The 144,179-nt window shown below is 43.6% G+C and overlaps 2 protein-coding genes across 2 annotated transcripts; one reads left to right on the forward strand and one right to left on the reverse strand.

Annotated features, from left to right (window-relative positions):
• The first annotated feature begins 1,265 nt into the window (after positions 1–1,265).
• SP8 (Sp8 transcription factor) lies at positions 1,266–3,592 on the forward strand. The gene is made up of 2 exons (XM_065399624.1): positions 1,266–1,286; positions 2,141–3,592. The coding sequence occupies exons 1-2, from the start codon at positions 1,266–1,268 to the stop codon at positions 3,590–3,592; spliced, it is 1,473 nt and encodes a 490-aa protein (XP_065255696.1).
• Positions 3,593–23,020: 19,428 nt separating this feature from the next.
• LOC135874481 (ATP-binding cassette sub-family B member 5-like) lies at positions 23,021–82,759 on the reverse strand. The gene is made up of 27 exons (XM_065399312.1): positions 82,689–82,759; positions 78,882–78,942; positions 78,264–78,414; positions 75,975–76,029; positions 74,314–74,505; positions 70,965–71,136; positions 67,887–68,011; positions 67,621–67,798; positions 64,225–64,338; positions 63,691–63,801; positions 62,793–62,918; positions 60,683–60,886; positions 56,067–56,237; positions 54,175–54,336; positions 52,142–52,294; positions 51,413–51,556; positions 50,094–50,201; positions 49,696–49,773; positions 44,175–44,258; positions 41,058–41,261; positions 40,305–40,405; positions 39,026–39,166; positions 30,907–31,063; positions 29,370–29,567; positions 27,641–27,847; positions 27,025–27,171; positions 23,021–23,218 (listed from the first exon to the last, which is right to left on the reverse strand). Exons 1-27 carry the CDS (start codon positions 82,757–82,759, stop codon positions 23,021–23,023), a joined length of 3,813 nt encoding a protein of 1,270 aa, XP_065255384.1.
• Between the last annotated feature and the right edge of the window lie 61,420 nt (positions 82,760–144,179).

Raw genomic sequence — 144,179 nt, forward strand, 5'->3', positions numbered from 1 at the left:
TGCTCAATATCCCCGCAACATTGAAACAAGTCAAAAACCCAAACACCCAAGCCGACTTTACTACCCGAAATGTACACCAATGATACAACCTCACCCAAAGACAGCTGCATTTTTTTCTGAGTTTTAGGAAGCTCTGATGCATTTGATTAAAACAAAAACAAACAAAAAAACAAAAAACAAAACAAAAAAACCCCAAACATAGTAGGCCAGTCAAAACAACGCAGCTCTCCATTGCTCACAGTATTAATAACTTCCACCTTTAAACTATCAACATTTGGACGTCAGAGGAGAAGAGATTAAACTGCGTATTTTCAATACACAAAGAGGAATAGCAAATTAAATATTGTTTACACTGTTGTATAGCTGCCGTGTTCCTAAAACTCTGATGACACTTTCTGAGAATATATACCACAAATTATCTCCGTGTACCTATAACCTAGGGCACTGGCACTGTCCCCACGTGCCTGATATATGGCTTAGTCTGGGTTGCCAAAAACATTCGCACAAAGCAACAGCAATGTAAAAGGAATCCGGATAGAAATCTACCTAACTGTGGGGAGACAATCATTGAACTTAAATATTTTCCTGTTTCCCTTGAAAAGATAAATAGTCTGAAAGCAAAACGAAGTGAACTGCAATCAGAACTAGCTAGCTATAAGGGAACAAACACCCCCATCAGGAAAGTGGGACCTTTGGATCCACACCAAATACCCAACAAACCAAAAAAGTCCACCAGAAGGCACAATCCATAACTTCTAGCCACAAAAACCCGACTACGTATACATTGCTAAAGGTGGAAAGGCAGGAGAGTAACAAGAGCTACAAAAGAATGAAACTATTGACACTCACTAAACTGAAAATGCTGCAGGGAGTTTTTAGAATCAAGAAAAGGACTGGGAAGGGGGGAGCAGAAATGCACTTGGGTATTTGCATTGAGTATTTGTGGGCACTCTGTATTTGTGCACCCTCCCTTAAATTTGCAATCTCTCTCTCTGTCTTTCTTTTTGGAGAGCCGCTGTTGCTGCCGCGCGGCTGCTGAATGCGTTTGGTGGTGCTGATGACCTCACGCAGTAACGTATCTGAGAGGCCCGGCGAGGCTGTAGATTGGCTGGCTGGGACTCAGCGGCACTTCAAAGCCTGAGAGGGAGCTACAATTGTGGTGGAATGGGCGGAACTGATCATTGTATTGCACACCTCTAAAAAAAACACTGCCTCTGATTTATCAATATAAAAAAGATCCTCTGAGAGGAGGGCACTTTTGTGTGATGGCAACTTCACTTCTAGGGGTGAGTCTAAGGATTTTTTCTCTTGCTGGTTTAATTAGTTTCTTTTTATTGTCGCTTGGAGGGGGTTAAAATAGCCCCTGTCTTGACCAGGCTATCAGTCTCCTCTATTGAGTTTTTTTTTTTTCTTAAGTACAAGTGAGTTTAGGAGAAAAGAAAGAGAGGGGGGGAAAGGGGCCAGAGTCACTTTTCAGTGTGCAGGAAAAGGTTTTAAGGGCATTTGTAGAAGCAACCTACAGCGCCCGGGCTGTGCTGTTCCTGTATCCCCGGTGAAGTGTCCTCTCTTCTTTACATGTGACTGCTGGAGGAAAAAAGCAGCACTTTCTCCGTCCGTGTGCAATTGCTAATTTGCAACAGATTGTGGTTTTCTTTTTCCCTTTAACATTTTTCAGCCCGTCGCGTCCAGCAGGTACGTTGAACTTGTATGTTTGTTTATTGGTACGTAGATAAGACTGTCTAGCCACTTTTTGGAACCTGGTCTTTTTTGGCCTGAGAGAAGCGAACCTGTTAGTTCCTGGGGAAAGGAGGACAAGCTGCAACGTAGCTGCCTCCGGGTTGAGGGGGTTTAGTTTTAGCATCGCGGAAATAAATAATTTTTTTCACCCCCTCTAGGTTTATCAGCGTTAAAATACCCCAGCTAGCCAGAGGCTACATAAACCCCAACTCTCGTTAGCCAGCCCATTTCAGAGGAAGCCTGGAAAAACTTTATCTCCTTTCTCGGGGGTGGTGGCGATGGAGCGAGCCTGGGTCAGCGGATTGGGGAGAGGGGCAGGGACGCGATGGGAGGCTGGCGGAGGGGAAGGTTGTTTCGAGGGCAGGCTCTGAAGCTGATGCCCTTCTTGTCCCTCTCTCCGCAGGAAGAACCGAGGTTAGGCTCGACTCCTTTGGCCATGCTCGCCGCCACTTGCAATAAGATCGGCAGCCCCAGCCCGTCTCCCTCGTCCCTCTCGGACAGCGCGTCCTCCTTCGGCAAAGGCTTCCACCCCTGGAAACGCTCCTCCTCCTCCTCGGGCAGCTGCAACGTGGTGGGCTCCAGCCTGTCGGGCTTCGGGGTGGCGGGCGCTTCTCGGAACGGCTCCTCGGCGGCTGCGGCGGCAGCCGCTGCTGCGGCCGCGGCGGCCGCCCTGGTCTCGGACTCCTTCAGCTGCGGCGGCTCGCCGGGCTCCAGCGCCTTCTCGCTGACCTCCAGCAGCGCGGCCGCCGCCAGCTCGCCCTTCGCCAATGACTACTCCGTCTTCCAGGCGCCCGTGAGCTCCGGGGGCGGCGGCAGCGGAGGCGGCGGGGGCTCGTCCCAGGAAGCGGCCGCGCACCAGCCCGTCTTCCTCTCCAAGGTGCACACGTCGGTGGATGGGCTGCAGGGCATCTACCCGCGCGTGGGCATGGCGCACCCCTACGAGTCCTGGTTCAAGCCCTCGCACCCGGGGCTGGGCGCCGGCGAGGTGGGCTCGGCCGGCGCCTCCAGCTGGTGGGACGTGGGCGCCGGCTGGATCGACGTGCAGAACCCCAGCGGGGCAGCGGCGCTGCAGGGCTCCCTGCACCCGGCCGCCGGGGGGCTCCAGACCTCGCTGCATTCGCCGCTGGGCGGCTACAACTCGGATTACTCGGGCCTGGGCCACTCGGCCTTCAGCAGCGGCGCCTCCTCGCACCTGCTCAGCCCCGCCGGGCAACACCTCATGGACGGATTTAAGCCCGTGCTGCCCGGCTCCTACCCGGACTCGGCCCCCTCGCCGCTGGCCGGCGCCGGGGGCTCCATGCTGAGCGGGGGCCCCGCCGCGCCGCTGGGGGGCTCGCCCCGCTCCTCAGCTCGCCGCTACTCCGGCCGGGCCACCTGCGACTGCCCCAACTGCCAGGAGGCGGAGCGGCTGGGGCCGGCCGGGGCCAGCCTGCGGCGCAAGGGGCTGCACAGCTGCCACATCCCGGGCTGCGGCAAGGTCTACGGCAAGACGTCGCACCTGAAGGCGCATCTGCGCTGGCACACGGGCGAGCGGCCCTTCGTCTGCAACTGGCTCTTCTGCGGCAAGCGCTTCACCCGCTCGGACGAGCTACAGCGGCACCTGCGGACCCACACGGGCGAGAAGCGCTTCGCCTGCCCCGTCTGCAACAAGCGCTTCATGCGCAGCGACCACCTCAGCAAGCACGTGAAGACCCACAGCGGCGGCGGAGGGGGTGGTGGCGGGGGCGGCTCCGGCAGCGGGGGCAAGAAGGGCAGCGACACCGACAGCGAGCACAGCGCGGCGGGCAGCCCGCCCTGCCACTCCCCGGAGCTGCTGCAGCCGCCGGAGCCCGGCCACAGGAACGGCCTGGAGTGAAGGCTGCGGCGGGGGGCGGGGAGACGCTGGGGCTGGGCACCCTCCCCCGCTCCCCCGCGGGAGTAACTGTGTAAAGGGGCCATGGACATGTAAGTAACGTGCACTGTTTTCACGGACACTCTCCCCAGGGCCTCCCTTCCCCGCAGCTTCCGCTCTTGTCTCAGTGCTAGCCCCCTCCAAGCGCGTCTCGCTCGCTCGCTCCCGCGTGGGTTAAGGGGAACGTGGGGCCAGACAAGAAAAGCTCTAGGGGAAAAGCGGCCCAGGAGGAGGCAGATCGGAACAAAATAGCGCGAGCGAGTCCGAGATGGGGGCCAGCGTAGTGTGTCTCACTGAGAAAGTTGGGGGCAGCGCCCAGTGCTGCCACTTGAAGCATTTGGGTGAAAATGGGATTGGAGACTTTTCTCTCCCCCCCCCCCAAAAAAAAATAAAATTAAAAAAAATCCTTCCGTGTTTGTTTAAAAATCACATGCTGGAAGCAGTTAAATGCCTAACGTAATCGCCATTTCACAGGTCAAGAGCTTTTTACACTTATAAATAATAATTAAAAACAAAACAAAACACTCCAACCATCAAAGATACGCCTGGGAGCAATTCAAAGTTGCCGAAGAAGTGGCACATATCGCGGGCTTGTTTTCTGGCTATGGAGGGAATGATTTTGGAGTGTTATAACAACTTCAAAGTTTTTTATAAACACATTTTGCAATTGTTTCTGAAACACAGCGCTAATATTGAATTTAAAACGACCCCGATCTAATAGTTTTTTTTAAAGCACTGCTTTCCAGTGAGACCAGCGTGACTGTATTTGTCCTTTTGAAAAATAGGTTTCCACCCCACTTTCCAAACTTAATCTCGTTTGCTAGTCCACCCGTCCATTTGTATAGTTCCCGTTATTGTACATTCACACGGTACGCCGAAAATAATTAGGATTAAATTTATTTTTTGGTAATTAAATTCAGATCCAATGAAGAAGCATCGTTGGTTTCAAGCGAAGCTGTAGATCGAATGCCAAAAAGAGGATGGTGGGGAGAAATAGGAAAATAAAATATTTGTAAAATGCATCTGAATCTAATGGTTTGTACAACTGGGGAATTCTAGATTAGCTAACAATGAAATATAACTCCACCCATGTATCGGTGTGAGGTGCAGTTGTTCAGGAGACGATTTTGTATAGTATTTTTCTTGTACATTACTTCTAGTAAATATTTGAAAATATATTGAAGTACACTTGAGCTTTTTTTTTCTTTTGTCACGAGAACATATTAAGCGTTATTGTTGCAGTCCTAGTAAACTGCCTTTTTTTTTTTTCCTGGACTTGTTTCTTGAAGTGTATCTTCAGATCGCACTTCAGGATATAGTTTTTGCTTGAATATTAATTTAGATAGGCATAAACCTGTAAGCAAACAATATTTGATAAATGTTGAATGACATTTAATTTAATGGAGCATGTACTTATTTGCATTTGCTGGCAGTTCAGGTATAGTTAAAGTGAGAGTTCTCCTATATTTCATAAAGTGGGTTTGCCAAAACCCATGTATTAAATAAACTGTCCAAGTGAAACTGAACTAACGTTGGCCTATGTGTATTTCCTGAAAATAATATTGATAAATGTTAATAAACACTCCTGACACTACATTAGCGGTTTGCAAATGCTGCAAACTATTTGTCTCATTGTAATGTTGAAATAATTTGGATATTTCACATTGAAATGGAAAGCCTTTCGCTGGAACATTTTAGATTTGCATTTTAAATGCATGAAATATGTAATTGATTTTTATCTGTAATATTTTAAATGGTATTAATAAACTCCAGATAAAACATTCCATTAGGTCAGTTAATTGTTTTTTTTTTTTTAATGCAGTCACTGTAGGTGGTTTGTCATTTACCTGAAACTCCTGCTGTCTGAATAATTCTCTATATTTTAATGTCAACAAGGGAATACAAGGAATCAAATCTAATTTTAAACTATAGTATCTAATGTGAACTGCACTTGAGACATTAAAATGGATAATTAGTCAGTCTGTATGAAAACTATAGCAATAGCTGAAATTAAAGAAAATGCATTAGCATCTACTATTGAGCAATGTGCTGATCTTTTGTGTATGAATTAATTGGGTTGCATATACTTCTTTAATTTTTTCCCCTTCCCTGTAGGTTGGATTGATTGTAAACGGTCAATTTATATTAAAAAGACCATTATTTCTTAAAAATCCAAAGTAAAGAAATGTTCTGGGGATGTTTTTTAGATAGCATAAGACCACCACCTCTACCCACAAAAAGTTAATTAACATGATGAACTCCAACTTTGTATAGGCATTGGGGGAAAACTTAGCTAACTGTTGTGTATAAAGAATTATTCTATCCTGACCCAGGGACCTTCTTCTATTGGGCCCAGAATCTGTTAATTTCAAGGACTGTAGTTTATTAACAAGAAGCTCATAAAGCCCAGGAGGACTAAAACTGTTGATATATCAGTTGGCTATTGTCCATAGATGTCGGTGAACACCGCTGTAAAAATATTACTGTGAGGGTTTCCTAGAACTGAATATCTCTTACTGATATTATGGGAATGCATACAATTTTTAAATTTTGGTGAAAAATCCTAGCCAACTCTTCTTGCCTTAGAACTTTTTTCTCTTTGAAAACCTAACCTGTTCTATTAAATATAGGACTTGTGTTCTGCCAGATTATTGAATCCCTGTGAAATTCAGTAACTAAAGAAATATGTACACAGAACTCAGATTTCCAAAATTGCACTCTGTGCCTTAATGTGAAATATATAACTGTTTATAGCATCTCCCAACAATTGTAAAGGAGTGATGCACCCGGGAACTTGATCCTACAAATTTATGGGCATTTAAAATAAACTGGAAACAGGAATTATTCTAAATAAGCTAAATTTCTAAGCAGCCTTTTTACAAATGTAGATGTTTGAGGCCTGCAAAGTTTTCAATTGAAACAAAGCAACAGTTTGCTTTGCCTTTTTTAAAATGATGTTTAAATGGGATTAACATATTTAAACATAGCTCTATTTAAATCAATATGTAAAATGTAGTGGGTTTTGTTTAAATAAAAGTTTGGTTCCGAGGAATATGAGAATCATCTAAAAGGAAAGTTAAATGGTAAAGGTAAGAGCAATGCTTCTTCTAGTAACTCATAATAATGCTCCTTCAGTCTGTCACTTAAAAGAAAAGGAGGCTAACATGACAATAAATAGAAGACTTCTGCTAAATTTATGGAGCTAGCTTTCTGGAATTGGGGCAGGTTTACAACAGGATCTACAAATGACAACACTCTTCCTCCTCCCCTAAAGGTGTGTGAGCTTTCCCCGTTTTTTAATGGACTATCTCTTTGGTGCTTGCAGGTTGTATAAGGGTAGACATTTTTTTCCTTTAACTTCTTCGGGAGCAAAATTCCAATCTCTTTCCCTTTTGTAGCTTGATTTATTTTTACTAAACCTATCTAGTTAAGGGAATTGAGTTGTTTGATACCAACTGCAAATTATCCTGCGTTTAAACCAAGCGTTGTGTAGATCAAGGTAGAATTAAACTAGTTGCTGACCTTCAGGTCAAACCGGTGTCCATCAACTCACCTTCCAAGCGCCTTAGAATTATTGCGGCCATTCTCGTTTGCTCTTTGACCTTTTAAGTCTTTTTTTCCACAAGCCTGTAGCAATATCTATCAAATTTCGTGTCCTACTTTTTCCTTTTATTCCAGCTTTTCATTTTTCATTTTTTCAGTTTAAACTTTTCAGTAGAGTAGAGAGGGGAGGCGCATGCCGTTGAGTTGGTTGAAAAATACTAGCGATTTCTGACTCTGCTTAAATGCGTTCTCTCTCTCTTCCCTCCACCCCCATCAGCCTAATATCTAAAGATAATAAACAAAAAAGATTATGCCCAAATAAATGTGTTAGTCTCTAAGGCGCCACAAGTACTCCTCGTTCTTTAAACAACTAAAAGGTTCTGGCTTGTCTTAAGTCCAGCCTTTTTTCCTTGAGAATGTAAAAAGGGAAATGAATGCTGAACACTTCCTGCTATGCGGATCCATGTTACACCCATCAACATTTACATAGCCTTCAAGAAGTTAGTACTGTAAGAAGGTAGGATGTTAATTCACTAGATTTGAATGTATATTATATATGCGTGTGTGTAGATGGGTAGATGCGCGCTTGCCTAAAATTGGCATACTTCAGCTGTGTTTGGTGAAGCGACTTCTAATTTGGGATTGAGAAGAAATAGCAAGGAAAACGTGTGAACGTATTAATAGCGTGGTGGCATAAGGTTTAGTGCCTCCAGAGCTTAATCAGATCTGATGAAAGGTTGAAACATTTTCACGCTAATTCAAAGTAGCTTGGTGTTTCCTAACATACCGAAGAGAGCTGCATAATCAGCTAGTTTCATTATACTCTACTTTATTATATTAAAGGGACTCTTTAAGAATCAGAGCTTGATCCCCCCCCCCCAAACCTCTCCGAGGAAAAACTGATTGTGAAATATCAATTTTAAATCTTAGACTGATTACTTTTAACTTTTCTACTATCGCCGGTTTCTTTCTTTCTTTCTTTCTTTCTTTCTTTCTTTCTTTCTTTCTTTCTTTCTTTCTTTCTTTTATTTTCGTTCGTTTTCTCAGGCTTTCTGGTTAATTTGCTTGGCACCTTTCAGAGAAGCTGTTTGTTATGCATCAGAAAAGTGTGTACTGAGAGAAATCACTTCAGTTAGCATTTCTGAGTTTCTAGTCCGGTGGCTTTTAAATGCTGTTCGAAACTATTCCCTTTGCTACTTTTTAAAGTTTCTTTTAATTCCTTATTACCGGATCCCGGTAAGTGCAGTTTAAAAACAAAACAACAGGGAGCTAAATTTTGCTTTAAATTTTGCTCCGTATTTACACCTAGGTTACTGGAATCGGAATCTGACCATTCATTACTTCTGATAGGTGGATAACTCAGCAAGAGGCATAATTATGTTATATACTTTGTGCTTTGAAAAGGTCTTTAATGGACCTAGCCATAGAAGAGCAACTTTGTTTTTCGCCTTTATGGATTTTAGTTTTTTGCACAGAGAATCCACGAGATTCTCTTATCTTCCACGAGAATCTCTTAAAATACAGTACAGTAAAACGCTCCATGCCAGGCGTGTGTGTTTTCCTCATCTCCTCCAGAGGGCAAAGGTCACAAGTCCCTTCTCCCAGGTCGCTGATTCAGCGCAGGCTCGGACCAAACGCCTGTTTTGGGGTGAGGACAGGTAGGGAGCAGAGAAATGTTCAAAATCATGACTCTGTCCAGTAGTTGACTCAACATTTCAACGACTTCTCCCTTACCTTGCCATGCAGCCTTCTTCCCTTCTCAGGACAAGTGCTAGAAGCCAACTCCTGCTTATTTCCAGCAGCGGATCTGATCTTACATTTTAATATTTTAGGAGCGATCCCTTGTCGCTCTTTCCTTTGCTCCTTTTGGCCAGCCCCACCTGGATAGGTATAATGACTGCGCATGGCAATGAGCGCTGACAAAGTGCAGCTTCTCAGACCGGAGTAACATTCCCTGGGATTTCAGCATGTTTTAAACATTTCGAGTCAGGGTTTATCCTGCGCGTTTGAATCTAGCATGGTGTGGATGCGGGAGGAGGCGAAAGCGGTCACATAGTGACTTGACGGGGCTCACCTGTTCTGCGTCCTTGCCAACTGGGTCCCACGGAGCTGCAGCATCATGTCAGGACTTGGTTTTTTGGGTCCCTTCCTCCTCCCTTAGCTCCGAGCCCTGGTTTGCGCGACACACAAGCCCCCTTCACCCCAGGCTAGACAGGCCGCCTGCCTTCCCCTGAGCAGACTCAGAGCGCCACCCTGCGCTTTCCCCCTGCCGGGACTACAGGGCACTCAATGCTGGGCGCTTTCCAGACGGGATTTCTCCTAGCCCTGCCCCGCTCTGCAGTGCCGGAGAGCCAGGCGCTGGACAGGAGGGCCGGAGAAAGCTGCCAGGGGCATTTGGGGGCTTTATGCCCCGGACTTTTCTGTTGGTTATTTTTTCATTAACTCCAGCTAGGCTGTGGCGGGGGAAACGCGGGGGTAATTGTCAGGGCCGGCTCACACTCGGATGAGTAGGGACGGTAGGTCCGGGTGAATCTGGGCTTGGCCCTGCTCTGGTGGGTGAACTGGGTGAACGCCGGGCCCCGCGGGGGTCAATTTCAGTACGAGCGGAGAGGTTCGCTCCGCCAGTAGCTGCCCGGTTCAGCAAGGCAGAGGCGGATTGTGTCCAAGCTCTGTCCGCCTTCGCCCTTTCCAGGGGTCCGGAGCAGTATCAGCTAGTGGGGCTGCCCCCCCCCCCCCCAGCGTCACTCGCCCGCTCCCTGCGCCCAGGCTCCCAACTCGCCCCACTTTGGCTTCTGCTCCTAGCTTCAGGGCTCGGCCCTTTCACCCCCTATGTGAGCCGCTTGCTGCCTGGGCTGGAGTTTCTTCGACAGCCACGTTGCATTCTGCCGTCGCTTTGCACCCCAGTTCTCCCCTGGCTGGGGCGGGGGTTCTGCAAGGCGTCGCCTCTTCTTGCTGGACTGGCTGCAGGGGCTTGGCTTCGCAGGGCTTTAAAGCTTTCCCGTCAACAACTGCTGGGCGGCGATGCTAGACCCAGGCCCGACAGTGGCTCCCCTGGGCTGCCCACCGAAATACCTTCAAAAAAACCCTCGACTCGGTTTTTGGAGCAGAGACTCCCCTAAAATTAGAACTAGGCCGTCTGTGATTGGTGCACTGAGCCAGCAGAGGTGACCAGGTGCACGGCCTTGCCTGTACCTGTTGCACTGATCAGAGTGATCACGTCTATTTCCCATAGCCCTCTCCAGCGCTGGACGGGCTCGCTTTGCTAGGAAAATGACGGGTCTCTCGTGGGTTCTTATTCATCCGGAGCCAGCTAGTGCTTAAGAAGCAACAGGCCTTGGGCGGCATATACCTTTACAAAGCGATTTACCGCTGGCAGGGTTGCCGTAGCAGTGTGGGTCACAGGCTATTAGAGAGACAAGGTGGATGGGGTAATATCTGGTATTGGAGCAACTTCTGGGGGTGAAATGGACAAGCTTTACAGCCACCCTCTGCTTCATCTGTTATGATCTACTTTCTGATGGCATTTTTTAGTTTGTAATTCATGGACCCCACATTTCAAGCACAAGACCATACAGTGGTTTATCGTCTCTAACCAGATAATCTGGTTAGAGACGTGCCTATGTATTCATATACATACAACTATATATATTGACATGCTGCCCTTCAGCGTTTCATATGATTCTCTCATGCTGTAGCGTCTCTTTAAGCAAGCAAATCACTACCTCACCTGGGTTAAAGTCACACGCAGAATTGGGCTGAACCCCATGAAATCAAAGCCATTCAGAAGTTAAACTGCCCTTTCTGAACTCGCGCCGTGCCTAGGCATTTTACCACACACAATAGGTAACATCAGCGCCTTGCAGCATTAAGCACAGAGGGGTGAGTTGAAATTGAATTTCTTTCTTTGCTGACACCGTCTAATGGGCCTCAGAAGGTGAATAATTATGCGGTGTAACACTTCACGGGTTGCTGGAGTGGGAATTCCCACAGAGCTGTCACCACCGACCAGAATCCCCTTGGTACACTCGATGCTAAATGAGGCTTCACAAGTAGCAGCCACAAGTGGCTTTCAACTCTCTCTTTTACTGGGGATCATAGCCAATTCCCTCCCTTCCCTTTAGGATGTCGTCTTTACCCCTCCGCTCGTCTAAGGTTTATTAGCGACTTTTTTTTTTTTTTTTTACTTTCGCGTTATCCTCATGTTCAGCGTTAGAAGGAACCGCGGTTTAAACATTCATTCTCTGCAGAGGAGCCCAAGCTCGCAGCCTAGATGCACTGACCTGTTTGCCAGAGAGATTCAGCCTCTGGCAAACAAGCCCCCGTAGGTTTGCCTTAAAAATCTGATCCCAGAATTTATGTTCCCTTAAGTATAAACAGTCACTCCTTGCAATCTGGTAGGTGAAGCGCTGGGATTACTGGGAGGGTAGGAAGCGATCAGCTAACAATATTTATTTAGCGATGTTAGCCTCTCGGTTGATTATTCTGACTTTCTGTGCAAGACGGCGAGGGGTGAAGAAAGAAGAGCGGGTGTGCAAATGCTTTCGCTTAACGCCAAGAAAAGTAACATTATTTTGTCATACATCAAAGCACCATCAAAATACGAGACTCTTGCAAACCTTGGCGGCACCAAAGCCGTATTTTGAAAAATTGCTTTTATTTATCTTTTTCCTGATCTCTTTCAAAGCTGGGCAGGAGAGAATTGACAGTGTAGTATGCGCTTTGGGATCTGCTAGTAGCAATTTAAGCACTTACTTTTAACACTACACCATACCATTTTCAAAACTGCACTTGGGAGATTTAAATCCCAGAGGAATGCTTCAAAGTACTGTGCAGTTTGTTTTTAAACAAAGTCTTTTGACACTAGTCAGGAAGATTCTTTTCTCGAGCTAGTGATGGGTGTGCTATTTTTGCTGCCTTTAATTATTCCACAGGTAATTCAGCTCACCATCCTCATGGTTTTCTTACTTGAATCCAGTAGCAGAACGCGTTATTAAATTCTTACAAATCTTTTTGCAACTGCTTTGAAAGGTACTAAACAATGAGCCAATCAACATTACTTTGATTTCACCCAAGACTCTAACAATGCTACGGGCTAGTCATGTTTACATTGTATGGGAAATTAAATCTCTCAGAGACCAATGGTGCAGCCTGGAAATTCCACAGATTACAATTGTCACTGTTGATGGAGCAACGACTGCAGGGTTAGGCCCACAGTGAAGAAGTAATGACCAGCAAAGAAACTGTCTTCAGACTGCAATTGGACCTAATTATACTGAACCGAAAGGAGTTATGCTGCCTAATTTAGCGCTTTCAGTTACACATAACCCACTATCAGATTTTGAACTAAGTCAAGGAAGAAGATTTGGTGCCTGCAAGTGCCCACCCATACTCCATTACATACCTATTCCCTCGCATTTATGTTCTCCCTATGCCTCTAATAGCCTCTGAGCCATCACTTTCAGTTGCAACCAGTACCAATAGTAGTAGTAAGTGAATATTTTTAATAATGCTGAGACTAGATTATCTAACCACCTATTTTTAACCAATCCTCCCTTGTCAGAAATTAATTATAATTGCCATATCATTGCAGTACCATCTCCTCTGAGACAGTTAAGTTATACAGGCAAAAGGTGGGGTGTGTTTATTAGCAGGATAATCTCTCTCCTCTCCTCCCTCATTTTTAATACATATACCATGACATTGTTGGAATATATACAGGCAGATTTTATTGCTTTTTTCTATATAGTTGGACAGTTAAAGGGGGATTTCTCTTTTAGGATAAATTGTTACCTGAATAAGAGTAGTAGTACATGAGACACCACTAAGAGTGCTAGCTTAACTGTTTGCTAGATATGCTTACTTCGTTTTAATCATAGATTAATTTTTTTCCGTCACTTGGAGTCTGGTCTTGCACCTCTTCAAGTGTTTACATATATTGTCAGGGTCTGAGTTTTTGTGGCTTCCATTGAGAGGAAGGAAGCTTAATAATGAAAACACTTTACAAATACATTTTAAAAAAATAACCAGATTTCTATAATGTTGAAGGCAATTGATTATTTATGGTCACCTGTACAACTATCTTCTATGCTCTGTGCAAACACAGATTTTTTTCTTTAGGACTCCAGAGCAATGCATGGCTGGAGGGGTCAGTATCACCCAAGCTTTTCACTGCTTGCTCTGCACCAGTGGTTCTCAATCTTTCCAGACTACTGCACCCCTTTCAGGAGTCTGAGTTATCTTGTGTATCCCCAAGTTACACCTCTCAAAAATGACTTGCTTACAAAATCAGACATAAAAAATACAGAAGCGTCACACTAGTACTGAAAAATTGCTGACTTTCTCATTTTTACCATATAATTATAAAATAAATCAAATGGGATATAAATATTGTACTTACATTTCACTGTATAGTATATAGAGCAGTATAAACAAGTCATTGTATGAAATTTTAGTTTGCACTGATTTCGCTAGTGCTTTTTATGTAGCCTGTTGTAAAATCAGGCAAATATATAGAGGAGTTGATGTACCCCCTGGAATACCTCTGTGTAGCCCCATGGATACATGTACCCCTGGTTGAGAACCACTACTCTACACATCTGCAAGTGCCTTTGGAACTGCATTATTTGGAAAGCAGCCAATATGACCTTTGGCCACCAATCGGAGCGACTCAGTGATATGATAGGTCCAGTGCACCACGTACAGGATTGAGAGCAAGGAACTCCTATATTCTATATTCTAATCCCCACCTCTGACATTGTGTCTCTAATACACTACTTGTTAAAGTGAACAACCTCTCAGCCTCAGCTTTCAGAGTGGTAGCCGTGTTAGTCTGTACAGTATCAGCAAAAAGAACGAGGAGTACTTGTGGCACCTCAGTTTTCCCATCTGCAAAATGAGGTTAATATTTAGCTACCAACTTCAGTTACATAGAAGTGATTAGTTAGTGTTTGCAAAGTGCTCTCTAATAACATTCAAGAATCTGCCAGAATGTGCAGTAGACCTTTGCCAAACTGAAGTACAAAAGCACAGAGAGTATTTCTAAAAATGGACCTTGCAAAACGTTTTTCAGATGTGGCAGCTATAAACGGATTCCCAACACAAGCAGCTTGCCCACTCTCCCCCACACAGTGTTAACCCAAGTATCCTCATGCTAACCTAAACTCAATCCATAGGGCAACAGTCAGTTATGAAATGTTGTCTGGGATAACTTGGAGAGGCTATATTATCTGTTAGATATAACACCCGGCGAAAAAGGCAAACAGTAAATGTACAGATTTTTCTACTGCCTCTTTCAATGAGATTTTAATAAAAGTTGAAAGCAAAAGAGTAAAATGTAGGTTTACGTCAGAACTGACATTTTTCTATTTCTTAGTGGTATTTCATTTTGATTTCATTATTTGACAGGTAAAAAGACTAGTTTGTAATGTAACTGTTGGATTTTCACCAAAATGATAATGGGAGAATTAAGAGAAGGTTTTAAAAAGGGAAATCTAGAAAATACTGAAGTTGGCACATCACTTGGTGGACAGAGTACTACTTATGAAATAGAGTGACTTTCAGTGGTGTAACGTTTGGTGACTTTCTTCTACTGCTTTTAACAGCTTTACCTTACAGTGTGTATACTTTATGCAGTATAATTTCTGCAGAGAAAATTGTGTGTGTGAAAGAATACCCATACCAAAAACAATATTACAAATACCTTCTCATTAGTTTATCATGTTTGTACATGTACAGGAAGGACCTGAGAGTAATATTGGTAAGTAACAGGTAATTTTCAGCACAACGATTTAGCCACATGTTGATAGGACTCATGATGTGGGTAAATCCATTCTGATATCTTGCCCTTAAAGACTCTTGTTAGTTATAACTAACTGTATAGGGAGGTTCTAACTTCTGCATAACACAACTCTAATAATTTAAATGACAAAACTGGTTTTTGCCCTTTTATAGGCCAAGTTTTAGGGTCCTTATTCAGGTAAACTCTCTGAGTTCACTGGGAATTTTGCCTGAGAAAAGACCAGGTTGAAAACTGGTACAACCTCATGATTTGTCTAAGTCCTGCAGGTCACAATAAGAGATACAAGCTGCCAAAATGAGCAAGATACTTGTCTCCTTCCTCTAAAAGAAACAATTAATTTGGAAAGTGTATGATAAATCTAGCACTGCTAATGGAAGTTATGCTCTTGAACCATGGTCTACAAAAACCAAAGCAACATCCCCTAGGCAGCTTTTGTCTAGACATATGTAAGGTTATGGTCTGAACTAGGCATACAGGCCAAGATTTTTTTTTTAAATGAATATTTTTGGGTACCCAACTTGAGATAGCTGAATAGACTCTGACTTTCAGAAAGTGCTGAGCACCCACTAGATGAAAAATCAGGCCTTTTAAATGTGTCGCAAGTCAAGTATGCAAACATTGAGGCAAATAAAATCATCAGTCTCTTCTGAAAACCTGGGCCACAGAGTTATAGCCATGCAACCAAAACTAAATGTGATAAGTGGTTAAGGCACTGCTTATTGGTTTGAAAATACTGTGCCAACTCAAAATGCATTAAGGTAAATTTACTTTTTCAATTGCATGTTTATGGTTAAAACAAAATAGCTACCAAATTCTAACACTTGCATATATAAAATTCAAAAAAGTTAATGATATTTGGAACCAAAAAAGTTGCCAGATAATCAATTAACTATTTAAAAAAATACATGTATAACAAACATTTTATTGTCTTATTTTAAATTACAGAAATCAAAGAAAAGTACGCTTCTAAAAATAAAGACATCAATTTGATTCCACACATGACTCTCACCAGTAGTCTGAAGCTAATGAATTCAATCTCTAGGGATCTTTACGTTTTATGAACGTTTTGAGAATACTTCACTTGGCTGTCACTTTCCCACTGTTTGTAGATTATATGTATAATTAAGTATGTAACTAGAAACTGCCCATATAAAAGTAACCAGGTGTTTCTTGTGATCATATCTGGATTCTGAAGATATCCGGAACAACAAACAAACAAACAAACAAACAAACAAACAAACAAACAAACAAACAAACCACTTTCTGTCTTGCCAAGTTAGAGCTGGTATGGATAACTGAATGTGTCCTGCCATGACTCTTCTTGGATCCCTTAGTCTTCCATCATTTCAATTCACTGAAGTTTAAACATTTTACTTACAAAACAGAAAAGGTATAATAAATATGATGAAGAATATATGGCAACAGCATATACTTTCTTAGTGTCTTTTAGTGCTTTGATCTGATGCATGGAAAACTACATTTTTCATTCATGTTTAGTCCTATGTACAGACTGCTCGTAGGACACTTGTTTTTACACAGATCCTGTTTGTACACACTTTAGAATTCTATTTCTGGTAAAAGTAGAAATATTCCTCTATTGTAAGTAATATCTTGGGGTAAAATGCCATGGATGTCAGAGAAGCCAAATACAAAAATCAGTGGAGGCTATATACCACATCTTTCTTGTTCTGTTAAATGCCCTGCAGCTAATCTAACTCTACAATTAGAGGATTTGTACACAAGCTCCTTAAACTGTTTAAACTCAGACAGTTGTCAGTTTACTGTACTTTAAGCTTTCAAAGACTTATGATGGTACAAACTCACTTTAATATAAACCTATGATCTATCATTCTTATATCATACATGTTATTTAAGGTGCAAGTATTAAAACAAGTTACACAATGGGATAAAATATTGTTAGGCCCCATTCTCTAAAATGGGCGTAAATAGTGCTAGGACTACCCTCCTTCCTGGTTTAGTAAGTGAGGTGTGAAAGGTCATTGTAGCAATAATCCATAAAGGAAAGAAATACAACCCTAGTACTACCAATCTGAGTAGAAATATTGTACAAGAAACCTGTATTCTGGAATATCCCCATGCTGCGAGACTCAGTCTCCTTCAGGCTGAATAAAGTGCCGGGCTGACTCTTCAAGAGTCATAGCTTTGCAATCATTACTTGTAAAGATCACAGTCAAGTTGCAGCATCTTGTGAGTGTCAAGTTTATAAAAAAAATTTCTTCTAAAAAAAAAAAAAAAAAAAGGAAGGATTGTGGAAATCTACAGGGTTCTGATAGAAATTTAAGTTGGCCAGGAAGAACTAAGTTAGGAAAGCAACAATGAAACTAAATAGATGCTTAAAGGAAAATGACATCTTTGGCTGTGTTGCAAGGTCCAGCTATTGAGGACAGTTACAAAGACATTTAATCAATTATGGTAATAATGCTTGAATTTATTAGATAAAACAGGGTATTTTATGACAATACAGATCTTAAAATGTTGCTGTATTTCTGAAATTAATCTGAAAATGCTTTGCACGTCTACAGTATCTTCCTGACAAGATTCTCAAAGCTCACTGAGTCCTATTTTCCAACTTGGGAAACTAAGGTCAAGTCTACACCAGAAAGGCTTTGCTGATACAGCTCCACCTGTACAAAGTAATACGTGTTTATAGATTCATGGAGCTTTATTAGGACACTGCAAGTATACGGTGACCAGATAGCGAGTATGAAAAATTGGGACACTTTTTCGGGAGGGGTGAGGAGAGGGAGATAGTTGCATATAAGAGGGTTTTTTTACATTGTCGCTTAAGTCTATGTAACATGTCACTCAGGGGTATGAAAAAGACCACGCTCCTGTGCAACGTAAGTTACATCAACTTAAAGCGCTGTCCTCATCACACAATGTCGGCGGGAGATGCTCTCCCGTAAACTTAGTGCGTCTTCACCAGCTGTACTGCGGTAGTGAAGACAAGCCCTAAAGACAAAGCCCCTAATATTGTGACATCTGGTCACCCTATGTGAGTAACAACTCCAGCACACACAGGCAGCACTGAACAGCCTGCTACACCCCAGGTTCTATCAACAATATAACATACAAGACAACAATTTAACACTAAGATAAAGATAGCCCTAGTGGAGGTGCTGTCTACTACACTAAGCTTTACAATAGCAAAGTCCACTAGAGGGGCAGCTTATACAGGCATAAGGAGATCTTTTGTTGGAATAGGTAAACTGTCCCCTTGAATGACATAAGCTATATCATCAAAAGGACTCTTTTGCCATCATAGCTGTGTCTACATGGGGGTGTGGGTGTGTTTGCTGGCATAGTTATGTTGGTCTGGGTTGTGGATTTTTTCCTGACTGACATAGCTATGCCAACAACTTTGCAATGTAGATCTGGCCTAAGGCAAAGAGGCAGGGTAACTTGCCCTAGGTTACACAGGATGTTTGTGGTAGGGTTGGACTACTGATATTCTGACTCCTTCCTGTGCTGTGACCAAAGGAGCATCTTATCGCCTCCTCAATACACAGACTATTTTTTGCCTGTTAACACCATGGTAATGCTCAAAGCCGCCGATCAGCATCGAGCTTCCCTTGTGGTAGGTGCTCAGGGAGACACAGGCCATGTCTACATTAGGAAAAAAAGGTGTATTTTTACAACATGATGTAAAACTCTAGTGTAGACAGGGCAAGTTGTAATTTTTCCTAATTTATCTGGTTGAGAGGAACCCTAGGTTCATCTTAACTAGCTAAATCAAGGTAAAATACACCTTGCCCTGTTCACACTACAATTTTATAATACCTTAGATATCTCATTGTACAACCCTCCCTCCCAAAAAAAACCCAAACCCCACAAACACACTTTTCTACATACTTATAGCCCTCATCCTGAAGAGAGTGAAATGAGACAAAGTAAGGGATGTGACAAGACAGAGAAGGGTTAGAGGTAATGAAAATATAACCCCATGTAGGTTAGCTATTGCACAATTTAAGGCTTCAAAAATCACTGAAAGTATGTGTGTGTGTTGGGATTTTAAAAAATAAAATCAGGTATTTCCAACTACTGACCCACTCATCCTTTACTCATTGGCTGATTTATTGTGGGTGTCACAGTAGGAGTGGATCTGTCTGAGGAGAAGATAACAGCTTTATGGCTTAATTCAGAGAATGCTCCATGCATGTGAAGCAGTGTGGAAAGAACTATGACAACTTTTGTGGCAGAAGCAGAAAAATGGGCATTTAATGGTGAAATAACTGGCTGGTGAGGAAGGGAGGGGGTCATAACATAAGGTAAGCACTTGGAGCTGATGCAGAGTATTATTAATGAGTTTCCATAGTTCAGAGCTACTGTACAAATAAATAAAAAGCTGTGTGTGTCCCTCTCATTACAATTCTAACAACGTTTTAATTTGTGTTGCAGAGTCTCTTTGAAAATTTGTACACTGCAATATTTTTAAACCAATTAGTAAATGTATAATTTTAAACTGGACAAGGATTTATCCATGAAGCATTAATTTAAGAAATTGTTTTTATGTGAACAAAAAGGGTGGAATGATGCATCAGTGTGAGGGCTGTTACTGGGTTATGATTAAAGCTGATGAAAATAAAGGTAACAGTGATGATTCATCAACGAAGCTTTCTCCAGCCACAGTTTGTAAAGATCTAGGATTAGAGGCCACTCAAGACAATCTACTGCACTAAGTAAAACTTCATTGTGCCACCTCCGTCCTCATAGACTTAGGGCTTGTCTATACTTCTGGCTTAATCGGCACTTCTATGATTGATGCAGCAATGTCGATTTAACGGGTCTGGTGAAGACAAGCTAAGTCGATGGCAGAGCGCTCTCCCATCGACATTTATACTTCAGCTCCCTGAGAGGCAGAAAGTAAACTGGCGGGAGAGCATCTCCCATCGACATAGCGCGGTGTAGACACCGCTGTAAGTCGACCTAAGTTACATCAACTTCAGTTACGTAAATTACATAAGTGAAGTAGCGTAATTTAGGTCAATTTATAGCTTTAGTGTAGACCAGCCCTAGGGTGGCAGATTTGGCACTGCCGCTCTTCTGTCATGATGGAGGGGCAGCTGGGCTAAATTTCAATGAATAGTGTTGTGAACCAGCACACTGGGACAATTTACCAAGGGTTGTGCTGGATTATTCTGAGGTAAATTAAAAAAAAAAAATCAAGATTGATTTTGTCTAGAAGACATGCTCTAGTTCAAACAGAAATTAAGTCCTATGGCCTGTGTTAAGTAGGAGTTCAGATTAGATTATCATAATGGCCCATTCTAGTTTTACAACCTGTGAAGATAAACCATGGTAAATTCAGTTAAGAGTAACTGAATGATAAGAGTAGCATTATAAAATGATTTGTTAATCTGAATGAAAGAGGCTGAATTTCTAATGTACTACTCCGGGTAAACTGACAGGTTGGAACACACTTGGTCTGGTTCTGGGTGGAAGGTCCGATAATCAGAGCTGGTTGGGAAATTATTCCCCCCTCCCCAAATATTTTTGATGAAAATGAAGTTTGTTTAATTGTAATCCAAATATTTAGACTCTTTTTGTTTTTGATGAAAACCTGAAAAATGTTGAAAATTGGTTTTTGTGTGTACATTTTGTTTGGTTGAAAAGCCTTTTTTAGTCAAATATCATAAGATAAGTTTGGATATTTTGAGAAACAGAAATTGACTATGTCTAAGGCTATGTCTTCTCTGTGCCATAGTGTGGACTATGGGGGTGTGAATTGCAGAGTGCACCTCTTTCAAACAGGACTCTATTACCATGAATTAGCTACCTTTCAGTTTGCACCAGCAGCCGCCACATGGGGGCAGTTAGAGCGCAGTTCTTTGGTGTGCTGTGCAATTCACCCCTCCATAGTCCACCCTGCAGGCCAGTGTGGAGAAGCTGTGTCTTACGATCATATTTCATGCTGTGAACAGGGACACTTGATAATATTTGCATTTTATATATCTTATATATGTGAATATCTGCACTGTTCTGCGTTTTGCAATGTTCTGGATTAAGGACACTTCATTATTTTAAGTGATATAACAGGGTATTCTGTATATCTGTCCATATCTGAGGAAGCTGTAGCTGCTGCTTTAGTCACTTCACCTATAGGTAGAAATAAACCTTTCAGTGGGATTGGCCTGACTTATACTAGGCTCTGCATAGCAGAATCCGAATTAGTTACACTTTGGGCTAAGACCTTTGAGAGATAAATGTACCCTAAACTTGGAACACACTTAGCACACACAGTTTGGAAGGATCCCATATATCATAACCTGTATATTGCAGCCAAGATTACACTACATTTAAGTGGCTTCTCTGAAAAAAGATGTACAGATAATGTGAGGATTTAGCCTTTAGCATTTTAAAGAAAAAACTTGTAACCCTTTGACAGCTTTCAAGTTAGTTTATAATTCCTAACCCCCTTAACAGAATAATAAGAACTTGATTAAATATAAAATGTCTCTTGGAAATTGGGCCACTCTTAAAAGTGACTGCTAAAGAGAAAAGGCCTTGTTTTTAAAAGGAGAATTATAACCGCTTGATTTTTTCATATTGCTGAAGAATTCCTTTGGGGAATGGAGAACTAGTAGGATTATGACATTACAAGAGATGGAAACTTGAGCAACTGAGAGGGACAGGATTTTTGTTCACACTCATTTAACTCAAATTCTTGACAAACACTTGGGAGAAAAGCTTTGGGAAGATTCAGTACCCTTCCACCGTCAGCTGTGAGCTGAGAACATTCCTAAGCCAGTTCTCTAGTCCTTAAGGACTCCACAAGCAGGGCCGGCTCTGGCTTTTTTGCCGCCCCAGGCGGCCGGAGCCCCGGGGGGGAGGGCGGCGAGCCCCGGCGGGGGCTCCACTCTCCCCCCGGCGGCCAGAGCGCAGGGGGCAGGGCGGCGAGAGGGCGGCGAGCCCCAGCCGGCGGCCGGGGGGAGGGCACCGGGGGGGAGGGTGGCCAGAGCGCCGGGGGGAGGGTGGCGAGCCCGGCCATGGCCCCGCTCTCCCCGGCGGCCGGAGCGCCGCGCCGCCCCCCTCCAGGTGCCGCCCCAAGCACAAGCTTGGTGGGCTGGTGCCTGGAGCCGGCCCTGTCCACAAGAACAGTGAAATTAAGATACCGTCTCATTGTTTCCTTGTCTTTTTATACCCATTTGTTGTCTCTTGTCTTATATATACACACTTATATTGTAAGCTCTTGAGGGCAGATATGGCTTTTTGTTCTGTGTACGTACAGCACCTAGCACAGTGGGGTCCTGATCCATGATTGGAGCTCCCAAGTGCTATGGCAATAAAAATAATAATACAATACAATATTTCTAATGCAGAAAAGAAGCAGAAGGAAAACTTAAATTCCCATAAACTCAATGGTAGATCTGGAAATAATACAGCCTATTAAAATCCCTAGCAGGGATTCTGTAACAGTTTAAATTGGGATTTATGGGTTAGTGGATTAGTAACTAATTTAAACTCAAGATGCGCTACGTAATGAAGCCTGAATATGGATCCAAACTTTTAACAAATTTTAGTTTGTTTGGTCCCATCGCTAGTTTCAACAGTAGCAAACATGTAATGATTTTATAAAAAACCCCAAGAACTCTAACATTGATTTCAAATGATATATAATTAAGATTTTTATATCTACATCTCTATATATCTGCTAAAGCAAAGAGTTCCTGTCCAGTTGCATATTTTATGGAGCCGGTAGAGGGAATAGAGTAACCCCACCTGAGGGAAATACTTAAACATGCTCTGCAGATAACATGAGAAAGAGAGGTTTTCCCATGACCCCACTGACTCAGTATTAAACCCCAGCCTATGGTTAGAACCTCTTCAACATGGATTTCCCAAAAAGGGCATCCTTCTACTCCAAAGGCAAGAGTGCTGAGCAAGTTAAACTACTCCAGGTCCTGCGGCGCATCTGTGTGTCCAAAGAAGAGTTGCTGGTAAGCGCATAAGGTCAGATCACATCCTCTGGATGCTAACTACTTTTTCCTGACAGCTCATTTCTAAAGAAGGCCTCAGGGGCTATCCTTGTTTTAGAGCTGTGTTTGTGCATTTACTAAATTAAAATAGGCTTCACGCTTTGCCATTAGTTGCTGATGAGTTCCTTGTTCTATTATTTTTCCATTGTTAATAACAACAATGACATCTGCGTTCTGTACTGTGGACAGCCTGTGAGCAATCACAATACAGGTCCTTCCTTTCCGTGCCTGGTCAAGGGCCTGTTGCACCACCTAGGGAAAAATACAGAAGACATTATGGACTTGGTTTTAACACCTTCTCAGAACTGTTGCCCCTACACTGGCAAAATTTGGATCTGTAATTGACCAACAGCACACTCCCACCAGTGGAAGATGTAGTGTACACAGGTCACAGGCATTTTTAATCAATTTTAGCCAAGTCTGATCTGAATAGGATGAAAGAGTGGTAAGAAGGCTGCAGTGTCTTTGTGTTACACTTCAACAGTTATGGCCACAGTAGGGAATTCCAGCTTTGAATTTGCCTACTGTGCCCACAGCCCTAAAGGCTGGTCTACATGAGGAAAGACAAGCCTGGACATTTCAGTAATCTAAAATATATATTTCTCTTGGGAAGAGGTTAAGTATATACACAGTCTTCCACCCATGGCACAAAAGTTTAGGCCATACTTGCACATACAAAGCCATGTTTAAAACATAGACTTGGTGTAAAACCTATATCAGCATAGCTATGTCAGTTAAGGGTGTGAAAAAAAACACCCGCTACAGCCATAGCTCTGCTGACAAAACTTCAAGTGTATACACAGCTAGGCAGACAGAAGAGGGCTTCTGTCAGCATAGCTAACTTCACCAGCAGAAAAACTCCTTCTGTCAGTGTACACTGTGCCTAGATGAGGGGGCTATGCTGGCAGAAGCTTTATCGTGTGGAGATAGTCATAGTCGTCAAGCAGTTTTGTAGTGCAACCGTAGTATAACATATTTTTGTCTTGCTTTTGAGGGCAGAAAAAAACAAAACATATTAGGGACCACACTTTCACCTTGTTAAATGCGCAGGATAAAACAGCTCCCTAACCTAAGAATACATATATTTCTCCTCCACCCGGCCACCGTCCAGACAAGTAAGCACAGATTCTCAATGGTGTTCTAACATGGTTAAATCTGTGGTATAGACAGGGCCTTGGCAAAACGCATGTGGCTCTTGCTCCAAAATCAGATAGGGAGAGTGGTGTCTGTCCAAAATTGGAAGAAGATTTTAACAATTTTCTTTCCTATTTGGCCATTAAGGCACTTAGGGCCATACACTGTCACCACTGATTTCAGTGAGGCTACTTGTGGAGTAAGGTGCTACTTAGGCCTGGTCCACACTACCCCCCCACTTCGGACTAAGGTACGCAAATTCAGCTACATTAATAACGTAGCTGAATTCGAAGTACCTTAGTCCGAACTTACCGCGGGTCCAGACGCTGCAGGCAGGCTCCCCCGTCGATGCCACGTACTCCTCTCGCTGAGCTGGAGTACCGGCGTCGACGGCGAGCACTTCCGGGATCGATCCCAGAATATCGATTGCCTGCCGTCGGACCCGGAGGTAAGTGTAGACGTACCCTCAGTGAGAGTCAGGTTACGAACATCTGGCCTTTTCGTAGTGACCTGCTGTGGCTGTGCCAAGGTCTAGGGAGAATCCACGTTCTGGAGAATCTCACATGATTCTGTTGGATTTCCAATGTTTTTATCTCACACCACTGTAATCATAGAATCATAGAATATTAGGGTTGGAAGAGACCTCAGGAGGCCACCTAGTCCAATCCCCTGCTCAAAGCAGGACTAACACCAACTAAATCATCCCAGCCAAGGCTTTGTCAAGCCAGGCCTTAAAAACCTGTACGAATGGAGATTCCACCATCTCCCTAGGTAACCCATTCCAGTGCTTCACTACCCTCCTAGTGAAATAGTGTTTCCTAATATCCAACCTAGACCTCCCCCACTGCAACTTGAGACCACTGCTTCTTGTTCTGTCATCTGCCACCACTGAGAACAGCCGAGCTCCATCCCCTTTGGAACTCCCCCCTTCAGGTAGTTGAAGGCTGCTATCCAATCCTCCCTCACTCTTCTCTTCTCCAGACTAAATAACCCCAGTTCCCTCAGCCTCTCCTTGTAAGTCATGTGCCCCAACCCCCTAATCATTTTTGTTGCCCTCTGCTGGACTCTCTCCAATTTGTCCACATCCCTTCTGTAGTGGGGGGACCAAAACTGGATGCAATACTCCAGGTGTGGCCTCACCAGTGCCGAATAGAGGGGAATAATCATTTCTCTCGATCTGCTGGCAATGCTCCTACTAATACAGCCCAATATGCCGTTGGCCTTCTTGGCAACAAGGGCACACTGCTGACTCATATCCAGTTTATCGTCCACTGTAATCCCCAGGGCCTTTTCTGCAGAACTGCTGCTTAGCCAGTTGGTCCCCAGCCTGTAGCAGTGCATGGGATTCTTCTGTCCTAACTGCACTTGTCCTTGTTGAACCACATCAGATTTCTTTTGGCCCAATCCTCCAATTTGTCTAGGTCACTCTGGACCCTATCCCTACCCTCTATCTTATCTATCTCTCCCCCCAGTTTAGTGTCATCTGTGGACTTGCTGAGGGTGCAATTAATCCCATCATCCAGATCATTAATAAAGATGTTGAACAAAACCAGCCCCACGACCGACCCCTGGGGCACTTCGCTTGATACCGGCTGCCAACTAGACATTGAGCCGTTGATCACTACCTGTTGAGCCTGACAATCTAGCCAGCTTTCTATCCACCTCATAGTCCATTCATCCAATCCATACTTTTTTAACTTGCTGGCAAGAATACTGTGGGAGACCGTATCAAAAGCTTTGCTAAAGTCAAGATATATCACGTCCATATCCATTTCCCCATATCCTCAGAGCCAGTTGTCTCATCAATCACTACTTTTAAGTTCATTTTGAGAACTACTGTACCCATCTCAGTTCAAATAAGTGAAATAATGCAAGTTCAACTGGTTACCGATTCAGAATGTACAGTCTTATTTGTACAGTTATTCTTCTATAACACTTATTAAATATATATGATATAGCAGGCAGCAGGCATGTCCAGCTAAATTACAGAAGAGCATGATGTGCTACTGTGACCTTAAGCAGTGAAATGCTGTATTAAGTGGTAGTGAGCAGGCTTCAGCAAGGTCTACAGTAGTCTTAAAACATTCCTGAGCAAGTAATCTCATTAGTTCATAAAATAATCTTAAGCACTGCACTGCCTGTACAAACACAGCTGCAATTCTGTTCCTTCAAGGAAGATACTAGAGAGGGGTATCCGAGGGAGTGGGGGGAAGTGTGGAGATGAATGTGAAATGATCTGAATTAGCAAGCTGGAGAGCACTGCATGACTGCAGCAGCCAGGTTAGAAGTTAGCCAAAGGTGGGAGCACAAAATAGCAATAAAGCAGAGTCTGATAGTGGGGAAAAAAATGTAGAGTAGCTAAACTCAAGTGTTCAAAAACCAGAAGACAAATGAACCTGTTTGTCAGAGGGTGGAGATGGATGGCAGGAGAGAGATCACTTGATCATTACCTGTTAGGTTCACTCCCTCTAGGGCACCTGGCATTGGCCACTGTCGGTAGACAGGATACTGGGCTAGATGGACCTTTGGTCTGACCCAGTACAGCCGTTCTTATGTTCTTATGTTCTAACTCCCCACCACACTAGGAGATTATTTCCAAACTAAAACGCACACAGAACTTGCTTCTAGTGCTTGCATCCCCTTCACGTGCAGTTGAGCACCACAGCAACTAACACTGTGTTATGAAAAGAAAAGGAAAATACCCCAGAGGGGATGATGGATGCTGTGATCCCTACTTAGCCATCAGAAAGCTGGCCGAGTCTGATACTGCATGACCCACCCCACTCCAAGCTTCAAACTAAACGCTACATGAAAATAAGTGGGATGTTTGTCCTTTCCTTAGTACTATTGTTGGTTTCCATACTATTGCCTCCAGTCCATGGATACACATTCTTGTACACTATTATTAAACATAGGCAAGTTACCTTTTCACTCTCATTATCAAGAGCAGAAGTGGCCTCATCTAACAACAAAATTTTTGGTTGCCGAAGAAGAGCCCTTGCAATAGCTATTCGTTGTTTCTGGCCACCTGAGAGCTGTGTTCCTTTATCTCCAACCCGCGTGTTGTATTTCTGTTATAAAAACATACAGTTGATGAAGCAAGAGGTTAATTATTTACATTACATTGCAACTGTAGGTAGAATTAAAAATAAATCTACAGGTTTCCTTTCACCCACCGCCCCTCCTCTAAATTTTGTGTAAGAAAGAGTAGAAAATCTATTCTGGAGTATTACTGGATTTCCCATTGTGGCTCAGACCATGGTGTGAGGTTGGGAGCAATGCAGAGACATACCCTCCCTTGCTACTGATCTTGTGCACTTACTGTGCCTCAGCTATTGACCTACTGGTGATGGGGACAATCCCATGGAATAGTACATCTCACTTAAAAAAAGCAAAGTAGTATTTCAACATTAAATCAAACATTCCTATTTCAATAATGTTGAAAACTACGTAAGGATAATAGTGCTGTAATATCAAAATCATCAGACCTTCCAGTACCTTGATATTTGATATATTCTAAGACTTGAGTCACTTGATTACCTCAGGAAGTTCTTCTATAAAAGAATGAATATTTGCTGCTTTTGCTACTTCTTGTATCTCATCCAATGGTACATTCCGACTGTTATCCCCATAGGCAATATTCTCAGCTATGCTGCAGTCAAAAAGCACTGGCTCTTGGGAGACTATTCCTATTTGAGAGCGTAGCCACTGGATATTCAAATGTTTTGCATTGATGCCATCAAACAGCTGCCAACAACAACAAATGTCAAAATTTGGTATCTGATATTTCAATCAGACTTTATTCACAAACATTACAATTCTGATAGTTCTTGCAATGATAATTCTCAAGGAACTATCAAGAGTTAATAGCAATGAATATCGAACCCCTCTGGAAACCCCTCCAGACAGAGCAACAGGTGAGAAGACTTCACAGCACCAGCAACCTCCTGATGTCAGCTGACTCGTTCAGTATCGAGCTCCTATATCTTGATTTTAAGAAGTGTGTTGATTATGTCATTAGTTTTCACAGCGTTGGTTCTGATGAGAGCTGAGCAAAACCTGAAATTTCCATCTCGTGGGAAATTCCAATATTTTGACATTTGTTTTCATCCCAAAATCAGAATGAAAAGTCAAAATATCATTTTTTTTTCATGAAATGAAAAGTTCTGAAAAATTTTCATTTGAAAGTGTTACAATGTTTTGTTTTGACTTAGTTTGACATTAACCTGCATCGTCGTAATGTGCAGCAGTGCCTAATGGGAGCTGTAGCTTTGTGCCTCATGTCCCCTTTGGGCCAGCTCCCTGGCTATATTGTATCTCTCATGATGCACCACGTGGCTGGGTTAGAGGGGAGACCGTGGGAGTTAGCTTAAGTCCACTGGGAACAGGTTAAAGCTAAACCACAATAAGCCAATCTTAAAATGAAATAAGAGTCAATGCAGGGGGTTGCATCAGCTTAAATATATTGATTAAAAAACTAATTTATGTTAAACTGCTGCAGATTTCTGGTGTAGGCAAGTTTTAAGGATAAACATAGCACAAATTGACTGCAAAGGTTGATTACTCCAACTAAATGCAAGTGGACTGGGGTTGTGTAATGAATTTGAGAGCCATGTGTTTTCCACCTGTGTATTTCCAAAAGGGTGGGGTCACAAAGTTTAGGAATCTTGCGGGTGTATCAGGTCTGGATCAGCTGATTTGTACTGCCCATCTCTTAAGTGGAGTAGCACTACAAGAAACATTGTTTTCTGATGCCAGTTCATTAGCAACTCAAAGAGTACTCTTCTTGGTCAATAGTCAGTCATTCTCCATGAGATTAAATTTACAGTTTCCAAAAGTAACATTTCCTTTAGGTCAGTGATAAGACGACAGTTTTTCCAATGACTAAAAACTGTGAGATGTTATTTTTTTTAAAATTTACCATTGATGTTTGTGGTCCTAGTTCTGGAAAAGAGATGTTATGTGGGATACTGACAGTGAAAAAGCCCAGCGGAAGAAGCAATAAACCAAAATTTCTAATCTGCTTACTCACTCCAGCTATAATCGGTACAATATGGCAGAATTTGACCTAATGACCACAAAACCTGCATGACATGCTGTGCTCAGTAGTCACTGAATCAATATAAGATCAGGCATCCCAGCTGGCCTCAGTTCACTGTAGCTTGGTCACTGGGGTTTTTAAAATAGCAGTAAAGCTTAAGTAGGAACATGTGGTTAGAAAAACGACAATAAAATCACCAGTGCAGATATTATCAAAATTTAATCTTACCACTTGCCCTGTGAGAGGGTCATAGAATCTCTGTAAAAGCTGAACAGAAGTGCTTTTCCCACATCCACTGCTGCCAACAAATGCCACGGTTTGTCCTCTTTCAATCTGAAGCGACAAGCCTTGCAGGATGGGAACATCTGGGCGAGATGAATAAGTGAAAGACACTTCACGGAACTCTAAACCTCCTCTGAACGTAGCCTGTGAGAAGAGATGGGCAATGCTTTCATGTCACATGTGTTCTAAAACTTAAACAGAAGACTTCTTTAAACATTTGCCTTAAAAACACATACGTCAAGTTAAATATTTATTACAGACATATTCCAGAAATGTCCTGGTTGTACTCAGCTGCCCTGTTCTATTATTTTCACCAAAAGATTTCTAAACTGTCCTGACAATGCTGGTGTGGGTGTGATGGTGACTAACTGTTCCGAATAACACTTATTAACTGTTCTTCAAATTTTATTCTACTATAATCAATCTTTAATTTTAGGTCTTGGACACCATGCTTACATTTCCAGGAAAAGAAGTTTCTCAGTCTTAGCATGGAAGACAATGGTAGCAACTGATTCTGTCTCCGTATATGGTAATGTGCTATGTTCTTTCAGGACTTAGCTGGTTTTAAATTGCTTAACACAACACAGACATATGCCCACCCCCAAAGGGTTCTGTAAGACTTGTGATTTAAAACATATGGCTCATTCACGGTCTGATTCGGTCACTGTCTGCAGAGGGTGTTCCCACTGAAGTTGTACCAAAGCATAGTGATACCCATCCATCTTCAAACACAAAAATTATTTAATCTAATGTCACCTGCTCTATGGGCACCACCAGAACCAAAGAATGAGGAAGGGGCTCAGTGTCTGATGAACAACCCACCTTGACTAGGTCATCCTTGTTCTGATTATTGTCTTTTTAGATTGTGACCTTTGTGTGTGTCAAGGATTTCATCTTTAGTATCACAGTAGCAACCAGACGCCACCATTAGGATCGGGGGCCTGTTATACTGGACATTGTACAAACATAAGATAAAAGCCAGTCCCTGTCCCAAAAAATTTACAGCATAAGGCCCTGCTACTGCAACTTGCTCGGCACAGGCGGCCCACTCCCCATTGTGGGTGGGTGCAGTGTAAGGGTCTGCCTGTGTAGAACATGTTGCAGGATCAGAGCCTAAATACGGGACAGGACAGGACAGGTGGGTGTAGACCACAATAGAGGTTGATGAAGAAGAAAACAAGGGTGACAGTATTAGGAGCACAAGATTTCATATATTTGCTACAGTGTACAACTTAGCAGGGATATAATCAGTCACTAACAGGTCACTTATTATTAGGTGTTAGTACATTTTGAGCACAGCTGTAATATAAACAACAATAGCACTGAGATGAATGGATAAAAGGCTTGTCACTCCACGATAGCCCAAAATACCCACCCTTCCAGCCTCTCTTTTTCTTTATTCTAAACAGAAGTTTCAATGAGGTGAGATAATTGCTAGCAACAAGGACATGTGGAGTACATTTAGAACTGAAGTTGCACTCACTGGTTTTTCTCCTTCTTGGCTGTAGCTATCAATGGCTGGTGTCCTTTCAAACAGAGCAAACAGGTGTGCGGCCCCTGATTTGGCTTTGGCATATTCAGGTGCAAAGGTTAACGTCTCGCCAAGTGCCATAGCACCATATGTAATTGCAGAAAAAACTCTATAGGAAGGAAAACACAGTAACTTCTGGTTAGATGCCAGCTTCATTCTGCGAGGCAAAAGCAACAGAAGCGCTAGTGTCTCAAAGGTCATGACATGTAGCAGACATTTAAGTAGTAAAGGAAATCAGTGCAAGACACCTCTTTCCCCTCTAACAACCAGCATAAGCAAACAACCCCTGCAGGTTGTATTTTCAAGTACAAGGATGACATTGTGCTTTGCCTTGTGACCCAGGAGCCCATCATATCCCCTGCACCTCTGCATAAAACAGCAGCTGCAGTAGCTCTGTAGGGATTCAGGATGGACAGGGATAATCCATGGGGTCCTTTAGTTCCCCCCAGATCTCTCACTAGGGAGCAACAATGTCAGTGGCACCACCGGGACTCAAGGCAGGAAGAGCAAGAGGGAAGGACCTTGCTAGGGCTCAGGAACTCTTCACCTCAAGTGCTTCTCACCCTGCTGGAGAGCAGCAGTGGCAAAACCAGAACTCTAGAGGCTTACGAGTTCTCTAACTGATTGTCCTTTTGTCATGCATGCATGTAATGCATGACTGGAGATACTAAGACCCAGGTCTTTGAGGGAAGAGAAATTGAAATAGGAGGTTCTGTAAGCCCGGATAGCTACAGGGGATCAGGCTCTTTAGGAGCTGGGAATTCTGGTAAAAACTGGGAGTTGATAGATTCTTAATGTAAAAATCAATTAATTAATAAAATCGTACAGGAATGGCTGCACTTTCTTAGTTGACATTGTATCATAACTGCTTAAATTTGTAAAAAAATACAGCAAAACATTGTGAGACTAACACAGCTAGGATTTGCTCTATGAGGGAGAAGTGAGGACTGGATCCTGGAGGATGCAGGGAAAATTATGTATAAAGGGATAGTTTGGTTTGTAATTTAGTGGAATTAAATAATAATATGTATGGGATTATAGAGCAGGATTGGGTCAATATTAAAATTTAGACTATGTCCAATGGCTGGATGGGAATTTTTTCCCTTTTTCTCAGCTAGAGATGGGATAGAGAAATCCCCTTTAAAAATAGTGTACTTGTATGGGCCAGACCCAAGAATCTGGCCCATATTATTAAATTATCAGGTTGAGAGCACAACTAAACTGAATACTCCTGTGATTTTATTGTTGCAAATTTCTTGCCTGCCTTCCTTATTCCTCTGCCTCCACTGTTTACAGCTCTCACTTGTGTCCTCGGACAGTTAAGATTGTTAAGTTAATCAGGACAGGAATCACGTGTCGTTTACCTGTGAAGTATCTAGTACAATTTTAGGTGCTATCAAATAAATAACTGCATAATATTTCAGAAATACATTAACCTTTTACATTCCCTTCCAAAATAAATACATAATAAATAAAAATTAAAGCCCCGTATCAGCAAAAATAATGTTTAATGTATCCACATGAACAGCACTGATGCTTAAACTGATTTTGCCACAGGCATTTGCAAGAAGACACTATAATCTGAATAGAGCATATAGTAGACATGTGCTTCAAGAATTTTTGCATATATTATATACGATCAGGTTTAAGCACTGATTTTAAGGCCAGTTATCCATACCTCATGTTTTACGTTATAAAGAGCAGAGGTTATAATAATTTAATAATAAATCTACTCTGAGTGAAAGACTAAAGAGACTAAAAATCATGTTTTAAGCAGATACATGAAGAGCTTGATCTTTTGATTTTGTAAACTGGGTTCTAGATCACAATCTTCATTTTATAATATTAATTATCAGCTAGAAGCTAAGTATATAAGATGAACATATGCCTTCTAAAAGTCAGGCCCTATTAATGTATCTCACGTTGGGCACCAAAAACATTTTTGAAAATGTCGGGCCTAAAGCACTCTGGAAACATAAGGCCCATTAATAGTTAGTTTCAACAACAACAAAAATGGGGCATTTTAAAACATGTGGACCATTCATCTTGTATTTCTCTTGTGTTCACTCAAACCTGAGCCATTATCTTCCACAAACAGAATCTTAATTTAATAGCAAAGATTACGTGTAATCCTAACAAGACCTTTATTGTTCCTGACCTATAATTTCAAAGACCTTGTTCAGCCATCATTTCCGTGACGTGGGGCTCTTATTTTCTTATAAGTTAAAGAAGAGAACTGCACAATACATCTTATATAAAGCAGGCAAACACAGTATTCGTTCATGAGGATTATCACACTCAGTTTAGGTCAGATTACAGTTAGGCAAGAGGGTGCGCATACAATACAAAGAAAGACAATGGGGAACAGGGCAGTCTCCCAATACTTGCATGGTTTCTGACTGGGTACCAATACTTTCTCTCTTTCAAAAGAGCTTATCTGCACAATCTGGCTCCTGTCAGCATACATGTGCTCCACACAATCTTTCCTGTGCGTGCTACTTCAAGTGTCAAATTGGTAAATAATAGTACGGAAGAGGACCTGCTGGATGAGCCATGTACAGTCCCTGAGGGACTAGCTTCTATGGCTGACTGGAGGACAACAATTCCGTTTCACAGCAACTTTTGAGGTTTCCAATTCTTTCGTTCTGCATTAGAATAAAAATAAAACCTTTTCCTGAAAGGAGGGGTATGTCACTCTATAGCTGGGGGTCTAGGTCACTGCTGCATGAGACCCACATTTAAGTTCCTGCTCTGCCTGCTTCGGAGCAGAGCTCTTCATCCCAGATCACTTTAAAATCAGACAGAGTGGAGACTTGCAGCTTGATCTCTCACAGCTTAGGTGAATGGCCTAACCAACTCGCTATTCTTTCTCCACCCTTTTCTCTGAGCCCCATAAGCCTTCCAGATGAAAGTTCTGTAGCGATAAACGCCTTTTGACAAAACACATATTGCAGTGAAAATATTCCACTGATTTCAAGTAGAGGGCAATGCTACAAAAAATGAATCGTCCCTGAATGTTTTGTAAAATAAAAATAAAAATCAGTGAAATAATTTTTCTATAAAAACAACAAAACTATAAGCTCCTCTTCCAGAGGAATTGCTAGATTTGCTTCATCATCAACCATCCTGTTGGAAGCTGGCAATGAATGTGTCTACACAAAATGATGAAATCAGGAGTGCATCATGCCCGCTGTGCTCCCATGGGAGTCAGGTAAGGCAGTTTTAAAAGTGCAGCCTGGCTTTGTAGGTGCCCTGTCATACCAAGACTATCAAAGCGATGTTCTGAATCAGCATATTGCTTTGATTTCACCACCTCTCCAGCAAACACCACCCTATTTTGGGGATATGCTAGCTGTCAACCCTTCTTGACCAGGAGGAATAGGTGCTGTGTAGTGTTGGCACACTTCACTGGGCAAATTTAAGCTGCCAGAAAACCTACACTTCCCAGCTTCCTGAGGTAATCTGATCCAATATTGTGAAAGCCCTTGCTGACAGAATATCACCCATTAGCATACTTTATTGTTGGCTTGTTCCTGCTGTTATGACTCTGGTTTCTCATTGTCTACTGCAAAACACAGCAGGCATTGCCAGGAAAATAGCCACTTTTCTAAAGCACAGTGGGTGTCAGAACAACGATCATTTTCAGCATAAAACCAACCTGCCCCTCTCCTGCAACTGTGGCAGGATGTACCATCCAGAGAGCCCTCAGTTTTCTATATGCTATTATGCCTACTGAAACCCAATAGGACAACACATGGCTAGTGCTTGGAACAGGCGGTTAATAAAAGGGGCTGTATTTTGCTTTAACTTCAAATATTGTCACATATTTTTGAAATATGAGCTCCATGACATGCCAGCTGACATGTCCATGTCCATGCTCATGCTCATCTACTCCACTGTCCTGTCTCCAACAGTGGTCAGAAGCAAAGGCTTTAGAGGAAGGTGAAAAACCAACCCATAAAGGATAATGTTCTCTAAAGTGAACCTGCTCTCTGAAGTTAAGTCCCTCTGGAGTTCCTCACATTCTTTTCCAGTGTGTGTCATCTGCTCACTCCTTCACCATATTACTTATTAACACCAGTCCTAGTATTAAACCTCATGGCACCCCACTGGTAAAATTCTTTGCGGGTTAAAAACTGATCATTTATTCTTACTCTTAGTATTCTGTCTCTGAACCAGTTTCTAATCCATGACACAACTTTATCTCTGACCTTCAGGCTACTTCATTTTTTTAACCGCCTCTTGTGAGGGGCATTGTCAAAAGCTTATTGAAAGCCTTTACAGAATATTCCCCCTCTTGGATCCTTCAGCATTTCTCAACTGTGTAAAGGTGTCACAGGGATAAAAGACATCTCTACTGTTAATGGGATTTTAAAACTTCATGATGCTTCTTCCTTATCACAATTCTCCTTTTCATCATAATCAGGGCCGGCTCTAGGCACCAGCAAACCAAGCACGTGCTTGGGGCGGCACATTTTCGGGGCGGCATTCTGGCCATCTTTTTTTTTTTTTTGCAAAAGCCTAGAGCCGGCCCTGGCAGCAGCAGCGTGTCGTGCACGGGGGGGCGCCCTGGGGCTGCTGCGGTTCGCACCGCGGGGGAGCAGTGCTGCACCTTGTGGCTGGGCCAGGCAGGCTCCAAGCGGGGGACACTCGGGCTGGGGGCCACCCCGCGGGGCACACGGAGCTGCCTGCAGGTGCTGTAGGGCAGCCGCCCCCTGTGCCGCAGCTGAGGCTGAGCGAAGCGGCCCGAGCCGCCCAGGAACTGCGGCAGGGCGGCCAGAAGCAGCAGTGGGGCCATAGAGGCGGTGCGCTGCCATGTGGGGCCCGTGTCCCACTCTCTGGGGCTCTGCTCCCTCTGGGGCTACCCTGCCCCAGCTTCTCAGCCCCCTGTCGGGGCGGTCCCCCGGCTCTGCCCTCCCGGGTCCCGGCCGGTCCTGGAGGCGGGAGCCCTGGCTGGAGGGACCCTGGGCTGAGGCGTGGCCCGGGAGCCCCGCTGCTTACCCCGGGAGCCCCGCTGCTTACCCCGACCCTGCCAGCGCCAGACCAGCTGGAGGCGAGGGGGGAGCGGGCGGAGTCAGCACTGGTGGGGGGGAGCCCAGGGCTGGGGCAGCAGGGAGTGCGGGTGTGTGTGGGGGGGGGGGGAAGAGAGAGCCCAGGGCTGGGGTGGCAGGGGGTGAGGGTGGGGGAGGGCACTGGGGGGGGGGGGGGGGGCAAATTTTTTTTGCTTGGGGCGGCAAAAAACCTAGAGCCGGCCCTGTTCATAATCAGGTGTTTCTCTGTCAGCACAACATTGTGGCAAACAGCTTCTCTTTTCTCTGACAAATTTGAGGACAAGATTTTCACAGATTTCTCTATCACTTGCTGAGCCTCCTGGTGATGGGACTGATTTGAAATGCAACTCTCAATACTATCATGGTAGACAGCTATCTTCTGGAAATACTGGGTCAGTGTCACTAATGACTCCTGCAGTTACTGTAAAGATATGATTACTTTTAATTATCTGAGCAATCCACTTACTAATGTGTTATTGGAGTGTTTATTAAGATTTGTTGATGTACCAACAGATTACAGAACACCTTTGCAGCCTAAAAATGTGACCTGGCTTCATTTAATCAAAATAAATCATAATATTTGTAAAGGAAAGTTTTTAAATTAGATTCAAGGGGGAGATACATTTGGATATATAATAAAATGTTGGGGCAAAATCCAAGCAGATTCAAATGGGATCATAAAATGTCTAGAATTCTGCTTTGAGGTGAGTGATACCAATTCAGATAATTCCATTACTAAAGAAAAATATCAGCAATTGCCACACAGATGCTGTGGTTTATATGGTGGTTTATACTTAGAAGTATTGGAGACACTGTAGTTTCCCAGCATCCACATCAGGCCTTGTGTCTGCCAAGAAATTTTAAATTTATATTTAAAAAGTTCACATTGGGGGGAGGGGGAGAAGAGGATGATAGATACAGATACTCCATTGTGTGTCTGAAAGCCCCTATGCTTTTGGCAAATTTATAATGAGGCCTTCAGCTAGGGAACATTTGGACGTCTTTGGTCTAGGATTATGAGTGCTTGCCCTATGCCTCATCACCATTTTGGGTTGGTGGGTGTGAGGAAGGTGACAAAAGAAGCAAGCTCTCTCTCTCTCAGTTCTTCTTGCAAGTTATGCGAATAACCAGGCTAGCTAGCACCGGCATGTACCTTAATCAGACGGCATCATTTTCAGATGTAAAGAAAAGCAGCACAAGAGATGTTGGGCCAGATTCTGATTTCAACACACTACCAACTGCAACAGCGGTACTCCTGATTTACACCAGTGTCAGCAAGAAGAGACCCAGCCCCTATATTCATTAATTTTAATGGTTCAGTAATAGATCTTTGGCTCACTAGTAAGAGGAACCCTCTCTTTCCAGGTACCTGTGTGCTGTACTCTGGCCATCAACAGAACTCGCTTCTCTGTCTCTTGAGTGGCCATATTCCTCTACCACCACATCTCTGTCATGAACAGCCATGCTCAATACTTAACCATCTTCATTAATGTAATTTCTCTGTCTGTCTCTCCCCCTCCTGGGTGGCTGTTTTAAATTCTTGATCATCTGCCACGCAGCTCTGTCTGACCTCTGTTGCCAATAACTCCCCAAACATTATTAGCATATATGATTAGGCACAGAAAGAATAAATAAGATGTGCTGCCAGACTGTGACACCAGATCTAGGCAGGCTCCAAAGATGTGTCATCAACTTAATGACTTTGCTCCAAAAATGGAATATGCCTAAGACTTGTTTCCCAGTAAAAACTATCCCCACATTTTCCTGCCCCATACCACAAAATGTGACAGGGTAACCGGAGAGAAGGAAGATCTGTTCTGCAGAAGTGAATGTCTAATGCAGGGATAAATACTGCCATAAACTGAGAAGCTGTTTTCAAGTGGTTTTAATTGTAAAATCATTTCTTTTTAACCACCCCCCCCCCATTTTAATCTTAAGATCCAAAACCTCACATCTAGGTGCAATTAAGCACATGATTTGGTTGCTGTATCAGGGCTCCAATGCGCAGCCTGAATACTGTGCATTGGCATAGGTGCTGGAACTAAGGTGCTGGGGGTGCAGCCGCACCCCCTGGCTTGAAGCAGTTTCCATTATATACAGCTTTACCGTTTGGTTCAATGGCTCTCAGCACCCTCATGTACAAATTGTTCCAGCGCCCCTGTGCATTTGGTACATATGAATGTAGGAATTTCCTTCAGCCTTGATGCTGAAGTTTGATGGGGTCTCTGTGGCCTTTAAAGGCTCCCTCTGTTGATGGCAGGGGGCAAGCGCCAATCATTCCCTGGCCCATGGCTGCTCTGCCCCCAGGTACCCTGGTGCATAGGGAGGTGCTGTGAAGTGAGCTCTGTGCTGTCAGAACGCAGCCCCCAAACACTACCCCTCTTACCCCTTGTTATGCAGCTGAACTCTCCTGGTCCTCTGTACCTGTAGCGGGATTTGCCCCAGTGGGCTTGTTTATATTCCATAACATCAGATTTTGGATATTCTTTGGGTCAATGACAGAACCTTAATTTAATAGCACATTTTTCCTTCCCCAAGCAAAACTCTATATATTCGAATCATCAGAAACAGGCAGCAAAGAATACTGCAGTAAATTATAACTTCCTAGGGCCTCCATCCGGCAGAGGTCCACATGGACGGATCCCTGAGCAGAGCGTCATTGACTTCTATGGCGCTCTCTGCAGGCAGACCCAGTGCCCAAGTTTGTTTATGCAAAGAAACATTAGTGCAAAAATTGAAACCAATTTTACATGCTGAATTTACTGAAATTAACAAAACTTGTCACAAAAACTCTCTAATCCTTGGAGCAGACATTGGTACTAAAGTGCTCCACTAAGAGCTGTCGTTGTATTTCAATAACAAATACAGAAAATAAACTCGCCTCCTTCTAGTCTGATAATAATTTATCTCTGTGACAGTGTTGTGAGATGAAGAGGGTGGGTGTTGGGGGATTTCCTCGGGGATCTAAGGGGAGGTGTAAAATGGCACACTTTGAATATTTGTTCATTTATGAGACTCACGTGAAAACACCCTCCGGGGTCATTCTTCCAACTGTAATTAAGTATGCCCCAAATCGAAAGCTTGCCGCATAGGTGAAATACATAAAAGCCTGGCTGAATGCATAACAGGAACCGTAGATCTGAGCTTTCTTCTGAGCATTCCTGCAACATACAGTATTTACAAAAAAACATGAACCAACTGTAAAAATATGAGGGATATTCTACTTGTTCAGAGAGAAACTGGGCTTATGTATGCAGTAGCTAGTACAGCTTCACTCCCAGGTATGCTACAGAGGCCACACATAGTAGACACCCCACATTTCTCTAGAGTTGAAACCATGCATAGATGTCAAAAATGCCCAAGCTTTGTCTACATTAAAACCACCACACTGCTTCCAGTGGTGGAAATGCAAGAATGAGGGAGAATTATGGGTCCAGTTATGGGTAAATGAAACTGTAAAAAAAACTATATAGCATACAGTTGTAGCCAAAGGTCTGATCCTGGCCAAACTTACACATAACCTTGCTTCCATGAATAAAATCATGCAGCATCAAACTAGGGAGGCAAGGGTTTTCTGGGACAGGAGAGAAGAGAGGCCTCCAACGGTGGTCTGGGCCTGTGTTGACTGATAGGATATCTATCCCCTCCACTACCTCTATGCAATGTCTACAGAATGGAAATTTACCAATACATTCCCACCAGTTCTAACAGCAGTTCAGTTTTGCCAATGCTAACCAGGATTCAGACCAACAGATCAGCAGGACCTGTGCTTAATCCACTACCGCTTGGGTCTTGAGAGAATTCCCTGTAGAACCACATACCAGTCTGAGCCCGAAATCAGATTTATAAGTGTTTGCAGGATTGGATCCTAGAACTGCAAATTTATACTGTATATTTAACTACCCCAGTCTTCCCACTCAAGCATCTTTTCAGTGAGTTTAAGAGAAATTATGCTGATACACAAAAATATTGTAATTTGTTTAGAATACATCACTAACAACATTTGATGCCTTAGGGACTATCTAGATTATACTTGAGGTGCAAGCTCTTTCATTCTTTCCTCAAGCTGATATCCTCCTTAACAAAACAGCCATATGATGTATTAATATGGCTGTTTGTTTGCCTTTGTTTTTTTCTCTGCAGACTGTTAACTTAATGTAATATTTTAAATGGATAAATAAAATAGAAAAAGAACGAAAAGGGACAATTGCAATGGAGGAAAGGGCATTGCACATGGTCTCAACATGACTGATAACCACTGCGATTGCCTGGCTTAATATGACATGAATCATTTCTGACCTGTATGGCTTCTGCAGGTTTTCTTCATACATTTGTTCAAAAGTGCTCTCTCTAGTTAATGAAGCAACTGTTCTAATGTTCTCCACAGCTTCAGTTGCTACCTTTAATTAAACAGGAAAACCAAAAGACAAAATGAGATGGAAAAAAATCACCACTGGTCTCTCTCAACGTAGTCTGGGACTGGTAAACATTTTTTTACAGAGGAATGTAATTACTTGTACTTATGGTGGTAATATATTGAATGCAGCAAAATAAATACCCGGTTTGTTTGTGCAAAGGCTCAATCACAGAAATAAATGCAGGTGCTTTTATTTCAATGTTCCTAACTCCAGATATACACCTAAATGTGTAAAGTCAGGCTGAGATTCGCTGGTCTGGCTGAGGAGGTGCTTCCGCTGAGTCCTTGAACGGTAAGTAAGAGTGATTTCTTGTTCATTTGTATATGTGAGCATTGGTTTATTATTTTTTAGAAAAAATAAGAATAGAGTGCTGGTAGGGTATTAGCATGCACACCAACTATATAAACTAGAACAGTAACTATTATTATTATGCATTTGTATTGCAATAGCACCTAGGAGCCCTCGTCATGGACTGAGACCCTGTTGTGCTAGGCACTGTACAAATGAAAAAAACAGGTGGTGTATTGAAAATGAACCCTCGAGGGGTCACATCACAGATCAGATTAGAATTAGGATATTCTATTCTTCATTTGTTCCATTCGATTAGCTGTGTTATGAAGAAGCTGTATTTTACCTTTCCTGCTCGTTGCAGTTCCTTTTTATCTCGGTTGGCAAATCCAGTCAATGCACTGGTCTCCAGCATCCCAGTCACAGCAAGCACCGGCGCCATCACTAGGATCAGCAGAGTCATCTCCCACCCATATATAAAAGAAATGATGACAGACAATCCCATGCTGGAGATGGTTTGTGCTATTACACCAAGCCTTGAACCTGTTGCCTGTAATCGGGTAATATGTGAAAACTGTCATTTGCTAATGGGTCTTAAATACAATCCTTCTCCCTACCTGATAACAAGCAGATTAAAAAAACCAAAAACAACCCCCGCCCCCTGCACACGCCTTTCAGAGACAGACCTTTCACTCTGGCCTCATCTCCCCTAGCAGAAATGAGCTATGCCACCCACTACTGGTGACTGTTTTTAAAATACAGTCTCATCTGTGGTTTGAAACCTCCATTCCCACACTGTGAGAGCCCCACCAAAAAAGCTGCGGATCTCACAGCTATTAGTGACCAACAAAGAAGCCATAGGGAGTGATTCAGACAGTAACTTACAGTGGACACAGGATGTTAATTCTGCTTAAAGGAATCTTGACATCCCCTGAGTTTTCTCCCATAGTGTTTATTTTTTAAAACGAGTTCTTGAAAAATAGCAGGCTTGGCCTTTTATTGACTGTTTGAAATTTAAAACTGAAACCCAGAATCTCTACTAACATTTATATAGTGCTTTCAGCTGAAGTGCTTTTCATTCAGTCACTTTCCCTTTCACCCATCCCTTGTTCCTTCTAGAGCAGGGGTCTCAAACTCAAATGACCACGAGGGCCACATGAGGACTAGTACATTGGCCCTAGGGCCGCATTTACTGACACCTCCCCCCCTGCCCCCACTCCACCCCTTTCATGAGGCCCCGCCCCTGCCCCACCTCTTCCCACCCCTTCCCTGCCCCCATTCCAACCCCTTCCCTGAAATCCCCACCCCAACTCCTCCTCCTCCCTGCCCCCAGGAGGTGCAGGAGGGGTGTGGGGTGTGGTGGGGGCTCAGGGCAGGGAGTTGGGGTGTGGGGTGCAGGAGGGGTGAGAGGTACGGCAGGGGGTCAGGGTGCAGGGTGCGGCAGGGGGCTCAGGGCAGGGGGTTGGGGTGTTGGAAGGGTGCGGGGTGCAGCAGGGTGTTCAGGGCAGGGGGTCAGGGTGCAGGGTGCGGCAGGGGGCTCAGGGCAGGGGGTTGGGGTGCAGGAGGGGTGTGGGGTGCAGCAGGGGTTCAGGGCAGAGGGTCAGGATGCAGGGTGCAGCAGGGGGCTCAGGGCAGGGGGTCAGGGTGCGGGGTGCAGCAGGGGGCTCAGGGCAGTGGGTTGGGGTGCAGGAGGGGTGTGGGGTGCAGCAGGGGGCTCAGGGAAGGGAGTTGGGGTGCAGGAGGGGTGTGGGGTGCGGCAGGGGACTCAGGGCAGGGGGTTCGACTGCAGGAGGGGTTTGGGGGGCGGGCTCTGTCCCGACGCGAACCGGGGGCAGGGCAGGATCCCTGCCTGCCCTGCCCCCGCGCCGCTCCGGGAAGTGACCGGAACCTGGGGAAGGAGGGGCGCAGGGGTGTGTGTGGCTGTTGCTTCAGGCACCGCCCCCAGCAGCTCCCATTGGCCGGGAACAGGGAGCCTATCCTGCCCCCGGTGCGTGTCGGGCCGGAGCTGCTCTAGGTCAACGCTGGGGGCCACGAGGAGCTCGCGGGCCACAGAAAATAACCCCGCAGGCCACGTGTTTGAGCAGGGCCGGCTCTAGGCACCAGCAAACCAAGCACGTGCTTGGGGCGGCAGATTTTCGGGGCGGCATTCAAGCCATCTTTTTTTTTTTTTTGCAAAAGCCTAGAGCCGGCCCTGGCAGCAGCAGCGTGTCGTGCACGGGGGGGCACCCTGGGGCTGCTGCGGTTCGTGCGGCGGGGGAGCAGTGCTGCACCTTGTGGCTGGGCCGGGCAGGCTCTGAGCGGGGGACACCTGCGGGGCACACGGAGCTGCCTGCAGATGCCGCAGGGCAGCCGCCCCCAGTGCCGCAGCCGGGGCTGAGCGAAGCGGCCTGAGCTGCCCAGGGACTGCGGCAGGGTGGCCAGAAGCAGCAGTGGGGCCATAGAGGCGGGGCGCTGCCATGTGGGGCCCGTGTCCCACTCTCTGGGGCTCTGCTCCCTCTGGGGCTACCCTGCCCCAGCTTCTCAGCCCCCTGCCGGGGCGGTCTCCTGGCTCTGCCCTCCCGGGTCCTGGCCGGTCCTGGAGGCGGGAGCCCTGGCTGGAGGGACCCTGGGCTGAGGCGCGGCCCGGGAGCCCCGCTGCTTACCCCGACCCTGCCAGCTCCAGACCAGCTGGAGACGAGGGGGGAGCGGGCGGAGTCAGCACTGGTGGGGGGGAGCCCAGGGCTGGGGCAGCAGGGAGTGCGGGTGTGGGGGGGGGGGGGGAAGAGAGAGCCCAGGGCTGGGGCGGCAGGGGGTCAGAGGGGGAGGGCACTGGTGGTGGGCGGGGGGGTGAGAGCCCAGGGCGGGTGGGGGGCAGCCAAATTTTTTTTGCTTGGAGCGGCAAAAAACCTAGAGCCGGCCCTATGTTTGAGACCCTGTTCTAGAGACAGGCTAATCTGAAACGCCAGATCTGAACTCTGCTGAACTCCAAGTTTGCCCTGTATCATTACAATGGGCTGAACAACAACCCTATATCCAAACACTCATGAACTTTAAGAAAGTTCATATCCAAATCCAAACTTGTAGTTCAGACCCTTCTCTATGTACTGCACAATACTTGCTTCACTTACTCCTCCTCCCTCGCTCACAACTCCCTAGCGTTTCCTTTGTCCCTTCATTCTAAACCTAATTCTCTCCATTTAAATATCTGTCCCCTCTCCTCCACCTTTATCAGTAATCCTAACATTCTGGGCCTCCTTGCTTTCTCTCTTCCCAGTCTTGTCCATCTCTCCCTTAATCTGCTTCCTTCCTTCCACTAGTATGATCCAGTGCTCATGGTCACCGACCTCCTAACAGCTGAATAGTGTGCTTGTCCCTAGCTTTACAGATAGTGTCGTGTTGTAAGTAACCTGGCAGAATGATCCATATTTAATGTTAGTGTTATATAGATACAAAAAGCTCTCTCACACACACATACGGTACATACTGTTTGAATTTGTGCTGCCTCTGTGGCTAATCTTGTTGTCAGAGCTCCAGTGTTGTTTTTCTTATCATCAAACCAAGAGATTTCCTATGGAACAAAACAGAAAAATGAGGTTACTCAGTGAGAGCAAGGTCATTTCTCCCCTTCTTGCTTTATTATTAACAAAATCTTCAGTGTCTGAGTATGTCTGTTTGCACATGAAAAACAAAACAAAAAACCAACAAACATCTATTTGTTCAAAAGCGTCCTCTCTATTTAATGTGGATAGTTACACATGCAAATCACGTTAACCAATTTGTGCATGCAATTACTTGATTTATGCATGCAAATATCCATTTGCAGCCAGATAATAACTTATTGTAGGCTGATGTAGCTCCCTTTACTTCAAGTCAAGCAATGCCGATTTACACCTGTTAAGGATATGGTCTATGATTTTTTGTGCATTCAAAATTTATATTCTTGCACATATCAGACATAGTTATAAAGACCCTTTGAAATGTTGGTCCTGTGTATTCTTAGCAAGGCAATAGCTGAACTCTGAAGATAGCCTAGATCAGGGGTCAGCAACCTTTCAGAAGTGTGTGCAGAGTCTTCATTTATTCACTCTAATTTAAGGTTTCGTGTGCCAGGAATACATTTTAACGTTTTTAGAAGCTCTTTTTCTATAAGTCTATAATATATAACTAAACTATTGTTGTATGTAAAGTAAATAAGGTTTTTAAAATGTTTAAGAAACTTCATTTAAAATTAAATTAAAATGCAGAGCTCCCTGGCCCGGTGGCCAGGATCCAGGCAGTGTGAGTGCCACTGAAAATCAGCTTGTGTGCCGCCTTCAGCACGCGTGCCATAGGTTGCCTACCCCTGGCCTAGATTTTGTATTTTCTTGAAGTCCTATGCTCTAAGCCTCCTCTCTTCTTGCAGACTCTGGGGCCTTCCCTATAAATCTTCTTATGCCCAGCATCCTGCAGTCTGAAAGTAAAGAAGGTCAGCAATTAGCCTTTACAGAATGGATGTCATGCTAGTTTAGGGGCCTTGGGTGGCCCTATATATCAGATTGACTTTTAGTTACTAATCAACTGAAGATCAGTTATGGGCTACAAAAGGAAACCAGCTGACCTGTCAGCATTGGTATAGTCTCTGATTTCAAGGCTGGGGTTGGGATAAGTTAATTGCTGAACTTGATTTGTATATATACAGAATGCAGTGAGTGGGGGGAGGGATAGCTCAGTGGTTTGAGCACTGGCCTACTAAACCCAGGGTTGTGAGTTTAATCCTTGAGGGGGCCACATAGGGATCTGGGGCAAAATCAGCCCTTGGTCCTGCTAGTGAAGGCAGGGGGCTGGACTCAATGACCTTTCAGGGTTCCTTCCAGCTCTGTGAGAACTTATTATTATAAGTAGGCATAAAAGAGTTAGTTATTCAAATATTTTTTTAACCTAAACTTTACTATAGCTGCATGGACACTATTTTGATGCAGATGGTAGATTTAGCTGGGGTACTTTCATTCTGTCACCATGGCCCCTTCCACACTTGTACTGGGACACTGTTTGCTAAAGTGGATTTAAAAGGCTTCAGGTTAGGCTAAAATGGTTTTAATATGAGTTTAGATTAAGTGTTTTTAAAACCAAAAATTAAAAGCATTGCAGAAAACATGTTTCAGCACTCATAAGCCAAGAATTTCCACTTGCTGGCCATTAGAAAATATGGGCCTCATCCTGAAGCCCATTGTGTCTTCCCACTGACTTCAGTGGGCTGAGAATAGGGCCTTTGCATGGAAGGTTTAGGCCCTGTCTACACTGGCAAGTTTCTGTGGAGTAAAGCAGCTTTCTGCGATGTAACTCCTGAGGTGTACACACTGCCAAGCCACTTAGTGCACAGAAACTGCGCAATTGCAGCTGTAAAATACCCACCCCGACGAGAGGTGTACAGCTTTCTGCACTGGGGCTACAGCACTGAGGTGCCAATGTAGACACTGTGGTCGATTACAGCACTGCGATTGGCCTGTGGGAGGTGTCCCACAATGCCTGTTCTCACCTCTCTGGTCATCAGTTTGAACTCTACTGCCCTGCCCTCAGGTGACCAACCACCATCCCCACCCTGTAAATTACTTTGGAATTTTGAAAGTCCCCTTCCTGTTTGCTCAGTGATGCGTGCAGCGCATCTTTCCAGGTGGCCACGCCTGCTCCACACACCAGACAATCCCCTGCTTGGAGTAATGCCGAGCTGCTGGACCTCATCAGCATTTGGGGAGAGGAGGCTGTCCAGTCCCAGCTGCGCTCCAGCCGTACGAATTATGATATATATGGACAGATTTCACAATGCATGACAGAAAGGGGCCATGACCGGGACACATTGCAGTGCAGGATCAAAGTGAAGGAACTGGGGAATGCCTACCACAAGGCGTAGGGGAGGCAAACCACCACTCCGGTGCTGCACCCATGAGCTGCCGGTTCTACAAAGAGCTGGACGCGCTACTCGGTGGCGACCCCACCTCCACTGCGAAGGCCACTGTGGATACTTCGGTGACTTGTGTGCCAGTTGAGAGTGGACCGAGCCAGGAGGAGGAAATCTTGGACAAGGACGTGGAGCTGGAGGGGAACCCAGGGGCAGAGGATGACTCGGAGGTCAGAGATGCATGCAGCCAGGAGCTCTTTTCTACCCCGGAGGAGGCTAGCCAGTCACAGCTGTCGGAGCTTGGCGAAGTGCAAACAGGAGAGGAGGCCCTTGGTAAGTGGACTTGATTTTGGGACTCACTGAAGCAAGTTGTTGGGGGCAGGAGGGTTGCAGAAAGCAGGCTTGTCTCCCACCGCATGCCTAGTCTGAGCGGCGGAACAGGCTGTTGATTGACTCCCTCACTTCACGGGAATCTCCCTCAGAGATCTCCAGGAAATTCTCATGGAGATACTGGGCAATCCACTGCTGCAGGTTCTTTGGCAGAGCTGCTTTGTTTTTTGCCCCATTAACGGGGAGTGCTTTGTTCCAGGTGGGCCTTGAGTGGGCCTGACTGTTATAAAAAGGCAGTCAGCTGCGAACCAGCTGAGCGGCGAACAGTGGAGAGGCTAACAGAGGGAGTTTGACTGCAGAGTGCCCACTGAGGCTTTCATCTTGCAGGTTTCTCTGAGTAGTTACTGCAACAGCTGAGGAAGCCATTAGAAAGAAGGTAATATGGATGGTGAGCGATCAGCTCTTGTGACCTGCACAGGATGTGCCATGTTTGTCTTTCTTCCACAGGATAGAAGTGACTTTGTCTGTACAAAGTGCAAGCTGGTCTCCATATTGGAAGAGAAGGTTCAAGGTCTGGAGAAACAAGTATCGACCCTGCATTGCATAAGAGAAAATGAAGATTTCCTGGACAGATGTCAGGATATGTTTCTACATTCTGAAGAATCAGAGCAGGCTGCGCAGTGGGGACAGAAGGATGGTGAAGAAAATTGGCAGCATGTGACCTCCAGAAGAAGAAAGAGGAGCTTCCATGTACCAGCAATGCAGATACAGGTGAGCAACTGTTTTCATGTTCTCTCCAGAGGTACTAATGCGGAGAGTGGACTAGATGATACATTTGAGGTAAGGGAGAAGAAGGAGACTCCACCAATTGGAAGGCATGAGATGCACTGTTCTAGGGATGGGGATTCCACGAGGTGGTGGGTGGTGGTGGTCGCGAGGATGCTAAAGGAGTTGGCGGATGTGATTGCAGAGCCATTGGCCATTATCTTTGAAAACTCATGGGACAAAAAAAGCTTGAGGGTTTAACTCTTGGATCCGTGTCTGCACTCCTCTGTTCTTTCCTCTCATGTTGGCACCATTATCGTAGCCCTGACCTCTCATGTCAGCTATCGCAATTCCCGTATCTTCCAGCTTTTTAAGAAGCATATTTGTCATACCAGCTCCTGTAGTATCATCAATGTCAATAAATTCTAGAAAATGCTCTCTGACAGTCACCATTGCAGGGACATTTTCACTAGGTTCTGTTGTTGTTACAAAACGCACCATTAAAGTCATATGTTCTGTATGGCTGATGTCAGGTGTGCAGTCCAGAATAACAGAGTAATATCTTGCTGACTTCAGATCTGCCACAGTCTTCTGTTTGACTTTTGTTGCCAGGGCGTTTTCTTCTTTCACTCATGACTGCTGTTCTGTGCCAGCTATAGTGGCTCTGAACACTCAGTTGAAGGGGACAAATAAGCAGGCTGATAGCAGGGCCTGGATGAGGGAAGATATCAGCATCTTAAGGGCCTAACTGGCTCCTACTACTTCAGTTGACTGCCTGTTCTCCTCAAGTGGGTTCAGGGAAGCAGAAGGAAACAGGAAGCTCCCTGAGAAGCTGGTGTTAATCAGTCCAGGCTCCTGGGGGTGCTAGAGAGGTACATAAAAGGCTCCTCTTCCTCTCTCTCCCTGCAGCTCCTGCTGCTTTCTGTTATTCCCTCTCACCTTTTCTCCTGTCTGCCTGTTATGGCTCTTGTGCCCTCCTTCCTCCAGCACAGCACTCCACCATCTCTGTGCATCTAGAGCAGAGAGAATACATATGCACCAGCAGCAGACACAATTTTCTACAGTCTGGGTCCTATTGGCGCTCCCCCACAGTCTGGCATCTGAGGCGGCCGCCTCAGTTTGCCTCATGGTAAGGCCAGCTCCGGATATTCTTCTCAGCTGAGGTGAAGTTCCTTTTCTTTGTGGTTCTCAACACACCTTTCCTTGAATGCACTAACTTAGGCCAGCATCAGGTACTGAGCATCTTATGTCAGGTGCTACTGTCAGGAAGATGAAAATTCATACCAGGGGCCTCCTGATTGCTCAGTGCCACTGGCCAAAGAAGATAAGCATGCGCTTGACATAAATAAAAATGATGTTTAGGATGATGGTGGGCATCTGACAGCAACCAAAGAAAACCAGGTTCAGCAGGTAAAAGCAGGAATATAATTTGGTCATTCAAAAAAGCCATCTGGTTTAAAATTAACTTGGTTAAAACAAAGTAGGTGGTAACCTCAGGGTGCGCACACACCCACCCACCCACCCACCCGATTAACAACTTCAATTAAACTTGGTTGCCACTCAACTCTGTTCTTACATGGTATAGCCCAGATTGCATGGATGGGACAGAATCACATTGTAATGGGATTCAAAACCCTATCCAAGTTGTTAGAACAAGCTTGAACTTTAACCAAATTTAATGACTGTTTTAGGTGTGGTTGTCTTTAGCCTGTAAATGAGGTCTTAGCTTGGTAGCATGTAGCATACTTTCATAATGAGGTTCTAACATGATTTCCAGTCAAACAAATCTCTATTCAGAGTGGTCAAGGAAATTTGCTATAATAGTGGTTAATCATGGTTAGAATTAGCATAGTTCTTCTCCTACTTTGGCTAGAGTAAGTATACACATAATTAATACCTAAAACTTCATGTGAAAGGTGGTGCAGTAAAATTGCGCTGTGTATGAGAAAAGAGGGTGGATTAATCCATTTGCAATTTATTATAGGAAAGGCAATTGAGAAAATGGTGTATTTATAGGAAAAACTTTAACACTAACCTGCCGCAGCATGGCTTTAAATGCCATATGCCTTAATCTCATTGTTAGGATTTCTCCCGACCTCCCATAAAGGAATCCCTGCAAGAAAAAAAAAAAACAGTAGTGCCTCATATCTTTGATTTTTACTACTTGTAATTTAAATGGCAGTCTGATGCTATTTATACATCAAGTGCAGTCATTTATTACAAGCATAGCACAAAATGGTGAGATGTGAATATAAAATTAAAAAAATCAACAAGAGCTGAACAATACAGCTGTAGAGAACCAGACAGACATTCCCCCATCCCATCATGCCATGATCCCTCAGCTACCAACTTTAAATCCATAGATGATTAAAGCAGTTACTAGAATGCAAACTGCTGTTCCGACCAATTGTTTTATTGATTATGAGAGTTTACCTGCAAAAACCAAGTGATAAAGCAAACACCACCTATAACAGCAAATGTGATGGAGAAAATGTTAGCTTCATGCCGGATCCTCTCCGGATCATCTTTTATTGAAAAGATCTGCAAAAATAGAAGGAAAAACATCCAAGTATTTTGTTAGCCAGCCTATTAATAGATGCTGTATAACACTATAGAGACTAGAATGGAGTTTCTTACATACTTGGGGAAGAAGAGAGGAGAGCATTTATATGAATGGATATTTCAAGGTTAAAGTTAACAAGGACTAAGGGTTAAATTTTCAAAAGCCTCACACTGACTTTTCTGCCTCACACTGGCTCCCCTCCTGATAGTCATGGTGCTGTACCTCTGCTGCCTGGCTACAGAGAATTACCTTTGTTCAGACCTCTAGGCACTGTTGTCAGAGACGGCAGTAATTATTGTGCCCATTCCCTGGCTTTGGAACGCTGACACAGCACTGAAGTCAAAATGAGAAGGAATGAAAAAAGCAATCTTGTTAGCAACTGGTTGGTCAGTAACTTCCTAATAGAAGTTGGCCCTCTGATGCCATCAGGAAACCTTTTTTCTTGATGATATTCCAATAGGCATAATCTTTCAGGAACAGGAGCACTACAAGAGGCCCTACTTCACTCTATTCAGTGCAGAAAGACTCTCCATCCACATTAGAGAAAGGAAAAGAAGGTGGGAGCCAGCGATTAGCCCTGGCTGGGATAATGTAGTTGGGGTTGGTCCTGCTTTGAGCAGGGGATTGGACTAGATGACCTCCTGAGGTCTCTTCCAACCCTAATATTCTATGATTAAACTACAGGAATGGGAGCTTCTCGGTTCTACAACATGCTCCAACAATCATATCCTCTGTGGCTTTGGACAACTCACATCTCTCTGCCTCAGTTTGTGTAAAATGGGGATAATCCTTCCTTCCTTCACAGATACGTTGTGAGGACTCATTCATTAATGTTCATAAAGTGCTTTGTGAATGGGAAAAAAGTGCAATATAAATACTAAGGATTATTATACTACAGAGAAACTATGTTAGCCAGAACCATTTTCAAATAGAAAGATGCAAACATGGTATTCCTAAATTCTGAATTGTTTTACAAACCATGTTTATAATCTGCTTATGTTGGGTGCTCAGTGACCCAAGAAACAGTGGTGAAACTATGCTAGCAAATTTTTGTGAAGAACTATGTATAAAAATGATTCTAACTACCCTGGTTTCACTGAAGTGTACATGGGGCCAACGGTACCAATCAAGTCAATTTAACTAGCATCCTTCTACAATTACATTACGGAAAAGTCAGTACTCCACTTACTGTTATAATTTTAGCAAATATGATGGAAAAGATAGGGTGACATGCTCCACTAATAACAGCAGCTAGTGTCCCCAGTGCAATGAAAGGCCACTCAGACTTGTTTAATCTAAAAAGCTTGAGGAAAGAAACTTTGGGAAGGTGTTCCTGGAAAAGAAAAACAGATTAAAATCAGATCTTTTATTTTTGTCAAATACAATTCAATTTTACATTTTTAAGAGAGCTGAGCTGCATTATGGTGCCTACAGGAAGAGTTGAGTTGAAGAACCATGGACTAGTAGAACAAGGCAGGTAAATGGAAGACTACAGGTGACAGTACTGGCCAAAATCCATTCTAAAAACACTCTGGAATACTCTTAACAGCAAACTTTACATGGATAATTATGCTTTCTACTTACATTCAGTAGCACCTTTCAATCAAGGATCTCAAAGAAGCTCTACAAAGGAGGTTATGTATTACCCATATTTTATAGATGAGGAAACGACACACTCAGAAGTGAAGTGATTTGCACATTGAATCCGTGATACAATTTTAGGAAAAGGACACAGTCCTCTTGACTCCCACTGAAATAATCTTTGATATACACCCCCTTTCAGAAATGTTCTGATCTCTCTGGAAGAATTGTGCAGGTTTACCACTGAGCTGCTGAAGCTTTGCAGGATGAAAACAAAGACCCACGAACCAAACAACCAAACCAAAAAAATCTCGACTAAGCTCCAGTAAACCATTACCTCTTCAGGTGCAGCTTCTTCTTCAGCCTCTTTTTGTGGAACATGTTTTATACTTGCTCTTTTCGAAATCAACCCATTGATGGGGAACGCTTCTTCATGAGCTTTTAAGGTAATAGTTTCTGTTGATTCTTCATGGTCTTCTGTTTTAATAGACTTTAACACAACATAAATTCAGTCACAAATATATCCAAAAGGTCAGTGTAGTTGCATTAGGTAGACTTAGGGTGACCAGATATCCCGATTTTATAGGGACAGTCCCGATTTTGGGGGCTTTTTCTTATATAGGCACCTATTACCCTCCACCCCCTGTCCCGATTTCTTACACTTGCTATCTGGTCACCCTAGGTAGACTCCACTTCCATTTGCAGGGTCATGTAGGTTCTGTGAGACCCTGACTGCTATTTTGGATTTAGTCCTCTGACTAAATTTGCTACTCATACCCTTATTTGGCAGAAACATAAGAGCATTTCTCCTAGTTATTGGATTCTCACTCCTCACGTCCTGAAATCCAGCTACAGGCATCTTCTGTGTTCTCTACATATTTACACAAAAAGCTAACATTTTGTGCCAAGCATTAAGGAAGCCGTGCTCACTTTCTTCCAAAGAGCCTAATCCTGTGCAGTTATTCCTGTGAGCTTTCATTGACTTCCATGAGAAATGAGGTTGCTCTGCCTCTTTCAGAAGTGGGCCCAAAAGGTTGTAAGCAAACAATACATTAAAAAATACTTTGACATATTGTTTTAATTCTGTTTTTTAAATGGTTTGCAAAACTCATGAGAATACAGGTGTGTTCCACCATTTTAGGCCGAAATCCTGGCCCCATTGAAGTCAGTGGCAAAACTCTTATCGACTTTGATAGAGGGAGGATTTCATTCCTAGTATTTTGAAACAATTTCTTCTGAATTTCCTTCTAGTTTATCTTCCCAGAGTATCAAAGTGAGTTGATTCTGAATTGCACAGATGAAAGAATCCATGACAGTACAACAGTTCTAAAGTATAGCATATAAGAAAGTTTCCTACTAATATGGTTAAAAAAACTATTTCCAGGGTCAGAGCAGGCCATACTTGTCTTGAAACTGTGTTTTAAAAACAAACAAATTTCAAAGTATATTCAAGAGTTTTCTAAAATACGGCTTAAAAACAGCCTAGTTTTATCTCTTGGCCATTCTTAAACTGTGTTGTTAACAGGAGTGGTTTTAAAACCATGGTAACATAAATGGTATGAAAAAAACCTGCTTTAAAATTGTTCCACTGTCACAGCCTTAGTGCCAGTCCAGGCCTTGTCTCCATTAAACAAAACGACTAGCACATCTCTCACAGTTGGGCTAGCAACGGTGACAGAACCAGGTAGATCAGCCTCTATTTTAACCCTGGTTAGAGAACATGGTAGTAAAAGTGCCTGTGCTCTGCCTACAGTACACTAGCACCATTTCTACCATTGAAGTTGCACTGGGTGCTAGAGCAACAGTGGGGGAAAATGGTGTATATACACACCTGCACTACAACTGTAATTGTACAAGCACCCGGTTGTCTAGCAAAGTTAGGGGGCATCTGGATTCTGACAGATTCTGTGTGTAGTGTGGATCCAACATCAAAATTAGGCAATAGAATTACAGACTAGGCTGTTACCTTTTCTTTGGAACCCCCTTTGTGCTGTGAAAGCTTCCATCCATCCCTTTAGTTGGGATTCCACACACAGCAGTTGCCAAAGGAGCTGTGCTACAAGGAAGCTGGAGGGTGGGGAAGGGGGCCTGATTTCAGCACATCCTGGGCTATCTGTGGGTTTGGGGAGGCATGGGGGGAGGAGCAAACCCCAGTGACATGTACGAACAGAACAATCTTGTGTTTGTGCAGGAGGCGGTGATTTGGCTTTTAGTTACCATTGTGCCTCTCACTTCTTGGCAGAGTAAAGAACTTAACGCATGTACTAGTGTATGCGTGACCTGCTTATTGCTCTATCTTTTAAATAAATGAAGTTGATATGTCACAAACAAGGACTTTCACAGCAAAACTTTAGTAACTTTGTAAGGTACCTGTGCTGCTGCAAGTGAATAATATAACCCCCTTTTCTCCATCAGCTCTGAATGTGTTCCTACTTCAGCCACAGCACCATCAGCTATGGCCACTATTACATTTGCAGTCCGAATGGTGGAAAGCCGATGAGCTATTACAAGAGTGGTTCGACCTTTGCTGGCCTGTAAACAAACAACCACATTGTAATTTTTGTCCCCTGTGGCTTGGAGATTTAGCGTAATTTACTCTAATTGGTCATATTGTGACTGTAGTTACTCCCATTGATTTCATTTGCTAAAATATCCTGACAATCCATGAGTTTTTCCACAACTAACAACTAAAACCTTTCGTACCCTGGTTCTGTCTCTGCTGAGCTACAGGAGACCTGCTTGCCGGCATCCACACTAAACAAAATCAGAAAGCTTGTTTTGCTTCTCCTGATTTTCTTGACTCTCTCTCTCTTTAATTATTCTATTCAAAACTAAAAAAGCTAAACTCTGAGCTGCTTTAGGTTATGCCATGTGGAACAGTCTCATAGGGACGGATTCCTTGCAGAGGAACAGATGGAGCCACATGTGCTCTGGCCCTGCCCCAACATGCCTCTATATAGGGGTCCAGGTAGCCTGAAGTTGGCTACGCTAGCCTCACACCTCCCAGGAGTTTTCCTGAACTGTGGGAGCTCTCAACTGTCTTCCTGAGGCTTCTGTAAGTGTCTTCTTTGCTGCCAGAGTGGCATAAAGACACCCAGGACACATCTACTCTGCAATATCTCACCTGAGGCTGGCCCAGGTCAGCTGACTCAGACTCATGGGGCTCAGTCTGTGGGTCTATAAAAATTGCAGTGTAGACATTCAGGTTGGAACCCAGGCTCTGGGACCCCATGAGGGGGGAGGGTCCCAGAGTTCAGGATCCAGCCCAAGCCCAAATGTCTACCCTCAGTTTTACATCATGAGCCCCACAAGCAAAAGTCTGCAGACACAGGCCCACTCACAGGTGTTTAATTGCGTGTAGACATACCCTAAAAGGTACCTGGTTCACATTCACGTAGTCCCATTTGAAACAGGACTATATTAACATGAACTAGGTACCTTTTAAAGGGCAGTGAGAGCACAGCACTGTACCACGCTTCACAAATCACACCCCTTTGGTGCACTTTGCCAGTGCCATGTAGACAAATCGTTCATCAGTGCTGAGGATCTGTTTTCTGGAGGGAGTAGGCACGAGTGACATGCAGTGGAATAATAATCAATGCACACTTCTTCGGCAGTGCACATCTCCATGAAAAGCATGAACTAGAAGGAATCAATATTTACACACTCAAAAGATTAACATTACTGTAGTGCTTCTTAATACCCCATTTGGCATTTTTGTTAGCATTGGTCTGATGATCTGAAAGTACAGAAATAGCTATTGTACCAATTCAGATGTTTGTGTATTTAAAATTGATTTTCAAGAAAAGGACAAGATGTTGATTCTAAAAGCTCTAACGGTGACAAATTATTTGCCAAAGGGCAAATGTTGCCCTCAATGATTTGCACCCTATTTACAATCTGATGGTAGCCAATGGGTTTGCATGTGCATCAGGGCAACTTTTGGGCCCCATAACCACATAACAATACATTCATTATATCTACGTGATTTAGACCCCAGTCTTGCACTGAGGGCTCACCCATACAGAGCCTCACTGCAGGATTGGGCCACGGTGAGAGTTACCACGTGGTTACTGTTGTTCCCAGTGGGGTTACAGCATTGTTACTGCTGAGCAATGGGCAGCATTTGGCAGTAATTGAGTAAATCATCCCTGTCATTGCAGTACAATAATAATCTTGTTCATCTATTCCTTGCTTTGAAAGAAAATATATTTGATTCAAGAAGATGGAACTAGAGGTTGTGTCAATAACCCAGCATTTACCTTTTCCAGTGCAGCTTGCACTACTGACTCACTTTCTGTATCCAGGGCGGATGTGGCCTCATCTAACAAGAGAATTTTAGGGTTGCGCACCAAAGCTCGAGCTATGGCTATTCTCTGCTTCTGGCCACCACTCATCTGGGCTCCTCTTTCTCCTACAAGGGTATTGAATTTCTGAGAAAATAGCAGCGACACCATCAGTTTTGCAGTCTAAACAATTAACCACTAAATAGAGCTTGATCCACAGTCCATTGAAGTCTGTGGAGAGATACGCCACCCCCCAACCTTGATTTCAATGGACTTTGGATCAGGCCCACAGTGAGAGCAAGATAATTCTGTATTATGGGAGCACCCTACTGAAATGAAAGCTAAGGTTATATATTGTCTGATCCCCAGAGTGCAGGACACAAATCCCATTTGGAATGAAATCTACACAAAGTCACTTTCAGTAGCAAAAACGTTCCCACAAGCAGGTGGTCATGGAACTTTTTCAGATGGGGTACTCAGGACCAGAGGGGCATCCCAGGGCAATAGAGGGAGTTTCTGCTCGATCTGGTACTGGAACACAGGTTTCTGATGTGAAAGACCCAAATATTATCCACTCAGCCGCAGCATCCCTCAAAAAAATACATGTCAGATCTGCTGCCCTGATTCAGCCAGGTACTGAAACACCTGCATAACTTGAAGCACTAGGATGACCAGACAGCAAGTGTAAAAAATCGGGATGAGGGTGGGGGGTAATAGGTGCCTATATAAAAAAAAAGCCCCCAAAATTGGGACTTTCCCTATAAAATTGGGACATCGGGTCACCCTATGAAGCACATAAGTAGTTCTATTGACAGTGATGATACTCATGTGCCTGAATTCATGCACATGCTCAAGTGCCTTATTGAATTGGGGCCTTTGTGCCGTAAGCACTACCATGATCACCACCTTATATGTCTAAAAATACAAATTTTGAATAGGTTTCAGAGTAGCAGCCGTGTTAGTCTGTATCCGCAAAAATAACAGGAGTACTTGTGGCACCTTAGAGACTAACAAATTTATTAGAGCATAAGCTTTCGTGGGCTACAACCCACTTCTTCGGATGCATATAGAGTGAACCATATATTGAGGAGATATATATACACACACATACAGAGAGCATGAACAGGTGGGAGTTGTCTTACCAACTCTGAGAGGCCAATTAAGTAAGAGAAAAAAATCTTTTGAAGTGATAATCAAGATGGCTCAGTACAGACAGTTTGATAAGAAGCAAGTGTGAAAATACTTACAAGGGGAGATAGATTCAATGTTTGTAATAATAACAGGAGTACTTGTGGCACCTTAGAGACTAACAAATTTATTAGAGCATAAGCTTTCGTGGGCTACAACCCACTTCTTTGTTTGTAATGGCTCAGCCACTCCCAATCCCTATTTAGCCCTGAGTTGATTGTGTCTAGTTTGCATATCAATTCCAGCTCAGCAGTCTCTCGTTGGAGTCTGTTTTTGAAGTTTTTCTGTTTTAAGATAGCCACCCGCAGGTCTGTCAAAGAATGGCCAGACAGGTTAAAGTGTTCTCCCACTGGTTTTTGAGTATTATGATTCCTGATGTCAGATTTGTGTCCATTAATTCTTTTGCGTAGAGACTGTCCGGTTTGGCCAATGTACATGGCAGAGGGGCATTGCTGGCACATGATGGCATATATCACATTGGTAGATGTGCAGGTGAACGAGCCACCGATGGTATGGCTGATGTGATTAGGCCCTATGATGGTGTCACTTGAATAGATATGTGGACAGAGTTGGCATCGGGCTTTGTTACAAGGATAGGTTCCTGGGTCAGTGTTTTTGTTCAGTGATGTGTGGTTGCTGGTGAGTATTTGCTTTAGGTTGGGGGGTTGTCTGTAAGCGAGGACAGGTCTGTCTCCCAAGATCTGTGAGAGTAAAGGATCATCTTTCAGGATAGGTTGTAGATCTCTGATGATGCGCTGGAGAGGTTTTAGTTGGGGGCTGAAGGTGACAGCTAGTGGTGTTCTGTTATTTTCTTTGTTGGCCCTGTCTTGTAGGAGGTGACTTCTGGGTACTCGTCTGGCTCTGTCAATCTGTTTTTTCACTTCAGCAGGTGGGTATTGTAGTTTTAAGAATGCTTGATAGAGATCTTGTAGGTGCTTGTCTCTATCTGAGGGATTGGAGCAAATGCGGTTATATCTTAGAGCTTGGCTGTAGACAATGGATCGTGTGGTGTGTCCTGGATGGAAGCTGGAGGCATGTAGGTAAGTGTAGCGGTCAGTAGGTTTCCGGTACAGGGTGGTATTTATGTGACCATCGCTTATTAGCACAGTAGTGTCCAGGAAATGGACCGCTTGTGTGGATTGATCTAGGCTGAGGTTGATGGTGGGATGGAAATTATTGAAATCATGGTGGAATTCCTCAAGGGCTTCTTTTCCATGGGTCCAGATGATGAAGATGTCATCAATGTAGCGCAAGTAGAGTAGGGGCGTTAGGGGACGAGAGCTAAGGAAGCGTTGTTCTAAGTCAGCCATAAAAATGTTGGCATACTGTGGGGCCATGCGGGTACCCATAGCAGTGCCGCTGACTTGAAGGTATATATTGTCCCCAAATGTGAAATAGTTGTGGGTGAGGACAAAGTCACAGAGTTCAGCCACCAGGTTAGCTGTGACATTATCGGGGATACTGTTCCTGATAGCTTGTAGTCCATCTGTGTGTGGAATATTGGTGTAGAGGGCTTCTACGTCCATAGTGGCCAGGATGGTGTTTTCTGGAAGATCACCGATGGATTCTAGTTTCCTCAGGAAGTCAGTAGTATCTCGAAGATAGCTAGGACTGCTGGTAGCGTAGGGTCTGAGGAGAGAGTCCACATAACCAGACAAGCCTGATGTTAGGGTGCCAATGCCTGAGATGATGGGGCGTCCAGGATTTCCAGGTTTATGGATCTTGGGTAGCAAATAGAATGTCCCTGGTCGGGGTTCTAGGCATGTGTCTGTACAGATTTGTTCCTGTGCTTTGTCAGGGAGTTTTTTTTAGCAGATGGTGTAGTTTCTTTAGGTAATCCTCAGTGGGATCAGAGGATAATGGCCTGTAGAATGTGGTGTTAGAGAGCTGTCTAGCAGCCTCTTGGTCATATTCCAATTTATTCATGATGACGACAGCACCTCCTTTGTCAGCCTTTTTGATAATGATGTCAGGGTTGTTTCTGAGGCTGTAGATGGCGTTGTGTTCAGCATGGCTGAGGTTATGGGGCAAGTGATGTTGCTTATCCACAATTTCAGCCTTTGCACGTTGACGGAAGCAATCTATGTAGAAATCCAGTCTGTTGTTTCGACCGTCCGGAGGAGTCCACGCAGAATCCTTTTGTTTGTAGTGCTGGTAGGGGGGATTCTGTGGGTTAGTATGCTGTTCAGAGGTATGTTGGAAATATTCTTTGAGTCGGAGACGTCGAAAGTAGGATTCTAGGTCACCGCAGAACTGTATCATGTTCGTGGGTCTGGAGGGACAAAAGGAGAGGCCCCGAGATAGGACAGACTCTTCTGCTGGGCTAAGAGTATAGCTGGAAAGGTTAACAATATTGCTGGGTGGGTTAAGGGAACTACTGTTGTGGCTCCTTGTGGCATGTAGCAGTTTAGATAGTTTAGTGTCCTTTTTCTTTTGTAGAGAGGCAAAGTTTGTCTTGTAAATGGCTTGTCTAGTTTTTGTAAAGTCTATCCATGAGGAAGTTTGTGTGGAAGGTTGGCTTCTTATGAGAGTATCCAGTTTTGACAGACCTGCGGGTGGCTATCTTAAAACAGAAAAACTTCAAAAACAGACTCCAACGAGAGACTGCTGAGCTGGAATTGATATGCAAACTAGACACAATCAACTCAGGGCTAAATAGGGATTGGGAGTGGCTGAGCCATTACAAACATTGAATCTATCTCCCCTTGTAAGTATTTTCACACTTGCTTCTTATCAAACTGTCTGTACTGAGCCATCTTGATTATCACTTCAAAAGATTTTTTTCTCTTACTTAATTGGCCTCTCAGAGTTGGTAAGACAACTCCCACCTGTTCATGCTCTCTGTATGTGTGTGTATATATATCTCCTCAATATATGGTTCACTCTATATGCATCCGAAGAAGTGGGTTGTAGCCCACGAAAGCTTATGCTCTAATAAATTTGTTAGTCTCTAAGGTGCCACAAGTACTCCTGTTAAATTTTGAATGGCGCTGCAATTTCCACACTTGGCCACAAGGTGGCTGTAAAAATCAACCTTTCCCTGCTTACATTTATCAGCTATTGCTGAGTTTTGGTTACCACATTTTGTGATTTTGCAGAAGGGCAGCTGTCCCTCAACTTGGGGCTGAGATTGAAGGAAAGACAACCATAGTTCTTACTTTTAAGATGCATTTATATCAGAGTCATTCATGCTTCCAGCTTTGTTATCCCTCCCCCGACCCAGCCCGGATTTATTTCCATTTCCTTACATGTCTGTTTCAGAGAATTTAGAGAAACATTGCAACTGATGTAAATTCCTTCTGTCACACACACAAAAAATGGTTTATTTTACGGTCATATCTCAATATCTCACTTTATTTCAGTTCATTTCTAAGAATGCAGGTTATTTTAAGTACCATACTTACATCAGGAAACTCCATGATAAAATCGTAAGCATTTGCTTCTTTTGCTGCATTCTCAATTTCTTCATCAGTTACATCCTCTCGACCATATCTTATATTGTTTCTAATTGTTGTCCCAAACAGAACAGGTTCCTGACTGACCACACCAATGAATTCTCTGTAATGTCTCAGATTAAGGGACTTTATGTCATGTCCATCCACTGTGATCTAAAGAAAAAAAAAAGACTATGAGAGCCTGAGGTTGTATATTATTATTTTTCTTCTTATTTTGTATTACCGTAGCACATAGAAGCCCTAGTCATGGACCGTGACCCCATTGTGCTAGGCGCTGTACAAACACAGATCAAAAAGACAGTCCTGTTCTTGAATCTTTCTAAACCTACAAACGTTTAGGACAAAATCTTCCCATTCAGTTTGTTAGGGCAGATTTAGGATTCGTGAGAAAAGTGAGGATTTATTTTTGTTTCAGTGAAGAAATAGTCCTTGGCCAGATGTTTCCATACACCAAGTGGAGATTTGCCTCTGCTGGCACCACATCTGGAGTAAGGCCAAAGTAAAGGAAAGAGGAAGGGGCTCTCAATCTGAATCGTACCATCCCTTACATAGTGTTGGCTGGAGATACTTTTCATTTTTGCAGGAGAGGAAAACTTGAAACCAGCAGAGGCCATCTCTGCTTATCAATCATATGGTATTATGGTTTACTGACACACGCCCTAAGGCCTGCATGAAGCATGGTGCAAGGAGGATAGAAGGGAAAAAGAACAACCATCATGTATCTTAAATGGGAGATCAGTCCTATGCAGGTAATCCATATGGTGGAGGAGGTAACGTAAGGTTTGGCACTTTACACTTTAGCTGTGCTCAGAAATGCCCATGAAAATTCTTTGTCTGGATAGCAAATAGGAGAGGACAGATATAAGGCAATCGTTGAGATGAACACCGGTCTTCTACGTGCACTCTCACAGGACTGTGTGACACCGGAGCCGGGGTGGGGTGTGCTTGGCTGTATTTTATTACAGTGCTGTTTTTTCCCATTTCACACATGAAGGGGATCACCATTACGTAGTGGCCTGGAGGACAGAGTTGCGAGAAGGCCAAGCCCAGAGACTGTCCTATAAGGACCCTGACCCACTTCTCTAAAACTCGCTTGCCAATTCACAGCACCAGGACAAGGAGTTCAGGTTCTGGAGTGAGCAGCAAGGATGGAGTAACTGAAGTATGGATAATCAGTGGCCTCACCTTCCTACGTGGTCATGTTACCTCAATCGATTTAGATACATATATGGCCCCTATCACCATGGCATACGAACACCTCTAAAGTAGTTAAGCTTAAAAAACAATAGCCTCTCTCTCCTCTCATCACATACTGTCTTAAATACCATGAGCCTCCAGGTCCCTCAGAGGAGTGTAGATCTGATCTACTAGTAGCGCTCCAGCTAAATCTACTGGAGCTAGATCTGAATAGCAGGTAGCAGGTGATTCAAACTGAGATCTGGGGCCAGACTCATTGGCAAAGATCTGCCAGCAAAGGACAGAGCTGCATTTAGATGATCCCTCCTAAATAATATTTAATAGTTAAACATTATATTTATTTCAATTCAAGACATTCAATTCAAGACACTGAATTTATTTCAATTCAAGACAAGAGATATATCTACCCTCCACAGGAAACCCTATAAACAACACTGTTAAGCAAGTAGGCTACCCAATATGCAGGACACCAGCCAAATGTGTGTTTGGGTGTTCTAAATCCAAGCCCAGCATCTGCAATAAATTCCTAATGTAAAGGGTGAGGATGCTCAGAACAGAAAACACACTACATTATTTAAAAAGCTTGCCAGTGATTTATATAACTTCCAAGTGATCCACTCTCTGAGGGCTGTAAGGCTCACTTTGTAAAAGTTAGACTTTTGTTAAATCTCCCAGCATCAGATGGGAGGAACAGCGGCTGATTGGCCCAAAATCTTGTGTATTATAGTTGGGTACAATATCCCCAACTTTGTGCTCCACTTGTCTCCTTTTTCCTTGAGGACTTGTATAGCTATAATTCTTTGTATATTACTATTTAAATACCTATGTAAACAGTACTATGCTCTAGAATGGCTGTACTCACCACTCCTTCCTGTGGATCATAAAACCTCTGAAGCAGCTGGACCATTGTGCTCTTACCACATCCACTGCTTCCAACCAATGCCACCGTTTGTCCACAGTCAATTTTCAGAGTGAGACCTTTCAAAACCTTGTGGTAGTTAAAAAAATAAAATGTAGAACAATCTCAAATTAACGAGATTCTGTCACTTAGGGTGACCAGAGGGCAAGTGTGAAAAATCGGGACAGGGGATGGGGGGAAATAGGTGCCTATATAAGAAAAAGCCCCCCAAATTGGGACTGTCCCTATAAAATCAGGACATCTGGTCACCCTACTGTCACTAAATCCTGCCAGGTTTATCCCTGCTACATTTCAAAACGCACGCATTCCCATTGCAAATTCTGGCTCTGATCTTGTCTCATACCTCAACCTCTGGAACCTGCCCTTCCTGACACCTCACATACTCTAATTTGTCCAGTGTTCTGCAGCAAAAAGTCATCTACTGTCATGATTCTGACCACAGTCAGTCCCTCTTGAAGTCCTTCCATTGGCTCCTGCACGCCACCTGCATCACAGTCAAGCCCTTGGGCTCACCTTCAGGACCCTGCATAACTTTGCTCCTTCCAATCTCTCTTCTCTTGTCCTTTTTAGAGGCCACACCTTTCTTGCCTCACTCAGCTCAAACATTCCATTGGCTGACAACCCCTTTTTACATTCTTCTCCAACACTCTTCTCCATGCCTTCTTTTATGTTTCCTCTCTACGCATGGAACTCAAATCAACCTCCTGACTCCAATCTGCCGTGCTTCCATCCTGTCCTCTAAAGCACACAACTCTTTTAGCATAATACACAAGTAACATGCCATATTTCAAGTTGTAGTCACAGTGATTACAACACAGCACAGAATAGGTGTTTCTCCTACCTGGACATCTGGTCTTGAAGGATAACCGAACTGTACATTATTAAATTCAAGTGTTCCCTTTATGTGATCGAGTTTGTGTCCATCTGAAGAAAAACTATCTATAGTAGGTTTCTGGGGAGTGGAAAAAAAAATAAAATTTAAGCAAATAATTTACAAATGCACAATTGAGGGAGGGAGATATCATTATAGCCTGAATATTTCATATTTTTATTCTACAATTTAAAACATCTTCCACACCACACCCGTTTTAGCATTGGGTAGTTTGCAATCTAAGGCTTGCTGCCATAGTTACTTTGCTTTGGTAACTGCATTCTGTTCTTTGTAATTTCCTTTTAAGAGCCTGAACATAATGATTCTTTCTAAGCCAGTTTGGTCTTTTTCCTTTTGGCAAACACTAATTTTTTCCTCCTTTATTTTTCAATGGAAATTACCATGGCTTTTTGCTTATTACTACTTTATTTTTCTATTGGCATCATTAGTGCTCTCATACAAGATAATAGCCCAATTATGAGGACAGGGTAGAAGGATCCATACCTGATCAATTATCTTGAAAACTTTAAAGGCAGCTCCTCTAGCAATAGAGAAAGTTTCAAAGTGTGGTGCTGCTGTGCCCAGGCAATAACTACTAAAAGTTACGCAGAAGAAAACCTAGAGGAGGAAGAAGATGAAACCGACACTGAAAACAAATCCAAATTAAAGGCTGGTCCTATAGTCTTGATTTAGGCAACACTCCCGTTTATGACCATTGGAGCTATGCCTCAGAAAAGACCGCAGGATCAGCCCCAGGACTGGTGTGTCATTCACAAGACATTCCTAAGTATCAAAAGAATTAAGTTTAAACCTTCGAATGCCAGCACAATACCTTCTAGTCTGGAAGAATAGAAATTAAGAAGGATTTCTGGCAAAGTTCTATGGAATTTCTACATAAGACAGAAAGGAAAGGACTATTTTTGTTTCCTATTCTACTTGTCTCTATTGTAGTATATTTTAACACCAAATATTGTTAAAAAATACAAAAAGGTCATTCAAAAATATTTATTGGCTCATTAAAGTGAATGGCCTTTACCGCTGCTAGATCAAGTTTTACAGAAAACTCAGAAAACCTGCAAACCACACTGCAAAAGTCCAACATATCTTTAGCTGACTACACCATAAACCTTACTGAGTTTTAAGGCAAGCAGTAAATAGAGTTTCAATTTTCCAAACAATTAAAAACTCCACATAGTCAAACTTTCAACTATATTCTATAGAATATCCTTGAAATGAACAGAAACACAAGATGTGAGGGGTACATACAGCCCCCTACCTAACAGTTGATCACATACTTTGTGAGGAAGAATCTATTAGGCAAATTTCACCTCCTCTTCTGTTTGTGGAAAATCCATGAGCAGATTATGATTTTCTCTAATTTGTTAAGTATCAGAGGGGTAGCCGTGTTAGTCTGAATCTGTAAAAAGCAACAGAGGGTCCTGTGGCACCTTTAAGACTAACAGAAGTATCGGGAGCATAAGCTTTCGTGGGTAAGAACCTCACTTCTTCAGATGCAAGTAATGGAAATCTCCAGAGGCAGGTATAAATCAGTGTGGAGATAACGAGGTTAGTTCAATCAGGGAGGGTGAGGTGCTCTGCTAGCAGTAGAGGTGTGAACACCAAGGGAGGAGAAACTGCTTCTGTAGTTGGATAGCCATTCACAGTCTTTGTTTAATCCTGATCTGATGGTGTCAAATTTGCAAATGAACTGGAGCTCAGCAGTTTCTCTTTGGAGTCTGGTCCTGAAGTTTTTTTGCTGTAAGATGGCTACCTTAACATCTGCTATTGTGTGGCCAGGGAGGTTAAAGTGTTCTCCTACAGGTTTTTGTATATTGCCATTCCTGATATCTGACTTGTGTCCATTTATCCTCTTGCGTAGTGACTGTCCAGTTTGGCCAATGTACATAGCAGAGGGGCATTGCTGGCACATGATGGCATATATAACATTGGTGGACGTGCAGGTGAATGAGCCGGTGATGTTGTAGCTGATCTGGTTAGGTCCTGTGATAGTGCTGCTGGTGTAGATATGTGGGCAGAGTTGGCATCGAGGTTTGTTGCATGGGTTGGTTCCTGAGTTAGAGTTGTTATGGTGCGGTGCGTGGTTGCTGGTGAGAATATGCTTAAGGTTGGCAGGTTGTCTGTGGGCGAGGACAGGCCTGCCTCCCAAGGTCTGTGAAAGTGAGGGGTCATTGTCCAGGATGGGTTGTAGATCACTGATGATGCGTTGGAGAGGTTTAAGCTGAGGGCTGTAGGTGATGGCCAGTGGAGTTCTGTTGGTTCCACTGGCCATCACCTACAGCCCTCAGCTTAAACCTCTCCAACGCATCATCAGTGATCTACAACCCATCCTGGACAATGACCCCTCACTTTCACAGACCTTGGGAGGCAGGCCTGTCCTCGCCCACAGACAACCTGCCAACCTTAAGCATATTCTCACCAGCAACCACGCACCGCACCATAACAACTCTAACTCAGGAACCAACCCATGCAACAAACCTCGATGCCAACTCTGCCCACATATCTACACCAGCAGCACTATCACAGGACCTAACCAGATCAGCTACAACATCACCGGCTCATTCACCTGCACGTCCACCAATGTTATATATGCCATCATGTGCCAGCAATGCCCCTCTGCTATGTACATTGGCCAAACTGGACAGTCACTACGCAAGAGGATAAATGGACACAAGTCAGATATCAGGAATGGCAATATACAAAAACCTGTAGGAGAACACTTTAACCTCCCTGGCCACACAATAGCAGATGTTAAGGTAGCCATCTTACAGCAAAAAAACTTCAGGACCAGACTCCAAAGAGAAACTGCTGAGCTCCAGTTCATTTGCAAATTTGACACCATCAGATCAGGATTAAACAAAGACTGTGAATGGCTATCCAACTACAGAAGCAGTTTCTCCTCCCTTGGTGTTCACACCTCTACTGCTAGCAGAGCACCTCACCCTCCCTGATTGAACTAACCTCGTTATCTCCACACTGATTTATACCTGCCTCTGGAGATTTCCATTACTTGCATCTGAAGAAGTGAGGTTCTTACCCACGAAAGCTTATGCTCCCGATACTTCTGTTAGTCTTAAAGGTGCCACAGGACCCTCTGTTGCTTTCTAATTTGTTAGTTATTTTAAATTATCTGATTACATTTTCAATTAACTTCATTTACTGTTATTTAGTTGTGATTGGTCATATAGTTGCATGGTATTGTTTCTGTTCCCTGACTGCAATTATTATAATCCTTGTGTCTGGTGTGAATGCTTCTGGAAAGTAAATTTAACATTCATCTTCTATGCCCATTTGTGCTGGTAAAACAAACGGCATGAATGTTCATGGAAAACAAACACAGAAGAGACGCAAATATGGCAGAGACAAATTTTTATATGAATTCAAACTAATATCATGAAAGAAATCACTATTTGCCTCACTCTATTAGATAAGTTAGCTGAAACAGCTATGACTGTGAAGTGCAAAACCAGGTGGATTTAAGTCATCTTTATTTGACCTCAGAGTGAACACTTCACTGAGAAGAATGGGGGGAAATTTTACATCTGCTTTGTTGTTACATTAAAAAAAGACAACAGCAAACCAGTTATGTTGTGAAGATTCTCTTCTGCCTATCTAAATTCTTATATTAATGCCCATTACCCTGGTATCCAAACATAACTTCACAACCAAAAGGGCAAGGAACTTAATTTTAACTTATATTTTACAGAACACAACCAACTCTGCAGGAAGTTATGGAAAGAACCCAGTGCCTGAGCGGTTGTGGATTCTCCATACATATGATATCTCTTGTCCCTGCCTATAGCCAACATATCATATACTCAACATCCCTTCACAATGAAGTTAGTTTGTAGAAAGACATTGATGTAAAAATATGACACTTACAGCCAGGACAGTCCCAATTGAATAGCCAGTATTCTTATCAAGAATTAAGGTAGTTCCATACCAAAACCCAAGACCGTAACATCCATTTATAATTAGGTACAAAAAACCAACAGATAGCTTAGAAGCAATAGCCTTTTTTATACCAAGGTTTTTTGCTTCTCCTAGATTACTTGTATATCTGTTAAAAAGACAAACATATGTTAGTCTTTGTGGCTGCAGACAAAGTCATAAATTAAAAAAGACATTAACTATTGAGAGAGTCAGACCTATTGATTTCCTTCTCTTGTCCTCCAAAGGCTACAACAGTTCGCACTGATGACAGGACTTCTTCTGCTACTGCACCTGCTTTAGCATAGGCTGTTAACTCCTTACTGGTTAATGTGATGATCATCTACAGTCAATGGGAGCAGAATGAAGTGAATTTCTCAAACAAATTGAGAGTAGCTCTATACCTCATGTTTATTATGTTCTTTCTCCGAGCTCAGAACTGCCAGATTCACAATGATCTTTAGAATTGCTTCCTGGGTCATTATTCTATGTCTGATCAAGTATCCAATCTTGCAAATACTACCATTCAGATGTAAGTATGCACTATCCCAGTAATGTTTACAGAATTGGACCCATAGGAAACATTTTAAATGCTGTTCCATATGTACAGAACTTGTTATGGAATATATCTTAGCAGCATAAAGATCTGTGATCTTATAAACTCTGTCCCTGCAGTCTATTAGACCTACCTAAACAGGATGAGTGCAGGGATGTTCATTAATTAATTAATTAAATGAGGCCAGGAGAAAAATGCTAGGCCCAGAAGGATTTTTTTGGGGGAGGGCTATTGAATCTTCTCAACTTTATTAATACATTTTAAGATATCAAAAGATAATGTTAAAATTATAAAGGCATGTGTTCAGGAGGACCACTATCTGTTACAAATAATCTGAGATTGTAAAATCTTTAGGACAGGGATTATCTTTCTGTTACGTGTGTGTGTGTGCACAACTCCTAGTAGTATGGTGTCGTGATACTGCTTGTGGCCTCTAGGTGCTACTGCAAATCTACTACCATCACTAACAATACAAGAGAATTGAGACTAAGAAATATACCTAATTCCCTTAAATATATCTATTTCAGGCTAAATATTTTTGTAACATTTTTTTTTTACTCCAGGTTCAAACGTACCACTGGAGCTGCTCAGAAATTTTTCAACAGAAAACAGATTCATTGAAGCAGAACCTTTCACGGAAACGTATTGGCTTCAACCAAGCTTTTGTCCAGAAGGTTTCTTAGGTCCAGAATGGGATTTCTGGTGAAAATGAGAGGAAGAGAGAGCACCCAGAATAGCCAGTGATTAGGCACTCAGCTGGGATGTGGGAATCCTATGTTCAAATCCTTGCTCCGAATCAGGGAAGGGACTTGAACCTATAGTTCCTACATCACAGAGGAGTACCCTAACCACCTGGCTATTGGCTGTTCTGTCTCTCATGCTCTACTTTGCAAAAAAAAAAATTGAAGGTCTCAGTTTTGTCCTGATTCAGAACAAAAATAAACGTTGAAACTATAAAATGGAATTCTTATTTTCCAGCCAGCCCTACTCACGGTCTCCTACATCCTTAAATCCCTCAGTGTGGTCAAGTGGAAGAGAGATAATAAGGTAAAATATCCTCTGTAGAATTAAGCTTATATGTAAATTGTCTCAGAACTGCTAAGCAAAAAGTGACAACATTCAGCTGTTAGGAGTCAGAGTATCAGTTCATACACTGATAATCTAGAACATTCTAAAAATGTCAAAAATTAATAACTCAAGAGGTCTGGGAATAACAGGAAGGAAAGTGGCACAAGACAATTATGCTGCTTGTAGTTTTCAAAGTTTTCACTGGTTTTGATAAATTTTGGAGTCAGAGACAGGATAATATTTGCAAATTGGGTATCAAACTGGGTATTTTATCTCATGGCAAGACAGCGAAGTGTACATTGTATAGGAATGGGAAGATGAGACAGAGGTAGAGTAATAATTGGAATGGGCACCTGAGCTTGTTTTAGGGATCTATCCTGCCATAGGTTACACCCTTCAAAGAGGATATGGGTTCATATCCTAATGCAGGATCAGGCCTGAATGGTTGACTCAGCAATAAATCATGTGGCCTTAAGACCCATCTTTCTTTATTTCTGTGCTACTGCTAACAATTCCATCATCTCAAGCCATTGTGTTATGTCTTTATGCATCTGGATTCCAGCACTGCCTTCAATAAGGACCCGATTGGATGGATTTGAGACTTTTCTTTTTTTTGACTCTGAAATTTAACTGGGTTTAAGCACATTACTCCGGCTGTAGCATTATCAGAATTTACATGTCATACATGATCAGGGCCGCCGAGAGCGGGTTCGGGCCCCGGTGAAAATGTTTTTTCGGGCCCCCCAGCAAGGGCGGACCAGCTAAACAGGGCCGACGAGGGGGGGGGGAAGCCAGGGAAGCCGGGCCCCCAGTAATTTGTACCGGCTTCCCACCTCTCTCGTCGGCCCTGTACATGATGTGCTCTGTACATGTGATCAATAGCTATCCTGTGTTTGTATCTCGTTGGAGAAGTTAAACCTGTCTAGTCATGTTAATCATTGAAATCTGACACTGTTACCCATATTGTATGTGATTCAAAGCCATCCAAAGTATGACATGTATTTAGAGTAAACAAATGGCACTGAACATGTGTTAGCTGCTTATTGTATCAGAGTTTTCATTTATTACTCTAACAAATGAATAAAACCTACTGGATTTGCCTTTGAGATATAGTGAAAGTCAGATCGTTGTTAGACTAAGTATCTAATCCAAATGTAGTAATCATTGCTAGGAGAATAGTTCTCTTTCCTATCATCTTCTGATGAGCCTAGTGGCAGCTTTTTTGTTATTAATAAAGACAACACAATGTTTATCTGGATAATTTGCTTGTTAAAATGAAGAGATTTTCTAATATTAATTAATATTAGAAAGTTTCTCCATTTTTAAAGATAAAACAATTTGAATTGGCCTAAATATATCTATGTACCTGTCTATCTGTGCAAAGAAACTATTTTTTTAAAAATCAGGCATTTTTCTTTTAGTTTATTTTCTTTTCATGAACCATGCCCTTAGCAATTGTGAGCAGCTGTTAAACACTTAAAATATAATTTGGTAATTTAGAGATCAAAATGTACTTTCTTTCACACATAAGAATAAGCCCCAGGATTTCATTAGTGGAAATCTGAGCTTTTCGGTAACTGTAATTTTGGCAAGTATATAGCAAAAACAGTTTCCATGAAATACCCTTTCCCCAAGAAATTTGTTACATATTAATCCTTAAAATCTTGCCTACCTTAGAACAAAATGCTGCTGATAGTACTACGAGGGGGCTTGTGGACAGGATCACAAGTGTAAGTTTCCATCCCTTCAGAAAACCAATCACTATGCCTACTGTGAATGTTGACATGTTTTGAAATAGCTGAGCGACTTTGTCTCCAATGCCATCATTGATTTTATTAATGTCTCTAAGAGGAAAAAAAAGCAATTTTTTCAGATGAAGATAGTTTAGAATAATATCTATATTATCTCTATTTCTCTCTCATTTGCATTAGGGCTGTCAAGTGATTAAAAAATGAATCGCCATTAATCGTGCTGTTAAACAATAGAATAGCATTTACTTAAATATTTTTGGATGTTTTCTACATTTCCAAATGTATTCATTTCAATTACAACACAGAATACAAAGTGTACAGTGCTTACTTTATATTCTGGATTACAAATATTTGCACTGTAAAAAAACCAAAATAAATGGTATTTTTCAATTCACCTTATACAAGTACTGTAGTGCAATCTCTTTGTCATGAAAGTTGACCTTATAAATGTAGAATTATGTACAAAAATAAATTCATTCAAAAACAAAACAATGTAAAACTTTAGAGCCTACAAGTCCACTCAGTCCTACTTCTTGTTCAGCCAATTGCTCAGACAAACAAGTCTGTTTACATTTGCAGGAGATAATGCTGCCTACTTCTTGTTTACAATGTCACCTGAAAGTGAGAACAGGCGTTTGCATGGCACTTCTGTAGCCGGCATTGCAATGTATTTACGTGCCAGATATTCTAAACATTCATATGTCCCTTCATGCTTCGGCCACCAATCCAGAGGACATGCTTCCATGCTGACGACACGTTAAAAAAATGCGTTAATTAAATTTATGACTGAACTCCTTGGGGAGGAATTGTATGTCCCCTGCTCCGTTTTACCCATATTTTGCCTATATTTCATGTTATAGCAGTCTCAGATGATGACCCAGCACATGTTGTTTATTTTAAGAACACTTTCACTGCAGATTTAACAAAACACAAAGAGGGTACCGATGTGAGATTTCTAAAAATAGCTCTAGCACTCGACCCAAATGTTTAAGAATCTGAAGTGCCTTCCAAAATCTGAGGGATGAGGTGTGGAACATGCCTTCAGAAATTTTAAAAGAGCAACACTCTGCTGTGGAAACTATGGAACCTGAACCATCAAAAAAGAAAATCATCTGACTCAGATGATAAAAATGAACATGCGTCGGTCCATACTGCTTTGGATCATTATTGAGCAGAACCCATCATCAGCATGGACGCATGTCCTCTGGAATAGTGATTGAAGCATGAAGGGATATATGAATCTTTAGCGCATCTGGCACGTAAATATCTTGCGATGCCGGCTACAACAGTGCCATGCGAACATCTATTCTCACTTTCAGGTGACATTGTGAACAAGAAGCAGGCAGCATTATCTCCTGCAAATGTAAACACACTTGTTTGTCTGAGTGATTGGCTGAACAAGAAGTAGGACTGAGTGGACTTTTCGATTCCAAATTTTTACATAACTGCACTCAAAAACAAAACAAAAAAATTCTACATTTGTAAGTTACACTTTCATGATAAAGAGATTACACGACAGTACTTGTATGAGGTGAATTGAAAAATACTATTTCTTTTATCATTTTTACAGTGCAAATATTTGTAATAAAAATAAAAAGTGAGAACTGTGCACTTTGTATTCTGTATTGTAATTGAAATCAATATATTTGAAAATGTAGAAAAATGTCCAAAATATTTAATAAATTTAAATTGGTATTCTATTGTTTAACAGTGCGATTAAAACTGTGATTAATATTTTGAGTTAATTGCATGAGTTAACTGTGATTAAATTGACAGCCCTAATTTTTATATACACACACTTTGTAGCACAGTATTTATTATTACTGTTACCCCTTTTGGCCCAAGTGGCTAGCCAAAAATTTGGGGTCTTGCAGATTGTCAATTTATCCTCCTAACTGGAACAATGGAGCCAACTACCTTTGATGCAATCTTGTTTATTTGCAAGGAATGTACAAAGTAATTCTCCACAACACTTATGCACATGCTTAATTTTAAGCATGTGAATAATCCCATTAAGTTCAGGTAGAGTTAAGCACATGAGTGTCTGCAGGCTCAGGGCTGAGGTCAGGCAGATATCTATTAATTTTATTTATTTATTAGCCTATCACAATTTGTGAGGGCAATTTACATGACTTAAGGTTGGGTCTGCTCATATTTCCTGTTATATGGGGGAAAAGAGTACCCTAGGCTCTTTGTCTTTAAAGCTGTAGACAAGTTCAGATCTCAGGCCTGGTCTACACCTAAAAACTTTGGTTGACCCAGCTACCTTGCTCAGACCTGTGAAAAATTTCACACTCCTGGGAGAGATAGTTAAGCCAGCCTATGCCTTGGTGTAGGCTCTGCTAGGATGACAGAAGAAATCTTTCATCAACCTAGCAACCGCCTCAAGGCGGTGAATTTACTATAGTGATGGAAAAACCCTTTCTGCTGCTGCAGCAAGGGTCTGAACTACACTAAGGGTAACTGCAGCACTGCAGACATTCCCTCAGTTACATTAGTGTAAATTCACAGTAACTCAAGTGAATGCAAGAGTTACTCTTTATTCCCAGTGGTGAAACTGATGGCAGAATTAGCCCACAGAATACCAGTATAAAGGCCCACTTTACACAGATGCAGCCTATTAGTCCCCACTCAGCCCCAGTTTAGTCACCACTAAATAGTTGCACCACTGCAAAATGTTATTAATGCAAACAAGGCTTAACTGTCCAGGATTAGAGCTGGATGAATATTTTCTGGTTGAATTAATCTATTTCAGAATTCAGGTTGAATTTGGTGAATACAAAATGAAAAAAAAAAAAAGTCAAAAAGGTTCATTTTGACATTTTCTAAACAAAACATTTCAACTTTTCATTTTGAAATAGTGTTTTGTTTAGAAATGTAGTTAGATTGGTTAAACTCAGTTTTTGTTTCTGGTCAAACAAAATATTTCATTTGACCAGAAATGATTTCTTTTTTTCATTTTGGCAACAACAACAAAAATCAGCTTTGTTTTTTTTTTTAACATGAAATTATTTTTCTCCCCAGAATTTTTGTTTTGACCATGAAAGCAAATAAATAAATAAATAAATTGAAAAAAAGATCATTTGCTCAGCTCTACCCAGAATTTCACATTCCGTGGAAATATATACAGCTTAGGCGTAAGAACAAAGAGAAATGCTCTCAGAAGGCTTAAAAATTGACTAAGGACATGGTTCTGCAATCTTTACTCACTGGGACTACTTGAGGGCTGCAGTACAGGACCCTACACAAACAAAATACAAAGACTCTTACTCAGTCAGACGTGTGTTAAGCTCTCCACTATTACTGCTATCGAACCAGCTGAGTTCCTGTCCCAGAATTGCATGGAAGAAAGTTTTTCTTATTTTCTTTGTTTGCCTTGCTGCTGCCAAAACCCAAAAGGAAATCTGTAGGTAGCCAAACACTAAGGCAGTCGCTCCAATACCGACATAATATAAAGCGAACCTTAAAAAAAAAAAAAAAAAAAAAATTAAGTTGTGGCAACTTGGAAGAAAGGGAACTTGGTTATTATTATAAATAAAAAGGTTATTTAATTTTGTTTCTAAGGTTATGTCTACACTACTGCCTATGTCAGCAAAACTTATGTCACTCAGGGGTGTGAATATTCCACTCCCGAGCGACATAGTTACCCTGACATAAGTGCCAGTGTGCACAGTGCTATATCGGTGGGAGACGACATAGCTTATGCCAATCACAGGAGTGGTTTTTTTATGCCGATGGGAGAGAGCTCTCCTGTCGGTATAGAGCATCTTCACCACACACGCTGCAGTGGTGCAACTGTACCGGCACAGCTGCAGCACTGTATGTGTAAACATGGCCTAAGAGTTTCACTGCAAAATCCCAAATTCCTGGGGCGATGTTAACCACAGACATTTATCTAGCAAAAGCTGAGGCCTGATTCCTTCACAGTGGTATAACTCCACTCAACTCCGTGCAAGTGAGAGCAGAATCAGGCCTCTGACATGCGGATAATATTGCTGTCCTCTGGCTGCGTGGTGGTTGATTTCAGGGCTTTGCAGCAGGCCACTTTCTGTAGCTGGGGAGAAGTTGATGTCTGGGAGTCAGGTCTGATGTAATTTGTTGATTTACGCTATGAACATGATGCTATCTACATGCGTAGGTGAGATTTGTGGTTCTTATACAGAGGCAGACCCAACCTGTCACAACCAACTCTGGAAACCCCAGCTCAGTCACCACATCCACTCCCAGCAACTAGAAACAACTGCTTCCTTTGCTGTTCCTACAGTCTCCTCCTCCCGCCCCCGCACAGTTAAAGAGCACCTTCCCTTCTTGGCTGTCCTACATCACCCTCCAGTCAGCAGCAGTAGATTCACCCTCATCAGATTCTCCACTCTGTCCTCTGCTGACCTCTCACTGCTCACCTGATTCCACACAATACACATTGTGAATCTAAGAGCCTATTACTGTTTGGTCAGAGTTCCTTTCCCTTATCTGCACTCAAGATTAAAACCTTTTCATCATCGTTATGAAAAAGGCCAATAAAATGCTACATCTATGGAGGCTAATGAGTTTAAATGGCTATTCATTACTTCACAATTATACATGAAGCTCCTGGAATCCCATCATTTGCTCTCCACAGCACTCAGGAGTCACGCCAATCAATGCGGCTGGGGTTATCCCTGATTTACAACAACGTATGTGAGCAGAGAATCAGGTTCATTCATTTTATTTTATTCATGAGGTAAAATGGTTGGGACAGAAGGGAAAGTAGTCATGGGGATATAATTCAATACAGCAGATAAGTCTGGTTCTCAGCTAGGGCGAAGGTGATGAACAAGAACTTCTATCTAATGCTATTAACTATCTCCACTGACAGTTTACTTAGAGTCTGTATTTGCTGTACACTTCACAGCTGCTAGTCAACCCAAAGTTAATAATTACTTTGAACTTACTCTGTCATTTGCTCTTCAAAGGGCACTTTTGACTGATTGCAGCTCAATGAACTTGCTGAAAAAAAAATGATGTTTAAAAGTTATGGAAGTTGTTAGAGAGACAAGGTGGGTGAGGTAATGTTTTTATTGGTGATACTGACAAGTTTTCAAGCTTACGCAGAGCAGGCCTGAAGAAGAGTTCTGGGTAAGCTCAAAAGCTTGTATTGGACAAGTTTGGTGAGAGAGACATGATAGTACCTCACCCACCTTGTCTCTAATATCTTGATACCAACACGTAGTGTTTAATTTGTAATGAAAGAGGTGCTGGGACTCAAGCTTTTTTTTTTTTTACATTCATAACTGACGTGGCAAATCCAGAGGTGCTGAGGCTATGAAGTGCCAACTCTAGAGATGCCAGGGCTCAGCCCTGGCACAAATTAAGCACTGCCAACACGGCTACAACACCACCACATACAACAATGTAAGTTGTTAATTATTTGCACCATCCGCCTTTAACTCTTCATTGCTGGTTCTCCACACCAGTATGCATTGTGACAACATGCAGTATCATTCCATTTATTACAACATTCCACTGAAACATACCTGCTATGCCAATTTAATTTATTTTGTGCCTGACATACAGGCCTGGTGTGTTAATCAGCAGCAAAGAGGTTAAACTCAGTAATTGTCACATTATCATATCACCATTAGAATTATATGCCTGTGTTTCACTTGCATGTGGATTTTGCAGCTTGTCCCCCAACCCCCTTGCTCACAAGCAACACTGAATAGCTGAAAATAATCACACAAAGATATTCATGCTAGGCAGGGTAAGACTTTTTAGCTCAGATTTACCCCAGTTTACATCCACTTTTGCCTACATAAGCTAAGATGGTGGTTGTTTATAAGGTAAAACTTAAGCTCTAAAAACACCTTTAAAACATCAGAAATGTCAAGTCGTGTCTTCTCTGTCCTACTGGATCATACATTAGATAGCCAGAGGGCTGAAGTTGGGGATTTCTCAGCCCTCAAGTGAAGAGGCACCCATGTTGAATCTCCTATGGAGAGACCTTTTCTTCTCCCAGCTGTTTCTCAGACCTTTGAGTTACACAGGTGTTTTTGTTTATATCGGATTAAAATTCCTCCCCCTTAGTTGCTCAGGTTTTCCTGATTTAATAATCCCACTAATTTTCTAGGCATCATAGAGTCTCCCCAGGCTACGGTAGTAAACACAACCCAAATTTCTAAAGTAACACAGCAAACAGAAAAAAATTGCATCTTTTTTTTTTTAAAAGGAGAGAGCAAGAAGAGGAAAACTCCCTTTCAAGCTGTTGTATGTTGCTGGTGATCTTCTGGTTTTGAGTACCATAAAAATAAGAGGCTATTGTTTATTATTAGAATTAAATGAGTTTACAAAGCACAAACCAACGGATCACTAGCTACTCTGGGGACAGCTTTTCCCCACATTGTCTGGATTTCCTGGTAGCAAAGAGCTCTTAGAAGTCTTGTTGCCATGGGCTATGTGCTCTGCCCTTCTCTTTGAGGGTGATAGAATCCACTGAGGGAAGTAAATGCCCCCCACCCTTGCTTCCATGCTCCCCATCCCAGCTCTGCCCTTTTTCACTGTCCTCTACCTGCACAAATGAAGTGGGGAGAGAGGTTCCAGGCCCATGGTTATAACATTAAGTTACTGAGCACCATCAACCTGAATAAAGTAGAGCAGAAGCCTTTATTTCCATAGGCAACACATCTAGTGATATCTTGAAGAATATTAATGGGTGCACCACTATCTATAGAGCACATCAATGAGAATAGTGGGATCGGAATTTATTAAAATTAGTAACTCTTCCACATAAGCATTTCTTCATGAAGACACTGCCCATTGTCATAAGGTGGAATCCATCCCTGTGCAGAAGCCTGCAACACCGCTTATGTCCTCTCAAGGACTATTAAGCCTTGTGTGAGATTTGTAGCGAGGGATGAATTTCACCTATAAAAGGAATGGCCACGATGAGTGAAGTTTAAACAAATTAAAGAAACCGAAGAAATCTACTAAGTTTACATGAAGACTTACTACTTCCCAAACTTTTCTCTATGGTAAGGATGATCGTTACTTAGCCATGAAAACACCCACATATCCAAGCTCTGCTACAGGAATAAAAAAAAAACCCCACAGACAAATTAGACTTACTTTTAGCCCTTCTTTTCACAGGAAAGCTAAGGTGATCATAAGGAAATAAATGGGCCAGGGGAGAGGAACATATCATGAACAAAAGCAAAATAAATAAAGTATATGAATTGTTTCCTTACGTAAACTCTCCTGGGATATGCAACCACTCACAAAACCGTCGCTCATTTCACCAAAAACCAGTGACATCAGAGGAAGGCAAACTCCATTCAGTACTGCTGCTATTGTTCCAAATACCATAAGAGTTATATCCAGCCCGTCTGCATATCGAAACTGATGGGAATCAGTAAAAGAAGTAAATATCAGATTATTTTAGTCAGTGGAAACCAGTATGGCTTCCTGGTTGTTTGAATGTTAATAAAATAAACTATTTACAATAAAATGTTAGGAAGTTAATGCTTTGATTCATTTAACATTAGAATAGTATTTTGGATTTTATGTCACATCATCATCAATGGAAATATAAAAGAGGTATAGAAAAGTTCAAGTGGCATCTCTCCTATGTTACCCTGTGTGGTGAAATGCCTACAGATGGCATTGGGAGTGCTTCATATGGATAGAAGCAGCATTTGTAATTAGTTGTTACAGAGTTAACTACAATTCTAAAGCAGCTGACGGACAAAAATGAATGCAACAAACCTGGAATAATATGATTTTGGAAGACATGAAAACTCACATTTCACTGCATGTGTACTAGACTAACATGTAGTTACTATCATTACAAGTGTATTCTTGCTTACAATTGTGATTGGACCAACGATTTCAGATGGTTTGCTTTTTTCTTCTTTTTCTTTGTGTCTCCTGAAAGATAGAAATTAAACACGGGACATTTCCACTTTCACAAGATTGGCACAAATATGTACATAATTTTACTTCCTAGTTATCTTATGTACTTACATAGCCCCCATTGCCATAGGATGTGAGTGCATCACAGTATTTTAAGAGTACTTACACTCACAACACCCTTGTGAGGTAAGGAAGTACTATAATCCCTATTTTGTAGATGGGGGATGAAAGACAGGGAGATTAATGACAAAACTCTCAAGATTCCACCATTGATTTCAATACGTTCAGGAGTTCACATTAGGTGACTTGCCCAAGGTCATACAGGAAGCCTAGAGCAATGCAGGAAACTGAACCCATGTCTTCTGAGTCACAAAGTAGTGCTGTAACCACTAGACCATTTGTGTTGGCTCTAATCCATTTGAACTCGGGCTGTTCTAGCAGACATGGTAATACTATTAAACCACTGAACCTTAATGGGATATTAAAGTAAAATATAAAAAACAAAAATTGCAAAAGAAAAAAAGTATGTAGTAAGTAAGCAACACAAATTAAAGTCATGATTCTGCAAGTGCTCCATGTGGCTGGATCCCTATATCCCTATGGAGGCAGGGTCAGTGTCAGGACCATAGCGCTTGATGATCCTAAAAGCTCTTATCCACAGCAGTAGTTTTTATTTGTGTGACGTTTGCAGTGTTGGTGTAGCTGTGTTGGTCCCAGGATATGAGAGACACACCGTAGATAGGGTAATATCTTTTAGTGAACTGACCTCTGTTGGTGGATAGCTCTATCTTGTCCTTTCCACCAGTAGAAGCTGGTCCACTAAAAGAGGATATCTCACCTACCTTGTCTCTCTTTATTCATGTGGAGCAATTCTATTGATTCCAGTGGGAATATTTATGTGACTAGAGGGGGAGGGGCGGGGGGGGGGGAAGACCCACCTGTAGATCTCCTCACCTAAATTAATTCCAACCCCCAGCAATTATGTATGATCTTTGGGAGACACACAGTTTTGTGTTTTGGGGAAGAAGGGATGCAAAATCTACGTAAAGAAGAAAATTATACAACTAGGATAGTAAAAACATTACTATTGTTTTGCTGGGAATCATATTAAAAGACAAGAAATTAAGGCCCAAACTTTAGTAGCTGTTTCTTTTAAAGCAACAGTCCTCCCAGTCTCTCTGGTGGGAGGGAAGGAGAGGGGGCAGAGATCCCAGCCAGTCTCTCTCACCCAGGGCAGTTCCTTGGAGATGGGGAAGAAAGAGCTATTGAAGCTGTCAGTGACCAGCATGAACTGGAGCAGGGATGGGGGGGCCCTCCTGAGACACTGGCCTCTGGGACCCCTGGACCCAGCTCCCTGCTTTCCAAAACCCCAAGATGCCATCTCCTCACTCTACTTCCTCCACCCCTTCCACTTCTAGGCCCACTCCAGAAGGAGAGATGGTGGTTTGGGGAAGATACACATGTGCTGCATGACAATGCAAAGCGGGGGAACCCCATACACACACATGCCTCTCGGAATGCAATGCATGTGTAAAGTGGGATCCTGGCGATGAGGAAATTGGGAATGCAGCATATGCGCAGAGCTGTGCAGCTCTTGATTAGCTAGTCCCATAGGTCAGTGTGGAGCAAACGTGGCATGTATAGACTTTATCTGTACATGTATTATGCAGAGTATTATAGACTTTTAGCCCCATACATTTTTTGTAGTGACCTCTGCCACTGGACCCCCTCCTTAGGAAGAAGCTGGTTGGGCCCCTAGCTGGCAGTGAGAAGGGCATGTCAGAGGTGGGGCTGCAGTCTACAGTGCTGTGGGCCATAGGGCAGCCTGGGGAGACTTTTGTAATTTAGACAGACCCTCAGGGTTGAGTTACTCCTGGGGCCTTTCCACCTCACACAGCAGCCTAGAATTGAAAGGGTACAAAAGGTGACTGAATTCTGTGATGCTTCTCTTAAATTGTTATCGTCAGTGACCTTTTAATTTTCAAAGTTTTTTATTTTTTTAACTACATAGAGGAAAGATGTAAGATACAGTCAAAAGAACCACAGTTTATGGCCCAGCTTCAATCCAGTGGCTGGCATAGACAGTGACCCTACCAATCTTTGTTAGAAATGATGTAGCGTTCATCCAAAAACTGCAACCCCAAGGAGGCTACAGGTACCATCACAACCCACAAGGTGGTGGTATTAGTTGGGGATGGTGCATAGCCATGGGTTGCCAGGATGTGCTGATTCAACCTCAATGGGGCTTTTATGCCATTTAAAGCTGACTACACTCAACAAACCCTACAGAAGCATAGGTGGCGGCAACACCTTCCTTCAGGGTGAACACCCCCTTCGGGACTAGGGAGCTGCAGGGGGATAGGAAGCTGTAATTTATATCTCTCTCAGCCATCTTGTGACACTTGCCCTTTTTAGATGTACTGCCAGACTGGAGTGCATGCCAAAAGCAGAGCAGCATATTGGATATCTTTTTATACATTATTAAGAAATCAATTGAAAGCCTGCACAGTTCCTCTGAGATGAGAAATTAGAGAAAATGGCTGTGTAGGTGGAATACTTGGAAAATCATTCCAACAGCAGCAGTCCCCAGGAGCTCAGATTAGCACAAGTTTACTTAAAATAGAAAAAAACACTTTTGTAAAGAACAAGAAATTCAACCCATTGCTGGGCACATGACACAAAACGTTGAGAATTAAAGATGAAATCCACTCTGAAGCCAGTGGGCCTGAACCCAGTCTCACTTAAACTGATGTAAATCAGGAGTAATTCCATTGAAGTCAGTGGAGTTACACCAGTAGAAAACCTTTGTGAGAAGACAATAAGGCTCATTAGCTGGTGTCTATATGTGCGTTACCCTTCTTGACCCGAAAGCTTAGCCAAATTCAGGGTGTTACAAGTTGTTCCAATTAGGAGGGAAAATTGATGGTAGAATCAGATGTTTTCTTTGAAGCAAGTTTGTTTATTTACAAGGAATGTCCTGTTTTCCCTGAATACCAGAGGAATCAAACAATAGGAGCTAGTTCTTTGCTTACAGCCCCAAGCCTCTTTAGCCAGCTTCTCCAGACCCAGAAGGCCCTGCTCTTGGCTTCTCCCTGGGTCACACTCTGGACACCTTGTGCTTGTCCAAGCTTTCTCTGTCTCTCCCGGTCTCTGTCTACTCGTCTCTGAGTATGTCTACACTTAAAATGCTACAGCAGTACCGCTTCAGCACTGTAGCACTTCAGTGTAGACATCACTACGGTGATGGGAGGAGTTCTCCCGGCACTCAAGTTAATCCACCTCCTCCACGAGAGGCAGTAGCTAGGTCAATGGAAGAATTCTTCTGTTGACCTAGCACTGGGGGTTAGGTTGGTCTTTCAGGAGTGTAGGTTTTCACCTCCCACCCCCGAGAGACATAGCTATGCTGACATAAATGTTCAGTGTAGACCAGCCCTCTATCTCCTGCTTCTCTCTCATTAACACACCCCCTTAGCCAAAGGATGCCCAGCCTAGCATTCTGCCTATATAGCTCAAATTCCTGAGTGGCATTGGGTGAGCATGAGCCCATCTTTTTGGAGCACTATTGTTTCTTACCCTGAATGAAGGGTGGCTGCGCACTCATCATTGTAAGGGGCTTTAAGCCAGCTACGACACCTGCTTCATTCTGAAAGCTATACTAAGGTTGTTTGAGACAGTTTGTTCCACTGAGCTATTGAAAAAAAAATCAACTCAAACAAGATACAAAGCCAAACTCAGACAAGAGGTGAGACCCAAACACTTACCTGTCATCTACATCCACATTAGTAGAATACTTTGGTGCCTGTCCAGCGATTTCTATGTCAATGTCTTCCATAATTATGTGGATAGGTTATTTATTCTAAAATAAAATGCCGTGCTGTTAATATCATTACTCATCATGAAATCCAATATAGGAAACACTTTGTTTAGGTGACACAAATGAGAAATCTCAAACATAACTTTATATTAGATATATTGTTAGCTTGTCCATTGAATCTTGTTTAAAATGTATTAAAAACAGGATGAACTTGTTGTGACGTTATCTGATTAAAATATGACCATATAGATCATTGTTGAAACCACTGTTATATATTTGCAACAAATCTTGTACAAAATGTGGCATGTAAGATGTCTGTGGAAAGATTATGATTTGCTGAATATGATTATGCTATTTGTATGCATGTATCATTTTTGTATTTGAAGTTATGAGTATTGGCTCTATACCTGTATTTCAAATGTTTGCTCCTGGGGTAGCGCCCACAAGGTATTTAGCCTGCACATCTTGAAGGAACTATTCAAGTAGAATGGCCCATTGAAGTACACTTAATTTACAATGGAAGACGCCTATCTACTCTTAATGGACTTTACTTCTGTGACTAGGCGAAATCATGCATGGACATGTGACTCGAAACACCATCTTGCTACTGTGAATTTCTACACTAAGAACAATGGGATTCCGTCCACATGGCAGAAGATATAAAAGGCCTGGAAACACCTCAATTTTGCCTCTTTCCTGCTCCAGCTTCTTTCCTGCTCAAACTTCTGGACTATGGGCTCAGGGCTGGGGCAGGAGCCTGGGGCAGGGGTTCAGGCTTACCTCGGGCGGCTTCTGGTCAGCGGCGCAGGGGGGCTAAGCAGGCTGCCTGCCTGTTCTGGCTCCGTGCTGCACCCCGGAAGTGGCCAGCAGGTCCGGTTCGTAGGCGGGGCAGGGGGTGGGGGAAAGAAGCTACGTGCCCCAGGGCAGGTAGGGACAAGCCTGCATTAGTGCCACACAGGGGCGGCTCCAGGCACCAGAGCAGCAAGCACATGCCTAGGGCGGCAAGCCGCGGGGGGCGGCCTGCCAGTCGCTGTGAGGGCAGCAGTCAGGCAGCCTTTGGCGGCATGCCTGCGGGAGGTCCGTCGGTCCTGCGGCTTTGGCGGCAATTCGGCGACGGGACCCTGAAGGCACGGGACCGGCAGATCACCTGTAGAAACGCCGCCGAATCCACGTGACCATGGACCGCCCACAGGCATGCCGCCAAAGGCCACCTGACTGCCGTGCTTGGGGCGGCAAAAAACATAGAGCTGCCCCTGGTGCCACAGCACTGCTGACTGGACTTTTAACGGCCCAGTCGGCGGTGTTGGCCAGAGCAGCCACAGTCGCTTTTCGATCGGGTGTTCCAGTCGAAAACTGGACACCTGGTCACCCTAACCAAGAACTTTGCATTTATTGTATGTATTTGACTCCTTTAACCAATTTTAACTCTCACCTTTCTTTCTTTTTATAAATAAACCTTTAGATTTTAGATACTAAAGGATTGGCATCAGCATGACTTTTGGGTAAGATCTGAGGTGTATATTGACCTGGGTGTGTGGCTGTTTCTTTGGGATCAGAAGAACCATTTATTTGAGGAAACTGGTTTTAAAGAACCACTCATCTCTAAGTCTAGTGTTTTCGGTGGTGATACAAGGACTGGTATGCCTAAGGAAACTGCTTTTATGACTTCTTGTTAGCCAGTGTGGTGAAACAGAAGTTTACTTTTGATGCTGGTTTAGTATAATCTCATGGGAGAATAACCTCCAGTTTTGGGGTGTGTCTGCCCCGTTTCTCAGCAGTTTGTCCTCAATTTGGTATTCTCAGTTGTGATCCACGGAGGCATGGTTACATGTGTTTTCTCCAGTATTGCCACTTTGTTTCTGGTTTTCCTATTGAATGAGTTGTCTTGCTCCTTTCGATTAAATAAGCAGCTATGAGAATCAAAGGAAGCAGAAGACACAATAACTTCAGAAATGTCAAATATTACAGACACAAGTACAGTGCAAGGAGTACACTTGCTCTATGACAGGGGTTCTCAAACTGGGGGTCGGGACTCCTCAGGGGGTCGTGAGGTTATTATGTGGGGGGGGTCGCGAGCTGTCAGCTTCCATCCCAAACCCTGCTTTGCCTCCAGCATTTATAATGGTGTTAAATATATAAAAAAGTGTTTTTAATTCATAAGGGGGGTTGCGCTCAGAGGCTTGCTATGTGAATGGGGTCACCAGTACAAAAGTTTGAGACTCACTGCTTTCTGACATTATTCCAAGTTCACACTGAGAAGGATGACAAATTATGAGGGAAAAAAGCTTACCTATGAAGAGAGACTGAAAAGATTGGTATTCTTTCCCTTAAAAAGGAGATAAATAAGAGAGGCCATGATAGAAGTATTAGAATAATGAATGGTATAGAGAAGATGGATTAGGAAAACAGAAGTTCTCAATCTCATAATACAAAAACAAAGGCCCATCAATCTGGCACCTATTAGGAGCATAACAATTTGCTTCAAAGTTGTTTTAGGGACCATGTCCGGTATAACTGCCTGTACAGTATGTCAGTTGTGTCAATTTGAGATCCATTTCTTTTTATAAAGTCCCATGCAGAGGAAATTAGAAGCATGGTACCAGGTGCCCTGTTTTAGAGATGCCTCTTGCTTTAGTCTTCACTCAGCAAGGGAAAATATTAAACAAGTTATCCAATCCCACATACTTAAAAAAAAATCACAGCATGTTTTATAAACAGAAACAATTCTTTTGCACTGATATGCTAAAAGAATAAGAAATCCCACTCTCAGCTCATATACTGCAGTGGAGTATGTAGCTTCAGAGGATTTTACTGGGCAGCATCCGAAATAGCTCCAGGGTGTGCAGAAGATGAACAGTGAATAGCAAATGCAACTCATTTCAACAGAAATATTAGTTCAGCTGGAACCAATTTCCTGTCTTTTATCATGGACTGCTTTAAAGTATGATCCTATTTTTTCCTGGTTATTATTTCTCTGCTCTGATACAATACTTCCAAGAATATTATTTTCAGTTAATCTTTTACATATTTCCTTTTATTTTATTTTATTTATTTACTATTTTTCAGAGCATCCATCAAAAAATTAGTATAACAAATGTTAATTAAGGAAAAATGGACTCACCATCAAAGCAGGAATAATACACTGTAGGCAAAACCGTAAGTAAGCAGATGGGCACGGTGCCGTGCCCTGGTTTAACAAACTCAGGCTCTTTTGGACCAATCAAGAAAGTAAGTTTCAGAGCTGAGCTCATCTTCCTGATGACAGCTCCTGAGCATTCAAACATAGGGCCTCTCAGAGCCTAAGGGTACAGCTACACTGCAAAGACAACCCCGCAGCAGGAAGTCTCGGAGTTCGGGCCACCTGACTCAGACTCTCACAATGGGGCTACAAATAACAGGGTAGACTTTCCCGCTTGGGCTGGAGCCTGGGCGCTGAAACCCAGTGAAGGGCGTCTCTCAGAGCCACAGACACCTTCCCCCTCTCACTAGGTTTCAGAGCCCGGGCTCCAGCTGGAGCGGGGAAGTCTACACTGTTATTTGTAGCCTTATTGCACAAGCCTGAATCAATTGAGACTTACTGCCACAGGGTTGTTTTCTGCAGTGTAAATTGATCCTAGTAGCAATAGGAATTCAGTGCCATCTATACAATGCTAGTACAATATGGTGCATGAAATCCCTGCTAAGCAATTGGGCTCCTTATTCTCTCCCATCTGAAGGGGCTTTACATGTAGCCAAAAATCTAAAAAACAGACATACTAGAAATAGAAATAGATGGGGTTCAGAGACAGGTAATGAGATCAGTCAGAGGGGACGTGACAGAGACAGGTAATGAGACGTCAGAGACAGGTAATGAGATCAGTCAGAGTGGACATGATAGAGACATACAAAATAATGAATGTTAAAGAAAAGTTAAATCTGATACTCCTGTTTACCTTCTTTCATAAAATGTGAACTGGGGACATTCAATTAAGTTGTAAGGCAGCAAATTTAAAAACTGAAATATTTCATTTCAATTCAACATAATTAATCTGTGGAATTCATTGTCATTAAACATCACTTTGGCCAAGACCTTAGTTTTGAAAAAGAATGATTAGATCTTTATATGGATAGTGAGATCATCAACAGTTACATTCGATGGGATTTTTTTTTTTTTAAAAGTTAGACCACACATAATTCCCAATCTAATGCCCATTGATATCAGTGGGACTCATTGCATTAACTTCAATGCACATTCGATCAGGCTCAAATTCTCTTATGTCAGGACACAAGCCAGCCTCTGAATGATAAGGTTTAGAAAGAATCTTCCAATATGGGGTTTCTTACACCTTCCTAGAATCTGACACTCGCCACTGTCAGAGCCAGGATATTGGATTAGCTGGACCGTATCTAGTATGGCAATTCCCCCACTCCTAAATCTATTAATAACAAACAATTGTGTGTTGTGGTTAACAAGCAAATACTGAATTTGTTTAATTTTTTTCATTTAGGGCCCAATCCTGCTCTCATTGACATGAACAAACACAACTCCCACCGACTTGAGGTTTCTAAAAAACTTTTAATGAAATTGTGCCCCTTCCAAAATGGCCAGCATAAATTGTAGAATCATAGAAATGTAAGGCTGAAAGGGACCTCAAGAGGTCATCTAATCAATCTCCCCATGCTGAGGCAGGACCATGTATACCTAGATCATCCCTCACATGTGTTTGTCTAACCTGATCTTAAAAATCTCCAGTGACAGGGATTCTACAACCTTCTTAGGTTTTGGGAACAATCTTGCATTATGAGCAGGTTATTCAATAAATATGTTAGTGTCAACATGTTGTTTGCAATTTTGTTGTAGCCATATTGGTCCCAGGATATTAGAGACCCTGATATTATTGGTCCAATAAAAGATATTACCTCACTCAACTTGTCTCTTGAGTTTTAATACTTTTTAAAAAATGATTTCATAAAAATGAAGATGACATAACATTATTTTGGATGAGAAGGAATTGGTGAAGTGATTTAGAGAATAATTGACTCAAGCACCTTCCAGCCTCAGACACATTTCAGGTCATTTTAAGCTTATTTCACTGAATCAACAGTACCTGAAAGGGTAACATTTATAATTAACATCATACACAGCATGATTTGACAGACAGTAATTGGTACTTAAACTCTTTTGTACATCAGCAAGATTTGAGTTCTGCACCAGGGAGGTAAAAATAAAGAGAAGCTGTAAGTCCCTAATTGAATGTTCTTTAAGCTTACTGCATCAAATTCTTCCCTGCTGTAAATTCTACAGCAGTCAATTTACCTGTACCAGGAATGAATTTGGCCCACAAATGACACAAAACAAGCATACTGACCTGATGTGCCAGTAGCTAGCAGGGTTACCTCCACCAGCATAGTCCTCATCCACAAATGCTTTAGAACTGTCCTTAACTATTTTAAGATCAACCAGTACATTATAAATAGTGAGAATCTTACATAAGCCTAATGAGTTATGTCATTACCTATGAAGCAGACGTCAGGTTCAATGGTCAAGCTCATTGTAAACTTTTGACATTTCATAATACATTCTAGGATTACTAATTTGTAACAGCAATACCTAGAGATTCACTGTTATGAGGGATTTTTCACACAGGCACAATATGTAGAGCAATTAAACTGCTTTACAAAATTGTGTTACTTTTTTTGTGGCAATGTGGTTTGATATAGAAGTTGCTAATTCAACCCCATCTCTCCTGTGCTCCACATTACACACACGGAGAGTTTCCTCAGTCCTCCATTATTGCCCAGTACAGTATCATGCAGACTCTCCACCCTCTCCCCTTTCCTACACCTATTCTCCCTGTTGATTAGATAAGGTGCATTAAGTAGGTTTTACAAAGAAATTTTAGGTTATTGGTTTAATGGTTATTTCTTGCATTATTCTCCACAGGTCTCCTCAGTTAAGATTGTCACTGTTTACCATTGCTCCCAGTAGGAGTGGAGACATCAGCGCTCCTGGAATATAGTGATCCATTTATTTGCAGGATGCAGAGAGAAGAAACATAAAGAGCAGGTGAAAGGAGGCGTTGGCCACCTTTAATAAAGAAAGCCTGTAGTCTCAGTCCCATTGAAAACAATAGGAGCTGGCTGCCATTTTGAAAGTGGGCAGTTTTGGGCAAGTTTCTCTGAAAGAGAACATTATTTTTTATCCTCTGCTGAAGGAAAAACGTCAGTGATGAAGATTAGTGAGAAAAAGTAATCATTAATCACTTAAAGGCTCTTCAAAAAATACCCTACCCCTTGCACCAGACTAGCTCAAGGTTCACCCCCTGCCAATTATTATGTAGCTAGATAATAACTTAGCTAAGATCATCTGGGACAAAACAGGTCTAATACCAAATGTTAAATATCTAAAAGGACCTGTTTAACTTTTTAAATTTAAATTGATTAATAGATTTACTTATAAGTTCTCATAAAATTCATGCTATACTCAGAGTAAGTGCTGTAGTTTTGGGGAAGATAGTGTTTTCTTCACATGTAGAGCAAGAATTAAGTAAGTATAAAACTTAGCTCAACCTTAACTATGGAGCTCTAACCAGTGCCTCCATATTATGGACACACATATAGATACACACTATATGACTAAGGTATAAGAAAGATTTTTTGCCTTTTTACCCTTTTCCTTGGGGTAACTGTTCTGCCTTTTCAAGCAATTTTCACATCACATACAAGACCAGTACACTTGAATCAAACAGCTTTACAAGACACTGGGGCCCCTCCCATCAATATGCGTAGAGGATTTCTCTGTTAGCGTTAGCTTTTCTGTTTGCTACTGAGATATTTGGCCCCACAATGTCTATATGACAATCTGGCAAAACTCCAAGATTTGACAGCAGGGGCTCTGGGTTTGTATGAAAGCTTTTTCTGTCTTCCTCACTCTGTGTTCCTAATCTCTAGGATGGTGAATTTCTTTTATGGGAAACACATTTCACGGATGCTAAAAAGCCAATATAGAGCCTGGGGTATGCATCATTCAAATCAATTTTCCATTTAACAGAGACTTGAAGAGGATGGCTACAATGTGTCTATGTACTGACTCTGGAAAAAAGCTCTGCTCAGTCAGTTTTCATAGGAGAAAGATGCCTGTCTGAAAATATATGCATATTTATCCCCCCAAATTAGGATCCTAAAATGTTGCCATCACCTGGTGATGAAGAGATTCATATAATGGAATGGCCTTTTTATTAATGGCACTTCCAAGAAAATATGATGGCAGTTTGATTAGTAAATGGGACCATGTGTCACATTCTTATCAAAGCACCTTCTCCTCAAGACAATCTCTGCAGAACATTTCGGAAGAGAGAGGAGCCTCATGAGGCTGTCCATCCCCATTTCCCTTGTGATCATTTCTTACATTAGACCTGTTCACAACACCAAGGCCAAATTGACTCTCGCAATCCCACAGCAGGTTCCCTACATCAGTTGAAGCTGTATTCCAAGGCATAGAAATGTGATTACCCCTCGTCCCCCTATGGTTGGGCTCCAACATTTTCCTGAGAGCTCAGCTCTTCATCTCTGCTGGTGCTTCAACACCAACCCCCTTCAGTTACCCGCCATCTTGTGGCATCAGCCTTTTATCCCCTGCTGACTCCTGTGCAGCTTGATAGCTCACCACAGGATGCTCTTGCAGCCAGCTTCACCAGGAGAAGAGACACACATGTGACAGGTTTTGAAAGAGTCACCAACTTCTTCACTATGCCATGAGAGTAGCCATAGAAACTTAGGCCCAGATCCTCAAAAAATATTCAGGCTCCTAACTTCCATTGAAATCAGTAGAAGCTGAGTGTTTAAATGCCTTGGAGGATTTGGGCCTTACTGCAGTTGGCAACTTTGGCAGCTTTCCTTGCCTTCAGCTCTCCCCTACTGTGAGGGTACATGTACCATTTCTTTGAAATTGCAGCAGGAAGCAAGGCAGGAAAGGGCTGGGAGCACAGTGGGAGCACAGTGGGAGCCAGAATGACTTCAAGGACAGTGTTGTTTGTATTTCTAATATAGTTCCTCGCTCATTGTAAGAAGAAAGTGACTCTTCCTGCAATTCTTAATCATGTTCACATGATGCCTGCCCTCACGCATTTGCAGGCCAATCAGAAACAAGGTAGGGGGCAGGTCTTGGAGCTCTGTTTTTGATCTTACTTCCCCTCAGCAACTGAAGCAGATCTCATGGAATTGTGGGCCCTAAACATAGTTGGGGAAGGATTTCTGCCCTTGTGATATTCCATCAGGGATGTTAGCAGACTTGGCAATCTCAGGGCTTCTTTCTGCCAGAACCCAGCTTGCAAATAAGCTTAGGTTGTCCCAGAACACATGAGGTTTGACGACAGCAAACAGCAGTGACACTATCACACCCACACATTCCAACAAGGATTTCAATAGGAATCGGGGGAAAGAAGGAGGAAGTTATTTTCTATTAAGCCATTGGGAAGTCAGCTTCAGACTTGCTGCTACCCACCAATCCCCCAGGCCCTTGGCAATCTGTTATCACTGAAATGCCAAAGCGCAGGCAGGATATAGCTTTATTATGGTGACAATTCAATGCAGTCAGTAAAGTTCCAGAGTAATAAGGCTGGCAAAAGGGAAGAGATGGACAATTTTATTTGTGAATATTTTTCTAAGGAGAAAATAAAACAAAGATTAGGAAGTGGTGATGGATACAACTCAAAGCCTCCAGTCCACTCCCCCAATACTTCAAGCCATTAGCTAGACAATATTATTTTCTTCCTAATGCTTGAGGCAGAAAAGTTATGATTCACGGGCAGCTCTCACAGAGCTTGGTAGAAATCAGATACCATTTGGAGTACGTTGGTATTAGAAGCCCCCAGCACTTCATGCAGGCATGAAGGTCAGTGGCGCTGAGCTTAGCCACTGGGATTCACTGAGGCTCAGACAGTTCTCATAGGTATTGAATCATACATTGGCACTTCCCTCAGCCCAGAGCTGGGCAAAGCAGAGTATTGAGTGACAATCTTTTGGTGTTAATAACATCTCTGCAGACAGATGTGGATTTTTTTTAATAGAAGTTATTCTTTCCTCATAGTTGTTTGACTAACACTTATGTTAATATATAGGTTGTTCAAAATTGATCCACTTCGACTCTGTCTTCAGCTCTTTGCTATTCGTTATTTGAGATATGCGATTGGTCACTTCAGCCGCATGGTATCATATCTGGTCTCTGGCCAGATTACAAACTTTACAGCCAGGCACTATTCTGGTTTGAATAGTGAAGACTCTTGTTTGCATGTGCACAAGAACAGTCACCATTGCTACAGATGGTCAAAAAAAAAACCATTTGAAAATTAAAAATAGTAAAAAACCAAAGTGAAGCTTTGTGAAAATGTCTGCCAACCAGCTGCACACTAACACTGAGGAATGACTGAACAGCCACTAATTTGCACCAATGTTCACAGAAAAGTGAGCAAAAAGGGATGTGGCTAATTCCCAAAGCTATTAATATTTAGTGAAAGTTCTCAAAAAACATTTACCCCCCATTTGCCTAGCTCTAATTGACACCGTGGTTCATTAACATGCAGCTTAAAGATTTGCTCACCTGCTGCAGACTTTGCCTCTGCATGAGAAAGCCACAGAGAGTGTGAATAATTTACCTTCTTTAGTCATGCTGAGCAAGCTCTATCTTCTTCTCTTCCTCCCCCAGAGAAGAGTTGATGACTCAGGGGTGGGATTTTCTTTATTTCTGTGGAAGGAGATCACCCTCCTCTTCTAGAGTACAGCATCCAGATGGGGCTCTGCTTCCTAGCCACAGCTGACAAGTGCATTTAGCTGCTCCTCCTCCCTAGGCAGAAGCTAATAGAAGAGAGGATGCAGTCACATCTAAGGTCCAGTCCCACAGGCAATCTTTCTCCTATGCTCCTGATCTGCACCCCGATCCCCCCATGGGAGATTGACTCACACAGACATTTCCCAGTAGTCTGTATTGATAGGTTTTCAAAATTTATAGGTATTTCTGGTGTGTGATTTCATTTTCTAACTCATATGCTTTTCTGTAGTCTGGTTTAAAGAAATACGGTCATGCTGAAATTATATATTAATGCCGGTGTTAGGAGATCTGTTTTTTTAATAGAAACAGCTATGATTATTGAAAGTGAAAGTTTTTTAAAAGTCTAATTTACTTTTTTACCATTTATGTCTTCTGCTTACTTTCCCCTCACCCCCCTTATATTGGGACAATGAAAGCAAACCAGTAGCTGTTGGTTTCAATTTCTAATCTTTTTAACTTTTTACTTGTTTGCATATAATTACAGGATACTGCAATATTTGGATTGTAAACTCTGGAGGGGATAATTATTGCTGAGAACAAGCTACTGCCATTGTCATAAACATACAGCTAAGGGTAGCATAAAATTCCCTCCTTTACCTGTAAAGGGTTAAGAAGCTCAAATAACCTGGTTGGCACCTGACCAAAAGGACCAATGAGGGGAGAAGATACTTTCAAATCTGTGGGGGAAGGTTTTTGTTTTGTGCTCTCTTTGTGTGATCTCTCTGGGACAGCAAGGAACCAGGGCAGGGAAAATACATTTCCTAAAGCCAGACCTGAACTAAGCATCTAAGGGTATGTCTACACTACGAGAGTAGTTCGATTTTACTTAAAGCGAATTTGTGGAACCGATATTACAAAGTCGAACGTGTGTATCCACACTAAGGACAATAATTCGACTTTGTGAGTCCACACTAACGGGGCAAGCGTCGACATTGGAAACGGTGAACTGTGGGCAGCTATCCCACAGTTCCCGCAGTCCCCGCTGCCCACTGGAATTCTGGGTCGAGCCCCCAATGCCTGCTGGGGCAAAAAATGTGTCGAGGGTGGTTTTGGGTAACTGTCATCATTCAACCCTCACTCCCGCCCTCCCTGAAAGCGCCGGCGGGCAATCAGTTCGCACACTTTTCTGGTGATTGACAGCACGGACGCCACAGCACTGCGAGCATGGATCCCGCTGCGATCATCGCTGCAGTTATGGCCATTGTCAACACCTCGCACCTTATCATCCACCTTTTTCAGAGGCAGATGCTGAGAAATCGGGCGAGGAGGCTACGGCAGCGCGGTGAGGACATTAAGTCTGAGAGGGGCACAGACCTCTCACAAAGCACGGGACCCCGTGCCGTGGACATCATGGTGGCAATGGGTCATGTTGATGCTGTGGAACGGCGATTCTGGGCCCAGGAAACAAGCATGGACTGGTGGGACCGCATAGTGCTGCAGGTCTGGGATGAATCACAGTGGCTGCGAAACTTTCGGATGCGTAAGGGAACTTTCCTGGAACTTTGTGAGTTGCTGTCCCCTGCCCTGAAGCGCAAGGACACCCAGATGCGAGCAGCCCTGACTGTCCAGAAGCGAGTGGCCATAGCCCTCTGGAAGCTTGCAACGCCAGACAGCTACCAGTCAGTCGCGAACCAATTTGGAGTGGGCAAATCTACCGTGGGTGTTGCTGTGATGCAAGTAGCCAACGCAATCGTTGAGCTACTGCTCTCAAAGGTAGTGACCCTGGGAAACGTGCAGGTGATCATAGATGGCTTCGCTGCGATGGGATTCCCAAACTGCGGTGGGGCCATAGATGGAACTCACATCCCTATCCTGGGACCGGACCACCAGGCCAGCCAATACATTAACCGAAAGGGCTACTTTTCAATGGTGCTGCAAGCACTGGTGGACCATAGGGGACGTTTTACTAACATCAACGTCAGATGGCCGGGCAAGGTTCATGATGCTCGCGTTTTCAGGAACTCTGGTCTGTTTAGACGGCTGCAGGAAGGTATTTACTTCCCGGACCACAAAATAACTGTTGGGGATGTGGAGATGCCTATAGTGATCCTCGGGGACCCAGCCTACCCGCTAATGCCCTGGCTCATGAAGCCCTATACAGGCGGCCCTGGACAGTGAAAAAGAACTCTTCAACTACCGTCTGAGCAAGTGCAGAATGGTGGTGGAGTGTGTTTTTGGACGTCTCAAGGGGAGATGGAGAAGCTTACTGACTCGCTCTGATCTCAGCGAAACCAATATCCCCATTGTTATTGCAGCTTGCTGTGTGCTCCACAATCTCTGTGAGAGCAAGGGGGAGACGTTTATGGCGGGGTGGGAGGTTGAGGCAAATCGCCTGGCTGCTGATTACGCCCAGCCAGACAGCCGGGCGATTAGAAGAGCCCAGCGGGACGCGCTGTGCATCCGGGAGGCTTTGAAAGCTAGGTTCCACAGTGAGCAGGGTAACCTGTGACTATTAAGTTTGTTTAAACAGAAGCTGAACCTGCCCCCGTTTCTTTACCCAGTTAATGTTGACTATCCTCTCCAGTTACCAACCCCCTTCCCCCCCTTCCAACACACCTTTAAAAATAAAATAAATGAAACTTTGTTCATTAACACCGTTTTCTTTATTAAGGATTTCGTGGTAAAGTGTTGAAACTGGGACGCAGACTGTGGTGGACAGCGGGTGTAGTGATGGAAAGGACGCTTCTAAACTCGAGGAATGACAGGCTCCTGCTCCTAGAGTGGTCCGCAGTGGTGGACTGGTTGTTTCAACGGAGGCTGCCACCCTTCCTTTTCGGGACTCTGTGTGTGGGGGCTATGTGACTTTGTGGCGGGGGAGGGCGGTTACAGATCCCCTGCTGCGTGGCTCTGTCATCCAGGCTAAGGACCGCTGCATAAGATCTGTAACCGTCCTCCCCTGCCACAAACTCACATAGCCCCCCCACACAGAACATGAAAACCACCTCCCAGACTGACCAGAGTGCCTAGTGACTGCAATGTGTGTATGACCTTCTACTGAACCTGCCCCCGTGTCTGTACCCTGGTAAAGGTGACTGTCCTCTCCAATTACCAACCCCCTTCCCCCCCTTCAAACACACTCTCCTCTAAAAGAACATGACGGAAATAGTAATTAACAGAAACATATTTTTTATTAACAACTACACAGTTAGGGGATGAAACTGGGACGGGGGCTTGGGTGAGGTGCTTTTGGAGTGAAGGAAAGGACTTATCAAATCTTTGGGAACGAGAGCCTTCTGCTACTTGAGCAGTCTGCAGGGGTAGAGTGACGGTTTTCACGGCCCCTGCCGCCCCTCCTTCTTGGGACTTTGGGTGAGGGGGGGATGGGACTTTGTGGCGGGGGAGAGCGGTTAGAGATAGAATGCAGCGGGGCTCTGTCCTCCTGCCTCCGGTCCTGCAGAACATCTACAAGGCGCTGTAGCGTGTCTGTTTGCTCCCTCATTAGTCCAAGCAGCGTTTGAGTCGCCTGCTGGTCTTCCTGCCACCACCTGTCCTCCCGTTCGCTGTGTGATTGCTGGTATTGCGACATGTTCTCCCTCCACTGGGTCTGCTGTGCCTCCTCGGCTCGGGAGCAGCCCATAAGTTCTGAGAACATCTCGTCCCGTGTCCTTCTCTTTTGTCACCTGATTTGCGCCAGCCTCTGGGAGGGGGATGCCGGGGTAGCTCGGGAGACACTCGCAGTTGTGGGATTGGAAAAAGGGAGTGAATTCCTCACAAAGATACAGTTTTGCAAACAATGAATATAGTCTTTCTCTGTGAACAAGACCATGCACATTACCTATCACATGCGCACTCAGTACAAGGTCAAATTTTCGGCCTTCCCATTGAGTGCCTGGGGTCTTGCTGTACAGATCACACAAGCGGGGCCGGACAACGGAATTCGGCTAGCAGGCGGACATGGTAAGCCGTAGACTTTTGGCTGCTTAAAGCAGTGCCCTCCTTTCACGTTCCAAGCAATGCCCTCCTTTCATGTTCCAAGCAATGCTCCTAGCGTTGGCCAGTTCCTGCTGCCGGCAATCCGGTCAGCATGAACTCTGCCCCTGTACCACCCCCCTCGCGGCTGTCCCCGGGAAAGATCCCTGCAGGCTGCCCCTGTCCCGCCTCCACCGCGTGGCTGTAAACCGCCGGTTACAGTTATGTAAAGGAACAGGCAATCAGTCCCAATATTAACATTCCCCTAATTCAAAGCAGGTCACCATGAGTGATATCACTCTGATGAGGATTTCGGAGACAGAGAAAGAGCGCATGCTGCGTGAATGCCAGCAAACACCAGTGCCGTATGCCGCCATGCTTTGCGAGGCAATGATCTCAGAGTACTTGCTGCTAGTCTGGCGCGGAAAAGTTTCCTACCATGGAGGACGCAATAAGGCCGCTCTCCCCAGGAACCTGATGCAAAGGCTTTCACAATACCTCCAGGAGAGCTTCGTGGAGATGTCCCAGGAGGATTACTGCTCTATCCCCGGACATATTGACAGAATTTTCCAGTAGCTGCACTGGCAAGGACAAAAAACTAAAGCGCCTAGGGCAAACTAATCATGAAAAACTGGACATGCGGACAGAATTTTCCAGTAGCTGCACTGGCAAGGACTAAAAACTAAAGCGCCTAGGGCAAACTAATCATGAAAAACCCATTGTTAAGATACCATTCCTATTCTGTTCAAAATAAATGTTTAAAACACTTACCTACTGATCCTTCCCCTGATTCACGGTCCGGGTTACGGCCTTGGGAGGGTTGGTAGGGGATCTCTGTGAGGGTGATGAAGAGATCCTGGCTGTCGGGTAAATCAGCATTGAAAGCGCTGTCAACTGCCTCATCCTCCTCATCTCCTTCCTCATCTTCCCCGTCCGCAAACAGCTCCGAGGAAGCGGCCATCGACAATACCCCATCGTCAGAGTCCACGGACAGTGGTGGGGTAGAGGTGGTGGCCGCACCTAGAATGGAATGCAGTGCCTCGTAGAAACGGCATGTCTGGGGCTGGAGTCCGTTTGACTCTTTGGTCTTCTGGTACCCTTGTCTCAGCTCCTTGATTTTCACGCGGCACTGCGTTGCATCCCGGCTGTATCCTCTCTCCGTCATGGCTTTTGAGATCTTCTCGTAGATCTTCGCATTCCGTTTTTTCGATCGCAGCTCGGAAAGCACGGACTCATCGCCCCACACAGCGATCAGATCCAAGACTTCCCGATCAGTCCATGCTGGGGCCCTCTTTCTATTCTGCGATTGCATAGTCACCTCTGCTGGAGAGCTCTGCATCGTTGCCAGTTCTGCTGAGCTCGCCACGCTGTCCAAACAGGAAATGAGATTCAAACTGGCCAGACAGGAAAAGGAATTCAAATTTTCCCGGGGCTTTTCCTGTGTGGCTGGTCAGAGCATCCGAGCTCGGACTGCTGTCCAGAGCATCAACAGAGTGGTGCACTGTGGGATAGCTCCCGGAGCTATTAGCGTTGAATTCCATCCACACCTACCCTAATTCGACATGGCCATGTCGAATTTAGCGCTACTCCCCTCATCGGGGAGGAGTACAGAAATCGATTTAAAGAGACCTCTATGTCGAAATAAATAGCTTCCTTGTGTGGACGGGTGCGGGGTTAATTCGAGTTAACGCTGCTAAATTCGACATAACCTCCTAGTGTAGACTAGGCCTAAGATTACAAATTGTAAGTAATAGGGAGGAAATGTGTTAGATTATCTTTTGTTTTAGCTTGTGAATTTTCCCTAGGCTAAGAGGGAGGCTTATTCCTGTTTTTTTTGTAACTTTAAAGTTTGGCCTAGAGGGGAATCCTCTGTGTATTGAATCTGATTACCCTGTAAAATTACCTTGCATCCTAATTTTACAGAGGTGCTTCTTTTACTTTTTCTTTATAATAAAGTTCTGCTTTTAAGAACCTGATTGGTTTTTAGTGTCCTAAAAAGCTGTGCTCACCTTGTTTGCTCTCAAGCCTCCCCAGGAAAGGGGGTGAAGGGGCTTGGGGGGATATTTTGGGGAAACAGGAACTCCAAGTGGTCCTTTTCCTAAATCTTTGTCTAACTCACTTGGTGGTGGCAGCGATACCATTCCAAGGACAAGGAAGAATTTGTGCCTTGGGGAAGTTTTTAACCTAAGCTGGTAGAGATAACCTTAGGGGATCTTTCATGCGGGTCCCCACATCTGTACCCTAGAGTTCAGAGTGGGGAGGGAACCCTGACATGGTGGCAGAGCATTGAGATCCTTTTGAACCAGAAGCACAAACCTCAGGATATTAAAAGGACTTTTTTTTCTTTCTTTCTTTTGGCTGCTTGGAAAGCAAGGAGGTTTTTTTTAAAGGACACTTTTTTTTTAAGCTGAGAGCAGTTGGAGTTTTTGTTTTCTTTGCCTGAAGGCAGAGGAGTTAAGTTACAGCAAGGGAATTCACAATCTGTTTTTTTCCCCTTTCTTTCTAGCTCTCGGGTTAGGCTAGGCAAAGTGCAGGAAGGCTAGGATGACAGAAAGTGATGTCCAGAAAAAACTAGAATTAGCCAGATTTGAAGCTGAAGAGAGACAGAAAGAACATGAAAGACAGATGGCCTTAAAGCATTTGGATTTGGAAGCGGAGGCAGAGGCAAAACGCTTGGAGATGGATATGGAGGCAAAACGCTTGGAGGCAGAGGCAAAATGCTTTGATAGGGAGTTACAGCTGAAGTGCTTAGATCTGGAAAGGGCTAAGATGGGTCTACCAAATAACCCTAACAATCCTTCCCCAAAAATCCACAAATGGGAGTGACTATGTCCACAGTATGATGAATCCAGTGATATTGCTGAATACTTCATCACCTTTGAGAGACTGTGCACACTCCATGCAATTCCTGAAGATCACAAGATCACATTGGTAGCAAAATTGACTGGAAGAGCTCTGGACATATTCAACAAGATGCCTATTGAGGATGCTTCTGACTATGGTAAATTTAAGGATTTGGTTTTGAAACAATTTCAAATTACCCCTGAAATTTACAGAGTAAAATTTAGAGCCCTTAAGAGGGGGCCTGGACTAAGTAATGTGGCTTATGTAAACCAGATGAAAGATCTGTTAGATAAATGGGTCAAAGGAAGGGGTGTAACTAGCTCTGAAGGGATGTGTGATTTGGTTATACAGGAGCAGTTCCTGACTATGACCAATGATGATATAAAACAGTGTTTATGTAATAAGAAAATGGACTCAGCAGAAAGTCTTGCTTCTTATGCTGATCAATACGAGCAGTCCCAGACCGTCAGAGAGGCGGGGCAAATCGTAAAAAACAGGTGGAGGTAGCAGAGACAAACAACCCTGGTCGCAGTTTGGGCGGATACTAGAAGGGACACCCTGAGACCACACCATACCACCAGGGGCAGCCCAAAGCCCCAACTACACTGCAAAGAAAACCCCAGACACCTTGTCATCCCACCACACCATTCTCCACCAACCCACCTCGCCCCAGTGACCAGTCAGCTGGGCAATGTTTTAAATGTAACTAGCTGGGGCATGTAAAGGCCAACTGCTCCAAGAACCCCAACAGATTACAGTTCATTGCACTGGGGTCACACCAAAGATCCTCAGGCCCAGATGCCTCCCAGATACCCTCAAAGTGAAGGGAAACTATGAGTGTGGGTGGGAAGAATGTTATCACATGGAGGGACACTGGAGCACCGGTGTCAGCCGAGCAGGAAGCAGATCAAAGCCTCCAGGGAGCTTGGAAGGCAGCATGGAGCAACCCACCACCTCTCAGCTCTTCTAATTGATCCCGGTTTGTTGTAGAAAGAGGACTTTTATACATGGACCTCTTTCTGGTGGGCACCAAGAGGACTGGCATCCTCAAAGACACTTGGTAGTTCCAACTAAGTACCGGGTAAAGCTCTGGAGCTTAGCCCATGATCATCCTAGTGGCCATGCTGGGGTGAACAGGACCAAAGACCGTTTGGGGAAGTCATTCCACTGGGAGGGAATGGGCAAGGACGTTTCTACTTATTTCCGGTCGAGGTGTGCCAAAGAGTGGCAAAACCCCAAGACCAGGTCAAAGCCCCTCTCCAGCCACTCCCCATCATTGAGGTTCCCTTTCAGCGAGTAGCTGTGGATATTCTGGGTCCTTTTCTGAAAAAGACACCCAGAGGAAAGCAGTACGTACTGACTTTCATGGATTTTGCTACCCGATGGCCGGAAGCAGTAGCTCTAAGCAACACCAGGGCTAAAAGTGTGTGCCAGGCATAAACAGACATTTTTGCCAGGGTAGGTTGGTCCTCTGACATCCTTACAGATTCGGAAACTAATTTCCTGGCAGGGACCATGAAAAGCCTGTGGGAAACTCATGGGGTGAACCATTTGGTTGCCACCCCTTACCACCATCAAACAACTGGCCTGGTGGAAAAATTTAATGGAACTTTGGGGGCCATGATACGTAAATTCCTAAATGAGCACTCCAAAGATTGGGACCTAGTGTTGCAGCAATTGCTCTTTGCCTACAGGGCTATACCACATCCCGGTATAGGGTTTTCACCATTTGAACTTGTGTATGGCCATGAGGTTAAGGGGCCATTAGAGATGGTGAAGCAGCAATGGGAGGGGTTTACGCCTTCTCCAGGAACTAACATTCTGGACTTTGTAAACAACCTACAAAACACCCTCCGAACCTCTTTAGCCTTTGCTACAGAAAACCTAAAAGATGCTCAGGAAGAGCAAAAAGCCTGGTATGATAAACATGCCAGAGAGCGTTCCTTAAAAGTAGGGGACCAGGTCATGGTCTTGAAGGTGCTCCAGGCCCATAAGATGGAAGCATTGTGGGAAGGGCCATTCACGGTCCAAGAGCACCTGGGAGCTGTTAACTATCTCATAGCATCCCCCACCTCAAACCTAAAGCCTAAGGTGTACCATGTTAATTTTCTAAAGCCCTTTTATTCCAGAGAATTAAAGGTTTGTCAGTTTACAGCCCAGGGAGAAGATGATGCTGAGTGGCCTGAAGGTGTCTATTATGAAGGAAAAAGTGATAATGGCGTGGAAGAGGTGAACCTCTTCATGACCCTTGGACCTATGCAGCGACAGCAGATCAATGAGCTGTGCACTAGTTTCGCGCCGATGTTCTCAGCCACCCCAGGACGAACCGAATGGGCATACCACTCCATTGACACAAGTAATGCTCGCTCAATTAGAGCCCAACTTTACCAGGTGTCTCCTCAAGCCAAAACTGCTATAGAACAGGAGATCCAGGACTTGCTACAGATGGGTGTAATCCACCCCTCTAACAGTGCATGGGCATCTCCAGTGGTTCTAGTTCCCAAACCAGATGGGGAGATACACTTTTGCGTGGACTACCATAAGCTAAATGCTGTAACTTGCTCAGACAACTATCCAATGCCACGCACAGATGAGCTATTGGAGAAACTGGGACATGCCCAGGTCATCTCTACCTTAGACTTAACCAAGAGGTACTGGCAGGTACCGCTGGATGAATCCGCCAAGGAAAGGTCAGCCTTCATCACCCATGTAGGACTGTATGAATTTAATGTGCTCCCTTTTGGGCTGCGAAATGCACCCATCACTTTCCAAAAACTTGTAGATAGTCTTCTAGTGGGATTGGGAGAATCTGCAGTTGCCTACCTTGATGATGTGGCCATCTTTTCTGATTTATGGGAAGAACTCTTGGCGCATCTGCAAAAAGTCTTCGAGCGCACAAGGAAGGCAGGACTAACTGTTAAGGCTAAAAAGTGTCAAATAGGCCTAAACAGAGTGACTTACCTTGGATACCAGGTGGGTCAAGGAACTATCAACCCCCTACAGGCCAAAGTGAATGCTATCCAAAAGTGGCCTGTCCCAAAGTCAAAGAAACAGGTCCAATCCTTCTTAGGGTTGGCCAGATATTACAGGTGATTTGTACCGCACTACAGCCAAATCGCCGCCCCACTGACAGACCTAACCAAAAAGAAACAGCCAAATGCAGTTCAGTGGACTGAAGAGTGTCAGAAGGCCTTTAACCAGCTTAAAGCAACACTCATGTCTGACCCTGTGCTAAGGGCCCCAGACTTTGACAAACCTTTCCTAGTAAGCACAGATGCGTCCGAGTGTGGTGTGGGAGCAGTTTTAATGCAGGAAGGACTGGATCAAGAATTCCATCCAGTCGTGTTTCTCAGCAAAAAACTGTCTGAGAGGGAAAGCCACTGGTCAATCAGCAAAAAGGAATGTTACACCATTGTATACGCTCTGAAAAAGCTATGCCCATACGTTTGGGGACAGCGTTTCCACCTGCAAACCGAGCATGCTGCGCTGAAGTGATTTCATACTGTCAAGGACAATAACAAAAAACTTCTTCTGTGGAGTTTAGCTCTCCAAGATTTTGATTTTGAAATACTACATATTTCAGGAGCTTCTAACAAAGTGGCTGATGCACTCTCCCGTGAACGTTTCCCAGAATCAACTGGTTAAAATCGTCCTTGAAATGTGGAAAATATTGTTCGTTTTTATATAATAAGTAGTATATCTAGAGGTGCATGTTTCTTATTAATTCTGTTTTCTCCCAGAGCTCCAGGAAGAAATCACAGCCAGTGTGGAGCAGGCTGTCCAGCACAGTCTATGATTTGGGGGCGTGTCATAAACATACAGCTAAGGGTAGCATAAAATCCCTCCTTTACCTGTAAAGGGTTAAGAAGCTCAAATAACCTGGTTGGCACCTGACCAAAAGGACCAATAAGGGGAGAAGATACTTTCAAATCTGTGGGGGAAGGTTTTTGTTTTGTGCTCTCTTTATGTGATCTCTCCGGGACAGCAAGGAACCAGGGCAGGGAAAATACATCTCTTAAAGCCAGACCTGAACTAAGCATCTAAGATTACAAATTGTAAGTAATAGGAAGGAAATGCGTTAGATTATCTTTTGTTTTAGCTTGTGAATTTTCCCTAGGCTAAGAGGGAGGCTTATTCCTGTTTTTTTGGGGTTTTTTTTTTGTAACTTTAAAGTTTGGCCTAGAGGGGAATCCTCTGTGTTTTGAATCTGATTACCCTGTAAAATTACTTCCATCCTGATTTTACAGAGGTGCTTCTTTTACTTTTTCTTTATAATAAAGTTCTGCTTTTAAGAACCTGATTGGTTCTTAAAAACCCAAGGGGCTGGTCTGTGCTCACCTTGTTTGCTCTCAAGCCTCCCCAGGAAAGGGGGTGAAGGGGCTTGGGGGGATATTTTGGGGAAACAGGAACTCCAAGGGTCCTTTTCCTAAATCTTTGTCTAACTCACTTGGTGGCGGCAGCAGTAGCCATCCAAGGACAAGGAAGAATTTGTGCCTTGGGGAAGTTTATAACCTAAGCTGGTAGAGATAAACTTAGGGGATCTTTCATACGGGTCCCCACATCTGTACCCTAGAGTTCAGAGTGGGGAGGGAACCCTGACAGCCATTCTGCTAAAATTAGACTTTATATAAGAAAAAAAACCCTCAAAAGCCAAGATCTGGGGCTGACATTTCCCTGAAATACTCAGTTACAGATTGGACACTACATGTGCGTAAAGTTGATCCCATGAATTTGCCAATATGTTAGTAGATTTTTAAAGTTGAAATTCGAACAAACTAGACTGGCCAATTTGGTAAGTGTTCTAGCCAATATTGGAATGGAATCTAGTTAGGATAGCTCTTTTTTTATTGAGTTCAGGGAGTGTTATCTTAATCATTTTAACCTTAGGTCAGGTCAACTTTTACCTTGGACAGTAAAGAAATGTCTTAAATCAGGACACTTAGTGCTCTTAACCAATTAACAGTTGATTAATCAATTGATACAACAAATCATCTAGGCACGTACTGAACACAAAAATAAAATTTTGCAAGCAATTGTCAGACTCGGACTGATGTGCAGCAATTATAACATAACACACTACAAGTCATCAAATGTATTACATTACATGTATGACAGGTTTCACTGTTCTTATTACATGTATGATCGATCCTCAGTTCCTTAGTACATCTAATACATTTGCAATACTTTTCTAAGGAGTAAGGAGAACTGACTTATGGAGGTCCTATCTTAATGGCTATTGTAAGCGTGTGGTTCCTGCCATTTGAATGGTTTTGTATGAAAGGGACAAGTTTAGAAAATATCAAAAGCAAATTGCTTAAAGTGATTGTTTTATGTCTCTTGGGTAAATTTGCCTGGGCTTACAAAGGGGAGCATGCTCCTAGCATTAGTTAAAGTCCAAAATGTGGCTACTTGAGGCCTCACTAAAGAGTGTAGGCTCTGTAAGATATCCTACAGTAATTGATATTCAAGTACAGAAAGCAATACAATCTCCAAAATGAAATCTCACTACTTCTTCTTAGTCCTGCAACACTAGAGGAAGGAATGCTGCTCAGTCTGGTCTGAGCGTCTGATTGCTAGAGCCCTGTGAAGTTATTTTTTGTAATTTTTCATTTTATCTGTTGGGAATTTCTTTTCTATTTTGCTTTCTCCCTCACAGCTGGAGGTCCTGTTGGGTGCCAGGAGGGTAGGGGTGGGGTGTCAGGGTTCACAGAGCAAGCCCTTCCCATACTCACCCCACAGCTGTGGCTTCTGCAGTTCATGTCCTGTGAGTCTGGGCCCAGCTCTGGACATTGCAACTCGGTGCATGGAGTTGTAAGAGTGGCTGTGCCAAACCTGAGTGATGAGGCCAAGCAGACAGGGTTATAGCAACACCCAGAGTGGTGATCTAGGTCCCCACCCCACAGAACAGGAGCTGCAAGAGCCACAGCTGCAGGGATTTTTGTTTTATGTCTTTTGTTTTATTTGTGTTATGTTGTATTTTTGAACAACATGGGGCTCTAAAATAGCATTTCTGGATTCAACAGCCTACTCATAGATTCTGTCAACTCGTCTAGTCCTGTAACCTTGGATGAGGGGCAAGGCCATCCAAAGGGGTCCAGCAAAATTCTGAATTCTACATGGTGGCCACAAGTTTATATGGCCCTGTTTCAGGGCCTGAGGGAAGGCTATCCTCTTATTTTCTATTGGGCTCTGTTCAATTAGCGTTCAGATTTTAGCAGCCTTAGTTTTTCTGATGCTTCTGTCAATAAGCCAGTAGATGGCATCAGTGTACAAGTTTCTTTGAGGCTTCTCAGAATTTTTTTTATGTTGGGTTCATTTCAGTATTAGCCCAGACTATTTGGAATTTCCCCCTTTTAAAGCAATTTCTTTTACTATTCCAGAGTTCTGCCCCAGTTAAGTGCTTTCAGCTTTCTGCATTCTTTTTCCTTCTTGTGCTATATAATTCCCATCCCTTCTAGAGTGCAACCATCACTTACAAAGAAGTCAAAAATCCCTTCTGGTTCCTCTAAATCTAACTGGATGCAATAGAGAAGCTAAAACTCTCTACCTTCCTGAGTGGGATCACTTGGTTGTCTAACCCAGATAATGTTTAGTTACATGGTAACACTTTTATCAGAAGTTTGAAAGCCTGCTTTAAAGAAATAAATCTTTCCAGAGAAGTGATCTAAAAGGAGCAAAATTTGGGCTCATTCTGATTGCTGGTAGAAAGAAATTACATAGCTTAGCGCCCACTCTCCCTGGCTCCACCAATGCAGCAGTGGCTATGTTTGATCGTTTGTGGCAATTTTTTATTCACTTACATTATCTTATGACTAAGAAGGTAATAAGGGGGAAAAAGTAATTGACATTTCTACAACTGACATATGTCCCTTTAACTGCTTTGAACAGCTGTTGAAAAATGGAAGCTATTTTTATGAAGGAGACAAACTCCAGGATTCCTGTAATAAAACAGAGCTTTGTTTGGGTGGTTTGGAGAATCCTGTGCGACATGGAAAAATATGGGTGACTAGGTCTGGAACTAAGCGGGATATGGTCCTATTTCCCTCCCCTGTTCTCTGTCCATTTCACTAGTGCACTATTATGTCAACTCTCCCCCTTTGCAGATCAGTCTCCCACTTAGGTGCCAAGTAATAAAATAATTCACATCTAATCCTATCCATAAGGAATGAGGGCAGATTCTCCCCCCCACCTCACTCCCTTTGTGCCACTCAGGTGTTACAAAAAGAGGAAACCTCCCCTAAATTCCCCTCTGATACCCCAGTATAGTGCATAGCTCCTATGGGGCCATACAGAGGTGTGGTAACTGTAAACGTGCGTACACATGGTATGTCTATGCTGCGTTTTAAAACCTGTGGCAGAGAGTCTCAGAGCCCAGGTCTACCGACTCAGGCTCTCACTATGGTGCTAAAAACAGCTGTGTAGACATTGTGGCTTGGGCTGGAGCTTGGGCTCTGAAGCCCACCCCTCATCCTTGAGCTTCAGTGCACAGAACATGGCCAGATCCTTCTTGCATGGAGCTCCTTCTGGCCCCTGGGTCTGACCTGGCTCCTGCAGCAAGGTGCTCTCATAGAGGCAGACCCATTTTACATGCCCCTTTTGCTTGCATTCAGTGCACACAATTAGGTGTAGGGACCCTCTTCTTCCCTTTCTACAGCTGCAGCAACCAATTCTTTCTACTTGCTATATCTCCTGCTGTGGCTGCCTGGGCACTTCCAAAAATGGGAACTGGCACCCCTGAAGTCACTGTAAGGCCTCCACATGTTGATTTGGGAGGGTGGACACCTCACGGTCAAGGAACGGGTTTGTGCATCGCTGCTCGGTCACCCCTTACTGACTGTAGGGGGTTTCAGATCCCACTTCTGGAACCAATGACAGTGGGGCTGCCCTAGGGCATGCCCCTTCTGGTAGACCTGTTGGTACACTCAGCACCTGCTCAGGTTCTTCCAGTTAGTGACCCAGAGACTGATTACTTCAAACAAAATGTCCCCTTCTTGGGGTCTGGTTTATTAACTTTTTTTTTTTTTAAGTTACAGAATCCAAACCACTGGATTCTCTCAGTCCATACAAGACTCCTGTTAGCTCTCCTTCTCTGTTCAGAAGACCCAGTTGTCCTCCTGGAGCTGGGTTAAACTTTGAACAGTCAGCTATTCTCTCTCCTCAAGAACAAAAGTCCCTCAGCCCTTCTTGTGAGCTGGGTTGTATTTCAAGCCATCTGCAGGGACTCAGCCAGCTTCTCCAGCCCAAGTGAGTTTCTTTACCTTGAGACTTGGAAGGTTCAGCAGTCAGAAATTTTCCTGCTGGTGTCTCCCTTGCTAGGATGAAGGGGGCAGAATATATGCTGGTCCTCTTTCAAGAGCTCATCCTGATTGGCTGGAAGTGAGGGGAGCCTTTCCCTACCTACTTTGCAAGGCTCTTCTGGCCCCAGGCCCTTAAAGTAGTAGTAATGAGTTTATCCCTAAAATAAAATTTATTCCTGGAACTGCATCCCTTCACCAATAGCTCCTGTTTCCTAGGTCCTTGCATCCATAAGACCTCCAAAAATCTTAGAACAGGGGTGGACTGACCCCAGGTCCTATCAATCTTAAGAGGATGTGCTACCCTGTCACATTAGCCTTCTCACTCTATATGGCCTTGGAATACCAGAGATTCCCAAAGAGATAGGAAAAACGGATTTAATGGTTTGTCCTTACTCCTCTTCTTGGATTAGCTGATTTCATTAAGTGTTTAAACCAACCAACAAACATGGGGGAGGGAAGGGGGAGAAGGGGAGATTCTAGCCAACTTTCTCCAAAACAGATGAATTGCAAGAATATAAACTGCTTGTGGTATATTAGTTTCACCTAAAAAGATAGACTCTAGCTCAACAGAAATAATTTTTGGGAGGTCTATAGACTGTTTTATACAGGATGTCAGAATAAATTATCACAGTGGTCCCCTCCGACCTTGGAATCAGTGAATCTATAGTGAAAATAGAACCTGCATATTTAAGACCATAAGTTCAGCTCCTTCCTATAGAAGTTTTCAGACAGCTTGCACTTATGTCTGGATTTTGCTAGTCTGCAGGGATTAGCTCCCAGGGTTGTATTCTACTTTAAGTTGTTAAATACTATTATTTGGCAGACTGCTAGTTAAAGACAGACTGCTAAACACATTCATGTTATTGATAATACACCTAACAATTACTCTAGACATTTTAAACAGAAAAAACAAGTGCAGGGTACCTTCTTGAACCATTAGAGGTCACTGTTGTGTATGTAATGCCAACTTGCTTACACATTTATTGCAAATACTACAGCAGGGTTGTGCTCAGAAAAGTGACTGTATAAAGGGCCCCATTTTTACTCTACAGATCTGGCCCCTGTAGATCTTGCTACTCTTACTGCAACAGAGCTACCCAATACAACATTAGGAATGTGAGTTGGACGGTCTTCAGGCTTATGCACAACCTACAGAATGTTAACTGAGTCCCATATTTCAGATGGTGCAAAAAATAAAACAGCTAGACCCTTGATCTCAGTTTTAATTTGTGAAGCTGGTAGCTAGAAAAAACACCTTAATTGCAAACTGGTGATTTGAAATTACTGAAAAACAATAACCCCCACAATGTCAATGTTAGAGTCACTTATCATAGTATGGGCACACTCCAATACCTCAATTATAAATGAGCCAAGGTAGCCTTCACTGGGCAGATTTCTACTTGCACCCACTGAGGCCAATAGGGTTGCATGTATGAAACTGAGAACCATATTTAGCACAGAGCATTTGGCAAGGCCACCAAACAAAGCTATCAGCAATACCCTCTGTCACAGCTCTCTCAGTAATCCGATGGGAAACTCAGTTTACTGTGTGGAGAAACAGCATATCCTTCAATAGAGGGAGCTTGTATTTCTAACAAAAGATTGATAGCTACTTTAATTTCTGACTGAATTGCTCTGACCAGCTCATTTCAAAACGCACACTTTCCTCTGGCCCTGGTTACAGGGCAGGGGGCTTGCAGAAATAGAAAATGCTACTACCATTAACTTCTTGCTACTAGTCCTGTCCTCCTTGTTCTCTCATTCTTTTCTAATGAATCATCCACTTTTTATTCCTGGAATGAAAATGCTTTAATACTTTTGTTCCAATCTTTTTCTTTATGCCAAACATGCTCCCAGTAAGGCAGATAGGTATAACACAAGGCAGATTTTGATCCCACCAGTGCATCCAATATTCCCATCACAGGATGCTGTTCGTAAAATCCCAGAGATTTTTTGGGGGTTCCTGAATTCCCTGCATCTCATTAGATTATTGTCCATTCCACAGCTGTAATAATCTGGATCCAAGACTGTCAGAAGCAAATTTATGGCACACCATTAGAACCATAGAATATGAGGGTAGGAAGGGACCTCAGGAGGTCATCCAGTTCAACCCCCTGCTCAAAGCAGGACTAATCCCCAGACAGATTTTTGCCCCAGATTCCTAAATGGCTCCCTCAAGGATTGAATTCACAGCCCTGGGTTTAGCAGGCCAATGCTCAAACCACTGAGCTATTGTTGACCGAAACAGGAAACTAAAGTAAAAGTGGCCCAGATATTTCGGTCCTAAGTTCGCCCCCTACCCGTATCTATCACCGGGGGTTTGTATAAAAGACTTCACAAAACAAGGTACAACAGGGTTTTATTTAAGGGGAGAATATGGCAAGGACCCCAAAGGCAAGATAAACAGGGCAAAATAACCAACAAGACAGGCTGTAACAATAGGGAACAGTACAAGTAGACTCACAAGATCACATTACCATCTCTAGCAGCCTTCTGCCTCTTAGTCTGGCACAGCACAGCAGGTCACCGGATCCCCTGGATGGAAGTGGAGACCCGAAGTAGGGATGATCGAGCTTCTTCAGGAAAACTGATGAGTCCTACCCACCCTCTACCCTTCACCTGCGTCGTCGTGGGTGTAGTATGCGAATCTCCTAGATGATGTAGTGAGTGCATGCAAATGAGAAGTCCCCTAATCAGAAGAACCCATGTGGGGTGAATGGCCTACCCTTGATTGTCTGCTCTGCACTCTGCCACTCAGACGGGCAGCCCCGATCTGATCAGAACACCGCCTTATATAGACTTCCAGTTACTGGGCAGATTATATGATTGACAGCTCTCTCGTTCCCGCCGAAACCAGAAAAAGGGCGCCAACTAGGGCGGGGAAGGAGCAAGAAGGCTCACAAAGATGGACGCCTAGTTGTCCTTAAGAGGATCCAATATGGCCACCAGATTATTTTGCCCCTACAATCCCCTCCTTGGCGACGATGGGGAGTAACTATATACACAACCTGAAGTCGCCACACCTTCAAGGCATATTAGGGTATTTAAACCGATACTCAACCCTTTTCAGCCTGGCCTTAGTCCAAATGCACAACCATACCAACGAGATAAACAGAACCAACTGTACCAACAATATCACAAAAAACGGATGTGCCAGGAAGTGCCATTTCTCAGAGACACCAGTTGGATCTGAGAAAAAGGAACTCCACCAGTGAGTTACTCCTGCTGTTTTTAGCACTCTGTTTAAAACAGCACCAATTTGTTCAGTGGAGTGATGGACGGCCAACATAGTGGCCCTGCCCTGCTTCCACATGTTTTCAATTTGTTGGGCCAAATCCGGGTGATTAGCCAGATTTTTTAAAAGAGAAGCATCGATGCCCAAACTTACAGGCTCCAAATGCTCATATAACCGGTATGCCATTTTTATAGTACGCGATGTTAACTTTTCTGATTTAAAACTAATATTACATCCTTCAATAGTTAACACGAAACACAAACATAGATTAGGATGAACAGGGTTCGACACATTATAATGATAATTAACAGTAAAATATTTACAAGAACTTCTTATACAAACACAATGGTCATTAACAACTGCTAATTGAGAATACACCCTTGGTTGTGGACTCAACTCATAATGGCACTTTCCTTTCTTTGGACTTAAACAAATATGAGCCCCAGGTACTACCTCAACCGGGCAATTGTATTCAACAGATTGCCTCCATAGGCAAGAACTCACATCTAGGGCGTGATATTCTTCACCCATGGGAGTTACCCATTTTGGAATGTCAGTAGGTAACATGACCGAGTTTGGGGCTACTATTCCCAAGGTGAGCAGGGGGTGTGCCCAAAGAACAGTGGCATTGGTAATTGTTAGGATTCTGGCAGTTATTTGTTGACTGTCAGGGAGAAAGTAGAAATCAATAAGCTCCAACCAGGCCGAGTATTGTCTTTCGAAAGGGGAGACATTGCCCATTACCTTATTTTTGATTTCTATAGGGAGGAGCCCCTGAAGTCCGGACCTTAACATATCACTTACAACTGATTGTAGCCACCATTGCGCCTGAACACATGCGAGTGACCAAGCAGTGGAATTTTCCAAAATTTCAAAAGCCTCACCTACCAGGTGCCAGTCATCCAATTGCTTGGTGTACCATGCCTTGATTACATCAGTGATATCATAAGACAAATCCACCACCTTATTGAGGGCAGACGTTAGTGGCTGATTTAAAGATGCTACCTCGTGTCCTAACGTTCCCACCTTTGCTGACAGGGATCCTACTCCAAGGGCATTGACAACTCCCAAGCCTGCCCCTGCACCTCCCAGAATTTTAGCAGTTAAATCCCTTTTTTCCCTGATAAATCGGGGTTTGATGCTTCGGAGCCATGATTCCCAACCTAAAACCGATGGTACTACAAACGGGGTACAGTTGGACATAATACCAGAGATCAAGGCTTGTGCATCCACTATTACTCTTTTTATAGAATACATTGGATTGGAAATGACCATACGTTTTAAATTTTGATTGATAACCAGAGGGCCAACGTGATTAATATACGGAGGTGGTACCACAATTACCTCTATGGACTGGAGTAACCCGAAAGGACCCGCTAGGTACCAGATTCCAGAGTCCTTGAATGTTATGTTGGCCACAAGCTTACCAGTGCATTCAAGCATGTATATTACCCCTGGTTCTTCACTTGAACAAAAACTGTTTTTAACACTAGAGGGATTACAAACTTGGGAAGGGCTACTAACACAATCAACAATGATTCCATATGACTGTACAGCAGTGTGTAACCTTACATACATAGATGACTGATGGAACTGAGCACGGATGGCAAACTTAAATCGGGAGACTCCCACTTCTATGGAAGGCTTAATATCAGAGGTCAGACACATGCACCATTGGTAGTAACTTGATGTGACAGGACCCCCAAAACATTGCTGTGCTGGTAAGGTTAGGTTCCAAGTACAGCTATTAAAAGGCAGTAGAACCTGTCCCAATGGGCCAGTCTCACTTGATTCCACATTACGGGAAATAGGATTTGTGCCATGTACTTTGCCTGCAATATTTTTAGTCTCCATAACCCACATTAAGTCACACTGACAGTCGTCCTGAACCGTATAAACCATTACAGGAACTGTATTATTAACACGACTTATACTCCGGACAGCTTCCAAAGCTGCAAGAAATTTGGGAGGAGTCCACCCGGTTTTTACATCTCGTGATAGTTTTGTATTACAAAAGTAGTGCTCATTAGGCCGTACATACACATTACTATTTACATATATTACAAAGGTGAGCATCCAGAATGTTCGACGGATGAGGTTTTCCTGCAGATGGATAGAAACAATTTTTGTTATTGACTTGGGACACCTGGTTCAGTCCCCTTCCATGGTTTTAATTGACTTGAGTGGAACCATTTTACATATTTTCTTTTTTTATCAGGAATTTCCACCTGGTACACATTGGGGCTGGCCTTATTGACAATCACGGCTGGGCCTACCCATCTAGGGCTTAGAGCGTGGCCCTTGTCAGAATAGTACTTGTACACAATTTTATCTCCTATGTCCCATTCTATAGGTTTTACATGCCCTAATTTCCTATCCATGACCTTAATGTTGGCTTTTAATTGAGCAGCTACTTGTCGCTGTATGTTACTGATATCATATAATATACGACTTATGTAGGCATCTATTTTTAATCTAGGCTGATATTCATCTGGGGGCTGCCCTCCTACCCACCAATGCTCGGGAGCTCTCATGGGTCTTCCCATCATGGCCTCGAATGGAGTGAAGCCATGAGAAGCTGTAGTTGACCTAATAGCCATTAGAACAAGGGGGAGTTTTATATCCCAGTCCTTTCCTTGGAGGGAGATGACTTTCCTCAATGCAGTTTTCAGAGTTCTATTAGTTCTCTCAACTGAACCGGAGCTTTGAGGATGACCTGCAATGTGTAATTGCTGCTTTACTCCCAAGGCTTGGCACAACACTTGAGTAATCTCACCAACGAAGTGAGGACCTTGATCTGAGTCCATTTTCAAGGGCAACCCAAATCTGGAAAAGGTCTCTTCTAAAAGGACCTTAGCTGTAGTTTTGGCAGTACAATTTTTTGTTGGATAAGCCTCTACCCATTTGGTGAACACGTCAACTACTACTAAACAGTATTTATGGCCCCTGCCAGTGCAGGGAAGGGGACCAATATAGTCGATTTGGATCCTGCACCAAGGACCTTCTACAAGATGGTGCTGCAAGGGTCCCTTAATGATTCTCGATGTTGCATTATTCTTTACACATTTTAGACAGGATTGGATGTGGGTAGTAACATCCTTCCAGATTTCTGGCCACCAAGCTACAGATGTCAGACGTGCCATGGTCTTCTCTGGACAAAAGTGGCCTTGTTGATGGGCTAGCATGACCAGTTCCTTTCTTAGGCTGCTGGGCATCACCAACACCGGGAATGCATTGTTGTCATTCCTTTTACATGCTAAGACGAGTCCATGCTTGTCTGTGTAGATAGAGTACCCTTTGCTTTCTCCTTTTTCCAATAAACTTTTGATTTGTTGATCTCGCTGTTGAAGCTGTTTGATGTTAAGCTGACTATTCACATCAGGATCCAAAGGTTGAATCTTGGAGATGGGAGATGGTGTATGGCTCCAGAGATGGCTTTCGTCAAATAAAGCGGCCTCCTTGGCTAGACAATCCACTTGGTGGTTTAATTGAGATGCTTCCGTATGGTCCTTACAATGAGCCTTCACCTTACACATATAAGTATGTCCTTTCCTGTCAGATGCTAAATTCCAGGCATGTTGAAGATAGTTGGAATACTTTATGGGTTTTCCGTCTGATGAGTGCATTTGGTTCTGGATCCATACTGGCATCCAATCGCTCAGAGCCCGAATCACCCAATCTGAGTCCGAACAAATACATACGTCTTCCTCCTGCTCTTCCTCATATAGGACTGCTACCACTGCCACTATTTCAGCTGCTTGAGCCGAGTACGGTCTCACCGTGCCTTGCAGTACCTTTCCTGAGTTTGGCTGTAAGGCCGCATACCCGGCGTGTACCTGGCCGTCTTGATGGTAACAACTACCGTCCACCGCCCATATGGTTAGTTTTATTTCCTTAATTCTCAGGAAGCTCTTTTCCACTCTAAAGGGAGACTTAATTATCGGGGTCGACGGTGGTAAAGGGCATTCATGGTCCTGTCCTTCCGACAGCAGCGCATAAGGAAGGATACTAAATTGAGGCGACTTACATACCGTGATGTCTCGGTTTACCAAGCTTAGAGTCCAATTAGCGAGTCGAGGGGAGGACACTCGTCCCTCGTTGATCTTCCCTGATACGACATATTTGATGGGCGTGTGTGATGTTCTCAGGATAACAGGAGCTAATCCCATCAAATACTCCCAATGGCTGAGTGCCCACACCAGTGCTAAGACCTCCTTCTCACAGGGGCTGAATGTCCGTTCCACCTGAGTAAGAACTCTCGACCCGTAGGCAACCGGTCGTAGTCCGCTGCCTTGATCCTGCAACAACACTGCACTAATTCCATCCCCATCTGTGGCCAGCTGTAGATGAAAAGGATCTTCTGGCCTAGGAAAAGCTAGAGCTGGGGCCTTTGCTAGTGCTTGCTTCAGGGTTTGGAATGCGTCTTGGTGGGCGCTTCCCCATTCCCACTCTTGGCCCTTTTGAAGCAGTTTGTAGAGGGGTCTTGCGATGACAGCATAGCTCTCTATAAATTCCCTGGAGAACCCTGTGAGGCCTAGGAATGATCGCAGTGTTGTAATATCCCTGGGCACCGGGAGCTTGCAGATAAGCTCAACTCTCTGTCTATCTGGCTGTTTCCCATTTGGGGACAGATGGATACCTAGATAAGTGACCTCAGGTCGCACAAGCTGAGCTTTTGTTGGGTTAACTAGAAATCCGGTGGAATGGATCTTATCCAGGACCACTTCGAGAATTCGTAGATTCTCCTCTCGGCTCTCCGTGGCAATTAGGATGTCATTCACGTAACTCAACACTTGGTCTTGGTCTGGCATCCCTTTCCACATCCCAGAGACGTAACGATGGCATATACTCGGGGCATTGTGTAGGCCCTGTGGAACACGGGTGAAGGTCAGCTGGCGTCCCTCAAAGGTGAAAGCGAACTTGTATTGTGACTCTTGATGCAATGGAATGCTAAAGAAGGCATTGGATAGGTCGAGCACTGAGAAATACCTGGCACCTGCAGTAATGGCGGCCATGATGTCATTGAACTTCGCTACTACTGGGGCTAAGCGCGGGGTTACCCGGTTTAACTCCCTATAATCCACGGTGAGGCGCCATGTTTTCTTGTCCGCCTTCATCACCGGCCAAATGGGCGAGTTGCAAGGGCTCTCTATTTCGACTAGTACCTTTTGTTGCACTAGTGCCTCAATTGTTGTCTTCAAGCTTTCTGCCGCTTCTATTGGATATCGATATTGCTTTAAAGGTCGTGGATCAGGTCCATTTACTTTTACTTCAGCTTGTATTTGTTCACACTGTAGCTTGTTGCTTGCGAAAGCTCCAAGGTGTCTATGAACCAAATGATCAACGTCAGACTCCAATTGAGGTATAGCAAGCTCTTCAGGGGCCTTTAATGCTGAAACTCTGTGAGAGTCTGGGATAATGCCGTATTGATTATCTCTGTCTCCTATGATTAACTGTTTGTTAGGCAGGTCCACCACTATACTCAGGTTCTTTAGGAGATCCATGCCTAAAATCCCTTGGCTGTCAGGTAATTTCTGGATACCAAAGGTGGCCTGCGTAGTTACTGCTGCAATTGTACATAGTATGGGTATTGTGAATGGAACAAGGCAGCTTCCTCCATTATAACCCTCCAGCCTTTTACTTAACGATATCGGGATGTGATTGACCTTGGGGTCTCCACGGGAACTTAAAAGGGAAACTGAGGCGCCGGTGTCAACCAACATTTGTTGATGGAAATAACCAAACCCGCCCTTAAACGAAGCCATAGTAATGGGCCGTCCCCACTGATCTAAGTCAATTGGCGCCTTAACAGGGGAGTCAGGGCGGGCTCGGCCCCTTCATAGGAGATTTGGAGATGCTGGAGACTGCTGACTCTTATGGGTCTTTCTATGTCTGATCAATCTTTCCAGCAGCTCATTAGTTGACAGCCCATCTATGTCTTCCTTACGTTTGAACTGGAGCAGTTGTTTCCAGATCACGGTCCGAAAGGACCTGGCATCTTCTCTAGAAGGGCCTTCCCCAGGAGGTTTAGATGAGCCGTGTCTTTGGGCAGCAGGACTCCTGGGATACTGAAGATTTCCTGCTTTGGTCTTGGAGCTTCTCGGGAACTCCTTTCCATTTTCGGTGACCACGGCTACCCGCTTTTTGAGAGCAGTGGGGAACGCTTCCCTCTGCAGCTCATACGCTGTTCTCACTCTCTCCTCAAGCTCCTTGAGGAAAAGGTTGGTCGTACTTATGGGTCCTAAAGCAATTCTCATAGTTGATGTTAAACCCTGAAATGCTGTCTCCACAAATTCTGGAGTGTCACATGACTCTGCGCCTGCTAGCCAGTATAGTAGCTTCTTCCGGCTCAAGTACTTTTCAGGCTGTTCTCCAGCTCGCTGCCGCTCTGAATAGTATCGTTCTATAATACTTTGACTGGGGTGATAAAACTTCCAAATCCCCTCATATAGTTTCATACAGGACGAAACATCAGCTACTTGTAAATATGTGGGCAGGGCCCCAAATTCTTCCCCAGCCATACATTCCCTAACCAATGCTGCCACATCCTCCTTGATGATATTGGGAAGGGCACAGACTTTAGCTAGCCAGTCTAACGCTGTTTCTCTTGACAAGGGGCCCAGCGCTTTCCCCATGGCACGGGCCTGATCAGGGGTATATGGTTTTACCTCTTGTCTAGTTTCTATTGGGCGGTCAGTCTCAGGGCCGAAACTGATCACCGAGGTGGTTACAGGGGCTATAGGAAGGCCTTTCCCCTCCTCGCGTGGTTCCTGCGGTGGAGCAGTTGGCAGTGCTGCAGGTTTTCCCGCCTTAAGTGGAGCTCTGATGTACTCCTCCTCCGACATCGGGGAACTGCTATCGTGGCTACTGTGGGAGGATTTCCCTCTACATATCGGGGTTTTACTAACGGCTCTTAAAAGACCCCGAGTTTTTTCAAGTTTTCTCTTCAGTTTTCTTAATTCATGCTGACATTCTAGGTGATCAGCAGGTTTACTTTCTCGGGAGCCCAGCTCTTTGAGGAGCTCCCTAATAGCTGCCTGGGACTCTGTTTGCTGGGTATGAAGGGAGAGAGCTTCCTTCTCCCTTTTTGCTAGAGAGGTTGTTAAGTCCTGGACTTGGAGTTCTAAGCGTCCTAGTTGTGACACATAGGTAGTGTTTTGTGCCTCTATCCCTTCTAATTTGTACCCCAGCTTTTTTATTTCCTGATTCCGTGTTTGTAACTGGGATCTGAGGCTGCTGATTTCAGCGGCCTGCACTTCTCCGTTCTTATGGAGCTCCAGGCCAGCCATATACAGCCCATAGATCAGAGCCCTCTTCTTTACCTTACGAGAAGGCTTAGGCTTATCGTTAGCCATGGCCTCCCATTTACGGGACAGCACATCAAATGCTTCCCGTCCTTTAAACAACCCTTCGGACCACGGGTTTTTACCTTTCCCAAAATAATGCACACCTGCACATAAAGAGTTTTTATTCTGTTCGGCTTCCCAGCCAGCTGCTCCTAAGGTCCGCATACTCATGGTTAACCCGAGTTTTTCCGGCTACCAGGACCTAAAAGCCTATTTCGGCTTACTGCTGCCACCTCTGCTTGGTTCAGCAGCTCCGTATTTCAAACCCCTCCTTGAGTGTGTCGGGGTATGTGAACCCCTGGGACAGTGTCTGAAGCTGCCCCCCCTTCCCTCCTGGTATGAGGGAGTCAAATAATTTCGGAGTCACAACGGGGTAGTCCCGCCCTCCGTAGGCCTGCTGCCTTTCCCCGACCCTGGCGCGTTGCCTGGGCCCTGCCGGATAGTGATCCAGCTACTCACTAAATCAAGATGGCCGAAACCAAGCGGGACACAACCACGCTCCTCGTGATCAGCGCGCAGGCTGCCCGCTGCGGGAATCAACGGCCTGTGCCGCCGGCACCCCTGCCTACCCGCTGGCCTCTGCTCCGAGTATGCTGCGGAGACAGGAGCCTCACCCCACAACCAATGGGTTGTCACCCTTACAGCCGTGTCTAAACAATAAATAAAATAAAAGGGATTTATACAAACCAAATTGGGGTCCTGCCGCGGTCGCCAAAACTGTTGACCGAAACAGGAAACTAAAGTAAAAGTGGCCCAGATATTTCGGTCCTAAGTTCGCCCCCTACCCGTATCTATCACCGGGGGTTTGTATAAAAGACTTCACAAAACAAGGTACAACAGGGTTTTATTTAAGGGGAGAATATGGCAAGGACCCCAAAGGCAAGATAAACAGGGCAAAATAACCAACAAGACAGGCTGTAACAATAGGGAACAGTACAAGTAGACTCACAAGATCACATTACCATCTCTAGCAGCCTTCTGCCTCTTAGTCTGGCACGGCACAGCAGGTCACCGGATCCCCTGGATGGGAGTGGAGACCCGAAGTAGGGATGATCGAGCTTCTTCAGAAAAACTGACGAGTCCTACCCACCCTCTACCCTTCACCTGCGTCGTCGTGGGTGTAGTATGCGAATCTCCTAGATGATGTAGTGAGTGCATGCAAATGAGAAGTCCCCTAATCAGAAGAACCCATGTGGGGTGAATGGCCTACCCTTGATTGTCTGCTCTGCACTCTGCCACTCAGACGGGCAGCCCCGATCTGATCAGAACACCGCCTTATATAGACTTCCAGTTACTGGGCAGATTATATGATTGACAGCTCTCTCGTTCCCGCCGAAACCAGAAAAAGGGCGCCAACTAGGGCGGGGAAGGAGCAAGAAGGCTCACAAAGATGGACGCCTAGTTGTCCTTAAGAGGATCCAATATGGCCACCAGATTATTTTGCCCCTACACTATCCCTTCCCCCTTGTGTCAGGCTGTGATGTTTCAGGAATCTTAGCCTCTAGAGCCACCTGCAGGTCTTCTGTCTGTACACAATTCAGCCCTCCAATTGAGAAGCATCTAAGTCCAATCCCTTTCAGGGCAACACAAACTCAGACCAGCATCCAAAGTTTCTCAACAAATCTACCCTTTTCTGGACTCTGTCTTCAGTTGCCTTCCTCCAATACCAGAGGAGACTTTCTGAGATTTGTGGTTTTCCTACACACCCAACCCCATTACAGGAGTCCCTCTTTTCTCTGTGGTTCTTCCCTTCACAGTGAACTTTCTCCCCCCCTTTATGAGGGCCAGGTGTCCATTAAGCATCACTTGCTGCCTCTTAGTTCTTTTCTTCTGTCTGAGAAGCAATTAGCTAATTATTGTTTGCAGTATTGAAAAATAACCCTGTGTAGCTCATAAGCTTGTCTCTTTCACCAACAGAAGTTGGTCCAATAAAAGATATCGCCTCACCCACCTTGTCTCTCTATTAATTAATTATGGCACAGGTGTAATAGATATGACTAATAACTCCTTCCCATCACATTGACTCATTAAAAAACTCCTCATCATGCCTGCCAAATCATTTCAACTTAAATCCTCCCATTCTCTACACAACCCAAATACTGGTTTGCGTACTGGGTATTTCCATGGGGCTTGAGGGAGGTGGACTCAGCAGATGATGAAGTTTCTCTGGAGATGCTAAGCTTGGAGGGTGCAGTAGCCTCTGTGTCCCTAAAGAGTCTTTCTCTCTCTGAAGACCGGAGAAGAAAATCTGTGTAGAGAGGTCACTGACATGAGGAAATCACAATTTAAATTAGCCATGATAGAACAACTGGTGATTAATTCTGTCTTGTAACTCCCCCTGCAATCATATTATTGAGTAAAAATAATGTCAAAATATTTGTGATGTTGTTGTTTTGTTTTGTGTCGGGGTGGGGGTTTGGTAACAAAATTAATGATTTGATTCAGGGTTAAGATGTTTTTTAATCCATTTGCTAGTTACTAATTAGAACAAACTTGTAGTAACCTATTGCAAAGCTGGTAGCTTTAAACAAGTGAATAGTTAAATATATTTCAAAATTCAGAATGTCTCAGGCTGGAGGATCCAGCATTAAAGTGTCCTAAATGAATTAATACTTTTAGACTAAACTCTTAGTTGATAATTGGTTTCCTCACAATAACAAAATGTGGAGTTACAAAACTGCAGAATATCATCCACTGTAGTTCTTCTTTTTCCTCAGGAATCTCGAACATTTCCTGGATTGGGGATGCCTGGGGAGTTCTCAAGAAAGCACCACTCATTTATTTAGACTAAAAACATCTCCTTGATTTATGGCAACTTTAAAATATTTTCCATTGTCCGCTGAAGAATTAAAAGGCAGTGAGCGGTTTGTGGGTTTTCTTTAGGAGGTGGGTAAGAGTAGAGTTTTATTTAATACTAGCTGCTAATCTCTTGCTGCCTTCTGTTAAATGATGAAAATGGGATTTAGACAACCTCTGGGAGGGGATGCAATCCAGCATCACTAACTCTGGTTCTTGCTAGAACACCAGCTTTGCTTCCTGATTTATATACGTTAGTGCAGGGCTGATTCAAGCACATCCATGGCCCCCTGAGAATCACCTCAGGTTTATCCCCTCCTTCCTATGTAATAACTTTTTCCTCCTACCGCTGGGATTATAATTAAAACTGAATGTTGGCTGAAATAAAAAGCTACTATTGGGGTGCGGAAATAGGCTGGCAGGGAGGCTGAGAGAAGGACAGCCGAGGGAAACATACACAAGCGCCGCATTGAGCAAACTGTGGGTTTGAAGGTGCAGAGAAATGTTGTGGAGAGAAGGGAGGAAGCAGCAGGAGCACGAAGCAGCAGGCAGCTCTAAGTGGCAGGGCAGTGCCAGAATTGAGGGAGGGTAACTGCCACAATAAGGCAACAGTTGCCATCAGGTGGAGAGGGCAAAAGTGACAGGGGACCCAGAAGGAATCTTCTCAGCTGAGCAGCAGGAGCCACTTGGGCAGAGATTGGCTCAAATCACAAATTTCTTGAGGTCAGCAGGTGACAGGAAGGTTGAGGAGGAGAAGAGTCACAGAAAACCCCAGTGAAGGCAGGAGGTGGGCAGCAGGTGGGGGGAAGTGCAAAGGAAGCCCTGGTCAGTGGTAGTGGATCAGCCTTGCAAAGGGGTCAGAGGAAGCCCCATTTGGGGACAGGAAAGCAGCTCCATGAAAAAGATGAGACCAGCTCAGGGGAGTAACCTGCTGTGAAGGAGCAGAGCAGTATCCGCAAGGGGGGAGGGGCCCTAGATCAAGCCCAACCAAGGGCTGCAGACCCCTTTCAGAAAGAGTCTGGTAAAAGGCTCTGATTAGGAAGGAACAGCCACCAGGAGGGGGTGGAAAAACTCCTCAGCCAAGGGCTACAATAGGAGCATCAGGTAAGGCACCTGGGAGGCAGGAGCCACAGCCTCTTCTAGGTAGTATTTTAATGCCTTTCTCCTTGATACCCGTTTTTTCCTCTTAAATCTTTCTTTTCATTTATATCCCACCAGTTGTGTGCGTGTGGCTGGGCTGGTGCCCCAGTGCTGGGGAGTGGCAAAATCTAGCCAGAAGGGTTTTGAGTCTTCGAGATACAGCGAGAGGTTCAGCTCAGCTTGCTCACACTGTCCCTTTGCATGCAGTACAGAGGGGGGAAATGAGGAACAGGAGCAGAACACTCTTTCTCGCTGCCTTCCTGTCACGGGTCCCTCCCACCCCAGGTGCAGCCTGTCACCAGTGGGTCTGCAGCTTCTGACACATAGTCTAGTACTGATCCTGCAAGATCTAACAGTTCTTCAACCTATGTTAATCTCCCTGTTGTTCCCCTATGACTCACTTGTTAATGGCATTTGTACAATTTCCTGTAGAGACCACATGAAGGTCAAGGGGAGCTTTATGAAAAAGGCCGACACACTCTCATGCTTCCAAAAGCTGGAACCGAACTAACCCATTGCTCACCTCTGCTGTCACTGAATGGAGAAACTCCCAGCTGTGCGATCCAAAGAGAACAAGGCTTCTTACTAATATGCAGCCTCTGACATCTCTCTTCCCAGTCATTGGGTGACCAACAATTCCCATCAGCGATTTTCTCTCTTTTTTTCAATCCTTCCCCCCATAAAGCTTTTCCCAAAGGTTATTATTCACTGCATGTGGAAATGCCGGGTAGAACTTTGTCAATCGCTTTTAGCTGCAGGACTTGGTTAACCTAGATGCTTTATCGTTAATAATAATAATTAATAATAGTTTGTGTTGTGCAAGTGTCTAAAGGCTCCAGTCAGGATTGAAACTGCATTGTGCTAGGTACTGTACTGTACAAACACATAGGAAGACCGTTCCTATCCCAAACAGCCAAAATGTGGAAAGTGGGTGTGACAGACAAGAGGAGGGAAATGGGCATAGAGGATACATGGTTATAAAAAATGGAAACTAGGACAGATTACAAAGGATGAATATAGGCAAACAACACAGGAATGCAGGGGCAAGATTAGAAAGACAAAGGCACAAAATGAGCTCAAACTAGCTACAGGAATAAAGGGAAACAAGAAGACTTTTTATCAATACATTAGAAGCAAGAGGAAGACCAAGGACAGGGTAGGCCCACTGCTCAGTGAGGAGGGAGAAACAGTAACAGGAAACTTGGAAATGGCAGAGATGCTTAATGACTTCTTTGTTTCGGTCTTCACGGAGAAGTCTGAAGGAATGCCTAACATAGTGAATGCTAATGGGAAGGGGGTAGGTTTAGAAGGTAAAATAAAAAAAGAACAAGTTAAAAATCACTTAGAAAAGTTAGATGCCTGCAAGTCAGCAGGGCCTGATGAAATGCATCCTAGAATATTCAAGGAGCTAATAGAGGAGGTATCTGAGCCTCTAGCTATTATCTTTGGAAAATCATGGGAGACAGGAGAGATTCCAGAAGACTGGAAAAGAGCAAATATAGTGCCCATCTATAAAAAGGGAAATAAAAAAAACCCAGGAAACTACAGACCAGTTAGTTTAACTTCTGTGCCAGGGAAGATAATGGAGCAAGTAATTAAGGAAATCATCTGCAAACACTTGGAAGGTGGTAAGGTGATAGGGAATAGCCAGCATGGATTTGTAAAGAACAAATCATGTCAAACCAATCTGATAGCTTTCTTTGATAGGATAACGAGTCTTGTGGATAAGGGAGAAGTGGTGGATGTGGTACACCTAGACTTTAGTAAGGCATTTGATACGGTCTCACGTGATATTCTTATCAATATACTAGGCAAATACAACTTAGATGGGGCTACTATAAAGTGGGTGCATAACTGGCTGGATAACTGTACTCAGAGAGTAGTTATTAATGGTTCCCAATCCTGCTGGAAAGGTATAACAAGAGGGGTTCCGCAGGGGTCTGTTTTGGGACCGGCTCTGTTCAATATCTTCATCAACGACTTTAATATTGGCTTAGAAAGTACGCTTATTAAGTTTGTAGATGATACCAAACTGGGAGGGATTGTAACTGCTTTGGAGGATAGGGTCATAATTCAAAATGATCTGGACAAATTGGAGAAATGGTTTGAGGTAAACAGGATGAAGTTAATAAAGACAAATGCAAAGTGCTCCACTTAGGAAGGAACAATCAGTTTCACACATACAGAACGGGAAGAGACTGTCTAGGAAGGAGTACAGCAGAAAGGGATCTAGGGGTTATAGTGGACCACAAACTAAATATGAGTCAACAGTGTGATGCTGTTGCAAAAAAAGCAAACATGATTCTGGGATGCATTAACAGGTGTGTTGTGAGCAAGATACGAGAAGTCATTCTTCCTCTCTACTCTACGCTGGTTAGGCCTCAACTGGAGTATTGTGTCCAGTTCTGGGCACCGCATTTCAAGAAAGATGTGGAGAAATTGGAGAGGGTCCAGAGAAGAGCAACAAGAATGATTAAAGGTCTAGAGAACATGACCTATGAAGGAAGGCTGAAAGAATTGGGTTTGTTTAGTTTGGAAAAGAGAAGACTGAGAGGGGACATGATAGCAGTTTTCAGGTATCTAAAAGGGTGTCATAAGGAGGAGGGAGAAAAATTGTTCATCTTAGCCTCTAAGGATAGAACAAGAAGCAATGGGCTTAAACTGCAGCAAGAGAGGTTTAGATTGGAGATTAGGAAAAAGTTCCTAACTGTCAGGGTGGTTAAACACTGGAATAAATTGCCTAGGGAGGTTGTGGAATCTCCATCTCTGGAGATATTTAAGAGTAGGTTAGATAAATGTCTATCCGGGATGGTCTAGACAGTATTGGGTCCTGCCATGAGGGCAGGGGACTGGACTCGATGACCTCTTTAGGTCCCTTCCAGTCCTAGAATCTATGAATCTATACCATTAGTGCCCTTCCAAATCATCTCAAGTAGTTTTGTTCCCCCGTTGAACATGTGAAAATCACCTGTACCTGACTGTCATTCAACTAAGTCATCAATGGTTGGATAATTTTTTTTAAAGGTTTACAGCAGAAGTGAATTTTGAGAAAATATTTGGAAACTCTTCCACTTGTGTATGTTCATTTTATTATGTTTCTCATGTGTCTGTCTTTTTAGATTGATTATTCTTTGGGCCAAAACTCTGTTTTTGGAAAGAGACTAGCATATTTTGGATGCAACCGTAATCTAAATACTACTACTACTACTAATTAGGGCTGTCAATTAATCACAGTTAACTCATGCGATTAACTCAAAAAAATTAATCGTGATTAATCACACTTATAACAATAGAATACCCATTGAAATTTATTAAACATTTGTGAATGTTTTTCTACATTTTCAATATTGGTTTCAATTACAACACAGACTACAAAGTGCACAGTGCTCACTTTATACTATTATTTTGATTAAAAATATATTCACTGTAAAAATAATAAACAAAAGAAACAGTATTTTTCAATTCACCTCATACAAGTACTGTAGTGCAATCTCTTTATCATGAAAGTGTAACTTTAAAATGCAGATTTTTTTTGGTTATGTAACTGCACTCAAAAACAAAACAGTGTAAAACTTTAGAGCCTACAAGTCCACTCAGTCCTACTTCTTATTCTGCCAATTGCTAAGACAAACAAGTTTGTTTACATTGACGGGAGATACTGCTGCCTGCTTCTTATTTACAATGTCACCTGAAAGTGAGAACAGGCATTCGCAAGGCACTTTTGTAGCTGGCGCTGCAAGATATATACATGTCAGATATGCTAAACATTCGTATGCCCCTTGCATGCTTCGTCCACCATTCCAGAGGACATGCTTCCATGCTGATGATGCTTGTTAAAATAAAAATGCATCAATTACATTTGTGACTGTACTCCTTGGGGGGAGAATTGTATGTCTCCTGCTCTGTTTTACCGGCATTCTGCATATATTTCATATTATAGCAGTTTTGGATGATGACCCAGCACATGTTCGTTTTAAGAACACTTTCACAGCAGATTTGACAAAATGCAAAGAAGGTACCAATGTGAGATTTCTAAAAATAGCTACAGCACTTGACCCAAGGTTTAAGAATCTGAAGTGCCGTCCAAAATTTGAGGGATGATATGTGGAGCATGGTTTAGAAGTCTTAAAAGAGCAACACTCTGATGTGGAAACTATAGGACCCAAACCACCAAAAAAGAAAATGAACCTTCTGCTGGTGGCATCTGACTCAGATGATGAAAATGAACATGCATCAGTCCACACTGCTTTGGATTGTTATTGAGCAGAACCCGTCATCAGCATGGATGCGTGTCCTCTGGAATGGTGATTGAAGCATGAAGGGACATATGAAACTTTAGCGCATCTGACACGTAAATATCTTGCAACGCCAGTTACAACAGTGCCATGGGAACACCTGTTCTTACTTTCAGGTAAACAAGAAGCAGGCAGCATTATTATCTCCTGCAAATTGTAACCAACCTTGTTTGTCTGAGTGACTAGCTGACCAAGAAGTAGGACTGAGTGGACTTGTAGGCTCTAAAGTTTTACACTGATTTATTTTCGAATGCAGGGGTTTTTTTGTACATAATTCTACATTTGTAAGTTCAACTTTCATGATAAAGAGATTGCACTACAGTACTTGTATGAGATGAATTGAAAATTTCATTTTTTTTGTTTTTTATAGTGCAAATATTTGTAATAAAAAATAAATATAAAGTGAGCACTGTACACTTTGTATTCTGTGTTGTAATTGAAATTAATATATTTGAAAATGTAGTAAACATCCAAAAATATTTAAAATAAAATGGTATTCTATTGTTGTTTAACAGCGTGATTAACTGCTATTAATTTTTTTAATTGCATGATTAATTGTGATTAATTTTTTAAATCGCGACAGCCCTAATAATAATTAATAATAATAATAATAATCAGCAGTGTATTTGACCTGCCATCAAGGCTAAGGTCCTATACACTGTGTCTCTTCAGATGGTGAAGTTTTCAGAACTATCCAATTTAGTCATCTTAGTATTTATATTTATCTTTTCCCATGAGGAGTTAATTTTTCTAGGCAAGGTGAACAAAACAAAATGACTTCTCTGGAAATGGGGAAAACAGGCGACAGGCCTAATTTTGCATTTTTGCAGAACTATCATTGGCTTCAAAAGGCTGAGATAACATTTCAACAAAGTGTGGAACTCCCTTTGTGACCAGAAGAAGTCCACCATATCCAGCTGTTCTCCGCTAAGAAATTTCAAGGAGGACCAGTGTTGGGGAAAGGGTTGTGAGCAGACTGCACCCTGTTAAGAGATGTAGAACTGGGTGTACTTCCCTTGCTTTCAGAGGAGCTCAGGAGGGAATTCTCCCATCCTAAGGCAGAATGCCTCATGGTGATTGCTCTGGTTTGATGCAGCTGGGCACTTCCCATAACTGTGGATTATGGCTAACAGGCATGACCTGGCCCAAAATGAAACATAACAAAACATTTTTTGTGTACCTATATTTGCTTGTTAGAGAAGCGGAGAAATATGAAATGGAGCTCGGATAACAACCTCGAGTACTCCACTCTGTGCAAGCTTATATGGCAAAAACTGAAGGATGACTTTGAGAACTTCCGGAAAGAAAAGCTCCTTAAAACAGCTGAATCAGCCTCAGGACACGCAAGTGGGAATTGGTGCAGTATAGATTGAGCGTAACAGCATTGAAGAACAAGGATGGAGAGACAGTAATTGACAGAGCAGGGATGGAAGGTCTGCAAGGACTTCTATACAGAACTGTTAAAATAAAGAATCAACGCCCCTCTCCCAACGCTCCAAGAGTCAGAAGAATGCGTCCCCCCAATAATCGTCAGTGAAGTCCGAAGCGCACTACTCCAGATAAAGAAGGGAAAAGCTCCAGGCAAAGATGGAATAACATCAGAAATGATTTCTGCAGGAGGCGAAAAACTTTGGAAGGCCCTCGCTTTAAGATTCAGTCGATATCTCGAAGAAGGAAAAATACTGTCAAGCTGGAAGGAGTCGAATACCATCTTGCTGTACAAGAAGGGGGATCGAGAAAATCTTAAGAACTATCGCCCTATATGCCTGCTCTCTCATATCTATAAACTCTTTACAAAGGTGATAACGAACCGACTCTCGCAGAGTCTGGATGAACAACAGCTGAGAGAGCAGGCAGGATTTCGAAGAAATTTCAGCACCATTGACCATATATTTACCCTTAGCCAGCTTCTAGAAAGAGCGAGGGAATACAAACTCCCGCTGTGCATTGCTTTCGTCAACTATGAAAAGGCCTTCGATAGCGTCGAGTTCAACGCAATATTAAAGGCGCTCGCAGAGCAGGGCATTAACACGCAGTACATCAGTTTGTTGAAGGAAGCGAATACTGGATGTACAACAGACATTACTCTCCTCAAAACTCCCCTCTGCATCCCAATTGAGAAAGGCGTAAAGCAAGGAGATACGATTTCACCAAAACTATTTACCGCCTGCCTTGAAATAGTTATGAACAAGATCAATTGGAGGAGTGGTGTTAATATAAATGGAGAACGATTATCTCATCTCAGATTCGCAGACGACATCATACTAATTGCCAAAAGCACCAACCAACTGCAGAGCATGCCGTGAAGACTCGACAAGAAAAGCAGTCATGTCGGTCTGAAAATGAACCGTTGCAAAACGAAATACATGCGATCAGACGTCTTAAGAAAAGCCCTAATAACGGTAACAGGAGAAGAAATTGAAGAAGTGAAACAGTACGTATATCTGGGCCAAGAAGTTAATATGCGCCAAGACATGAACAGAGCACTCTCATGAAGGATTCGGGCAGGATGGTGTGCATTTAATTCCATCAAGGACGTCCTCAAAGGAAAAATCGACAAGACCACACGTACAAATATCTTCAATTCAACAGTGCTGCCAGCCATGCTGTATGGAAGTGAAACCAGGGCACTGATGAAGAGAGAAGAACAGTGGCTGTCAGTAGCTGAAAGGGCAATGGAACGAGCTATGTTGGGAATTTCCCTTCTGGATCGTATCCCAAATGAAATGATTATAGAACGCAGCGGTGTGATAGATATTGTCATGGAAAGCAGATATAATAAGATACGATGGGTGGGCCACATAGCATGGTTCACGGACAATAGGTGGACCGCAATCATTACTGAGTGGTACCCGCGAGAACAGAAAAGACCACCTGGTCGGCCTCCAAGAAGATAGGAAGATGACATTGTTAAACGTTTCGGACGAACATGGAGAAGAAAGGCAAGAATGAGAGAAGAATGGCGAATGTGTTGTGATTGGCGCAGTCTTAACAACAGCTGAAGACCGATCGATCCAGGTGATATTTGCTGGAAGGCACAATCAAGGCAGTTTTAAATCTCCCCCAAAATGTACAGAAATACCCAGAAGCACAAGTTGCCAACAAATGTTTTATTTTCAGAACTGTTTTTTGGATTGTCTTGTCTTTTGCATTACTGTGATAGTGTGTAGACTCAGGGTATGTCTACACTACAGGATTAATTCGAATTTATATAATTCGAATTTAGGAAACCGATTTTATAAATTCGAATGTATTCGGCCACACTAGGCACCATTAATTCGGTGGTGTGCGTCCAAGCTACCATAGTAGCATCGATTTCCAGAGCGTTGCATTGTGGGTAGCTTTTACATAGCTATCCCATAGTTCCCGCAGTCTCCACCCCCCTTGGAATTCTGGGTTGAGACCCCAGTGCATGATGGGGCAAAAAACATTGTCGCAGGTAGTTCTGGGTACAGCCTCCCCCTCCCTCCCTGAAAGCAACGGCAGACAACCATTTCGCGCCTTTTTTCCTGAGTGAACTCTGCAGACTCCATTCTGCATCAAGCATGGATCCCGTTGTGCTCCAGAACGCAGTCTTGAACATTATAAACACCTCGCGCTTTCTCGTGGAGTTTATGCTTACACAGGACCAGAAAAAAGAGGCGAGGAGGAGGAGGAGGCGGCGATTGCAGCGCAGCGACCAGCGTGATGAGGACATGGACACGGACACAGAATTCTCTGAGACCGCGGGCCCCGGTGCTTTGGAGATTATGATGTTAATGGGCCAGGTTATAGGCTTTGAACGCCGATTCTGGGCCCGGGAAACAAGCACAGACTGGTGGGACCGCATAGTGTTGCAGGTGTGGGACGATTCCCAGTGGCTGAGAAACTTTCGCATGCGTAAGGGCACTTTCATGGAACTTTGTGACTTGCTTTCCCCTGCCCTGAAGCGCCAGAATACCAAGATGAGAGCAGCCCTCACAGTTGAGAAGCGAGTGGCGATAGCCCTGTGGAAGCTTGCAACGCCAGACAGCTACCGGTCAGTCGGGAATCAATTTGGAGTGGGCAAATCTACTGTGGGGGCTGCTGTGATGCAAGTAGCCAAAGCAATCACGGAGGTGCTGCTACGAAAGGTAGTGACTCTGGGAAATGTGCAGGTCATAGTGGATGGCTTTGCTGCAATGGGATTCCCTAACTGTGGTGGGGCAATAGATGGAACCCATATTCCTATCTTGGCACCGGAGCACCAGGGTACCCAGTACATAAACCGCAAGGGGTACTTCTCAATGGTGCTGCAAGCACTTGTGGATCACAAGGGACGTTTCACCAACATCCATGTGGGCTGGCCGGGAAGGGTTCATGACGCTCGCGTCTTCAGGAACACCAATCTGTTTAAACGGCTGCAGCAAGGGACTTACTTTCCGGACCAGAAAATAACCGTGGGGGATGTTGAAATGCCAATTGTTATTCTTGGGGACCCAGCCTACCCCTTAATGCCATGGCTCATGAAGCCATACACAGGCAGCCTGGACAGGAGTCAGGAGTTGTTCAACTACAGGCTGAGCAAGTGCAGAATGGTGGTAGAATGTGCATTTGGCCGTTTAAAAGGTCGCTGGCGATCCTTATTGACTCGCTCAGACCTCAGCCAAACCAATATCCCCATTGTTATTACTGCTTGCTGTGTGCTTCACAATCTCTGTGAGAGCAAGGGGGAGACCTTTATGGCAGGGTGGGAGGCTGAGGCAAATCGCCTGGCTGCTGATTACTCGCAGCCAGACACCAGGGCGATTAGAAGAGCACACGATGAAGCGCTGCGCATTAGGGAAGCTTTGAAAACCAGTTTCATGACTGGCCAGGCTACAGTGTGAAATTTATGTTTGTTTATCCTTCCTGAAAACCCGCCCCCTTTATTGACTCATTCTCTGTAAGGAACCCACCCTCCCCCTTCCCCCAGCTTGCTTTCAAAGGAAATAAAGTCACCATTGTTTAAAAATCATTTATTCTTTATGAATTGATTATAAAAAGAGGGAGAGAACCTGAGTGGGGTTTGGGAGGAGGATCAGCGGGAAGGAAAAGCCCAGTAAAAAAAGGTTAAGAAAATGGCAGCCTTTTGCTTGGGCTGTCCACTGGGGTGGAATGGGAGGGTGTACGGAGCCTCCCCCCCCGTGTTCTTACACATCTGGGTGGGGAGGCTATGGAAAATGGTGAGGAGGTAGGGGGGTTATACAGGGGCTGTAGCGGCACAGAACCTGAGTGGGGTTTGGGAGGAGGATCAGCGGGAAGGAAAAGCCCAGTAAAAAAAGGTTAAAAAAATGGCAGCCTTTTGCTTGGGCTGTCCACTGGGGTGGAATGGGAGGGTGTATGGAGCCTCCCCCCCCGTGTTCTTACACGTCTGGGTGTGGAGGCTATGGAACATGGTGAGGAGGTAGGGGGGTTATACAGGGGCTGTAGCGGCACTCGGTTCTCCAGCAGCCGTTCCTGAAGCTCCACCAGACGCCGGAGCATGTCTGTTTGCTCACGCAGCAGCCCCAGCGTTGCTTCCCGACTCCTCTGATCTTCCTGCCGCCACCTCTCATCTCGAGCGTCTCTCCTCTCCTCACGTTGGTCCCTTCTGTCCTCACGTTGGTCCCTCATGTCCTCACGTTGGTCCCTCATGTCCTCACGTTGGTCCCTCCTGTCCTCACGGTCACTGGCTTCTTTCCTATACTTGCAAACCGTCTCCTTCCACTCATTCAGATGAGCTCTTTCATTCCTGGTGGATTGCATGATTTCGGAAAACATCTCTTCTCTCGTTTTTTTTTTACGACGCCTTATCTGGGATAGCCTTCGGGAAGGAGGAGGGAGGCTTGAAACATTTGCACCTGCTGGAGGGAGTGAAAAAAGGAGAGAATTTTTTTAAAAGATACATTTTTCAGAACAATGCTTATACTCTTTCACGGTGTATACTATTCACATTACATAGCACATGTGATTTCTGTGCAAGGTCGCATTTTGCCTCTTAATATTGAGTGCCTGTGGCTTTGCTGCTAGAGATCACAGACGCAGGTCGGGGCAACAGAATTCACCTTGCATGCTGCCATGGTAAGCCACTGTCTTTAGGCTTCTGCGCCCTGCTTTCCCACATACCAAGCAAAGCCCGTTGTGCTGCAGTTTTCCTGTTAGCTTGTTTTCTGCTGCTGAAGGTTAACACCCCCCCCCCATCCAATTCTCTGGGATGAGTGCTTTATCCCTCCCCCCACCGCCTGGCTGGTATCAGGGAAGATCCCTGCAGGAACCAAACTAACACCCCCCCCCCCACCCGCCATGAATTCTCTGGGATGAGTGCTTTATCCCTCCCCCCACTGCGTGGCTGGTATCAGGGAACATCCCTGCAGGAACCAAACTAACACCCCCCCCCCACCCGCCATGAATTCTCTGGGATGAGTGCTTTATCCCTCCCCCCACCGCGTGGCTGGTATCAGGGAAGATCCCTGCAGGAACCAAACTAACCCCCCCCCCCACCCGCCATGAATTCTCTGGGATGAGTGCTTTATCCCTCCCCCCACCGCGTGGCTGGTATCAGGGAAGATCCCTGCAGGAACCAAACTAACCCCCCCCCCCCACCCGCCATGAATTCTCTGGGATGAGTGCTTTATCCCTCCCCCCACCGCGTGGCTGGTATCAGGGAAGATCCCTGCAGGAACCAAACTAACCCCCCCCCCCACCCGCCATGAATTCTCTGGGATGAGTGCTTTATCCCTCCCCCCACCGCCTGGCTGGTATCAGGGAAGATCCCTGCTAGCAAAACGCGAAAAGCTCTGGGCCAATCCTCCCCCCCCCCTTGCACTTGGCTAAATGCAGGGAAGGATTTCTTTTCAGCCACAGGCAAACAGCCCAGTAGGAACGGCCACCTCAGTCCCCTTAATTAAATTCCCTTATTTCAACCAGGTTACCCTAAGCGATATCACTCTCCTGAGGATTACACAGCAAGATAAAGAACGGATGTTGCTTGAATGCCAGCAAACACCGGGACCATACGCTGCCAGGCTCTGTCAGGCAATGATACCAGATTACTTGCTACTAGCATGGCGTGGTCAAGTGTCCTACCATGGAGGACGGAATAAGGCTGCACTGCCCAGAAACCTTGTGGCAAGGCTTTTGGAGTACCTCCAGGAGAGCTTCATGGAGATGTCCCTGGAGGATTTCCGCTCCATCCCCAGACATGTTAACAGACTTTTCCAGTAGCTGTACTGGCTGCGAATGCATCCCAAGTGCTCAGGGCAAATTAATCATTAAAAATGCTTGCTTTTAAACCATGTTTTATATTTTAAAAGGTAAACTCACCTGAGGTCCCTTCCATGGGGTCATGGTCTTGGGTGCTGGCTTGGGAGGCTTGGGAGGGTACTTCAGTCAGGGTGAGAAACAGTTCCTGGCTGTTGGGGAGAACGGAGAGCTGGGTGCTCTCTGCCAGCTCGTCCTCCTCCTCCTCCTCCTCTTCCCCTTCCGCGGAATCATCAGGTGTCCCTGATGAGATTATCCCCAGCTCGGAATCCACAGTCAGAGGTGGGGTAGTGGTGGCGGCCCCCCCTAGAAATGCATTTAGCTCAGCGTAGAAGCGGCATGTCCGCGGCTCTGACCCGGAGCGACCGTTTGCCTCCTTTGCTTTTTGATAGGCTTGTCTGAGCTCCTTGACTTTCACGCGGCACTGATCTGTGTCCCTATTGTGGCCTCTCTCCATCATGCCCTTGGAAATTTTTTCATAAGTTTTGGCATTTCGTCTTTTCGAACGCAGTTCAGCTAGCACTGAATCCTCTCCCCATATAGAGATCAAATCCAGTACCTCCTGTACGGTCCATGCTGGTGCTCTTTTTCGATTATCAGCCTGCATGGTTACCTGTGCTGATGAGCTCTCTGTGGTCACCTGTGCTCTCCACGCTGTGCAAACAGGAAATGAAATTCAAATGTTCCCGGGGCTTTTCCTGTCCACCTGGCCAGTGCATGCGAGTTCAGATTGCTGGCCAGAGCGGTCACAATGGTGCACTGTGGGATAGCTCCTGGAGGCCAATAATATCGAATTGCGGCCACACTAACGCTAATTCGAATTGACAAATTCGATTTTGGCGCTACTCCGCTCGTCGGGGTGGAGTACAGAAATCGAATTAAAGGGCCCTTTAATTCGAATTAAATGGCTTCGTTGTGTGGACGGTTCCAGAGTTAATTCGAATTAAAGCCACTAAATCCGAATTAAAGGTGTAGTGTAGACCAGGCCTCAGACTATCCTTGCTGGAAGTAGCCACATGTTATCAGAGGCAGCGTGTTTTCTTCATGCCAGACAGGGGCTATGCAAACATCCAAGAAATTGAATGATGTGGTTAGTAACTGAAGAACTACTGGCTGTTGTGAGGGGATTACACAGTGTGTGATCCAGAGTGTTTCTTCATATTTAGAATGTACAGAATAATACAAAAAAGATGTAAAATAAAAAATATAACAGTATGTACAGTTGTTTACACTACAGTGCAAATCCATGTAAAATAATACTATATGTATATTACATACAGTATTTTAGAACATCCACCAGTTCATATTTGCAAAAACAACTAGTAGTCCTTGTAGCACCTTAGAGACTAACAAATGTACTTGGGCATAAGCTTTCATGGGCTAGAACCCACTTCATCAGATGCATGGAGTGAAAAATACAGGAGAAGGTATAAATACATGAAAGGATGGGGGTTGCTTTACCAAGTGTGAGGTCAGTCTAAAGAGATACTTCAATTAACAGCAGGATACCAAGGGTGGAAAAATAACTTTTGAAGTGGTAAGAGAGTGGCCCATTACAGACAGTTGACAAAAAGGTGTGAGTAACAGTAGAGAGAAATTAGTATTGGGGAAATTAAGTTTAGGTTTTGTAATGACCCAACCACTCCCAGTCTTTATTCAGGCCTAATCTGATGGTATCCAGTTTGCAAATTAATTCCAGTTTTGCAGCTTCACATTGGAGTCTGTTTTTGAAGTCCAGGCCATGGGGGCTTTGAGACCCACTGCTATAGCAGGCAATAACCACATCATTATGGTTAAGAAATTGTGGTTTGGTGTCTGTGATCCTATATTAGATTAAACTGATTATTAAAGACATTAGATTTTAATTTATTTTGAACTCATAGGATATGGTGGTCCTAAGCTGCTCCTGCAGAGGGAGAATTCTCCCATAGCCAATTGTGGTTCCTTTATGTCTCCTATGTGCCACTAGAGTGGCGTACAGGAGCTGGGATCAGAATTGGGCTTCATGTTTTTATAGAGTACTTCATAGGTGCTATGTGTTTGTGGGATGGCTGAGTAGAGAATGAAAATATGCGACTTTCTAGGCAAAGCTGTATTTTTTTTTTGAAGGAAAGTCTGTGGACAAAGAAATGAGACCACACGAGAGGCTCTGATTTTGTGGCGGAAATGCTTTCTGAAGATTTAGGGTTGAATTCTGCAGCCTTTTATTATGCAATTTCCCATTAAAGCCAAGGGACAAATTCTGGGCTCCTTACATTTCCTCCATCCCCATCATGAAATGAACTAACTTGGCTATTTAAGTGCAGGGAATAGGACCTTTTCCCAGGAGGGCTGGTCATCAGGGCTTACATACAAGAGGTAGCATTGGTTTAACTAATTGTACAATCCCATCCAACCCCCAGGGTACATACTCAGGCAGCTGCCCTGACCATACTGTTATTTTTAGGAGCTAGCTCAAGCACAGCTAGCATGTGTACATCTACCCAAGCTGGGAATCACCCTCGCAGCTGCTGTATAGATGTGCTCTGTATGGGTAACTAACATCACGTTGGCACGTGTTCACATGACATCTGTGTGTGATGGCTTACGCGGCTGACCAGACTGAATAGACAACTTGTAATAACAAAGGTTAATTACTTTCTTAAGACCCTAGGAATGATTAAAAGAATCCACTGAAAAAAAATGTAGAAATTTCCTATGATTAATCAAACCGTTTGCTCCCTTCCCACCTGCTCATCACTAGCCAACTTTTGTTTATTTACAAAACTTTTTCAATGTGTATACCTCTCCAAAAGTGATTATGTCTGCTTCACAAGGATGTATCAGATATTTGCTTGTAACAAGCAAGCCCATGAATACATTTATATAGTAGGAACATTTAAAATGATTACTAAAATATAATTAATGTATTAATTGTAAAAAATGTAACTATGGATGCAGAAAGATTTTATTAGTGTCAAGTGATACTCAGGGCCGGCTCTAGGTTTTTTGCCGCCCCAAACAAAAAATTTTTTGGCCACCCCACCTTTTTTTTGGCTTTTACACGTTTGCACTTTGCAATGTTTGTTTGCTTGTTTTTGACTGTTTAAAATTAAAAAAAAAATGAAAACAGAATTTGTAGTTAGTGAAATAAAACAATTTCCTACTAGTGTACTCATTTAATTTTAACAAAATCACAATTACAAACAATTTGGGTTCAACATTACACTGTAATGAAAAACATTAGTGTTTTCTAGTTTCTCATAAATTACAAGAATTTGTATGAACTGAATTTTTCTGTTTTTTATACTTGCGTAGTCTGTTAATAATTCAGTGAAAGCTAATTTTTTTTGCAATGGAACTTTCAATTGAAATTAATGCGAGTCCTGACAAACGATTTTGAGACATGGTGGACCTCAAATAATTTTTTAGTAATTTCAGTTTTGAGAAACTGCACTCACCAGAAGCCACTGATACTGGTAATGTTAAAAGAATGCGAAATGCTATAGCAGTGTTTCGAGTGAAAAAATCATTTCCTGCTATAAATTCTAATACTTTTAGAGGAGAAGTTTTAGGACTTATTATCTCAGATAAAGCTATTAATTCATCATACAATTCTACTCCATCAGTGTCAGCAGCGTTATCAGTACCGAGCGCTAAATGTAGATCTTCTTTGGAAAACTGATCTTTAATATTTCCAATATGGTAAAAAAATTCAAAAGTTTCACAATGACCATGCAACTGATAAAATCTTTCTTCAATGGAAGTTATAGCTACATCCAAAATACAATAGATTGGTCTTCATCCGTTGATGAATAATCACTTTCAATGCATTGCTTTGAGTTTTCTCCCTGATTGTCGACTTTTTTAAAAATACTTATTTGAAGTATGAGATAGTTTTTCTAATTCTTTTTGCCATTTCTCTCTTTGTTGCCAGTAGGCAGCACTGGAAAGTCGTTTTCATTTTTGTCCTGGAATTTTAGCCCTATAATCACTGGCACTGACGTGACACGGAAATTGGCGTGAATGGCGCTGATAGGGCAGCACAGTACACACAAGTAATCGCGATTCCTGAATTAATCAATAACCATCAACATTTACACATTTATGCACGTTCACTTTATGAGTGACCGTGTCACAACGTGACACGATATTTTTCACGTCACACTCCTATCACACTACTGGAGATTTTTTTGATCTTCATGTATTATTTTTTTCCCGTACATTGGTGGATTTTTCCGAAAAAAAAGGATGGCTGGAATTCTGCCCCAGGAAACGTGCCGCCCCAAGCATGTGCTTGCTTTGCTGGTGCCTAGAGCCGGTCCTGGTCACACTGCCATGTCATGAAACTGAATGCATGAAAGAAAAACAATTGCAAATGTTATTTAAAAGGGGGAGGGGCAGGAATGAAAAACATAATAATGGAAAACCCCCAAAAGGATTGGCACAAAGGCATGGAAAAAGTTGCTTCAGGTCTCAAAGTATGTGTGAAATAAGAAAGTGGAAAAAAATAGGTACGTGAGTCTTAATAGGGAACCCTGTTTATTGCAACTAAAACTACTTTGCCAAGTATTAAAAGTAAATCACATTACAGATGTCTCTTCATTTCACTCTTGCATCATAAAAGTGACCCATTAAATTTTTGTTTTCATGCTCACTGTTGCCGATGTGATATGCACTTCATTTATAGTAAATAAAACACTAAGCCCATTAATGCTGCATAAAGTGATAGTGGTTTGATCCAGTTTCCCCTGAAGCAATAAATAAACTAAATTGCCAGGTGTGTTCATATGAATAGCAGATATGAAAATGAGAATTCTACTTATCTTCTGAGGGGAAGGTTCATAAGAACAGGCAAGGTGTGGGTAAGAACTGTCACAGAAGCTGTTTGTTTTAAACAAAAGTTTTACTTAAAATTGTTCAGAAATCAAAATAATGTCCCACCACCCCATCCCAGAGAAAAAACAAATATGTATCCCAGGCTCTCTGGTTATTCACTCAGTCATTCTTGTAAAATGTTCTGGGCGCTACTGCTGCTGTAAACAACAATAACCCTGCTTTTCAGAGCTCCTGCATCTACTCCTCCAAAAACCAGGAAACGGATTTCTCCTCATCCCAGAAATACTCACCAACAGCATGCCTGTAAAATGTGTGAAACCATTTATTCCATATTGCGCTTGGGGTCTGTGCCCCATTTTTTTTTTGGTGCCAAGGTGGACCCCAAAGACTATTTCTAGGAGCTGGTACTCTGAGCCAGCAATCCCTTCCTGGCATACCAGATATTCAACACCTGCTCCCCTTTTAATGTACTGCTTCTTCCCATAATTACAGACAGGTACAAAACTTTGTCACCTCACTATTTACCCTCTTTTTCAGATCATTTATGAATATGTTGAACTGCACTGGTACCAGTATAGATCTTTGGGGGACCCTGCTATTTACTTCTCTCCATTGTGAAAACTGACTATTTTTCCAAACCTTTGCTTCCTATCTTTTAACTGATCCATGAGAGGACCGTCTTTCTTATCCCATGACTGCTTATTTTGCTTAAAAACCTTTGCTAAGGGACCTCGTCAAAGACTTTCTGAAAGTCCAAGTACACTATATCCACTGGATCAACCTTATCCACATGTTTGTTGACCCCCTCAAAGAATTCTAATAGGTCGGTGAGACATGATTTCCTTTAAAAATGCTGTGTTGACTCTTCCCCAACAAATCATGTTCATCTAGGTGTCTGATACTTCTGTTCTTTACTATAATTTCAACTAATTTGCATGGTACTGAAGTTAAGCTTACTGGCCTATAATTGCCAGGATCATCTCTGGAGCCTTTTTAAAAATAATCAGCGTTACATTAGCTGTCTGCCAGTCACCTAGTACAAAGACTGATTTAAGTGATAGGTTACATACCACAGTTAGAAGCAACAGAGTAAGTAAGGGCCAGTGCAAGTAACCTTACTTGCATCTGATGAAGTGAGGTTCTTACCCACGAAAGCTTATGCTCCCAATACTTCTGTTAGTCTTAAAGGTGCCACAGGACCCTCTGTTGCTTTTTACAGATTCAGACTAACACGGCTACCCCTCTGATACTTGATACCACAGTTAGTAGGTCTGCAACATCATATTTGAGTTCCTTCAGGACTTTTAGGTGAATACCATCTGGCCCTGGTGACTTATTAATTTATCAATTTCTTACAAAACCTCCTCTACTGATACCTCAATGTGGGACAGTTCCTCAGATCTGTCACCTAAAAAGAACAGCTCAGGTGTGGGAATCTCCCGCACATCCTCTGCACAGAAGATCGATGCAAAGAATTCATTTAGTTTCTTTGCAATGACTTGGTCTTCCGCGAGTGCTCCTTTAGCACCTCAATCATCCAGTGGCCCCACTGATTTTCTGGCAGGCTTCCTCCTTCTGGAGTAATTAAAAGAAATTGCTGTTAGTTTTTGTGTCTTTTGCTAATTGTGCTTCAAATTCTTTTTTGGCCTCCTAGTTACACTTTCATACTTGACTTGCCAGATTGTATTTTCCATTCTATTTTCCTCAGTAGGAGTTAACTTCCATTTTTTAAAAGATGTCTTTTTGTCTCTAACTGCCTCTTTTACTCTTGGTTAGCCATGGTGGCATGTTTTTGGTCCTCTTACTGTTTTTCTTTATTATTATTTGGGAGTATACATGTAGTTTGAGCCTCTATTATGATGTTTTAAAGTTTTCATGAAGCTTGCAGGCATTTCATTCTTGTGATTTTAATTTCCATTTAACTAGCCTCCTCATATTTGTATAGTCCCCTTTTTTAACTTAAATGCTACTGTGGTGGGTTTCTTTGGTATTTCTCCCTCTACGAGGATGTTCAATTTAATTATATTATGGTCGCTATTAATTGAGCAGTTCAGCTATATTCACCTTTTGGACCAGATTCTGTACTCTAGGATTAAACTAAGAATTGCCTCTCCTCTTGTGGGTTCCAGGACTAGCTGCTCCAAGAAGCTGTCATTAATGGTGTCTAGACATTTTATTTCTGCATCCCATCCTGAGGTGACATGTTCCCAGTCAATATGGGGATAGCTGAAATCCCCCATTATTATTATTCAGTTTTCTGTTTCTGTAGCCTCTCTATTCTCCCTAAGCATTTCACAATCACCATCACAGTCAGGTGTTCGATAGTATATTCTGACTGCTATACTCTTATTATTCAAGCATGAAATTTCTATCCATAGATATTCTATGGTAGTTTGATTCATTTAAGATTTTTACTATCATAGGATCATAGAACTGAAAGGGATCTCGAGAGGTCATCTAGTCCAGTCCCCTGTACTCAAGGCAGGACTAAGTATTATCTAGACCATCCCTGACAGGTGTTTGTCTAACCTGCTCTTAAAAATCCTCAATGATGGAGATTTCACCACATCCCTAGGCAATTTATCCCAGTGCTTAACCACCATCACAGTTTGACATTAGGAAAAAATTCCTAATGTCCAACCTAAACCACTCTTGCTGCAATTTAAGCCCGTTGCTTCTTGTCCTATCCTCAGAGGTTAAGGAGAACAATTTTTCTCCCTCCTCCTTGTAACAACCTTTTATGTCCCCTCTCAGTCTTCTCTTTTCCAGACTAAACAAACCCATTTTTTTCAATCTTCCCTCATAGGTCATGTTTTCTAGACCTGTAATCATTTTTGTTGCTCTTCTCTGGACTTTCTCCAATTTCTCCACATCCTTCCTGAAATGTGGTGCCCAGAACTGGACACAATACTCCAGTTGAGGCCTAATCAGCATGGAGTAGAGCGGAATAATTACTTTTCGTGTCTTGCTTACAACACTCTAGCTAATACATCCCAGAATGATATTCACTTTTTTGGCAACAGAGTTACACTGTTGACTCATATTTAACTTGTGGTCCACTATGACCCCCAGATCCCTTTCTGCAGTACTCCTTCCTAGGAAGTCATTTCTCATTTTGCATGTGTGCAACTGATTGTTCCTTCCTAAATGGAGTACTTTGCATTTGTCCTCATTGAATTTCATCCTATTTATTTCAGACCATTTCCAGATCATTTTGAATCCTATCCTCCAAAGCACTTGCAACCCCTCCCAGCTTGGTATCGTCCGCAAACCTTATAAGTGTACTCTCTATGCCATTATCTAAATCATTGATGAAGATATTGAATAGAACTGGACCGAGAACTGATCCCTGCGGGACCCCACTTCTTATGCCCATCCAGCATGACTATGAACGACTGATAACTACTCTGTCTGAAGGCTGGTCTATACGCTCTCCAGTGGGCACTTAGTGGGGCAGGGAGAGACTGTTTGGTTTGTGCCACATGGTCAGCCAGCAGCTTCTCCAGCTTTTCTCCAAAAAGGAGGAAGCCTGTAAACTCGGCCAAGCATAGGACCTGCTTAGAGTTAGTGTCCATCTTCTAGGGTCAGAGCCATAGCTGGCATCTGGCTACATGGCTTGGGTAGAGAACCTTATTGCATCCATTGAAGCATTAGGTACAAATCCTGTGGCTAAGGAGACTTTTGTTAAAGTGGAGCCAAAGTCAGGGTGTTCTCTGTCCTTAGGCTTGGAGCCCTTCCAGCCAGGAAAGGAGGTGCTCTTGCAAAGCAGGTAGCTGCCAGGGACACTCAGAGGGTGCCCTCCATCTTTCTATCCTTGGGATCCTTAGGGTAGAACTCCCTTCTGAGGGAATAACTATGTCCCTGGTGAGGGATGCTACAGTGGCGCCAACCTTCGGTGTCTCAGCCATAGACCACTTTTGGTTTCTGAATGTTTAGAGAACCTGAAGTCACTCTTATTAATGTGTGTGCCCTGACCCAGCTTGTTCCATTCATCCCTAATCACTTTCTTACAGGAGGAGTGAAGGGGCCTTGCAGCCTCAGGGGAGGAATTTGAGGGGAGGAATTTACTCTGAGGCTTACTCTCAGGAGCCCACTCAGGCTGGATGTGAATCGTGGAAACAACATTGCTGCACACAGCTTGAAATTTCAAAGGTGGAAAAAAAAAATTCCTGCATTCCCACCCTTTCTGTTTGGATTCGGAACCAGACAGCTCACCTTTCTCAGTGGAGGAAGAGAGTTGGAGGATTCGGTCTCCTGGATTTTTTTGTGTGCCTTTTCCTTCCCTTTTTGGAACCTTTTTAGGGTGCTTTGAATAAAAAATAAATAAAAATAAATAAATTAATGGAGATATCCCATCTCCTAGAACTGGAAGGGACCTTGAAAGGTCATCAAGTCCAGCCCCCTGCCTTCACTAGCAGGACCAAGTACTGATTTTGCCCCAGATCCCTCAGTGGTCCCCTCAAGGATTGAACTCACAACCCTGGGTTTAGCAGGCCAATGCTCAAACCACTGAGCTATCTGCTGCAGCTTTTGTGAGTCCTTTTGCTGCTTGCCTTCCATAGGTTCTGCAGCACTCTTGAGAGGTCTGTCTCAGAATCCTCTCCCGCTGGGACCCATTCCTCCTGGGAGTTGTCTGAGTTCTCCTGGTCAGCTTGGGAGGGAGTGGGAGCTGATTAGAAGCCCTGCTTCTTTCCCCAGGGCTCTGAGGACCCACTTTTGGATTTGGTGGGGGGATTTGTGGCCCTCCAAGTTTCCCCTCTTTGTTCTGTTGGGGCCTCTGGGACTTACCCCCTGAGTAGAGTGGTCAGGGAGGAGACTCCTCGCTTATGGAGCCTCTCCCTGCTCTGCACCCAGATTCCTGGTCCATTTTATCCCTGTTGGGGTTGTGGCTGCCTTGGTGGGTTTAATGGGGTTTACTCACCACTCTGGCACCTCCTGGAGGAGGTCTTTTGAATTAGCTCTGCATGGTAGTGCGCCCTCTTCAGGTGGTGCCTCGCCACCATAACTCCTGCTCTAGGACCCACATCTCTCCAAGGACCACAGCATCCTCTTCAATGACACAGCCCTCCAGCCATGCCACACATTGGGTTCCCCCCTTCTGGGGAATCTGCAGTACTCTCTTCAGCCACTTCCCTTAGTGGCAACTGCAGCAAATTGGCCACTTACTCATCGCCCCAGCATCTTCTTTGCCCTTGCCTCAGGGCCTCAGCCTGTAAACCCCAGTAGCCAGCCAGGAGCTGTCTCTCGCTCCCCCGGTCCCTGCTCACAGCACTGTTCTGTCCAGGGTGTTGGCAGTTCTCTCAGCGCTCCAGAGACACAGTCTTTCCTCCCTGGGCTCCCAGCAGAGAACTGCCCTCCTCTGCCCTGCAGCTCCCTTTTTATATGGGCCTGCTTGGCTGCTTCCTTCAGCCCTTCTCTGATAGGCTGTGCAGGAGGCAGCCACCCTGGGCTCTATTAACCCTCTAGAGGCCAGTGTGGGGCAGGCGCCCCATCACACACTCTCCCCCTCAAGCCTACAACTCTTCGAGGTAGGAGGTCTCATGCTCTTCACTGCTCTGAGAGGCGCCTTTAGGTTATCCTGCTGTTTCTTGGTTTCCCTCAGCCAGAGACACACATCTTCCTTCTCCTTTATAGCATCCCTAAATTCTTCCCTCAGGCTTGCCAGGTCTCCTTCTGCCCTTAGGCTGCCACTGCTAATTGGGCTTGTATTTTGG

This window comes from Emys orbicularis, chromosome 2, assembly GCF_028017835.1.
Source record: "Emys orbicularis isolate rEmyOrb1 chromosome 2, rEmyOrb1.hap1, whole genome shotgun sequence".
Classification (NCBI taxonomy): Eukaryota; Metazoa; Chordata; order Testudines; family Emydidae; genus Emys; species Emys orbicularis.

What these genes read in the sequence shown, in the direction of transcription:
- LOC135874481 (XM_065399312.1), bottom strand. Translation starts at nt 82,759, where the DNA reads ATGGAAGACATTGACATAGAAATCGCTGGACAGGCACCAAAGTATTCT. An exon ending in TCGTTGGTCCAATCACAATT is followed by an intron (nt 78,415 to 78,881) that starts GTAAGCAAGAAT and finishes GATTCCCATCAG; the next exon opens with TTTCGATATGCAGACGGGCT. An exon ending in TTATCATGGAGTTTCCTGAT is followed by an intron (nt 56,238 to 60,682) that starts GTAAGTATGGTA and finishes CTATTTTCTCAG; the next exon opens with AAATTCAATACCCTTGTAGG.
- SP8 (XM_065399624.1), top strand. Translation starts at nt 1,266, where the DNA reads ATGGCAACTTCACTTCTAGGG. An exon ending in TGGCAACTTCACTTCTAGGG is followed by an intron (nt 1,287 to 2,140) that starts GTGAGTCTAAGG and finishes CTCTCTCCGCAG; the next exon opens with GAAGAACCGAGGTTAGGCTC.